A 138,550-nucleotide genomic window follows, 5' to 3' on the forward strand; every position below is an offset into this window, starting at 1 on the left:
GTAATGAGCCTGTGGTTCATTACAGAGTTCACTGGGTTACCCTTAAACTAAGACATACTTATTACTTGTGTCCTATTAAGTGAGTAGTGGGTACAAGAGCTTTAGACGGTTTGCTGGCTATTTGCCCCCCCCCTGCACATGGTGAAAGTAAGTAGCCTATAGCAAACACTTGATTAGCCCTCTTGCCTAACTGCAATGGTTTTTACACAATATAATAAACAGTCCCCTAAATATGTATAAATTACCAATAATGATAATACATCTGTTTTTATGATAACATCTTAGAATTAACTTAAAGTGGGATGTAGACAATGATTTTGTAAGACAGTCTGCAGTTGGTCTAATTGCTTGTTTTTTTGTTTTTTAATTATTTCACTTTTAGTTCTGGAATTTCTATGTCTAGGTTGCTATGGTGCCACTTACTGTAGCAACCAGGCAGTATAAATATATATATATATATATATATATATATATATATATATATATATATAAATAGGAGTGGGCCTCTAACGAAATATAAACCATAAAGATTACATATAACTATTTAAATGATACCTTACAGAGCATCCGTTTTGTGGTGACCAGGCTCAGTGGCCCCCAGGCTCAGTGGCCCCAACTATTAGATTTTAAGTTGCATTATAGCAAAAAGGCATAATTGGAGGGCATATAATATATCAAAAAAATAAAAACTTACTAAAAAATAGACAAGTCTGTAACATACTAGAAGTTAAAGTGAACTTCCCCTGGCATTAGTGTTCTCTGTACCACTCAGGTTTTGGCCACTGCAACCTTTAAAGTTTAGTATGCATACTCTGCTTGTTGAATCACTACTTTATAATACAATATTTAGTAGCAGAATAAATATGTGCAAATGTGCCCATCTCATATCCCTCCAAGGTCTCATTTGTGGACCCCACATTGGCAAGAAAACTGTGCTAAAACTATTCTCAGGTAGGTGAACATGAATATAACAAGTTAAAGAAATAGTCTGTGCTTATGAAGTAGACTTGATATGTACTGTAGGTGCACCACCCTGGACAAACAGCCGTAGGAGCAGATAAACCATGATTAAAAACGAAGGGTCTCCTTTTTGTACAATTTTTCAGTCAGTGCTTCATCTCATGGCAGGTATATAGAATGTGTTCACAGTACACTCCAATATAATTATCCAGTGCTCAGCTGTAACTAGGGTTGCCACATTTTCTGGAAAAAAATACTGGTCTTCCTATATTTTAATGGGTTTTCCCTATAAATAACATTGGCATCAAGCAACATTTTTACCGGCCAGGTGGCAACCCTAGCTGTATCCCAACTTAACAATTTTTTCAAGAAAAACAGTGGCTCTAAACAGATTTTCCTTAAGGGGTACAACCCAGTTGCTTTAATGTTTTTGCCAAATAATTGCATTTAGTGCCATTGTCTCTTCTAGCAACATTATTACAGGGGATCTGTTATCCAGAAACTCATTATCCAGAAAGTTCCAAATTATGGGAAGGCCATCTCCCACAGATTCCATTTTAATCAAATGATTAAAAAATGTTTAAAATGATTTCCTTATCTGAAATAATAAAACAGTACCTTGTACTTGATTCTAAGTAAGCTACATGAATCCATATTGGTTGCAAAACAATGCTTTTGGGTTGATTTAATGCTTAAATTATTTTTTAGCAGACTTAAGGTATGGAGATCCAAATTACGGAAAGACTCCTTATCTGGAAACCCCCAGGTCCTGAGCATTCTGGATAAAAGGTCCCATACTTGTACAGGGCTGTCAACTTTTACAATTAACCTGTTGTAGCACCTTTTTTCCAGCCCGTAAGTGCCGTGAGTGAATTCATACGCATGTGCACAACCTCACCTGAAGCCGCAGATTCCATACACATCACTCTGCTGTCTAAAATTGTGGCTAATCGTCAGAAATCTGGGGAATGCTTAAGAGTAATGGGAGACTAGGGGATGGAGCCCCAACATCAGAGGGGGTTGACAGGCTCTGCATGTAGTGGTGGGATCTGGGGAAATGTCTCTTTTGCCTTAAAACAACCCAGACTCTCTCCCTCTATCATGTGGACTGATTATGTATAGTTCTCTTAGCTTTCAAAGGAAACCAATTAAGCAACATATCTCATGGTAGTGTATTAGCAACCTCATAATGCAACTCTGTTTCCAAATTGTGATGTGATTTCACTTAATGGTCATGTCTTAGCATTTCTGTGTTAGAATGCACAATAATCAGTTATTCTAGTTAGAGTATTGGCTTTCTTTTTTTTTTCTCTTACTGTTACTGTCAGGGGATTGAGCAAAAAGAGATCAGCATGCCTCCAGTGAAATTGGACAGTTTGTGAATATGTATTTTTCACCTGGATTATGGCACGTGATGAGGACAGCACTGCTTGCTCTGTACCATGTGCCACTTTGGATATCCAGCACTAAGTACAGAGCATATCTAGACACAAGTGTTTTTTGCATGAGCACTATAGGGCACACTTTTGCACCCTGTAATGCTCTTGCACTTGAATCCATTTTTATAGTAAATGACTGCGACTGGACTGACAGTTTGTTACTTAATGAATGCATGTAAATGGTGGCCCAGTAGTTTGTACTGCTAACTTGCAGTACTGGGGTCCTGAGTTCACTACCCTGCAACAAGTTTGTGTGTCATCTCTGTGTCTTTGTTTTCTTCCCACAATCTAAGGACATACGGGCAGGTTAACTGATTTTTACCTGTGAATGTGATAGGGGCCTAAGCGTAAGGCCACACTGGGCGTTTCGGCCTGGTGACTAATCGCCTCGTCTTTGCGGCAACCAATCTCCCCAAACGCCTTCCCTCACTCTGCGCTGGCTAAAATGAAAAATCGCCAGCGCTAATCACACGCAGACGCGGCGATTAAATCTCCCCAAAACGCCCAGTGTGGCCTTACCCTTACACTGCAAGCTGCACTGGGATAGGAAACAATGAGCAACCTTTTTAAAGCATTGTGCAAATATGTCAGCACTATATAAACAAAGGGTAATAATCTGAAAATTAATATACACAGCCAATCAGAAAGTACTGCTGTTGCATTATGCTAATGTGATTAGTTCAGAGCAAATATGGTTTAGTGTGTTGGGTCCATCGTAAATGACAGTAGGGTCATCTCAGGCCAAGAACCAATTGCTAAGGTTTGGGGTCAGTATTAATGATTAAAGCAAATTCAAAGAATCTTAAAAGTAGATCAAAGTATATAACAAAAAAATACTATGTTTCCACCTGTAACTGTCATAGTGTGTACCTGATATAAAAATGTGCAGCAAGATTTACAGTTGCCATCTTGTGCCCCTTGTGTTCCTCTTCCTCAGAGCTTATCAGATGTTGTATCCTCTTCTGTCATGTCTCTGATACTGTGCTCAGTTGAAGCCAATCCAGACCTAGCTTTAAGTGGGCATGTTTCTGCATGCTATGTATCAGGGATCTGACAGAAGAGTTTCCGATGTTGTGCAAGATGGGCCTGCCAATTGTATTTTTGCACCGGGTACAAAGATAGGGACACCTTTGAAAGGTACATATAATATAGGAAGGGAACCAGGAGTGGGCTGATAGAGGGGGCATGGGTTGGTGTAAGAGTTCCATTCTCCTTTAAAGAAAGGAAATCATTCTGTTAAAGAAGTTATTTGGGGTTTATTAATGCAAACAGTTAAATAATCCATTATTAGCTATACTACAAATGATAATGGGGAAATGTTGCTACCAAAAAATTTGCTGTATTCTTTTGGAAAAGACTGGAGATTAGAAGAAGCATCACACAAGTTTATTTCCATACACAAAATAAAAATCTTGCTTCTAAAGCAACTGAATGTAAAAAGGTTTAGGGAGCAGAGTATCTAAATGTGGAAGTTTTTGTGAGGATGCTTTTGTTTATTACAATTTACAAACCTGATCCCATCTATACAATTGTATTTTTTTTATTTCATACTACTTGTGAATGAAGGAACAACATGATTTGAATCATTGTAAACACAAAACATGAAAGGTCTTATTCAATTACGACATCCTCACTTTATTGTTTTTATGGCACTTCATCTGTTGGCAACCAATTCAGCTGGAAACACAGAAACATACATTCCCAGAACTTGGAGGTATATCCATGCAGAATCTTAAAGGTTGTAATGCACCAGAGGCCTTTGTTTAGGTGCTAAACATCATGATGGAAATTGTCCATTGCAAATAACTCAAAAAGTTTTCATCAGGCAAACAAAGATCTGATTGGTTGCTGTTCAATGCCCAGGTCAGTTAACATGAGTTTGTCAAAGTGAACTACTAACTACCCCACACACACACAATCAGGATTATTCTGTAATCTATAAACCTGAGAATTGTAAGGGGCAGATGTAAGAAGGGTCGAATATCGAGGGTTAATTAACCCTCGATATTCGACCAGGAACTAAAATCGTTCGACTTCGAATATCGAAGTCGAACGATTTAGCGCAAATCCTGCGATCGAACGATCGAAGGATTATTCGTTCGATCGAACGGTTAAATCCTTCGAATCGAACGATTCGAAGGATTTTAATACAACGATCGAAGGAATATCCTTCGATCAAAAAATCACAGGCAAGCCTATGGGGACCTTCCCCATAGGCTAACATTGACTTCGGTAGCTTTTAGCTGCCGAAGTAGGGGGTCGAAGTTTTTCTTAAAGAGACAGTACTTCGACTATCGAATGGTCGAATAGTCGAACGATTTTTAGTTCGAATCGTTCGATTCGAAGTCGAAGTAGTAGTCGAAGGTCGAAGTAGCCCAAAAAACACTTCGAAATTCGAAGTTTTTTTAATTCGAATCCTTCACTCGAGCATTGTAAATCTGCCCCTTAATCTCTGGCCTAAAAGCATCTCAGCGCCTATAAAAATAATAATTGTGGGTAGGTTACTGAATTGTGTTTTCCATTCGGCAAGCTTTATTGTCTTTATTGAGATAAATGCTTTGGAGAACATGGAACAATAAAAACAACGAGGACATCTTGTTAAAAGGGTGCAGTGGAATACTTCCATACATGTATATACACTGAAAAATCACAAAATACAGTTTGTATTTGGAACACTTTATAAAACTCCATACTCACCTGGGACAAAAATGCAATGTTTTTTTAACCATTTCATACTATGCAGTTATGTGTTCTACTTCAGGTGATTTAAATGCTTTGTAGTCCAAAGACATGGCATTAAATCCCCCCAAAAAGCCTCCAATAGACTTCGTCTGGCAAACACTGGCACTTTCATATGCTTTTGGGCTATTTTAAAATGAAGTATCTAAAAGCACCCAATTTTGTGCCATTACTCTAAGATTGTTGTTCACTTTATCTCTAAACATTATAATAAATTAATAATCCTAACTTGTTAGCAGGGAATTCATCTTGCTTGTTGTAAATCCACACCCTGTCACTAAAGCTTTTAGTAACTTTTAATAGTATTAATAAAAAATATATCTAACTAACTAAGCCTTATAAATCAGGACTTATTGTGTTTGTTGCCTGAGACTTCTGACCATATTAAAGCATTAAATAAATTATCTGCCTTGTGTGCTTTATACTATATGCAACAGCACATTCACTACCTTCTCATCTCTATTCGACAACACCTTACTTTCCTACACCAGTTAAGGAATCCCAATACCTATTTTTAATCTTTCCATTCTGCAGCTTGGATGCTGATAATAATGACCTCTGTTACTGAGGAAACTCCTCTACAAGGACATGCATTTAATGTATAGTTGACTTGGTGAAGAGTTTTAGACTTTATACTAATGCAAGCAATTTTCAGTTTAGGATATAGAACAGTTTCTGTGGATTATCAGGCCTGCTGCAAAGTTTGGTCTTTTATTATGTTACCAAACTATAAATTTGAGCTACTAAAACCTCAGGTTAAACGTTAAACATGGGATCTTCATTTCTATTGTTAGTTCCAAAAATATATTTCTTGGTTGGTGATCCCTTGGTTGGTCCAGTACCATTGTGCAGAGATTACTTACATTTTACCACATGCACCAGAGCATCTTGTGAAAAAGAAATATGGTGTATAAAGGCAGTTGTTCCAGGCATAGCTTTCAGTTGATGGGGGGGTTATAATCATTAAATTATAATAGTTAAATAGTTCCCCCTGGGGGTCCCTATGATGTCAGGGACTTAACCTCCATGCAGTACAAGCTTGTTCCGAAAATCCTTGGTTATCTCATAATAGTGAGCGTATGCTACCTTGCATTGTCTCAGAAGTCTTAGCCAACATTAAAATGCATTTCATATAATCTACACTGCTGTCCATGTATTTGTATTACAGATTAGGCAAACAGATGAACTGCTTGAGGGTTGAGCTTGATTCTGTCATCCATCCTTGTGATATTTGTGAAAGGCCAAGGTTGAAGGGTACAAAACTCGGTAATTTTATTTTATGATAAGTAACTCCATTTATAAAAATTTTGCTTTTAGTATCCAAAATCAGTGATGTGTATAACTTTTGATCATGCAGAAGATCCTTATTATATATATATCTATAATATATATCTCACCAATGCCACATAAAATGTGATTTATGCAAAACACAAAGCGCACGTCATTCAGTTCTGGGGAAGGACTGTGGAATAGCATGCAGCGTGATGAAAATATCGCAACACTAGTATTAATAACCATCTTCATTATTCTGCCCTATGGGCACATACCTAATGCAATGCAATTTGGCAGGGAGCTAATTCAGCAGAAAAAAAATAGTTCTTATGTGTCTCATATGCTACAAACGATTTTCCAAAAAAAATCAATGTGTGATAAAATATTCTCATCATCTTTGATCTAGCCCTATATTCTCAGTAACTCAGTTCGACATGGTATTGTTAACATCCAATGTTTGTATGTGCCAGGTATTCTACTCAATCATGATAATTGATATTCTGCAGAATGAAATTAATTGAAGAGGACATTTCCCTAAATAAACATATGTTTAGTATATAATAGAGAACAGTAATCTGTTTTTCCTTTATATTTGTACTTTACCCCAGCCTAGCCCCTTTCTGCCTAGCTTTCAAAGCATCTATCTGGTTATTAGAGTTGCTGACCCACCCCAGATAGTGATTTGAGTAGGAGTAGGAAAGGGCTAAATAGAATGCTAAGTAAATTAAAACAAAAATCTCAGCATTTTTTTCCCAAAGATATAAACATATTATTATTACAGCCACGTACTGTAGGCATTATACACGCTTTGTGGTATCCCCTTTAAATCAGAAGTCAAGCACAAATGTTCTCACTAACACATGAATGCAAACATTCATGCACAAACTACAAACCAAACATATTAACATATGCATTTGCATAATGTACATGAAAACATCAGATTCATTCTATGAAAACCATCACAAAAGGATTTGATCCCACGTGGTTCAAATTCTTTAAGCAGCAAAACACAACAGCCATGCACACAGCAAATGAAACTTCTCCTTTACAAACTCTGGTTAAATATTATGGCAATATGTGAAATGGGCTCCACAGGAGGAAAATGCTTTGTATAAGGCAGGACAGTAGCTTCATGCACATTTAGGTGGCTGAGGAAAGAAGGATACCAGGACGATCACTGTGTATAAGAATACACATCTGTGTCTCTTCTAAATATTTAAAACCTCATTGAGAGCTAGAGGTTGAATGTTTCTGTGGTTCCCGTTGCACCTTAGGATGGAAGCAGCAGTACATCATTTACACTAATCCTTTATTTAGCCCCAAGAGTTTTTGTGTTTATTACAATACCAACCTGTGGCCAACGTCCGCACAAAATCCATGTCATATAAGCCCTTTTGTGTACATCCTCATTACAAAACCAAGCAATACAAAGTTTTGTTCATTTTAAATCACACTGATTCCTTTTTAATTACTTTAACTTTACTGACTAGCTCATCATAACTTGTCTTTAGCTGACCAATCAAGAGACGTCCCATTCCTGTATCTTTGTCTTCATTTGATAGTTGCATTTTCTTTTGTTCATTTTTTTTAAGGCAGCTTGAACATTATAGTCTTTATCTAAGAAGCATGTATCCTTTGTTAACTACACAATGAGCCTGTGCTCATTTTTTTTAAGCAAAACACAAATGAAATAAGCAAACTAATTTTCCATTAACTTTTCAGCCTAAATTCCTGGTTAGAACTTTACTGTACCTGGTCTCCAAACATTTGCTTGCATCCCTGTTTTGGCTGCACAGAACTTTGGCTTTGGAACCTGTAATGTTGAACTTGATGACCTTGGAGAAGTAACTGAACTAGTAGGGCTAAGTATACTATAACTCTGGTAGCTAGAAGGGATGAAATTCTTGTGAGTATCCTGTTCGGGAGATTGGTATTGAGTAGGCACTGGAGCCATTGATGGCATAGGTTGGCAGCTGAGATCTGTTCTCCATACTGGCTCTGCAAGAGTAGTTGCAGATCGAGGGGTTAGCACAGTCGGTGCCATACTGACTGATGACATCGGAACTGGAGTTGAGAAACGTTTTATCTCATGAGCCCTAGCAGTTTTCACAGGAACTTGTCTAGCAGGTGATGCCAATACATTTGATTTTTGTGTGTCTCTTCTTGTTGGAGTCTGGTTTGTGTTATTGGAAGAATCATCAAAAACAAACATCGCAGAATTTAGCTGATACGGCTGATGCCGCATAAAATCAATTGCCTGCATTCTGGGTTTACCCCCAGGAGCTTTCTTAACTTTGCTTTCAGCTTTGCTAGAGTTTGCTAGAGTTTTGGATGCTGCTAATGGATAAAATGGAGAGCAAAGGGGATTATAGGCAATAGGGGGTGGAGCACGAATATTTGATGAGTATTTCCAAGATGAAGGAAGAGAAGGGGTAGGAGAGGGTGTTCTTGGCCTAGAATTAGGCCTTGACCTGGATGTAGGAGTTGAGTCCACAACAAACTTGTCCATGCGGCTTTGGCGTCTAGCAAAGAGTTCTGCTCCTTTACCTCCTAGATGTGGAATATCTTGACCTCCGTTAAAAATTTCATCTACTGGTGTTATCAGTTGAGGTTTTGGAGCTACTGGAGGAGGGACCTTAAACTTGCGTGCTGAGGGCTGCATAAAATTACAGGCTTCAGCTCCTAGGCTAAGGAAATCTTCTTCAGGCCCAGACTCAAAACCTGCACCTGTTTGCTCTTGTTTTGGTTTTTCATCTATTTTTTGCACCAGAGACAAAAGTTCTGGGTTTGGTAAGCACTTCTTTTCTTCTACTTTAGCGAACATCTCTTTTTTTCCACCTCTCCTACGTGCTTCATTTAAGATACCAGTACGACCAACAGGAACAGAAATCCTCTGTTCTCTTGAATTCACAGAATCTAGTGACTGGTTTGCAGAGATGTCTGGGGTAAAATATGGAGGAGTATCCATTGGCCCAATGGATGGTGAACCTATTATATTTGAAGTAGTTGTTTTTGGTGGAGTCACTGGAGTATAATCGGTTAATTTGGTGACATTTGCATGTGTAACCAATGCTTGAGATCCTGATGGGCGTGAAGGGGTTGACAGATATATGGAAGCAGTGGTGGTCCTTGGTGTTGTTTGATTTGATAGATTTTCAGGAGCTCTTTCACATTGTACTTGAGTAGTTGTTGATGGCGCATCTGCCCTTTCAGGTGCTGGGATATAAAGGGATGCAACAGAGCAAACTGGAGCCTTTTCGGTAATAGAAGATGCTTCTGGGATGAATGATGGGATGAGTGATGGAGTTATGATATGAGATGATGGCGTTTCACAAGTTTTTTTTGGGGAACTAGGCTTGAATACAACTGATGATGCCACAAGTCGCGGACCACTTTGACCTGAAGTAAATGGCCGTGCTGATCTATTAAAGATTTCAGAAGCTGCTTGAACACCATCTACTTCAGTGGGTTGTGACTGAGGAGGGATTATTGCTATATAAGTGTTTGCTAGTTTGGGTATTTCAGAAACACCTATTTCTTGAGTTTTATTCACAATAGCTGAAGAGCTTACATTTCCATTTAACATCTTTTTCCGGATTGGAGCTACTGGAGTTATTTGACTCTCTTTCGGATGTTGTAAAGGAATGGAAATTTGAGAAGGAACCGTATCAACAGGGGATTGCTCTGATCGCTGTCTTTGAAGCTCAAATATCTCGGCTCCTTTCCCTGATGCCTCAGTTAATCCCTTGTCTACCTGCTGCTCATCCATTTTTGGCTTTTCAATATCTAAATATGTGCTATCCCAATCTGAGTGATTTGTTAGACTACGCGCATCCGAGAAACCTTCCTCATCAAATTCTGATTCACTTGTAGGAAAGACACCGTCTTCGTCCTCGTTGTAGTGATCTTCATCAACACTTCCGTAACTCACAAGGGTATATTTTTTTGCTCGCTGCCGTCTCTTCTTAAACATAAGCACACCCTTGGAGTGAGGATTTGGTGCATCTGTCAGCAAAGATGCAATGGTTCTGCACTTAGTTCTGGCATCTTTAACGTTCTTCTCCTGTACACTTTCACTTCGGTGCAGCTCTGAAAAACAAAAGCAACACAAAGTTACAACAATTTGCAACTTAACTCTATCCTTTGAAATTGTGTTGCATTATATTATGCAATTTCTGTCTAATAAGAAATGTGTACCTGTGATTTCACTTTTAGTGTGATGTGGAAACAACAGATATTGTGAGACTATAGGCTTTCTGTTCCTATTCTTTCAAACCCTTAATATAAAATGTTTTATTTTGGCTTTTATTGATTAGACAGTTAAGGTTATCCTCTGTTTGTTTATCAGCATTTCATTAAAACCACTACTTGGTTGCTTGGGTCAGACAACTGGCACTGTTTGGTTTCTATATAATTTTTTTAAAGCAATGTAAATATCTTATTATACTGTATTATGGACAAGCTACAAACAGACATATGAATGTCAGTTTATATCAGCCTGACAATGTTTTGTAGTAATATATTAGATTATAAAGGTGGTCCACTGGATGATCTTAAGGGTAAGGCCACACTGGGCGTTTTGGGGAGATTTGGTCGCATGGCGACTAATCGCCTCCTCTTTGCGCAGACTAATCTCCCCAAACGCCTTCCCTCGCTCTGCATCGGCTAAAATGAAAAAACGCAAGGAAAACTAATCGCCGTGTGTGATGAGCACCGGCGTTTTTTTTTTTTCATTTTAGCCGGCGCAGAGTGAGGGAAAGCGTTTGGGGAGATTGGTCGGCGCCAGGCGACCAAATCTCCCCAAAACGCCCAGTGTGGCCTTACAGTAAATGGTACACCCATCCTAACAAAGAGCTGTGTCCACTAAGATACTTATAAACCTTGGTGGTGTAAAGAAAGAAAATCTCGGCTGCCCATGAAGGCAGGGGCTGAAACTTTAACTGATCCACCCCCATGTCAGTGGCCTCTCCCCACCCAGAGAGTTATGCAAAAGAAGGGTTTCTGATCCTGAATAAAACACTACTAGTCCTATATAGAAAGTCATTGTAACTGATGCTGCATGTTATACTAAAACAAAGGAATAAAAAAAATCTAACAAAGAAAACACATAAGCAAAAGGAATAACAAATGACATCACACAAACATTTCCTTTTCATTCCATATAGATCCTCTTCAATAAATCTGTATTGGCATTTCAAGATTTAAACATCTAGACTGTTTGTCAACATCTAGAGCCAGGGATCCCCAACCTTTTGAATCTGTGAGCAATATTCAGAAGTAAAAGGAGTTGGTGAGCAACACTAGCATGAAAAATGTTCTTGGGGTGCCAAATAACTGCTGTGATTGGCCATTTGGTGGCCCCTATGTGGATTGTCAACCTACATTGAGGCTCTCTTTGACAGTACACCTGGTTTTTATACAACCAAAAATTGCCTCCAAGCCTGGAATTCAAAAATAAGCTCCTGCTTTGAGGCCACTGGGAGCAACATCCAAGGGGTTGAAGAGCAACATGTTGCTCACGAGCTACTGGTTGGGGATCACTGAGCTAGACTGTTTGTCAATGATAACGTAGACTCTTGCCAAGATCTTGCCATCAAAGGATAGATAATACTCTATTTGAGGAGCTTGTTTATGTTTATTTATTGTTCGTTAGGACAATGGAAGGGATAAGATGAAAGCAGCTAAACCAATTAAAATACATTTATGAAATTGGAAAATTCAAACTAAAATATCAATCAAAGCCTTACACCTAGTTTCTCACCATGCATTGTACTGCATTTGTTGAACTACCACAGTTCCATTCTTTTACAAACATCTATAATTGTACAGGACATACTCTTAGATATGTTTAGTACTCTGCTACCTTCCCTGCTTTGCAGCCTTTCTCCATTACTGAGATGCACTGACATGAAAGGTGTACCTAACTGTAAGAATCCTATAGACTAAACAATTTATGGGTGATCATTATCATCATTTTCTTTTTATCTTCATTCCTTATTTTAGCCTGTGGCTAGGGTGAACAACCATGTACAGAAGGTAGATATGTTGTGGAAAAAGTGGTGACACTGTATTTTACAGATCTAATTTTTTCAAAAATCGACCCCAGAATTAACCACTTTTCCATGCTCATTTACATCAAACCCTTACACAGCTTTGACCAAGTGTTTACATGGTGCATTATTATAAATACAGCCTTAAGTTTTCTCTAACTCCGTAGTGTGTCCTACCAACAATATTCATGCTAATTATGGATATAATGAAACCAGTTATAAATAGTTCCACAACTGTTATAGGCCTTTATGGGAAGTGTGTTACTATGCCCCATTGTTTATGTCTGTTAGTTTATATACCAAATACTGTACAGATTTTGATACAAATAATAATATGTAAGTGTTGATGTGTATTGTTTAAAACAAGTTCTGCAAAATTTTAAACAAAAAAAAATGGACAGGTATCCAGAATGCTCGGGACCTGTGGTCTCCGGATAAAGGATCTTTCCGTAAAGTCTACTAAAGAATCATTTAAATATTATTTAAACCCAATAGGATTGGTTGGCATTCATTATGGATTAATTGTATTTTAATTGTGATCAATTACAAGCTACTGTTTTATTTTTACAGAAAAAGTTAAGAAAAAAATGTGAATTATTTGAATAAAATGGAGTCTATGGGAGATGGCCTCTCTGTAATTCATAAATCATGTATACATATCAATATATAAAACAGGATTATACATATTGCCCCTTCTAGTTCTTTGTAAAGTCTACTAAGGAGATTAAAACAGCAATGCTTTATCTAAGAGAACACAAAAGAAACACTGGTAAATGAGACAAGAAGAAGTTAAGAAGAAGTAGAAAAAGAAGTTCATTACCTGCATAAAGAGTATCTGTGTTGTGATAGCAAGGGGTTGGCGAATCAGGCATGACACAGACACCATTAAAGTTACAATGTTCCATAAAGAGAGACTGAAAGGTAAATCCACTCCAAGCTGGAGCCAAACCAAAGTACAAAAAACACCCTTGGTCTCTGCTGCCCTTTCTACAAGTCTTTTTAAGTCTCTACTTTTGTCTCCTCTGGCATTGCTGCTAGGGGACAGTGGCTCTTGGAAGCCAATGAGATCATCTAGTCTATTTTTACTGGCCAGGGCTTATCACTAGACCATGCTATGGACATTGTCACCTGTCACTTAAGCTCTGTCCCCTTTGCTGGTAGTTGAGCTTAAGAAAAATATATTTTCCTCCAGCCACAAATTTTTTCCCAACCCTGTAATATGAGTGTGAAACAATGCTATTTATGCCAGCCTCATAATATGAAGTCACTGAACTTAAAATACCACTGTTATCCACAGAAGAAAACAAACTATACTGTTGAATTCCCATTCCTCAGTTAAACACCTATTTAAAAATGTTCGTTAAATGAATCACAAAACCAGTGGAATCTTAGAGTAAAGACTCCTTTCATAAACGTCTTGTCCCATTATACCTATATATATATTTTTTTTTCTATAGAATGTATTAATGAGAAGTAGTCATTGTTATTTCATTATCAAAATGTCTATACAGTATAACAAGTATAATAATAAGTTCGGAAGAAGTATCTCCCTAGTGGTACCGGTATAGGATAAGTTATCCAGAAACCCGTCACCCAGAAAGCTCTGAATAACGGGAATGCCATTTCCCATAGACTCCCATAGACTCCATTTTAATAAAATAATTACATTTTTTTTAAATTATTTTCTTTTTTTTCTGTAATAAAACAGTACATTGTAATTGATCCAAACTAAGATATAATTAAACTTTATTGGAGGCAAAACAATCCTATTGGGTTTAATAAATGTTTAAATGATTTTTAGTAGACTTAAGGTATGGAGATCCAAATTACAGAAATATCACTTATTCATAAAACCCTAGGTCCTGAGCATTCTGGATAACAGGTCCCATACCTGTACTGGTATATCAGAACACAATATTTTGTACCATAGAAACAACCATTTTTGTACATTACATTCAAGCCATACACAACCCAAATATGACCAAAAAAGCAGCACTGCTAGATTTGGGGATCTTGTATATACGATGAGGGTGCTTAATGCAGCTAAATGGGATTATCTAGAAGAAAAGTCAATATTTTTGAGTTCATATACTAACATAATTGCAGGTTTTTGTCAGTATCCTATAATCAATATATTCCTCCAATTGGACTAAACAAGTCAAAGCTATTTATGAAATAATTGCTATGGGTAACTGCCTCGGTACAAAAAGGGGTCAGTGCCTTAATATTGCATTATATTTACAAAGCTCATATAGATAAGTAAAATAAGTAAATATAGCCAAACTAGCAATGCTTCAGATCAGATTAATAACCAATAAACTCCTATTGCTTTCTTGCATCTAAAAGGTATCTTTTTTCTGACGAGGTCATTAATTACTTTTTTATCAACACAAAGTATATTTTAATTGATCTAGAACACTCCTCACTATGTGCCTAATATGTGCACTAACGGTATGCAAATAGTATATCAATTCACTATGCTTTCTAATAAAGTCTGGATAATAATGATTATGAAACTATTTTATCATTAGCATTTTGGCATGACCGCAGTTAGATGATCATATGAGTTTATCTCTACCCATAAACACTTTCAGATATATACTGCTATTGATACGATGGGTCAAAAATGTTGTTGACCAATTGAAGAAACTTGTGAATGACTGTAGCTTAGAGTAATATTCATATTCATTCGAGTAATATTTATGGAATGTGAAAGATCATCCTAGCTGTATGACTCCATACACACACACACACACACAAATATACTATATAAATATATATATATTTATATAAATATATATATATATATATAAATATACAGTATATATATATATATAAAAATATATATACCGTATATATATATATATATATATATATATATATCATAAATGTCTTCTTATTTATTAAAAGATGCACAAACAAATAAAAACATGGAATCCAAATAAGTATATGAAAATCTTGAAATCCTCACTGACACCAAATGTTTTGGCATTTACAATTGAAAAAATTTCACAAATTCTAAAAACTCAAAGTTAACTAAATATTTGAGAATTTGCTAAGGACAGACCTCAGCAGCTTTTAGAGAGAGTACTTTACATTAAGATTTTTTGTAAGGATGTTCACTAATCCACAATTTTAGGATTCTTCCGAAGTTTTGTGTTTTAAAACTATTATTCACATGCACGTTTTTTAACTCTAAAAAGTATGGATTATGAATCTTTCTAAATCAGCCCCTTAGTGTCTGCCAATGTTCTTTTGCAGCCCTATGGAAAACACTGACTGCAGTCTGAATCTAGATAACAATCGCACTGGAACTAATAGTCTATAAAACAATTTTTTATCCCAAATGCCATCTCAAGGAGCCATCTCCCACAAATAGCAAACCTTGTTCTCATTTATTAAGCTCTACATTTTGGAGAGATGTGTACACCTTCATGATTCGGCTACACAAATGTTTTTTTTTAATCATTAGTCATTGTTCTTTATACCAACATAAATACACTGCACGTTTGTAAATGAAGTGATTTGTCATGTACATTACCCTTCTTTAACAGAACTGGTTGTGGTACAAATTATAAGTGAAGCTTGAGAACTATTAAAAACAAATCTCCCACATTATAAAAATGCTAAGAGGTTATAACAATTACAGTAAGTACAGTAATGTTTGGCATAGTGAAGTGTAAGACACACAAGGTCACTTGTCCAACTTATGAAAATGTTCCTGATATGGAGAGGAAATGATGACCTTTGCAGCACTTGGCCATAACCTTTGTTACACATACCCTTCATACTGCTCTTAATATTCCATCCTGGAAAAACATAGATTAGTACAAGTGCTTAAATCCTGGAATGTGGCGTTTGTATTGTGCAGATACTACTTTATTCCTAGACTGCTCTACTTATGGATAATATTGAATAAGGTGGAAGCAAGAACAAGTTAGTACCTTCGAGTGCTAGAAGCCACAATCAAAGTGCAGTTATAATATATGTCATTGAAATAATGTAATATTTAATATAAATTGTACAAGTAAACCAAGAAAGTAAAAAAGGGAGAAAATAGAAACCATTAAAAAACACTAATTACCAAACCAGTACACTACCAGTGATTTCTATGATAACCTTTCCCTTTAAACATAAGATATATTAATAAAACCATACCTTAATAAATATGATTAATAAATATCTTAATTAACATGATGCAAGTAACCCAGGCAATCTGTTTTATAGGCTAAATGTAACGCTCCAGGTAAATACTGAAAAGGAAATGCTTATACTTACTTACCAAGAATTAAAATATTGAAATCCAGCAGGCTTGCCTTTCCTACAGCATAATAGTCATGGATCTTATGGCTGTACAGTGAGCTCTGATTTAAAGAAACTCTTCTGTGAATGGCATTTTGCAATGACTGTTGACCAGCTGTTGTTTGGCAATCCTCTGATTGTGTGAATGATATTTCCATAAGCAAATATTAAAGTAATAGTTGCCATTACATCATATCTAGTTATGTAGAAGTAGAGCTAATGATTTGGCACAAGCTGCATGGAGGGTAGGGCCCTCAGACAGTTTTAGGGGGATCAGACAATGACCCTTGCAGCTGCCAGTGTTGGAAATGTAGACCCAGAGAAATGCATTAAGGTGGGAGACAGAAAACATAAATCAGAGCTATGCAACCTGCACCGCTCCTGTTGTTCTAAATAAACTAAAACTCCATGCACCACCTGACATCCTAGACTCTGGATGGCATGCCGGGAATTACCCCTTATAACCTTGGCAAATGTCAGTATGCTTGTGTACCATCATAATATAGCATGAGGCAGAGCTTTATTGCTGACATTTACAGAGAGGGGTGCACAATTACTCCGCTCCAATATCATGCAATGTAGACTACTATAGTACAGTTACTGCAATATCACCGCAACTGTTGATATAAGTGCCAATAATTCTGTTTGTTCCTCTGTCCGTTGTCCACTCCAACAATTGTTTTACTGTATAATATTGGGAACCTTAGTGCAGATGCACAAATACCATTAATAAAGATATGTTATTCCAGACCTAGATATGCCTTACATCACTTGGGTTATGAGTTAGAATCTAACCTGGGTATCTGCAAAGAGTTTGTATAGTCTCCTTGTGTTTGTATGAGTTTTTAAAAAGGCACCCAGTTTCCTTCCACCTTCATGCTCCAGAAACATACAGGTGTGGTATTTGGCATGTAATGAATTTGCTCCTACTGCTTGTACTAATGTGATAGGGATTGTAAGTCAAGGAACAATAGATTTTATTGCTATGCCCACTGGAAATTTAAAAAAAAGCCAAGGAATACATAATTTTTTATATAAATAATTTGATCTCAGATTGTACTTAATGGTGTCTTCATCATACAGTATATGGTTACTTTTTGCATCACCAGGCCATAGTCACCTGCTTGGGGCAAAACTATTTAGCAAAATGGAATTGTCCAGATTTAAAGGACAAGGCAAGCCTTGGTTTGGCTATTTTCACAAGTGGTAGACATCCTTTTGCTGAAGTCTGTCGCCAGCTTAGTTGTTTGTTGCATTAGTGATTGCCTCTGCCCTGTTTCTTTCTCCTTCGCTATCCTTATTAAAGGAAAACTATACCCCCTGAACAATGTAGGTCTCTATAAAAATATATTCCATAAAACAGCTCAGTCTAAAACCTTGCTTCATGTAAATAAACCATTTTCATAAAAGACTTTTTTAGTAGTATGTGCCATTGGGTTATCCTAAATAGAAAATTGCCATTTTAGAAAATAAGAGCTGCCCTCTGGGATCGTAGGATTTGAGGATGCACACAAACAAACCATACATGTTAGGTCACATGAGCCAATTAAAAGACAGAGTTTAGTCTTTTGCTTCAACACTTCTTCCTGTTACAGTTAGAGTTGTAGTATTTCTGGTCAGGTGATCTCTGAGGCTGCACAGATAGAGTCACGAAATGGTGGTTCAAGAGATGTAAAAGGGTAATATTTACTTAAATATATATTTCAGTTTAGTAAGATTCTTTAATATGTCACTTAATATGATATAAACTAACTGTTGCTTAAATATTCATCTTGGGGGTAAAGTTTTCCTATTGCTATAGCAACCGGACACTGTATGCGATTTGAATTACTTTTGAAGGCGGCATTCAGGGGCTTGACGCGTACATTTGAAAGCTGAGTTCTGCGCATGTTCCAGATCTGCTGCTAGCGTTGTATGCACAGAATCGTGGTCTTGATACAGAGTGCTGCTTTATGGGTAATTGCACTTCAACTAGTCGGCTCTACTTTTGGAACCAAGCTTAGGCAACATGAAAACGGATGCAATCTTAGGTAATTCAGCAGTGCTGCATAATTTATTTTATTAAGGCTTTTCCTATGAGACAACATATTTGTTGGGCTTTCCTTGTCCTTTAATTAACTATCAAATCACACTTTAAAAAAAAAAAATTATACCTATTTTAAAACAGCTTTCCTGATGTCCAATAGATTTGCCTGCACCTGGACCTCTATCTTAATATGCTAGTCCTGTCAGCCCTCTGGCTGCAGAGTTTAGCACAGCAGCACACTTTCTTAAAACATTATTAGATTGGCTCCTTATTTCTTTTTTCAATGTAAATTTGAGGCATGAGGTGTAACTATAGGAGGATCAGACCATGTGGCTATGTGGGGGAACTTCTAAGGACAGGTGTGGGTCAAAGGTGACCTGCATTGGGCATATAGGGCCATGAAGCTATAAAGCTACCGTAATGAAGACTATTAATGAAGAAAATATGTTTTTTAAAGCTGTAGGTGTGTGGGGCTGGCCAGCAGAATGCCCCTTGCCTTGGGTGCCAAGGCTATCTAGCCTGCCTCTGTGTATAACTTGAAAGGTAAAAAAAGAACATTTATTGCACTGTAATACGAATTAACACAAAGAATTATATTTGCATTAAAATTGCTCTTTTAAGGTAATCCATTGGAACAGTGCCCTCAAAGTCCAAATGATTATGAAGATGGTAGAATATTGGGTTTACAGAACAATACCTTTTGAAGTAACCATTTTTCAATCACAGGAGTTGTTTTGTCAGTTATGCAAATGTGTTGCACGTGTCCTTTCTTTATTAGAACATACCCCATTTTCCTATAACCACACAATGAAATGGTACTTTTACTATATCTCACAGGCATTGGCATTCAGATCTAATTACAGGATTGCTTCACTTATGCTTGAAATATCAGATAGCTGAGAGCAGCTGAACATGCCTTTCTAAGTACTGATCTCATCCAACATACCTCAGTTACTTGCACAGCAGAAAATAGCTCACACACAAGTAGTGAGTAAAATGGAGAAAGGGTAAAAACCAAGTCAAAACCTAATGGCTGTATTTATAATAATGAGCTAATCACTAATGGATAATATTCAATGTCTGCAATAAATTTGTGGAACCAGCAATGCAACTTAATTTATCTGTTTCTTTTTAATATTATAAGCATTATGGGTAGATTGTATACATAGCTCCATTTATTGCTTTGGAAGTTTGGCTTTCTATTTCCATAGCGTTATGGCAGAATAGCATATTGTTTGCAATACCTTGAGAAACTATAAGGAACTCAGGAGTGTGGAAAATATTGCCTGTTATGAAGAATAAGGACAATTCACCAACTTACTGTTCTCTGCTAGTAAACAAGAATTTACCTATAGATTAACCCTCTCAAGGACTGTTGTGTGTCCCTCAAGCAGGCGATCTTGAATATAAACAGGCAGGCTATAATGAAAGAGTGTCACAGTCGGCACCCAACACCAGAACAAATGCCAAGCACCCTGGTCTCAGCTCGTGCTTCACCTGTAGTGTGACCGCCTTTAGCTTCGGGAGGAGCCCTCAGCTACTTGGATGCCACCAGGACTTAAACGAGAGGTGCAAGGCGAGCGGTTCTGGATAAGCAGAGGGGCACGACTGTTAGCAAAGTCTTTGGGCTGAAGGTCGTGGTACAAGGTGTTAGACGGGATCGTAGTCGGAACTGGCCTGGTCTGGGCAGGCAGCATTCAAAGCGTGGTCAGGCAGGCAAGGGTCAAAACCGGGAGATCAATCAGAGGGATACGGCAGAAGAGGTAGTCAAAATTCAGGCAATGGATTAGGATACAGAGGTCAGAATTGTCAGGAACAGGCAGGGGTCACAACAGGTAGTCAGAATCAAGTTCAGAATAGCAAACCGCTAAAGGCACCAGGAACGAACCTATAACGGGCAATGAAAACTAGTATGATGGCCCTTTAAATATTTGAATTTTCGCGTCGACGTCATTACATCAGCGCGCATGTGCAAACAAAGGCAGCAGAAGAGCGCCACGCGCGCTCCTAGAAGACCGGCGCTTAGGAAGGAAGAGGACACGGTGGGCATCCCCACCGAGGGGGTGGCAGGCGTCCCTGCCGTCCCCCCACTAGACCACCAGGGTGAGCTCTTACAAAGAGTCTGTGCTTTCTAGATTAGATGTGTGGTCCAAGTGTGCCCCCAATGGACCAACAGCCATGGGGAGTGAGTAACTTGTAATCACATAATGGAGTCACATGACATAGAAAGTAACTTTTGTTAAAATTGTACTTAATGGAAGAAGAGTAGCTACATAGCAATAAGTCCTCATTGGTGACCAGTTTTTCATCAAAATATGTGCTATGTATATACTCTTCTTCCAATAAGTACTTTTTTAGAGCATTTCACATTTGAGAAAAATGACTTAGTATTACAAAAGATATGGAAGAAATAGCATTTCTGATTTGATCATCTCAGGAATTTAAAGAGTGGGTTACAATTACCAACAGGATAGTTGGTGTACATTTGCCACAACTGTTGTAATCCTACACTACATAAATGTGTACAATAAAAAGCAGCTGACCATGGAAATAGGCTACACTATGACAAAATAAAATAATGGAACCTAGGAGAAGCCTAGCAGTAAGAATCAAGACAATTCTGTATGAATAACTTTCAATTTTTACATTTTATTCTTGTCTGAGGTGAAATTTTAACCCTAGTCAGGAGGCCACAAGCTTTTCTTACAAACGCCCTTCTATTCTATTATATTCCCCTTAGAAGAAGTCAGAATGCCTAGCAGCCTAGAGCATGGTGTGACATCATTCAGGGAATGGTCAGAAATATTGCAATGCAATTATATTTGTCCTAGCACCTTGCATATTAAAAGAAAACTATACCCCCAAACAATGTAGGCCTCTATAAAAAGATATTGCATAAAACAGCTCATATGTAAAACCCTGATTCATGTAAATAAACCATTTTCATAATAATATACTTTTCTAGTAGTATGTGCCATTGGGTAATCATAAATAGAAAATTGGCATTTTAAAAAATAAGGGCCGCCCCCTGGCATTGTATGATTCACTGTGCACACAAACATACCAACAAACCATACTTGAGCCAATTAACAGACAGAGTTCTGTCTTTTGCTTCAACACTTCTTCCTGTTACAGTTAGAGTTGTAGTATTTCTGGTCAGGTGATCTCTAAGGTAGCACAGAGACAAAACGATGGTTCAAGGCAAGAGATGTAAAAGGGCAATGTTTACCTTAATATATATTCCAGTTTGATAAGATTCTTTTAATATGCCACTTATTATGATATAAAGTATTAAGTATTCATTTTGGGGGTATAGTTTTCCTTTAACATATTTGCTATATGGCATATGTAGGAAAGACAAAACATCATGTGAAAATATGAGTAACAGACATTCTTGCTTTTTTTCCTAATCAACGTGGTGGGGCACACTTCACAAAGGTCCTTGTTGGCCCGAAACATGCAAAGACTTGTTAACAAGAAAAAACATTTGTGTTTCAGGTGTGATTATTGGGGATCTGGTGTAAATGCATCTGACTGGGCCGGCGGGACACCAGGAAAAAACCTGTTGGGCCCTCTGGCCCAGATCTGCCCCCCATGGCCACCTTAGATTGTGCTCCCCGACCTCCCCCTGCCTGATCGCAAAGAGCATAGAAAGGATATATAAGTTGGTTTAGAGGCCTGGGGGTGATGAGGCCCCCGATGCTGCAGCCTCAATCGGTCTGGAACCTGCCAGTATGACACTTGTTGAACTCTATGGGGGTTATGTAATAAAAGGTGCAAAGCTTTTGTAACGATTGCTTACCCTGGTGGTCTAGTGGCCGGCTGGGATGCCCATCAAAGTAAAATTTGTATGCACTCCCTGGCCTTTCTGTGATGCAATAATCTGGTGCTCAGTCCTCTAGGGAGACGGCACTCCCCTGGATCCACAGGAAACAAGCAATTGAGGAAACGGCACACAGAAATGAATGCAAAAGGGGAAAGACCCCTATGGATTTATTGTGTCAAACAGCACAACGTTTCGGGGACTGGCCCCTTCGTCAGGTGATGACGAAGGGGCCAGCCCCGAAACGTTGTGCTGTTTGACACAATAAATCCATAGGGGTCTTTCCCCTTTTGCATTCATTTCGGCTGGGATGCCCGCCATGGCACTGGTTGGGACGAGCTTCATCCTTTTCCTCTGGTGCCAGGTTTCTCTATGGCGCGTGCGGCACACACTTCCTGGTTTTACTTGCTGGTGTAATCTCGCCTTTGCGCAAAATTCAAAGGTATTTAAAGGGGCTTTGAATTAAAACTCACTGTCCGTTGTTAGGTCTAACTAGATTAGTTCCTAGGTGTTTATTCACAGTGAATCCCATTGTGTAAACTGGTTTTGACCCTTGCCTGCCTGCCTGACTATGCTGAACTCTCCAATCCTGATCCTTGCCTGTCTGACCTTGCTTGAACTCTGCCTGTACCGAACCGGCCAGTCTATGGCCAAGTTATTCCATTGTACCTTCCAAATTGAGTTACCTTCTGTCCTAAAATCCTTGGTAAACAATTGTGCCCCTTTGCCTGTCCAGAACTCTTGCTCCTCTCTTTTTGAGACCTGGCAGCATCGGAGTAACTGAGGGCTCCTCCCGAGGCCAAAGGCTGCTGCAGGTGGAGGCAGAGCCGTGACCAGGGAGCTTAGCACTGGATTTAGGTAGCCGATCATGACAGTTTGCTACAGGTCGACTTATTACATCCTACAATTTGAGAACCTGAATGCCAAGGAACCAACAGTTATGTACATACGTATGTTCAGCTTCAGTCCTCAAGGGGAACTTCCCTCCTATGGGTATGTGACATTATCTTTCAAATTGTTGCATTATATTAATAGGAACCACACTGAAAATAGCAATCATGCAACATCCCTTTTTGCACTTCCTGCTTTAGCTATTTGGTTTTAGGTTCAGCACATAGGAATGCGGTTGACTCTTTTAGACACAACAATTTGCTGGGTTATTTGTTTCCCTGACACCTATGCATCTCTATTTTTTCCCCTCATTAAAGTTACATTTGTAGAGAGGGACTCAAGACTGCAAAGCTCCCCCGCAAAACTTCCAAACCCCTGCTTCTAAGCCTCCCATTCTGTTCATGTGTTTTAGGCCTTTAATAATGTTTAAATAGAATGGAGTTTAATATGGGACATCAATAATCCCCTGTAAAAAAAACTGGCTCAATTACTACCTAATCCATGAAAATTCAAAGTTATAAAATGTCTTTTCATGCATGCAGTCATGCATACTTAGGTCATTTAGAATTCTTCTTTAGTACTTCAATACATAAGCCTGGTAGTATCAAACTGTTTGGCCATGAACTCCCAGATTTTGTCAGGCAGATTTTAGTCAGATATTGACCATCTGGGGATGTACAGCTGGTCAGGGTGGCTTTCAACATATTAGTCTGCGATCTTGTTGGGCAGATAGGTGAAAAGGAACCCCATTTCCAATATATGGGTTGGAAAGCAATAGGTCAGATGCTCAGACGCCATGGTGTATCAGATGTGCAGTGATCTCCAACCAGTGGCTTGTGAACAACATGTTGCTCACCAACCCCTTGGATGTTGCTCCCAGTGGCCTCAAAAGCAGGTGCCTATTTTTGAATTTCAGGCTTGGAGGCAACTTTTTGTTGCATAAAAAACAGGTTCTGCCAAACAGAGCCTCCTGTAGGCTGCCAGTCCACATAGGAGCTACCAAATAGCCAATCACAGCCCTTCTTTGTTTCTCCCGGAACTTTTTTCATGACTGTGTTGCTCCCCGACCCAAATGAATTTGGCTTATGGGTAAAAAAGGTTGGGAATCCCTGAGCTAGTGAATGGCTACCTTGATTCAGAAACTGTATTATAGTTTAGATAAGCTACTATTTGGTTATGAGGGCTGCCATTAAGGTTAATAGCAGATGTAAATCTTGCCTTACATTCTCAGTGTAAAGTTCATGTTCAATATTCAGTCAGGGAAAACCCCTGACATCATCTCATACTGACTTGAAAATACCAGAGGAAGTAGCATGGTACATTTCTCCTTGCCTGCACAAGGAACCATTTAAGGAACCATTCAGTGTGTGTGCCTGAACCTAGGCCAATGGAGTGGTCCTGGGTGCAGGCAAGGAAGAAGGCTGATGCCAGTGTAGGGGCTGATTCTCTGCCTGCTTTTTCCATAGGCTGGGGTCATACCATGTGGCATCAACCTTAAAACTCCTCCTCCCGTAGGCCCCCCTTCAGCTCTACTGCGCATGCGCCGAAAGTCACAACGTTTTCCGATTTCTTTTTTCGGCAATTTCATGACTTTCAGCGCATGAGCAGTAGATTCCAACTGACAAATGCTCCTATTGCGCATGCGCCGCCAAAGACCGGGAATCCAGGAAGAAGATGGCACAGGAGAAGATGGTGCCTGCAAACTCCACGGGAGAGGACCTGCGCCGAGGGGTAAGTAGCAACTTAGGGGCATTTGCCCAGGGGGGGCCTACGGGGGGAGGGGTTTTGCGCCAAAAGGGTTTCCTTCTCCTTTAACTGCTTTAACCTAATCAGATTGTGCCAATAGCATGAGCATCTGTTGTGCCACTGAATTTAAACTGGCCATACTCCAAAATATGCACAGATTTTGTGAGTTTGGGAAATGAGTCGATCTTTGCTCAATTTGGCCACTTATGTGCTGGGGCAAATGGGTTGCTAATGCAGTCCTCATCTGGCAGAGTTTTAAGGTTGATGCCACATGGTATGACCCCAGCATATGGAAAAAAACAGGCAGAGAATCAGCCCCTACACTGGCATCAGCCTTCTTTCTTGCCTGCACCCAGGACCACTCCATTGGCCTAGGTTCAGGCACACACTGTACTTTCGGTCCGGAATGCAAACTCTTGCATTTCGCAAACCAAAATCTACTGCACGTGCCTGCACCTGGGCCAATTAAATGGTTCCTTGTGCAGGGGTGTATTAATCAAAGAGTGAAGTTAGAGATAACCACAGTCCGCTAGTGTGAAATACCGCCTCTCTCCATTCATTTATATGGGATTTTTAAAGGTGTATTTATCAAAGGGTGAACTTTCACTTTCACCCATTGATAAATACTCTTATAAAAATTCCATAGAAATGAATGGAGAGTGGAGCAATTTCACTCAGACTGTGAAAATCTCTAACTTCACTAGCCCCAAGACTGCAATTTAGTTATACAGCCAAAGTATGTACCCTGCACCCCTGTTTCTAGTCCGAACACTGTATATAAGACACTAGGTCAGTATGAGTGCTTGGAGCCAAGGTATGTATATAGGGCCCTGACTGATGTAAAGTTCAATCTGGATTTTAGGAGGAAGATGGACGAGCGCTGCCATACTTTGCAGCTGTGAGGATTATTTTATTCTGCTTCTGCCTGTTTCTAAAATTCAATCTGGCCTACATATAAAAAAATAGAGGGACTGCAGACTCCACATCATGTTGCAGCCAATGTTGATACCTGTCTGTCAGAGCTGGTATGTAGGCACAGAATTTTCATTAGGAATCTCTGACTTGGACATCTTGGTTGCACCAAATAGATGTAAGAATGAGAACAGGTAAATGATGCAGTGAGGACCAATCAGCAATTGATCCTGATATCTAAAGCAGAGTTGAGAGTAAAACAAAACAGACAGAACTAATTGTGAGGGAATACTTACTTGCTTCTCTGGCTTTATCTGAGTAGGTAGTTGTCAAATCATCATCTACCGGATGGTCCACTGGTCCTATCATGGGAATGAGATGCCTTTCAGCTCGGATGCTTTTGGTAGCATGTGGGAGCAGCAGAGACTCATGGGATGGAGAAGTAATTCTAGGCAATTGTTCCACATCATCTGATGGCAAAAAGCCTTCCACATCTGAGAAAGGGGTTTCAGCCCGACTTCCCCCAGGCTGATATACAATTTCACGTTTGGCCACCCCTACATTGGGCTGTAAAGCACATTCGGCAACACCACCAGGTCCACTCTCATATCCACTCATCTCAGATAAAGACTGCTGCTCAGATTCTGTCTTGTTCCCTGGTGGGGATCTGGGACTCTTTTTCCGTGCCCTGCGGTGCTTTTCTGGAGCAGGAGGTTGCTGGCTGTGATGCTGTTGATTACTTGGTGGATGAGCTGGGGATGCTTGGATGTCTGCGTCACTATCAGTTTCCCCGTAGTATGCTTCACTGTCTGGAGGAGAAGTAATGCTCTCCAGGTGCAGCAATCTTGGCTGAGCAGTTGTTAGTAAAGTTGACTGGGTTGCTGCCCATGAAATGGAAGGGTCTGGACTTCTGATGCGGTTTGGGCTGCTTGGGGAAGGAAGGACTCTCTGGGTTCGTGGTGCAGTCTGTGCTCCGTCTGCTGCCCTGTGTGGGACCAAAAAAAAAACAGAGTCACGTTACATCCAGTCAGCTTTTAGAGAGGTGGGAAAAGGCACATAAGGGGCGACTGTAATGAAATGAGGGTGATGAGACAGTGCACACTTTATACTTGTCATAACGTTTGTTTCCCCAGGGAACTCTACCCTGTGCCAACAATGAGCTTTATTGTTTCTGGCTGAAATGTGGGGTTGAACGAGTCTCATAAGCCCTACAATGATCAGGGGAGTTTATTATGGCAAAAATAAAACTTAATATTTCAAATGTTTGTTAAATAGCACATTACGAAGGAAAAAAATATTATGGACCAGTATGTTATTGTGCTAAAGAAACAAATGAAGTATGAAAGCAAAAGGTGAATACAGTCATGGAAAAAAAAAGTTTTTGCTCAAAATGTTTATGCTGTTTGTATCCTGTATGCACTCTTTAATGGTTTGTAGAGTATCTTTTTGCAGTAATAACAGCTTTCAAGTCTTTTGGAGGGAAAAGACATGTCAACTAACCCAAAAGTTTTGGGTGTCACATACCATTCACTAGGTCACCAGCAGTAACAGCTCAGTCACCCTATGTCAGTAATCTGTACCCCAACCCGTTGCAAAGTAATCACACATCTGAACAGCTAGAAGCACAATCATGTGGGTTAGGATGGGCCTTGGCTCATGGTGGCATGTGATTGGGATAGACAGGGTGTGGTTGGGGATAAGACATGTTGTGTAGGGCAAACACATCCTGAACACTTCATATCTGGGTATTAACCAGCCCATCAATTCTTTATCATATAACAAGATGACTGTGGTGCTCACAGTATATCACTTCAGGTATATATTGTTTTTTGAGGTATAGACAATGTTTGTTTTTACTTTAATATACCGTATATACTCGAGTATAAGCCGAGTTACCTAATTTTACCTACGAAAACTGGGAAAACTTATTGACTCTAGTATAAGCCTAGACACAACTACAGCCCTGTCTCCCAGCAGCGCACATTCCGCCAAAGAGACCCCCCCAGCGATCAACCGGACTTCTTTGCAAAGTTGATGGTGACAGAGAATTGCCAAACGGATTACTGTGTGCATTGTCCCAATGTCCCACTACCATGTGCAGAGGGTGCTGTGTGATATTGCCATCACTGTTAATCTTTCATATAACCAACAGAGGGTGCTGTGTGATATTGCAGTCACTGTTATTCTTTCATATAACCAACAGATGGCGCCGTGTCATATTGCAGTCACTGTTAATCTTTCATATAACCAACAGAGGGCACTGTGTGATATTGCAGTCACTGTTATTCTTTCATATAACCAATAGAGGGTGCACTGTTATTCTTTCATATAACCAACAGAGGGTGCTGTGTGATATTGCAGTCACTGTTATTCTTTCATATAACCAACAGATGGCGCTGTGTGATATTGCAGTCACTGTTATTCTTTCATATAACCAACAGAGGGCGCACTGTTATTCTTTCATATAACCATCAGAGGGCATTGTGGGATATTGCAGTCTCTCCCCAAGTGAACTGTTGGTATAGGAATGATTAAAAGTGACTGCAATCTCAGCTACTGCCCGCTGACCCGAGTATAAGACGAGGTAGACTTTTTCAGCACATTTTGGATGCTGAAAAACTCGGCTTATGCTCGAGTATATACGGTATATTTATATTTGCTCTATTCATTATTATTAAATATTGCCATGACCTTTAACCAAAAAAAACTCTTATCTGACCACAAAACATTTTGCAACATTGCAACTGAGTTGCTCCAGTGGTTTCTGGCAAACTCTAGCTGTATTTTTTCAAAGTTATTCTTCAGTAAAAGCTTCTTGGTTCCACTGTCTCATACAGACCAGTGTAATTCAGAAAGCTCTTTACTACTTGATCTCTGCCTACACTGACATACGGCGGTAGCAGCATCAAGCAGTGAGGTGAACTTCATCAGCCGAAACTAGTGGAGATGCACTATTAATATGTCAGGCCAATATAGGGGCAACTTTAAGCTCCCAAATGACGCCAATGGCTTTGCCTAATTTTAAGTCATTATTTAATATTGTACTCCTGAACTTTTCCCTATGTGTTCCTGAATTTTTGTTGTCAGACTGTTTTCTGTCCTGTGAGCTGAACTCAGCCAGCCTTGCCTGTCTTTCCAGTCCACTTTACCCATGCCAGCCTTGCCTATCCTGCCAGTTACCAGTACCAAGCTTGCCTATCCTGTATGTACTCAATAATAGGGTTGTTCTGTCTGTCACTTAGTACATGCATCCCCCTATGTCTTTACTAATCCTGCCTTGATGACCAATAGCCCTGACACTTAAAGTGGACCTGTCACCCAGACATAAAAAGCTGGATAATAAAAGTCCTTTTCAAATTAAACATGAAATCCAAATTATTTTTTTTATTAAAGTGTTCATAGAAGTTATAAACTTGTTTAAAAAGCTCAGCTGTCAATCAAATATTGCCTGCCCTTCCTCTATGCCTTATTCATAGAGGCGGGGCAGATAATTACTTTCACTTTCCATTCAGCACTTCCTACACTGTCACTGCTCTCCACACATTCCCCCCGTTCTCTTCACCGTTTAATTGTGTAGCCAGGGCGTGGGGATTGACATCAGGTCCCCTATTCTGGTGCACAAACAAGATTCTGAGATGATGCAAGTCTTGCCTGAATAACAGTGTCCACAAAATGGCTCCTGCCTGCTTGCTATAATTATTAGTTCCCAGACTGATGGAAACGAGATTCAAATAATTCATACAGTGTAAGTAAAGTTCATTTTGCTTGAATAACATTATAAAATAGGATTTGGAATATTTTTTTTGGGTGACCCAAATACAGGAAAAACTGAAACAGAGCCTGTTTCAATACGCTAAAAAAAACTGAAGCTTGGATGAAAGTTCATCTGGCAGCAGGACAATGATACCAAATATAAAGCCATGTAGCAGTGGAGTGGCTCAAGAACAAAAAGGTAGATGTCTTGGGCCTGTCTGAGCCCTGATATGAGCAAATCTCTACTAAATTGTGTGCAAAGCCAGATCATAATTACACCTTATAACCTTAAAGGAGAATTCAACCCTAAAGTTAAAAAACCCCTACCCCCCTACTCTACATAGGCCTCCTCCCCACCCAGCCTAGCTGCTACCCCAGGCAAATGCCCCAAACTCTTTACTTACCCCTCCAAGCAGATTCTGTCTAGTGGAGTTCACGGCAGCCATCTACTCCTCTTGGGTAATCTTCGGAATGAGACCGGCACAGTGGCGCATGCACAGTTCGAGCAATTTTCTGTTTCACCGAAACTCACGAAGATTGCCGAAGTGCCAGTCTCATTCCGAAGATTACCGAAGCGACTGAAGATCGCGCCTGTGAACTCCACTAGGCAGAATATGCACGGAGGTAAAGTAAAGTCTTAGGGGCATTTGCCAGGGGTAGCAACTAGGCTGGGGGCAGTAGAGGGGTAGGGTTTTTTTAACTTTAGGGTTTAGTTCTACTTTAAAGCTGTCATTTCTGCAATAGGTGACTAAAAATATTAGACATTTTAGTGAGTTCTTCTTTTTTTCAAAATGAAAGAAAATGTAATTCTAAGCAACTTTCTTTTCTTTATTTTCTTTGCTTGCAATAAGATAATAAAGATAATATATGTTCACATTTCAGATTTATGCACAGTGTTGTATTATGTCATAGTATATTCCTATTTACTGTCAAGACATACAGTATATATTTCTTTTACTGAATACAAATCAATTGAAAATATATTTTACATACATGTCAACCTTTTTAAATAACCATAAAAAAAAAGCAGATAATACCGAGCAGGTAGCATTGTTCTTATCATCAAATGTTTTCTAGGCAGAGAAATGATGCTCGTCAGGTACCCTAGTTTATAGGGGGAGGTGAATTGAAGTTGGTATTTCAACCTAAATTTGGATTTCAACGCCAGGTTTGAACGTCAGGGGTCATCAACAGCGAACCTAAAGGAAGATCTAGTAATTGGTCTATGCTATCAGAGCCGTGTATTCTGGGGATTCACCAAATAGTAGCCAGTGGGACCATTTGCTAAGCAACTTTCTAATATATATTAAACATTTTTAATGGTTTTAAAGTTATTTGTAAATGTAATTGCAATTGACAGCAGTGACTGTCTACATACTGCACTGTTGGCTCTGACTTCTGAAACAATGCTGTAAACCGGCTAAGCTGGCTGGCAGAGACCTGACTATTGTTACTTTTGAGAGGCACTCAGAGAACAGAAAGGGATAAACAAACACTTTGACTACACTTGCATTACCGATAACTTTAGAACCATTAATAATTGTAATATTGAATGTATATTGGATAGTTGCTTAGATTTTAATTAAGCCATTTTGCAGACACATTTCAGTTTGATGCACTAATAAAATGAATCCCTTGGTGTCTTTTTAAATAAATACAATGCAGGTTTTTTGTTATAGATATATGCAATGAGATGCTCACAGTCTATGCAAACTGCTGATATTACTAATGAGACTTTGATAAAATCATAGTGGTACTCAGAAAAGAGTCAGGCAGACCCTCAAACAAGACCACTACCAGACTGTAAAGAAAATATATTACGTTTATTTAAAGTAGGGATGCACAGAATCCAGGATTCGGCCCAATCCTTTTGCCCGCTCGAACCGAATCCGAATCCTAATTTGCAAATGCAAATTAGGGGCGAGGAGGAAAATCACGTGCCTTTTTGTCATAAAACAAGGAAGTAAAAAAAAATTTCCCCTTCCCACCCCTAATTTGCATATGCAAATTCGGACTTGGTTCGGTATTCGGACAAATCTTTCGTGAAGGATTCGGAGGTTTGGCCGAATCCGAAATAGTGGATTCGGTACATCCCTAATTTAAAGACTACAGTAGGGCTAATTTATCAATACTGGGCAAACCTGTATCTGTACAGTAATACATAGTAACCAATGATGGATTACTTGTTTTCAGCCAGCTACAGGCAGCACAATGAAAGCAACATTGGTTTCCATGGGTTACTGATATACATGTATAAGCAAAAGGCTTCACTAATGGAGCAACTCACCAAATTACGTGTGTGGTCCAGGTCCTCCTGCCCCAGGCCCTCAGCCCAAGGGAGCGGATAGTAAACAAAGTTGGAGCAAGGCACTCAAGTAGGTCACACACAGATCAGACCAATAGGTAAATATAAGAAAAAACTTTTATTTAGATAAACATCTTATTTAGTCAAGCCTATGATTAAGTGTCCTATTGACACGAAACACGTTAGGCATGAGATGTTTATCTAGATAAGTTTTTCCGTTTTTTGGAGCCTTGCTCCAACTTTGTTTACTTTTCCATGGGTTACTTTCCAGTGTTTATAAATGAGCCCCCTTGTGTGTGGCCACTATAGCCTCCTTTCCTGTTTTGTCCTCATGCTTAGACAGGGACTCTGTGCGCCCATGACAGTACCCATGCCTGTGAGCACAAATGGGGTTATGTAATAAAAGGTACTAAGTTTGCCCAGCAGCAGTAACCCATATTAACCATCAGCAGGTAGCTGTCAGGGCCCGAAGGCTCCGATGTAGTGCGGACCAAGGAGGAGGCAAAAACACCAAGTTCGCGGTACAAAAGGATTTATCAAGAGGATGGTCGAAAACAGGCAAATGGTCAAATACAGGCGGCAAGGATCAGAGTCGTAAAACAGGCAAGAAGTCGGTACACAGATAATCAGAAAGCAGTAAATCACACCCAGGAACTATGCAAGATAGACCTATAATTGGGCAAGGAGGTAAAGGGCAGTCAGAAATAAATAGTCCAAAGTTGGCGCCAAAACTTGACGCAATGACGTCATGACGCTGACGCTGGCGTCCTCACGTTGGCGTCCTGACGCCGACGCACATTCTGACGCCGGCGTCCATTCCGTCGCCGGCGACCAATCCGGGAGCGACTCGTTTCTGACGCTGTCACATTGCGACCAGGAAGAACCGCATGGTGGAGCAGGAGGTCGCCATCTTGGACATCACGTGGGGTAAGTTCACCATCTTCCATTACAGTACCCCCCTCCTTAGGGGGGGCCTCAGGACCACCGAGGCTAGGGGAGGAAGGAAAGAGTCTGTGGAACTTACGAAACAGGACAGGTGCATGTACGTCGGAACTTCTCACCCAAGAACACTCCTCAGGACCGAACCCCTTCCACTCGATAAGATATTGAAGAATGCCCCGGGAAATACGAGAGTCCAGGATTCTTTTGACTTCAAATTCCATATGATCGTCAACCAAAACAGGAGCTGGGGAAGAAGAAGAACAAGACATGGCAGGTTTAAGCAGGGACACATGAAAAACATTGGGTATCCGCAGTTCAGGAGGGAGTTGAAGACGAACAGCCACAGGGTTGATGATTTCGATGATAGGGAAGGGACCGATGAATTTAGGACCAAGCTTGGGTGTAGGAATCTTGAGACGAATGTTGCGTGTGGAAAGAAAAACTTTATCACCAGGAATGTATGGAGGGGAAGAAATCCTTCTCTTGTCAGCAAACTTTTTCTGCACCAGGGAACTCTTCTCCTAGTTTGCCGCAGTAGCATGCCAAATAGCCAACATGTGAGCAGCTTGGTCATTGGCCGCAGGTACATTGGTAGGAAGAAGATCCTGAGAAAATGCCAAAGGATTGAGACCATAAACACAGAAGAAAGGAGAGTTCTGGGAAGAAGAATGCAGGGCGTTGTTGTGGGCAAATTCAGCCCAGGGAAGGAGATCCGACCAATCATCCTGGCACAAGGACACATGACAACGAAGAAACTGTTCCAAGGCCTGATTAACCCGTTCAGCGGCTCCATTCGACTGTGGGTGGTAGGCGGAAGAAAATTGAAGAGAAATGTTAAGGGCTTTGCAAAGAGACCTCCAAAACTTGGAAATAAACTGGGACCCCCGATCGGACACAATCTCGGTAGGAAAACCATGAAGACGGAATATATGTTTGATGAAAAGTCCAGAGAGTTCAGGAGCAGAAGGCAGTTTCCGGAGGGGCGTGAAGTGAGCCATTTTGCTGAATCTGTCGATCACCACCCAGATGACAGTGTGACCAGATGAAACAGGGAGATCGACAATGAAATCCATCGCCAAATGAGTCCAAGGTCGAGATGGAATGGGAAGAGGCAAGAGTAAACCCTTGGGAGGAGAATGTCCGGACTTGGAAACAGCACAGGTGGAACAGGACAAAACAAAGTCTTTGACATCTTTCCTTAGGGACGGCCACCAGAGCAAACGGGACAAGAGTTCAGTTGTCTTCTTAATCCCAGGATGGCCAGCCTGTTTGGAACTGTGAGCTTGGGATAAGATGTCAAGACGAAATTCCGGAGGGACAAAGGCAACACCAGGAGGGGTCTCTGCAGGAGCCGAAGACTGAGCAGAAAGTAACTGAGAGGCACAGGAGGGAAAAATGTCGGCGATAATCTTGGTAGAAGGTACAATGGGTACAGGATCTTCAGGACAGGAATCTTCAGGGGCAAAGCTTCTGGACAGAGCGTCAGCCTTCCTGTTTCTGGAGCCAGGACGAAAAGTGATAATAAAATTAAAACGGGAGAAGAAAAGTGCCCACCTGGCTTGCCGGGGATTGAGGGATTGAATAAACTCAAGGTTCTTGTGGTCGGTGAAGATAGTCACAGGAATAGAAGAACCCTCAAGCAAATGTCTCCATTCTTCCAAGGCCAACTTTACGGCAAGTAACTCCCGATTGCCTACATCGTAGTTCTGCTCAGGGGAAGAAAAATTTTTAGAGAAAAAAAGCACACGGGTGGAGTTTCCCGTCAGAGGAAGATCTTTGGGACAGAACAGCACCGGCACCCACATCGGAGGCATCGACTTCAATGAAGAAGGGTTGTAAGGGTTCAGGATGTCGAAGAATAGGAGCAGAAGAAAAGGCTTCCTTGAGGGTCTTGAAGGCTTCGAGAGCTAGAGGAGGCCAGAGTTGAGGTTTACTCCCTTTACGGATCAAGGCCAGAATTGGATGGATCTTGGAAGAGAAGTTTTTGATAAATTGTCTATAATAGTTGGCGAAGCCGATAAACCTCTGGACTGCCTTAACGCTCGTGGGAAGGGGCCAATCCAAAATTGCAGAAACTTTGGCGGGATCCATCTTAAAACCTTGAGGAGAAATGATGTAGCCAAGAAAAGGAATAGAAGAAACTTCGAAGGTGCATTTTTCCAGCTTGGCAAAGAGATTGTTTTTCCTCAATCTGGAAAGAACTTCACGTACTTGACAACGATGATCGAAAAGGTTTCTGGAAAAAATAAGAATGTCGTCTAAGTACACGACCACACACTGTCCCAGAAGATCACGGAAAATATCATTAACTAATTCTTGGAAGACCGCAGGAGCATTGCAAAGACCGAAGGGCATGACGAGATACTCGTAGTGGCCATCACGAGTATTAAAAGCGGTCTTCCATTCATCTCCCTCGCGAATCCGAATGAGATTGTAGGCCCCACGTAGATCCAACTTGGTAAAGAAACTAGCCCCCTTGAGCTGTTCAAAAAGTTCAGAGATGAGAGGAAGGGGATATCTGTTCTTTACGGTGATTTTATTTAACCCCCTGTAGTCAATGCAGGGCCGCAAACTTCCGTCTTTCTTTCAACAAAGAAGAATCCTGCTCCAGCAGGGGAGGTGGAAGGACGAATGAAACCTCTTTGCAGATTCTCCTGAATATAGGACTTCATAGCAGAAGTTTCGGAGGGAGAAAGTGGATAAGTGCGGCCTCGAGGAGGCATTGAGCCGGGTAAAAGTTCGATAGGACAATCATAGGGGCGATGAGGTGGGAGAGTCTCAGCGGACTTTTTATCAAAGACATCGGAAAAGGCTTGGTACACAGGAGGAAGAGAATAATTTGAAGACACAGAAGAAACTTTGATGACAGGGGCAGCAGGCAAACAGTTGTGTACACAAAATGGACTCCAACGGGATATTTGTGAGATGGACCAATCAATAACTGGATTATGAACACACAGCCAAGGCAATCCCAGGACCACAGGAGTTGAAGGGCAATCAATAAGAAGAAAAGACAGTCTCTCCAAATGCATAGTGCCCACCTTGAAGGAAAGTTCCTGAGTAGACTGCGAGATGATGGCAGAAGAAAGGGGACGATCATCAATCGCCAGGACACGAAGAGGGGTTGCCAAAGGTTGAAGCGGAATGACATGGTTGTCAGCAAAGGCACGATCCATGAAGTTGCCTGCAGCACCAGAATCAAGGAATGCCTGAGAAGAAATCTTCTTGGAGCCGAACTGGATTTGAACAGGGAGAAGAAAACGTTGAGCAGATGAATGGGGAGAAGAACAAATTCCACCCAGGTAAGTCTCCCCAAGCTTACCTAGGTTTTGGAGTTTCCCGGCTTCACTGGGCATTCTTGGGCGAAGTGAGCTTTTCCCCCACAGTAGAGGCATAACCCAGCAGCCCTTCTCCGTAGCTTCTCCTGTTCGGAAAGGCGTGCCCGACCGATCTGCATTGGTTCTTCAGATGGCAAAGAAGAAGTAGCAGGTGTCACAGGAGGAGGAGGAAGAAGATTAGAAGCCGGACTGGGGAGTAGGAGTCTTTGGAAGCGCGGAGCCAGGGTGGGTTGAAACCTGGAAAACTTCCTAGCACGATCCCTGTCAAGTTCGACTTGGAACTCCCTCTGTCGGGTGTCAACCTTTACAGCCAACGCAACAAGGTCCTCCCATCGAGGCGGAATCTCATGGGATACGAGATCGTTCTTGATGCGCATCGCCAGACCGTTGTAAAAGGCAGCATGGTATCCATCGTTATTCCACGAAGTTTCTGCCACGAGAGTTCGGAACTCAATGGCATATTCAGGAACTGAACGAGTCCCTTGCTGCAGCTGGAATAAACGGGCAGAGGCAGAAGTAGCCCGACCAGGAGCATCGAATACTGTGCGAAGGTCCCGGATGAAGGCCCTGGCATCATCGATTACCGGATCCTCCTTCTCCCAAAGAGGAGAAGCCCACTCCAGAGCTTTCCCTTGCAGGCGGGTGATAATATAGCCCACCTTTGCTCGCTCCGAGATGAACTGACCTGGAAGCAGGGTGAATTGGATTTCACACTGGTTGATGAAACCACGGCATGATTCCGGATCACCGCTGTAGAGAGGAGGTGCAGGGATGCGAGGCTCGGAAACCTGGAGCGGGGTTGCAGGAACTGGCATAGGAACTGGAGCCACAGGAGATAAGGCAGACAGCTTCTCCAAGATTGCTTCTAGTGCCTGGCCGAAGTGGGTTTGCTGGGCTTCATAGGAGTGCATGCGAGAAGCCAATCCACGAACGGCTCTGCCGACATCGGTTGGAACTTGAGGCTCCTCCGAGGGGTCCATGGCCCAATTATACTGTCAGGGCCCGAAGGCTCCGATGTAGTGCGGACCAAGGAGGAGGCAAAAACACCAAGTTCGCGGTACAAAAGGATTTATCAAGAGGATGGTCGAAAACAGGCAAATGGTCAAATACAGGCGGCAAGGATCAGAGTCGCAAAACAGGCAAGAAGTCGGTACACAGATAATCAGAAAGCAGTAAATCACACCCAGGAACTATGCAAGATAGACCTATAATTGGGCAAGGAGGTAAAGGGCAGTCAGGAATAAATAGTCCAAAGTTGGCGCCAAAACTTGACGCGATGACGTCATGACGCTGACGCCGGCGTCCTCACGTTGGCGTCCTGACGCCGACGCACATTCTGACGCCGGCGTCCATTCCGTCGCCGGCGACCAATCCGGGAGCGACTCGTTTCTGATGCCGTCACATTGCGACCAGGAAGAACCGCATGGTGGAGCAGGAGGTCGCCATCTTGGACATCACGTGGGGTAAGTTCACCATCTTCCATTACAGTAGCTTATACCAGTCACCTGTTTAAAATCAAACACCTTTTTGGTTGCTATGGGTTACTGCTCCTGGGCAAACTAAGTGCCTTTTATTACATATGGGGGGAAACCTAGTCCTATGGTAGGCACACTGAATGATTAAAATATAAATATTCAGCTTAGTTGTGAGTATTTTTCAGTACCATAGTTCCTCTGATTACCTTTGCTGAAAGGTGCAAGAAGGCAGTCCCCACAGATCTCCCTAGTTTTTCTCTTTGAACATTTATATTGATTTAAACCACTTACTGTACTAGTACTTACATCCCTGCCATTTAGATAACATCCAAAAACAGAAGAAGGAAAAGAAGCTCCAGCAGTGATTACTGTAGTAGTAGATTCTTCATGTTTCTTCGTAAAATTTGATTGCACGATGCATGATATGTTTTGGTTAGCTTTACCTGGGATAGGCGCTCCGTGCATTTTTCCAATCAATTGTAAGGCCAGGCATTGGTTGCAGTGGCTTGTCCAAAGTGAGACTTCAATTGACTTTTTATATAACCCAGATACTTGGACTCTACGGGATTTTGGATTTAAACAACAAATGGGCGGTTGCTTTGCTTTCCAATTTTTTTAAATAATGTTTTTCGTTATTTCTTTATTTCCTGTAAATTGGTGTTTATCATCGCTGCTCGAGCACTGTTTTTGTACCAATAAATGTCTTAATATTTTTATATAAGTTTCATACATTGTTTATATATGGGTTTACTTAAATAGACCTTTTTTATACCCTAGTGCCTTTCGAATATGTAAGGAGATGAATGGGTCAAAGTTCACATGAGCCTTAAATAGGTGCACTTGATAATGGTCGGTTATTCACTTGATAAAGGGTATTATACCCAAAACATACACAGAAGAAAGGTTTATTTGCAGTAATCACTGCTGGAGGTCCTTCTTCTATTTTTTGGATTCCACTAAGCAGTTGCAGCACAGAGCAATCCTTAAGGAATTGGACATAACTTTTTCTGAATTTTTCTCTTCCATAATGATTACATCCCTGCCAATTGGCTGCACACTTGTTTTACTGATCCCCAAACTATTCCCCACCAGACAGAGCTCTAAAATTGTATGAAATAGAGATGTGCACTAAAGTAAATGTTTAATACAGAGTTATAAGCAGTTGAATGGCACAGCAGTATAATAACTGACTGGCATATGCATTTAGCCATTAATTGTGTAGAACTCTTTCTATCCATCCCCTGCCACCCTGACTGGTGTATGAAAGGCATCTGTAACTCCTTAGTGGATCCTTGGACTGCCCATTCTAGTTTATGCAGTAGCTGAACCAGAGAATTAAAATGGACCCATGTTGGCCACTAATGATAGACCCCAGTGCTAGATTTCTTTTCAGAGATTATTATGACTACAGCAATAGCTACAAATAAATCTACAGATTAGCCTGACCTTTGTTAGCATTTCTTTCTGTCACTTTCCTTAACAGACTGTGCAACTGTGTCTGTTAAAAATAATTTTGACTTCATGAACGCATCCTTGCCATCTTCTTTCAGGGCTCAAAAGAACATTATGATATCGATATATGATTTCCCAAATATAAGAGTTTATCACCCCCTGCTGGCACAGTTGATTAACTACAAGCAGAATATATGAATTTTTTTCTATTGATGCGCAGTCATCTCCAATCTGTGCAACTCACCAAGACAAATGGCAATTTAGGAATATTCAAGCTACCCCCATGGAAACAAATGGTTTTCCCACTTTAATAAAATGTACAGGTGTCCCCCCCCAAGCTTTAGTATTAGAACATTTTGGCTGTAGCTACAAAAATAAGAGTGATTTAAAATAGGAGTAATTTGAAAAATGTACAACCCAGATAAGAGTCTCTTATGAATGTAGCGCAGATAAGTAGCATTTAAGAAGACACTCATATTCCACCCTTACATGGTGCCCTTCCATGGCAGGTGCATTTGACATACATAGATCGCTATGTCATAACCCTGCCTGCCACTGACATCATGGGCACATCTCCTGCCCCATCCCCTGATGTTACCAAGCCTGCCCCCTGCCTAGTCCGCTTCTCGGCAGAAGGTGGCAACCCTATCCATGATGACCAGCTGAAGCAGAAGATGTGAGGGAGAAGAGGAACTGTATGGCACTTACACCACTGGTATCTATGATTTTAAGTAAATATCGCTTGTCCTTATATACATGGCAAAATGAGTAAATAAGCCATATAGTCTTGAATGAAATGCAGGAAGTAGCTAAATCAGCTCAGTTTAAAGATAACTTGGATTTCAGGTAGGAAGGATGTCACCCAATCCATCATTTGTATGTATACCCATCCAGGGCCGCCATTAGAAATCATGGGGCCCCGTATAACATACTAGCGCCCAAGCCCCACCCCAGATCCCACCCACTCCATCCCGCCCAAAGACCACATAGACATCAGCGCTAAAAAAGTAACCACCCCATACACAAGTTATAAAAAGATATTGATGGTCAGGGCCCCCTTATAAGTTTAAAAAAAAAAACCAGTGCCAGGACAACCTTACAAGTTAAAAAAAAATTGGGGCCCCAAAATTTTTTTTTAAAAAAACATTGGTGCCAGGGCCCCCTTTATAAGTTAAAAAAAAATGGTGCCCCAAAAAATATTTTTTTTAAAAAACATTGGTGGCAGGGGATTAAAAAAAATAAATAAATACCACATTGGTGTTCAGTAGAATTGAACTTGTGGCTTCAGGACTTCAACTTCGCCTCCTTTTGTGACTTTGGGTCTTTTCGCAGCTTCAGGACTTCAATTTCAGCTGTTTTCGTGACTTCGGGTCTTTTCGCCGCTTTAGTATTTCATTTTAGTCTGTTTTCGTGACTTCGGGCCTTTCTCCGCTTCGGGACTTCGGCTGTTCTCTGCACTTCCGCATTCCTGTTTGGGATGGCCACACGGCTTTGGTGCTCTCAAGGGGGGCCCGGCTCTTTTCAAAACTGCAGCACTGCCGGGCCCTACTTCATGCCTGGGCCCGGGCCACTTGTCCCCCTGTCCCCCCCCCCACTGATGGCGGCCCTCTACTCTTCCTACATGAGAGGCTGAAGGTGATAATTCCCCCCACAAGACAAACTCCATGCAAGAAGTGACTGTACTGAAAGGACTAGTGTGGCTAAACTGTAAAGTGGCAAATGTTTCCTCCCACAGAACTGATTATAGAGATTTACACACTCTCTCACTGTCTGTTTGTTCTCCTATCCTTTACTTGATTCAGTCTCCCTTTCATCCAGCCAAAGATTCAATTTGTCCTTTTTATGATTAGTCATTTGTCTTTGTGGCCAATGTGCCTGCGTCTTCTGACTTTATTTTATACTAGCATTTTTTGTAAACACATTAAATGGTCAATGCTCAACATATATGTCCACATTTCCTCCAATAACCTGCCAATCAGGGGAAGGAGCAGATTAAGAATCACATAAAATACACAATATTGCATAAAACCATGACCTAAAATTTGTGTTGAAATCAGTGTGAACCAGAGGCTCAGATTCAGCACAAAATCTGTGTAATTTAATATGAAAACTTTGGTATCATTGCAATAACCGCACTATACAGTCATGACAAAAAGATTTGCAGGAGAATCCTAAATCCTGTTGTTAAATGAAAGTGCATAACATCAACTACATTACCACCCCCTTTCAGTATGCAGTTCAGGGCTTTTGAGGACAGTGAGATGAGTGTTTGTTTTCTTAAGAAGAAGGTGTTGAGGGGGGGGGGGTGCTGCATGGACTACTGTTATTGACCAGGAGAGATCCATTGCAATTTTGACTGTTTGTACAGGTATGTGACCTATTATCCAGAATGGACATGGGGTTTTCTGGATAACAGATATTTGTGTAACTAGGATCTTCATACCTTAAGGGGCACGATCGTTACTAAGGTTTTGGACAGAAGGCAGCAGTTAGGGAACAGGGAAAAGCGTAGTCAGGGAGGCCGTACAGGCAGAGTTCAAGCAGGGTCAGACAGACAGTGGTCGGTACAGGCAGTGTTCAAAGGATAGTTCAGAGTAGTCAGGCAAGCAAGGGTCAAAACGGGAATCAAACATGACGAGAATCACACCCAGGATACTAACAAGTTAGACCTAACAATGGGCAATGAGTTTAGGTGAAAAGACCCATTAAATATTAGAATTACCCGCAAACAATCGTGTCACACACGGCACGGAAAACCCAGATGTGTGTGCCGCGCGAGCCCTAGGAAACCGGCAGTTACATCGCAGAGGGATCCCCGCCGGCTCGCTAGTCCCCCAGAATGAGTTATTACATTTGGATTATTTTGATAAAATCCAGAGTCTATGGGCGATGGCCTTCCCAACGGGTTTCGGAATATTGGATCCAATACCTCACCGACTCATGTAATGAATACAAAGACTAAAACCTCTGAATGAAATTGGAAGAGAGAATATGAAACCCTGTAAATGAATACACTCACAACTGAGAATTTAGTTTTCCTTCAAAGAAAGATCTAGCATTTCCAACAGTCATATATAACCCAAGACAACAATATTTAATAATGTGCTTAAAGTTCTGAAAACTACACTGGATTTATAAATGTGCAGAAATCCGAGGAGACACTGTAATGATAATATCATTTAGAAGGTTGCCTTGTTCTACTCATATTTCTATGTTTGAGCTATGCCCTGAATGGGTATTGGATGCAAGTATGAGTTAAGAGCAACTATGGAGATCATGGAAGAATTGAGCTGCAAGCACATTACAGTGGGGATCATTTAATGCTGCATGAAAATTAATAGTTTGTTGCTGAGAGAGATGCTATTTCTCCTCAACAGGTGGAAGATAGTCCTTCGTGCTGAGATTAAGTATGAAGGGTGAGGGGAATGCTATTTTAAGAAACATAAGGCTGTTGACTTTGATGCTATTATAAACTATTATGTATTCTGCATGTTGGGTAAACAGCTGTATACTAGAGAAAAGGGTGACAAGAGGTTGTATTTCAGCCCTTCTCCGGTGTGAGGTTGTTCAGATTAATCCTCCAGGGTGATTACAAAGGGGATTGCTTACAGACTGGTGCAAGAACACAATCTGTGTATGTTCTAGAGGGGTTTGTCACTAGGATCCCCAAAAGCAAAATGCTGCTAAAGGATTGACACTGATCATTGCAAGAACCCCTCTCTCCATTCTGAAATCGGGAAAAAAACCTTGCTGAGTCAGTGCTGTACAATAGCAAAATCATACGTAATAATATATAGTAGGGTTTGGGCTCCTCTTGTGATAGGCTCAGCTAAAGAAACTGATAAGTGTACATATATGGGATCTGTAATCCGGAAACTTGTTATCCAGAAAGCTCCCATAAACTCCATTTTATCCAAATTATCCAAATCTTTAAAATGTATTTCCTTTTTCTCTGTAATGATAAAACAGTACAGGTATAGGATCCCTTATTCGGAAACCCGATATTCAGAAAGCTCCGAATTACGGAATGGCTGTTTCCCATAGACTCCATTTTATCCAAATAGTCCAAATTTTTACAAATTATTTCCCTTTTCTGTGTAATAATAAAACAGTAGCTTGTACTTGATCCCAACTAAGATACAGGTATGGGACCTGTTATCCAGAATGCTTGGGACCTGGGGTTTTCCAGATAATGGATCTTTCTGTAATTTGGGTCTTCATGCCTTAAGTCTGCTAGAAATTAATTTAAACATTAAATAAACCCAATTGGCTGGTTTTGCTTCCAATAAGGATTAATTATATCTTAGTTTGGATCAAGTACAAGCTACTGTTTTATTATTACAGTGAAAAAGGAAATCATTTTAAAAAATTTGTATTATTTGGATAAAATGGAGTCTATGGGAGACGTCCATTCCATAATTTGGAGCTTTCTGGATATCGGGTTTCCGGATAAGGGATCTTATACCTGTATAATGAATTCTCATTGGAAGCAAAACCAGCCTACTGGGTTTATTTAATGTTTAAATTAATTTCTAGTAGACTTAAGGCATGAAGAAACAAATTACGGAAAGATCCGTTATCCGGAAAACCCCAGGTCCCGAGCTTTCTGGATAACAGGTCCCATACCTGTACCTTGTACTTAATCCAAACTAAGATAAAATTAGTCCTTATTGTAAACGAAACCAGCCTACTGGGTTTGTTTAATCTTTACATGATTTTCTAGTAGACTTAGGGGGTTTGTAGCAGAAAATATTGAGATAAATTCGGACATTGATAAATAACCCCCTTAATGTATGAAGATCCAAATTACAGAAAGATAATTATCTGGACCCCCCAGGTCCTGAGCATTCTGGATAACAGGTCCCATACCTGTATAGACATGAGGCATGAGGCATGTGTCATTATTTCTTATACTGCTTATACTGCCATTTGCATTAAACAAGAAAGCTAGTAGTAAATTAATATAGCAGCAATCTGCCCATCTTGTTCACACAGTGTACTTTGGCTCATTTGCAAGAAATTGGCTCAGGTTGTATAAATGAAATGAATCATGAATCATTTGACTGAGCCAAAGATAATTGTTAGGCTATTGGGATATGTGTTGGTTAGTTAATTCTCACATTTACCAGTCTGACACATGATGTTTGTGAAGAATATGACTCACTCAATGAAATGCCCAGCCACTATGATGTCAGTTGCTGAAAGGTTTACTGATTCATTGGGTTATACAGTTAAGGGAACTGTTATCCAGAATGCTCGAGACCTGGGGTTTTCCTGATAACCGATCTTTCCATAATTTGGATCTTCATACCCCAAGTCTACTAGGAAATTATGTAAAACCAATAGGCTGGTTTTGCTTCCAATAATGATTAATTAAATCTTGGTTTGGATCAATTACAATGTACTATTTTATTATTACAGAGAAAAAGAAATAATCTTTAAAAATTTGGATTATTTTATTGTAATGGAGTCTATGGGAGACAGCCTTTCCGTCATTCTGGATAATGGGTTTCCGGATAATGGATCCCATACCTGTACCAGTGTTGTACCAGCCTCAGTGTAAGGCTGAGGCTGAACAATAATAAAATATGAATGATTTGATCATTCCCATGCTAATATTCTGTAAAGAAAGTCAAATATTCAGATGCATGAAGATTTCCATGCTAACTTAAGATATTCAGATATCAGAAAAGGGAGCTTTTTAGACCTTGTAAAGGAATTCTATTTGTTTACCAATATTGGAATATGGCCATTTGTGCAGAAACCCATCTGTTGAACTTTTGCAGCTAATCATGGGAAAAACTCACTATAGAATTAAAAAATCAAGAATGCTTTGTCTGATTGTTAAAACATTTTTTTTAACATTTTAGTTTTTATAATTTATTAAATTATAATAATATTTACTATTATGGTATGAGGAACAACTATTTAACCATTGGCAAAACTAATGATGGCCTGGCCCAGGTTCAGAATGTGCACCTGGACCCCCAGCAGGCCCCTTTCAACAGACACACACAATGGAGAAATCCCCTGTCGTCTGCGATTTGCTTTATTGTACAGCGTTACTTATGTCGTTGTGATTATTTCTGATCCCTGCACCCCCGTTAGTTATGCCGCTGTAAAAAACAAAGCATACAAATCTGTTGTGAATCTGACTTTCTTGTAATTACAATTTAATGGCACTTCAGTGTTTTGAATTAACGCAGGTCTACACAATGAAAAAAACGGCACCCAGCACTTTAGAATAATTAAGTAAATTTTTGCTATTTTAGATTTCTTATAAACCTATACAAAATCCTTAACCATCCTTTGTAATTATTAGGGAGAGCTTATCAATTAGCTATTATTAAAAAAAATCACATTGGCGCTGCCCTCAACACATCATCAAACACTGGATTGATTTAAATAAGCTCAAACCACTCCAAACAAGATTTATGGAAAAAATATAGGATAAAATGGAGTCTACGGGAGACGGTATTTCCATAATTTGGAGCTTTCAGGATAATGGGTTTCCGGATAACGGATCCTATTCCCTATATCCTTTACTTATGTTGTTGTGATTATTTCTACAAATGTTCTCTTTTTCTTTTTACCTCTCCCCTTTTCTTTCTTTACCAGCTCTCTTCCAATTCCTTGCCTCCCAATCCTGTTTTCCTTCAACTGTGCATGTGCAGGGGAATCAGTTTAACAAACATTGTAGTTGGAATCAAGCGATATCTCTTTCTACTCAACTTTTGCAGCCTCTATAAACATTATTTGCCTGGCCTGGAACATTCTACAGGGAATTATGATGTAGAAAGAGCCCTCTGCTGGTAGACTGAAATATTGCCTACCTCAGTTCTAGCCATTTCTATTACATTGTAGAGGTACTGAGGTTCGGAATGCACGGGACCCGGGTTTTCCGGATAATAGGTCTTTCCATAATTTGGATCTTCATACCTTAAGTTTGCTAAAAATCATATAAAGTATTGTTATAGTTATACAGGAGCAGTGACCAGCTCCATGTTGTAGCTCCCACCCTTCCCAGCTATAATCAGGTGATCCCACTGGTGTCTAATAAAAGGGCAGCCAAGTTTGGGAGTTTTACTTTGAAAGAAGCAAGTAAGTTGCAGGTAAAACGTAGTCCCTTTGTAAAATGTATAATGAAGCAATAGAATTCTTAAAGGGATACTGTCATGGGAAACCATGTTTTTTTCAAAACGCATCAGTTAATATAGCTACTCCAGCAGAATTCTGCACTGAAATCCATTTCTCAAAAGAGCAAACAGATTTTTTTATATTCAATTTTGAAATCTGACATGGGGCTAGACATTTTGTCAATTTCCCAGCTGTCCCTGGTCAGGTGACTTGTGCCTGCACTTTAGGAGAGAAATGCTTTCTGGCAGACTGCTGTTTTTCCTTCTCAATGTAACTGAATGTGTCTCAGTGGGACATGGATTTTACTATTGATTGTTGTTCTTAGATGTACCAGGCAGCTGTTATCTTGTGTTAGGGAGCTGTTATCTGGTTACCTTCCCATTGTTCTGTTGTTTGGCTGCTGGGGGGGAAAAGGGAGGGGGTGATGTCACTCCAGCTTGCAGTACAGCAGTAAAGAGTGATTGAAGTTTATCAGAGCACAAGTCACATGACTTGAGGCAGCTGGGAAATTGACAATATGTCTAGCCCCATGTCAGATTTCAAAATTGAATATAAAAAAATCTGTTTGCTCTTTTGAGAAATGGATTTCAGTGCAGAATTCTGCTGGAGCAGCACTATTAACTGATTCATTTTGAAAAAAATATTTTTTCCCATGACAGTATCCCTTTAATGAATCAGATAAAATTGAGCATAGGACTGGCCAGATATGGGATGACTTTGACGTAGTTGGCCAGCTTAAATATATTGCAATATATGGACAAACAATCCCTGTTTTGTTTAAAGGGTAAGGCATTTTTTAGTAGCTGTATACACAAAATGTCTCAATATCTTAAATATATTGTTACTGGGTTGAGTGCAGAGGACTCTTGTATTTGTCTCTGTATGAAGAACTGTTTTATTTTTACAGATAAAAAGGAAATAATTTATAAAATGTGAAATATTTGAATAAAATGGAGTCTTTCCATAATTGTGAGCTTTCTGGATAAACAGGTTTCTGGATAATAGATCCCATATCTGTATTATCCTTTAGTCTTATATCGGGTTGCCACCTTTCCATATGGCGGAGACCGGACAGGGGGGGTGGGACCGTGACATCAGAGGGCAGGGCTGTGAGGTAGAGGGGGTGGTTATGACATCATGGGGCAGGGCTATGACACGGTGATCAGCAATTGGCCGATCGACATGTCAATCATGGGAATCCTGCCCTGTTTACCTTATTTGGAAAAACTGGCAGGAAATTTTGACCGGGGCAGCCCTTCAAAATACCGAGCTGTCTGGGTCAAACTCGGACAGGTGGCAATCCTAGTTTTATAGTCACTTTCCCAGTGAGGCTTAGGGAGGTTCCTAACCCTATATCAGTCACACATAGGGTTGGTACCTTTTCTGAAAAAGATTACCGGCTGGTGGTGGGGGGGAATGGGCACAAAAGGGGCGGGCTGTGATGCAAAAGTGGGCAGAAACACGCACCATGTTGAAAACGGGGGCGAAGCAACATCATGCGATGTCCAGAAGACTGAAAAAAAAGGTAAGTTCTGAGCAAATTTTGGGGGGGTGGGCCAAGGGCTTTTTTCAGGGGTATTACAAATTACCTGCAACCAGCCTATTTATAATACCAGACCCGGCCGGCCTTGGCAGGTGTTTTACCGGCCAGGTGGCAACACTAGTCACACACAACAGGAAGTAACCAGTGTAGCCAGAGGAAGCCACGGGGGCACTAGGTTATAAACATCTGCAGAGCATCATGATACCTTGTTATTTGTTGAAGAGACAGAAGGTCAAGAGACTGTGGGAAGGAAAATTAGTAGCAGTAAAGAAATGCTGGGAGACTAGCTGGGTTACTAGCATCAAAATAATCAAATTATATAATATAAGTGTGAAATTAGAGTTCAATTTACAAAAACTCTGCCACTTTCTATTCATTTCTATGGGATATTTAGAAGCATATTTTTTTTTTACTTTCAAGCATTTATAAATATGCTTCTAAAATAGGAATGAATAAAAGTAAACATTTCACACTTTCATAAATCTGCCCCTATGATCAAAGACCCAGTACAGACAGAGTATCCCCAAAGCAAATGATCTTATACTCATTGGGGCTCATTTATTAACGCAGCGCAGCGCTAAAAAGAGCGCAGTGGCCAGACATTTGCCCAGCGCATGCGAGTATTTAATAATGTAGCGCACGATACCTTAACAGTGCGATTTGTGCGCTAATGTAGACACAAGACAGGTGCGACGTGTGAAACTGCGTATCAGCTGTCGCAGTGCTTATAATAAATTGTGCGCACTGGAAGATACCGCAAAGGTAAGGATTAGTTGTGCTCATGTATGAATGCGCTGCTTTAATTAGTTGCGTCACATATTGCGCATATTGCGTTCACTTAGACGCATCTGCATTTGTTTCTGTGCTAATATTTGTTTGGTTGCAAAGGTGTTTAGCCTACCTGATACCCTTAAAGGAACCTTGGTCAATATAAACATGTTGGGTGGAAGGCGTGGTTAATATGCACTTTACAAGGGTTGTTCATCTTGAATATACTAGCGCAGCTGGGCAGGAATGCGCATTTTGAAGAGCGTTACTATTACGCCACGAAGAGGCAGGCGTAAAAATTGTGGTGCTGTTGCCCGGGTGCAGTTTTGCACATATACAGACGCAAATCTGCGACGGCCGCAGTGCAAGCGCATTGTAGCCACGCCCACAGCCACGCCCCTAACAACCACGGCATCGTTTGCGACATAAATGCCCAATCTTTTGCGCAATGCGCATAAACAAAACCATCGCAAAAGCTCTGTGTTATGCGCAATATCACGCAAATATATTAGCGATCACGCTTGTGATGGCGCAGACAACCTTTTGCGTCCACTTATGCGCTGCGCTGCTTTAATAAATGAGCCCCATTGTCTCAGTGCTAAGACACAGTGGTTACATTTTTAAAAAAACGAAAACACAAACATCTGACTGACACACAAGTTGAGGTATGGGTAGGGAATAGGGTTGCCACATTTAAAAAAAAAAATTACCGGCCAGTGGTGGGGGCAGAAAATAAAGGGGCGGGACGTGACGTAAAAAGGGCGGAGCCGATGAGGGGTAGCGTCACAAAAGGGGCAGGGCCACCGCACAAAGCCAACAAAGTTTTCATCGGCGGGCAAGGGATTTTGTAAATGGTATTACAAATTACCAGCAGCTACATTTCCAGTAAATTTGTAATACTGTAATCCTGACCCTGGCAGGTGTTTTACCGGCTAGGCCGGTAAAATAACGGCCGGGGGGCAACCCTAGTAGGGAATAGGAGACGGGATTACTATGTGCATCCCCTTGCCCGCCACTCATGAATACAATGCTGTTGAACGCAGGCAGTGCTGTATTCATGGGGCTAGCCACAGGTGTCTCTGCTCCAAAATGGTGGATTGTGTCTATTTTTTGCACTTTGCTCCATTCCTTTCACATTGTTAACAATCCCTTATGTGTGTGATGTACTTTGGAGAGAGACTAATTAATATGAGTTGCATTTATGTGTTAGTGGGACAAGGTTATGTCTTCCAAAAAGGAATGTTTCATATCATGAATGGTACATACCTTCGGAGACGAATGTGAAGACTGGCACCTATTGAATCTATCATGAGCATGGCTTGAGCATGCGTTAACCCACTGCAGGCCTTCCCATTGATGGAGATCAGCTCATCGTATTCTCTTAGTCCTCCCCGACATGCCTTGCTGCGCTTCCGTACCTTTAAATGGAAAAGGAGTCCATTTTACCAAAACTCTTTAACTAATAAATAAATTAGGAAACAACCCATTTAGTCCAACATCTTAAGGGGGTAATATGATGAAAGATCTAAAGTCTGCCCATGTTGAGTAATACATCACAACCAATAAGATGTGTGTTGTCAAACAGCAGATTTGTAAGTGTTACCTTTTATGACATTACCCTCTGTTATTATATTTAGGATCATGTTTCTTAAAAGCAGGTGGAACAGTGGTTATAGCTGGTGTCCTTTCATTCCAACATTGGCAAACAGTTTTATGTTCCTATACATCTGTTGGTTTTATCCAGGTATTTTCCTCCCACCCTCCAAAAATATACAGTACGGTTAACTGGCTTCTTATCTAGTTGTCTGTAATTCTGTATGTGATCGGGGACCTTGGACTGCAAGCTCCACTGGGACAGTGAATTATATATAATCTTTGTAAAGCCCTGCAGCATATGTTAGGGCTATCTACATAAGAGATGTTAAAGAAAGCAGTTTACGCATCCTTTGCCTTTAATTTAAGATACACCCAAAGTCGGATTTACATAGGGATGCTGTCGTTTGTCGGCCTCGTCCCCTCCCTTTTAATGTATTCACTCAAATTTTCACCATCGGGACCAGAGCACCCAGGGGCGATCCTGGCCCCTCTGCCGCCCGAGGCAGCAGCAGTTGCTGCCGCCCCCTCCCCCGTGCGCTTACCTTTTTGCGCCTGGGCAGCAGAGAGGGCCAGTGCACTAGCGCAGAGAGCCTAACTGCGCTCTCTGCGCTAGAAGAGCCGAATTTCTGGTTTGCAAACTGGAAATTCCGCCCCTGGTACCTAGTGGGTCTCAAGTCGCCTCATTGGCGGAGCGCCCCTGAGAGCACCATCGTATCTCCTGCTCATCCCATTGTTTCTGAACCAATGTTGGTGTGGTTGAGCAGCCCCTAAAATGATGTGGCCTGGGCCTAGATAGCCTCGCCACAAATCCAAGTCTGGATACACCAGGCTATGGAGTGTTTGACATGTGCAACCATGGAGTTACATGGATTTGGAGATATCAATATGACCATACTACACCTACATATTCATTTGTACTACACAACACACAGCTAAATAATAATATAAATAATCCTATGAGTTTGCTACTTTAACCATCTCCATTTTTATGCAGATTTAACTGATGCTGGAGAGGCTTCTGCTTCTTAAGGCAGTGGTTTTGCCACCTGAGTATTTTCCTTAAAGTGGACCTGTCACCCAGACACAAAAATCTGTATAATAAAAGTCCTTTTCAAATTAAACTTGAAATCCAATTTCTATTTTTTATTAAAGCATTCATAGCTGTTGTAACCTTATTTAAAAATCTCAGCAGTCAATCAAATATTGTCTGCCCCTCCTCTATGCCTTAGGCATAGAGGCGGGGCAGGCAATTACTTTCACTTTCCATTCAGCACTTCCTAGATGTCACTGCTCTCCCCACATTCCCCCAGTTCTCTTAACCATTTAATTGTGTAGCCAGGGCATGGTAATGGACATCGGGTCCCCCATTCTGGTGCACAAACATGATTCTGAGATGATACAAGGCTTTCCTTAAAAAATGGCTGCTGCCTGCTTGTTATTATTTTGAATTCCCAGACTGAAGGAAACAAGATTCAAATAATTTATACAGTGTAATTTAAGTTCATTTTGCTTGACTAATGTGATAAAATAGGATTTTGAATAATTGTTTTGGGTGACGGGTCCCCTTTAATGGAATTGCAGCAGCAAAACTTCCAAAATGGATTCCTTTTGCCATTACCGACATTCATTGTGAGGTAGTGGGAGTCAGACAGCCTCTGGTTCCTTCTGTTCATCTATATGAGAAGTGATCTTGGGGCATGTAATATGAGTGATTAGTTTGCCATCAAGCCAGTAACTTCGTTATGTGGATTTTATCATTCTAGCACATGCATGCACCTGAGAACACAACATCATTATGTGAAAATCAGCATCCAACATGCAGCCTTTAATTTGTCCGGAACTGCTAATGTTTTTTACGCAGTTGGTTGTAATACATTCCTGGACCCCATCACTAAAGCGTAGAGATCAGGGCTCTGTGACACTGTGTGCCTATTTTAGGCCAGCGTGTGAAATTATCACTCCAAGGCTAAACTACTGATTGTGGTGCATTGGGAGAGGTCAAACAATACTGATAACAGCCAATTGTGGTGCCATATCAGTGTGTTATTTGCCAAGTGACATCAAACAATAAACAAATAAATATTATCTGAATATTTTTAATAGATTTTACAGTAATATATTGCAAGGTTGAAATGAATGCAACTACAACATGTTCAGATTGGTTCGATTCATTCCCATCTTATGTTCCATGCCAGTGTTTTAAGGTTAGTAGGCTTTCAGGGTATATCCTATTGAGTTGTTTGTGGATTAAATAGCCCAGACAACCAGCTCAATAATCTCTGTTCATTCGCATCCGTCAGCGATATCAGGTGGCTCTGTGGAAACTTTAATACAGAGGGAAATTAAGCATGAATGTCAGTCAAGTTCAAATTCTCTAAGCAGAGCTTGGAATTATAGTGGAAAATACATGGGCACAATTTCTGCTGATTGGTTGGAATGGATTACTGTGCCTGTTGTATAAATGTGCCCATTGTACTAAATAATGGCCTTTACACAAAAGTAAAGTACAGATATTATCTGACAACCTGTTATCCAGAAAGTCTTGAATTATGGGCCATCACCCAAATTTTTAAATATTCCCTTTTCTCTGTACAGGTATGAGATCAGTTATCCAAAAACCCATTATCCAGAAAGATCCAAAATACAGAAATGCCATCTCCTATAAACTCCATTATAATCAAATCATCCAAATTTTTAAAATGTATTTCCTTTTTCTCTGTAATAATAAAACAGTACGTTGTACTTGAACCAAACAAAGATATAATTAATTCTTATTGGAAGCAAAACCAGTTTATTGGGTTTATTTAATGTTTACATGATTTTCTAGCAGACTTAATGTATGAAGATCCAAATTATGGAAATAACCGTTATCCGGAATACCGCAGGTCCAAGCATTCTAGATAATAATTCCCATACCTGTATTAATAAAACAGTACCTTGTTCTTGATCCTAACTAAGATATAATGTAAGCTAGAAAACTCTATTTATTCTGTAGAATACTTTACCATGCCTGAGTAAACAGCTCTAGAATCTCTCGCCGTTTGTTTAGGATAGCAACTGCCATATTAGCTTGGTGTGACATCAGTTCCTGCCTGAGTCTCTCCCTGCTCGCTCATAGTTCTGGGCTCAGAGTACTACAGGGAGGGAAAGAGGAGCAAACTGAGCATGCTCAAGCCTGTGCCCTGGAGGTTTAAGCTGATAGATGGAAGACTGATACAGAAGCCCATGTGTACACAATAGAAGGAAAGAAATGTGATGTTTCTATTGACAGAGGACTCAGAGCAGCATTACTTTGAGGGTTTACTTGTGTATTTATATAGACCTTTCTGATAATGCTTACTTCATTTTAGCCTTTCCTTCCCCTTTAATGTATGAAGATCAGTATATCAATATTACAGAAATGTCTCTTATCAGGAAAACCCTGTGCTGTAATTTATTCAGAAAACCAGGTCCAGAAATCAAACTAAATACTTGTGCTTCTTTGAAGAAGTACTTCTTTGTTGCTGTCCTGACCTGTCCAAATGTCCTACTTCAGAGTCGCAAATATAAGTGCTGAATTGCAAAAAACTCAGTTGCCAATATCAACCAATCAGTTATTCAAAGACCTGACTGGTTGCTATTGGGAACTGTGATGTTTAGTACTTATGTTCTTAAATCAGCCTTTCAGTGTTTGTTTCAGAGCAGTCTGCCCATAACCTTTAGCAAATAGATGCAGATTTTTAAAAGAAACCTATCTATGCATATGTTACAGCTGCCTTATCAAAACTGTATGTCAAAACATTGTGATGAAAACTCACCAAATATGAAGTGTGGTCCAGGTGCACCAGCCCCAGACCCTAAGCAAAGGGCAGTGACGTAACTAGAGGGGGGCAGGCCCTGGCGCGGGACGCGCTGCCGGGTCCCCGCCCCCCTCCGTACACCCAGAACCGCCCGGGAATCGTGGCGCGTGAGCTGCCGGGGGGGCCCTGAGGGGGTGTGGGCCCTGGCCCAATCGCACCCCCTGCTCTCCCGGTAGTTACGCCACTGGCAAAGGAAGAAAAAATCCATATAGGAACCAGAATTGTTGTTCCTTAAGTGGCTATCCCATTTTTTGTATCTTTACATTTGCCTTATCTGTTCTAAGAAAAGGAGAATAGCACTGTGGGGTTGGTTGGGACCATCTCTCACCACTTGATCAACTGTACATGTTCCTCCTTGGAGTTTACTTGGAAGAGAAAATTAAGCAGGGCAAGATGGCATCCACCGAAACCAGGTTGCCCATTTTCTGAATGGGTAAGGCAGTATTAGGTGGGGACAGAGGTACAGTTTAGGAGGGGGGAAGAGACGTCTCCAGGTATGAATCTATATAAATGCATATGTTCTTTTTTAAAACATAACTTTTCTTCACACTAAATGGCAGCACAAAATAAAGTCTCAAAAATGCCTGGAGTGAAACATTATCACCCTAGTCACATGGGGTTAGTTGATGTCTTGAGGGCTGTCAACTTTTCTGGAAAAAAATCCAACCTTCCTTTGTTTTCAGCTTTCTTACTTATTAATATTATCTGCATAAAGCATTATTTTTTCTGGCAAATCTGTAAAACTGGCAGCAAGATAGCAACCCTATACTCAGCAGAATTTAAAAGCAAACTTCTTAATCAGTGGTGGAGCTACCGGGGTTACGATTGCACCTGGGCATCCAAATCCGGGGCAATGATTAAGTCTTGAACGGGGGACATGGGGTTCAGCTGCACATCCTGCACCCAGTCCTGCCAGCTATAGTTACACTATTATTAATGGTTGCAATGGGTTAGTGCCCCATGGCAAACTTTGTCCCTTTTATTACATATGGGGAATAATATCTAGAATTTTACTGCACACAAAGCACAAACTTAACGTGCCAAACCTAATTTGGAAACCTGCCGTTGCTTTCTTGAATTTATTTTTGGTGCTTTGAAACAAAGGAATTTTATTCCATATATCCTTTCATCTTTGTGGTTTCCTTATATATCAGAGCCCTTTTTTTAGAGTCATACAGCTCCCAGGAGCAGTGACTTCATATGCAAGGGCATAGATGATGCGTCTGCTGTTTTATAGAACCCTGTTGTAAATAGCTATGTATAGAACTCTTCTCATTGTGGGCCTATTGCAGAGCCCAAAAATAATATGCAGCAGGTTGTCCAGCTGTCTCCCCATTCCTGAAAAGAGTTTTTAGAAGGTTTCTGGAGATAAGGCTCTATTTCAAAGCATGCTCCCATTTTGGGAGAACGATTTTTTTGGCTACTTCGACCATCGAATTGGCTACTTCGACCACGACTTCAATTCGAACTAAAAATCGTTTGACTATTCGACCATTCGATAGTCGAAGTACTGTCTCTTTAAGAAAAACTTTGTCCACCTATTTCGCCACCTAAAACCTACCGAGCACCAATGTTAGCCTATGGGGAAGGCCCCCATAGGCTTTCCTAGCTTTTTTTGATCGAAGGAAAATCGTTCGATCGATGGATTAAAATCCTTCGAATCGTTCGGTTCGCATGATTTAATAGTTCGATCTAATGATTTTTCCTACGATCGAACGAAGGAAATGCAGTAAATCCTTCGACTTCGATATTCGAAGTCGAAGGATTTTACTTCGACGGTCGAATATCAAGGGTTAATTAACCTTCGATATTCGACCAATAGTAAATGGGGTAGAATGCTTGGGACCTGGGGTTTTTCTGGATAACAAATCTTTCTGTCATTTGGATCCTCATACCTTAAATAAACCCAATAGGCTGGTTATACGTCCAATAAGGATTAATTCTATCTTAGATGGGATCAAGTACAAGGTACTGTTTTATTATTACAGAGAAAACGGAAATAATTTTAAAACATTTGCATCATTTGGATAAAATAGAGATTTTGGGAGATGGCCTAATTTGGAGCTTTCTGAATAGCAGGTTTCCACACAACACCTGTACAATTATCGGTTTCTTTAGCTGAACCTTTCACAAGAGGAACACTGGCTCAAGGAGGTTTGTGATGGTACTTTACATAAATGTACTAAATTAACACCAAAAATTTTACTTTTTGCACACAGTCTCTCAAATTTGACACAACATATGTGCAGCCAGCAGAATATCAGCATTCATGTCCAAGAAATGTAAAGCACCTGCTAACACAAATGGTCTCCTTGTGATTAGGGATGTAGCGAACGTCGGAAAAAAAGTTCGCGAACATATTCGCGAACTTGCGCAAAAACGCGAGCGGTTCGCGAACGGTTCGCGAACCCCATAGACTTCAATGGGAAGGCGAACTTTAACATCTAGAAAAGACATTTCTGGCCAGAAAAATGATTTTAAAGTTGTTTAAAGGGTGCAACGACCTGGACAGTGGCATGCCAGAGGGGGATCAAGGGCAAAAATGTATCTGAAAAATCTGCCTGTGTGTGCTTGGAAGAGATAGTGTAGGGGGAGAGCTGTTAGTGATTTCAGGGACAGATGATAGTAAGTTTGCTGGCTAGTAATCTGCTTGATACTGCTCTGTATTGGAGGGACAGAAGTCTGCAGGGATTTGAGGGACATTTTAGCTTAGGTAGCTTTGCTGGCTAGTAATCTACTGTTCTCTTTAAACAACTGCCATACGTTGACCTTGTAGGCATTGTTTGCCCAGTTTTTTTGGACGCAGCCACTGAAGCACAGTTGCCATAAAAAATATGCCATATAAATGCTGAAAATAGTCATTTTTCGCCATACGTTGACCTTGTAGACATTGTTTGCCCAGTTTTTTTGGTTGCAGCCACTGAAGCACAGTTGCCAGAAAAAATATGCCATATAAATGCTGAAAATAGTCATTTTTCGCCATACGTTGACCTTGTAGACATTGTTTGCCCAGTTTTTTGGTTGCAGCCACTGAAGCACAGTTGCCAGAAAAAATATGCCATATAAATGCTGAAAATAGTCATTTTTTGCCATATACGTTGAGTCAACGTATGGCAAAAAATTACTATTTTCAGCATTTATATGGCATATTTTTTCTGGCCACTGTGCTTCAGTGGCTGCGGCCAAAAAAACTGGGCAAACAATGCCTACAAGGTCAACGTATACACTACTACAGCGGTGGATACGGATTACGTAAAATATATGAATGCTGCTTGAAAAAAAGTAACTCAAGTGGTTTTTCTAGAGACGATAATATTATCAATATTTAGACAAAATGTGAACAAGCTCACACAGCTAGATGGCGGGTTGAAGAAAACACTGTGCAAATAATGCCTACAAGGTCAACGTATACACTACTACAGCGGTGGATACGGATTACGTAAAATATATTATGGCTGCTTGAAAAAAGTCACTCCGGTGTTTTTTCTGGAGACGGTAATATTATGGATATTTAGACAGAATGTGAACAAGGTCACACAGCTAGATGGCGGGTTGAAGAAAACAGTGTGCAAATAATGCCTACAGGGCAAATAATGCCTAAAAGGTCAACTTATACACTACTACAGCGGTAGTAAAATAAAAAAAAGTAAAATAAAAAAAATGAATATTAAAAAAAAAAAATTAAAGTTGGTGCTGCTGAACTACTAGGAGCAGCAGATTAGCACACCAGTCCCACTCCCCAACACTGCTAGACTAATAGCACTGGGCTCTTATAGTAGTAGTAGTAGTAGTAGTAAAACAACAAAAAAATAAATAAAAGCAGTCCTTACAAGGACTACTGTTATTGCAGCAGTCAGCAGATGAGATCAGAAGCAGGACAGCTGCCCACTGCAGCTACATACAGAGCACTGCAGTAGAAGGTAGATTACTAGCCAGCAAAGCTACCTAAGCTTAAATGTCCCTCAAACCCCTGCAGACTTCTGTCCCTCCAATAACAGAGCAGTATCAAAACGATTACTAGCCAGCAAACTGTCCCTGAAATCACTAACAGGCAGCAGCTCTCTCCCTACACTATCTCTTCAGCACACACAGGCAGAGTGAAAAAACGCTGCAGGGCTTCGGTTTTTATAGGGAAGGGGAGTGGTCCAGGGGAGAGCTTCCTGATTGGCTGCCATGTACCTGCTGGTCTGGGGTGAGAGGGCAAAAAAAAGCGCCAACAATGGCGAACCCAAAATGGCGAACGTCGCGCGACGTTCGCGAACTTCCGGCGAGCGCGAACACCCGATGTTCGCGCGAACAAGTTCGCCGGCGAACAGTTCGCGACATCTCTACTTGTGATGTTTATGCAAAGAAGTTTGTACTTATACTGGTAGCACAAGTACCCTACAGCACTGCATACACTGGTGGTCTGAGCAATGTGCCATTTTGCTTTAAGCAAATATTTTTTTAATGCACTTTTCCTGCTTGATCAAATGAACCTTGTGTGCGAGTGTAGGGTTCACTCCACTGACGTCTCGTAGAGCTATGGCGTATGCTTGCCCTCTTGTGGAAAGCAAAGCTTCAAGTCTCCCAAGTATGGGACAGCCTGCTGACATCCACAGGTCAGTTCTTAGAAGTATCCCAGGGCCTGGGAGATCCTCCAAGAACAGCTTGTTTTCTTTATGTCGAGAAGTGCTGGAAATGTTTAATTTTAGATCATTCAGAAGAAATCAGACAATTACCCCCTTGTGTTCCTGAGGGGAACTAGGAGGCAGTTAGAAGAGCATAAACCCCCGCAGGTTCTATACACTATGCACTTTTCTCATGTTATGAACAGTGCACTCGTTTTATAACATATATGGTTTTGGTGCAATGTAATAAAAAGTGCAAAATGTGCAACTGGTTTTGTAACATATAGCAACAGTCAGTATGGAGCATTTACAGGTAACCTACTACAGGTTGTACATTATCTGTTTTAAAGCAAATATCTGATTGGTCGCAAATGGTGCACCTTTATTGTATTATCCTATTTATCTCTTTTTATTGTGAGTTTTATTTATAAGTGATTCAGTAACATATCTTGCCATCTTTTTTTTTTTTATAATTATGATGGGCACCCATTTTTATTTTTTTAATAACTATGCTCATTTCATTTATTCATTTTATGCTCCATTTATGCTTGTCTATGCTTCTGGCGCAGAGCTCATCTGCTTTTAGTAATTGCGATGTTCTAACAGCCATCAAACAAAACAAAACAAAACCATATGAAAGCATGTGACCGTAAGCTTTAAAGTGGACCTGTCACCAAGACATAAAAAGCTGTAAAATAAAAGTCCTTATCAAATTAAACATGAAATCCAAATTCTTTTTTTTAATTAAAGTATTCATAGCTGTTGTAAATGCATTTAAAAATCTCAGCTGTCAATCAAATATTGCTTGCCCCTCCTCTATGCCTTAGGCATAGGGGAGGCACAGGAAATTACTTTCACTTTCCATTCAGCACTTCCTAGATGTCACTGCATTTCCCACATTCCCCCGTTCTCTTCACCATTTAATTGTGTAGCCAGGACATGGGGATGGACATCAGGTCCCTTATTCTGGTGCACAAACAAGATTCTGAGATGATACAAGTCTTGTCTTAATAACAGTGTCCACAAAATGGCTCCTGCCTGCTTGCTATAATTATGAATTCTCAGCCGGAATTCTCAGACTAACATGATAAAATAGGATTTGGAAGTTCTGTGCAATTTTGCAGCAATTTTTTTTATTGCATTATAGGGATAGATGTAATTATTATTATTATTATTACTGCAAGCAGGGTCGGACTGGGGGGCTTGGGGCCCACCGGGGCTACTGCCCCAGGGCCCCCCTCCGGCCCTTGCTGCCGATCCAGCGCACCGCATCGTGGTAGTGCGGGAAAAAACCCAGTGGGTCGCGGCACAATAAAAAATCTGTGCACGCGCGCCACTCACATGTGCAGATTTTTTTATTCTACCGCGACCCCCGACACAGTGGGGTCGCACCGCACCACTAAGAATCGGATCTGGGCGGGCGGGGCCCACTGGGTTTTTTCCCGGTCTCCCGCCGGCCCAGTCCAACACTGACTGCAAGACTTGTGACTTGACAAATGTGCACAAGAGCATTCTGTAGCTGATACAAACCATATACAAAAGGTGTAGTTTATTAAAAGTAGACACAACTCCAAGAGCAATAATGGCCAAAAAAATTAAATAATAAAAGTACACTGTTGATATGGCACTTTGCACAAATTTAATATATACCTCCTCTAATATGAGCTCTTGTTTCCAAATGGCTTTACAGATAATCCTTCTAACAAAGTAAATTACTAATTGCAACAAACCACAATAATTATGGCTGTAGAACACTGCACATCCATTAAGTTAAGTTACTCTGCCATTCAATTCCTATTTCGTTTTTTTCACACTCACTTTGCTACCCATAATCCACCGGCAAATCAGATGAGGGGGTCATGGGAAATGTTTCAGTAACACTTTCTCCTCTATCACAAGCACCTGCTAGCTGGACAGAAGTGGCTGCTGATATTGCTCGGACAAATATAGCACAGGAACCTCAGGGGGATTCTGGTATACCATAAAAGGTGTATATTGCAGATAGGTATGTGGTTTGCACGACTATAGGAAGAGATGTCAACCTACTGTAAATTCTTACTGTAGGACTTCAGACAATATCTTAGTAGCCTATTATAATTAGAGCTATCGTTAATTGGAAGAAGGCAGAAGTGAATGATGGAGGGCTATACCAATATCAGTCAGGCACTGCAGTTTGTATTTTCCATTAGTTTCCTGATATAAAGTGTATGATATTAATCGATTATTGCACTAGTGCACTAAATTGTGAGATTCTATTAGTGATATAAAAACTTCAAATCATTCTGTATGAAATGTAAATAACATTATTATATCAGAGTAAATTTACGACTGGAAAGTCTTGCAGTATAGGGTACAAGATATTTTCCACTGAGCATATGGCTGCTTTCAGCCAATTTCATTTCAAGTCAGTGGAAGGTGCACAAAGCTTGTGTGTCATCTTTACACTAATGTCACACTCAGTGTTTTCTCTATTGGCAGGGACATGCTTAATGCCCCCCTACCACGCTGTGTATTGCATCTCTCACAGGTAATAGAATCTATCTGCCTGTCATTGCTCACACAAAGTGGATTTCAGCCAGAAAATGCCCATGCATCCAGTCAATGACTGAGTGGACACTTGGGCAATCGGAGGCTGAATTTATTCATTTATTTCCATCTCCAGAGTGGAGAAAATGTCCCACATGACATTTGCTTTAGGATACCTTTAGTATAGTAAAATTACTTCCCTATAGGTTACTGAAAGAACAAAATGACTTGCACTCCGGACTTACAAATCGAAGCAAGGCAGGAGCATTTATTGCCTATGACTACTACAAAACTGTGCACAAAATGCATCCGGTGCATGTTTTGTTATGTTTTGAAATTAAAAGATTATTTCGATTTTTTCCAAATCCTAATGCTCCTGCATTGCTTCTGTGTAATCCTGAAGTCCAAAGTGGCTGAAGACTTTTTCCCAAGATACAAGTCTGGGGCATCCATACCCACACCACCCTGCCTTATTGGCAAGAGGACGGCTTTCTCTTGTGCATTTGGTATTAGATGTTGCTACTTTTGCGATTAACTAGAGTGTGAGAGATGTGTTAAATGGGTTATTCACCTTGAGTTGACTTTTAAAATGATGTAATGAGTGATATTCTGAGACAATTTGCAACTGTCTTTTTTTAATTATTTGTGGTTTTTGAGTTATTTAGCTTTTTATTCAGCAGCTCTCAAAGTTGCAATTTCAACAGCAACCATTCACTGATTTGAATAGGATAATATAATTTGAATAGGAAAGGGCATGAATTGAAAAATGAATAATAAAAAGTAGCATTTGTAAAGATGTAGTCTTACAGAGCATTTGTTTTTGGATGGGGTCAGCGAGCCCCGTTTCAAAGATGGAAAGAGCCAGAAGAAATAATTAAAAAGCTAAAAAAAAAATAAAAATAAATGAATACCAAATTAAAAGTTTCTTAGAATTGGCCATTCTATAACATACTAAAAGTTAACTTAAGGGTGAACTGCTCCTTTAACATGTAACACATGGAGTTGATGCACCAGATCTCCACGGTCATGGAGTTCTAAGATAGACATTTGCTTGGTATTACTCAAACGTTTTTCCTGAGCTGAGCCGTACATTTTTGGAGTTATACTGGAAGAACAACAAATGGTTAAAGGATCAGACTTGGCCTGCTCCCTGCACTAATCTTGCTGCCTCAACCTCCCTTCTTCAGGCCGGTTGCTGCAAAAACACAGTGCGCTTACATGCGTGCATGCAAGCACGTGCGGCGCTGCACAGCGGGAGGGGGGACTTTGTATATGGAGGAACTAGAGTTGTAGCAGGAGGCCCGGAGACAGTAGCCCTCAGTCCGACCCTGAATGGTTAAACTTTCTGAACCCTTACGAGAATTTGTGAACTGCTACATCTATAAATACCTATGAAAAAATTTTATTTTTACTGTAACACAGCAGGCGTGCAAGCAACAGCTGGTGCCTGTAACTTTTGTTCTAGTGCATGCAATCTATTCCACTGACCCCTACTTACCACTTTTTTCAGTTTCTATATGTAAGGGTTGTATATGCGCTCATATTATTGCACTTGAAGATAATTCAAATGTTTTGTATTACAGTACCAGTATGTTTTGAAAAGGAAATTCTGGAAGATTTTTTTTTTTAATTAAGCTGGCTCTAATAATTTTTGAGGGCTATGGGTAACAGATGATTTGGCTGTCACTGTCCTCTCAGGGACAACTTTGGCAATGAGAATACCATTTTCTCCAATGTGTTTTTTCCCACAAAACATTTTCCCAAACATTCAAACATAATTACACTTACATAGTTACATAGTTAACTTGGGTTGAAAAAAGACAAAGTCCATCAAGTTCAACCCCTCCAAATGAAAACCCAGCATCCATACATACACCCCTCCCTACTTTTAATTAAATTCTATATATCCATACCTATACTAACTATAGAGCTTAGTATCACAATAGCCTTTGATATTAGGTCTGTCCAAAAAATCATCCAAGCCATTCTTAAAGGCATTAACTGAATCAGCCACAACCTCACTGTCCTGACTGTGAAGAACCCCCTACGTTGCTTCAAATGAAAGTTCTTCTCTTCTAGTCTAAAGGGGTGGCCTCTGGTACGGTGATCCACTTTATGGGTAAAAAGGTCCCCAGCCATTTGTCTATAATGTCCTCTAATGTACTTGTAAAGTGTAATCATGTCCCCTCGCAAGCGCCTTTTTTCCAGAGAAAAACCCCAACCTTGACAGTCTACCCTCATAATTTAAGTCTTCCATCCCTCTAACCAGTTTAGTTGCACATCTCTGCATTCTCTCCAGCTCATTTATATCCCTCTTAAGGACTGGAGTCCAAAACTGAACTGCATACTCCAGATGAGGCCTTACCAGGGACCTATAAAGAGGCATAATTATGTTTTCATTACTTGAGTTAATGCCCTTTTTTATGCAAGACAGAACTTTATTTGCTTTAGTAGCCACAGAATGACACTGCCCAGAATTAGACAACATGTTATCTACAAAGACCCCTAGATCCTTCTCATTTAAGGAAACTCCCAACACACTGCCATTTAATGTATAACTTGCATTTATATTATTTTTGCCAAAGTGCATAACCTTGCATTTATCAACATTGAACCTCATTTTCCAGTTTGCTGCCCAGTTTTCCAGTTTAGACAAATCACTCTGCAAAGTGGCAGCATCCTGCATGGAACCTATAGTTCTGCACAATTTAGTATCATCTGCAAAAATAGAAACAGTACTTTCAATGCCCACCTCCAGGTCATTAATAAACAAGTTGAAAAGCAAGGGACCTAGTACAGAGCCCTGCGGTATTCCACTAACAACACTGGTCCAATTAGAAAATGTTCCATTTACCACCACTCTTTGTAGTCTATCTTTTAGCCAGTTCTCTATCCAGGTACAAATACTATGTTCCAGGCCAACATTCCTTAATTTAACCAGTAACCTTTTGTGTGGCACTGTATCAAATGCTTTAGCAAAGTCTAAGTAAATCACATCCACTGCCATCCCAGAATCAAGGTCTCTACTTACATTCTCATAAAAAGAAATTAAGTTAGTCTGGCAAGATCTATTACGCATAAAACCATGCTGGCACAAACTCATAGTATTATGATTTGCTATGAAGTCCAGTATCTTATCCTTTATTAACCCGTCGAAAAGCTTTCCTACCACTGACGTCAGACTAACTGGCCTATAGTTTTGAGGCTGAGAACGGGATCCTTTTTTGAATAGAGGCACCACATTAGCAATTCACCAGTCTCTTGGCACTATGCCAGATCTCAATGAATCCTGAAAAATTAAGTAAAGAGGTTTGGCAATCACAGATCTAAGCTCGCTAATTACCCTGGGATGAATACCATCTGGCCCCGGACCTTTGTTAATCTTAACATGTTCTAGTCTCTTTTGAATTTCTTCATGTGTGAACCATGCATCATTAGTTATATTACTAGAATTGGGACTGTTAAGAAGGAAACCTTCACTTACTGGTTCCTCATATGTGTAGACAGATGAAAAATATGAGTTCAGAATCTGCGCTTTTATTTTGTTTTCATCAACCAGCTGACCCCCCTCTGATAGTAAGGGTCCCACCCCTTCATGCTTCATTTTTTTACTATTAACATATTTTAAAAATAATTTTGGATTTTTTTTACTGCTTGCTGCAATATCCTTTTCTATAGCAATTTTAGCTTGCCTTATAGCTTCTTTGCCTGATTTATTGGCCTCCTTGTACCTTATAAATGATTCGGCTGTACCAGCTAACTTGAAAGCCTTAAAAGCACGTTTTTTCTTACCCACCTCAACACCAACGCTTCTATTGAACCAAAAAGGTTTTGCTTTGCAACGACGTTCCTTGCATACAAGTGGAATATACTGACAAGTATATTTATTAAGCAGCATTTTAAAGACTTCCCATTTTTGTTCTGTGTTTAACCCTGTGAAAAGCATTTCCCACTTAATATGTTGCAGAGATGCCCTTATACTGTCAAAGTTTGCATGTCTGAAATTTAGTGTTTTAGTTACTCCCTTATAGAATTGCTTCTGCAACAGAATCTCAAAGGAGACCATGTTATGATCACTATTCCCTAAATGCTCATCCACACAAATGTTAGAGATGAGTTCAGTATTGTTAGTTATTACAAGGTCCAAAAGAGAGTTATTCCTAGTAGGTTCTTGAACGAGCTGGAATAAAAAGTTGTCATTCAGCATATTTACAAACCTACTAGCTTTTTCTGTCTTAGCAACCACATTACCCCAGTCAATGTCTGGATAATTGAAGTCACCCATAGCAACAACTTGACCCAGCTGTGAAGCCGCTTGTATCTGCAAGAGTAGCTGGGCTTCATACTCGACACTTATACGAGGTGGTTTATAGCATACACCATTGATAATTCTTTTTGTTACCTTTTGCCCAGTCAAAATCTCTACCCAGAGTGATTCTACACCCTCACCAGTGCCAGCTATTGTTATTTCTTTAGCGCATGGCTTTAATTCAGGCTTTACATACAAACCCACTCCTCCACCCTTTTTAATCCCTCTGTCCCTCCTAAAAAGGGTGTAACCATTTAAATTCACAATCCAGTCACATGTTTCATCCCACCAGGTCTCAGTGATACCAATTATATCATAATTTTTAGAGCATGCAATTAATTCTAGGTATCCCATTTTACCTGACAAACTCCGTGCATTTGCCAGCATACAGCGGAGGTTACTACTTTTACTTTTGAAATTTGCATTACTTAGTGAAGAATTATACGTTAAGTTAGTATTATTCTGTTTTCCTTGTAACAGAGGGACCTCCTTAGCTGGTAAACTGTATGCCCCCCTCACTCCTCCCCCATGACCCCTTACTAACCCCACTGCCCCGTCTACCCTAGCTTCCCTATAATTCTTTATCTCACCCCCCCTTGCCTAGTTTAATCACTCCTCCAACCTCTTAGCCATTCTTTCCCCTAGCACCGCGGACCCCCTTCCATTGAGGTGCAAACCATCACGACTGTATAGGTTGTACCCCAACGAAAAATCAGCCCAGTGCTCTAGGAACCCAAACCCTTCCTTCCTGCACCAAGACTTGAGCCACGCATTTAGCTCCCTAATCTCCCGCTGTTTTCCTAAACTTGCACGTGGCACAGGCAAAATTTCAGAAAAGATGACATTGGAAGACCTTTCCTTGATCTTAGAGCCTAGATCCCTGAAATCATTCTTTAAGGTCTTCCATCCACCATTTATCTTGTCATTAGTACCGATATGCACAGCTGGGTCATGCCCAGCCCCACCCAATAATTTGTCTATCCGATCAACCACATGCCGAACCCTGGCACCAGGTAGACAGCAAACTATTTGGTTACCCTATCCACTTTCCTAATAATTGAGTCCCCTACAACCACAATCTGGTTAGGTCTGACTCTACTCTCCTCCCCACCACTACTAGAGAAACTGGCCTCCCGGCTGTTAGAGAGATCAGCCCCATCTAGAATTGCCAATACAGAGTTCATACTCCCATCATCTTCACACAATCTGGCAAATTTGTTGCGATGTATAATCTCCGGATCAGCCTCCATTTTCCTTTTGCCCACCTTAGATTTTCTAACTGTCACCCAGCTAGCTGCCTCAATATCCTGCTGCTGTTCTTTTCCCCCCAAACTATCTGACCCTGCTAGGTCCTGCTCAGTGAGCAAAAGACTCCTTTCAAGATTGTCAATCGACCGCAGTGTTGCAATTTGTTGCTCTAGTGCTCTAACTTGAGCCTCCAAAGTGGCAATTTGCTCACAACCACCACAGAGGTAAGCATTTGCTGCACCCGGGGACAGGGTTAGAACACACCTGAGACTGTTCACAGCACTATTATGTTGAGAGTGTAAGTCAACTGAGCCTGTGTGAAAAACATAAGACTTGACATTCGTTGTGATTAAGAGGCTGTCATGTATCCAAAATGCTGAATTAAAGAAAAATACAACCCCAATTTATTTTCCATTAAAGTGTAAGTAGCTTTCCATTACATGTCAATTCAGTGCTTTCAGTAGTTCATTTCTGTACGGCTGGTTCTACCACTTAAAGCAGCAGCCCTCCAGCCAAGACTCCAGTTATCACATTGCCTTGCATCATTTTTGTCTGTTAATCAGCTGGTTTCTGCTACATTGCTTCAAAAGTGCAAAACAGCAGTGAAGAGAACAAGTCACTTTTAACCTCCAAGAAACTGCTGAGTTGAAACTTGCAAATCGCTTTTAATGTGTGCTTTGCTTATGTCCATATTAGATTACTGTCCAGTCGTCAAGGGGCCCAGAAGCTTTAGAGGTTTTTGAGTGTGCGATTTTGGCCAATACTGTGTTTTTAGATTAGACTGAGGAAAAAAGAGGGATCTTGACCATACACTTGCACTGGCACTCTCCTTTGTCTTGTCCTGCCCAAGCCGGATCCCTCTCCCCATCATCTTCCTCTCTTCACTGTTCTGCCTGAGGTGTTAGGGAAAGCCCATTGACGTACACTATATTGGAATGCATGGCCAAGCTCCTCAAGCTTCTTTTACTGGCAGAATGTTTCAGATGACAGTCAACCATCAGAGAGAGGACTTAGCCTTGCATAAATAGACATAATATCACATCCCAGGGACTTCTTTATCCTCTATATTCCCACCAAGAATGTTACCCAGTATGATATTAGCCCACGAACAGGTTTTCATGTCACATGCTGTTGTCAAGCTTCCTAGAACTGTCATTTAATAGTGCTGTTCATGCTGAACTGCTTAGGGATTGGTATAAAGAATAGATCACCATATTGGCAACATGCAAAGATGTTTTCTTCCCAGGTGAAACAAATGTTCTTTCTTATTGAATAAAATGTTCAATGAAAGGAGGCTGAATAAGTGTCTGTATGCAGAAGCAACCAGTGACATGTCTGGCAAAGCACCACCCAATTAGCATAACTGAAATGGAGCAAAACATGAATGTAAGAAAACAGATATCAATGGTCAATCCAAAACCTTTAACAATAAATCATATTGACAGTTGAGTGTAAGCAAACCCTAGTGATTACCAGTGCTTATCAAATTTTTGTAAAATGTAACAGGTTTTGATAAACACATGATTTCATGCGACACAATGGCGCAGTGGGAAAATACAGTTCTATGGGTGCTTAGCTTACCTTATTTTACAGCTAGGGGCAATTTGCATAGTTCCTCCATATGAGGTGGCCCATGGTGCCCTACTCTTAATCTCTTGAATGCATTTGTATCAAAGTGGGGGGGGGCAGAGAATCCACACAAGTTAATTAAAATGGTCTGTGTTCAAGGCCAGATTTCATACTTTAAGGCTCCAGCAGCTTCAGCGTCTGCAATCTCTAAATGCTTGTTCCCTCTGTTATGCAAAAATCTATGTAAAGTATCTCTTAATATCTGAACCTGGGTCCAGAGGCAGGCTAGTAATTCTATTGTAATGAAGCAGAAAATTTGAAGATGCATTTGACCATTAAATCCCTAAAGCCAAATCCCAGCAAAGTGATCACTAGGGATGCTATAAACATAGAAACCCAAAATGGTAGGCCTTAACTAAGGCCTTAATTAAGGAATTATAAGTGAAGATATGGAGCCAACTACGGATCCAGAAGCACTGGTTTAATAACACAGATACAGCCTTATAATTCAATGCCATAAATTTGAACTAGCCGACAGACAGTTTTGCTCTTTTTAGGTCTCATTGGTGCAAGGTATTGGAACATGGTCTCTGAAGTGTAGGGTTTGGAGAGCAACTAAAGAAGAAAGACATCAAAGCTGAGATGTGAAAGGCCAAAAGAAGAAGCAGAAAAGCTTTTCCTACCACTGCAGCTTCTCTTCACTTCCTTATCTAACGATGTACCAAAACATTTTCCAATCTGCCCAATCACTGAACTGACCAATATCCACAAGACATGGACATCGATTGGGATTGGCCAGCCCCTATACACAAGACTGATTGCTAACAAACTCTGTGAAATTGAGATGAAGATTTGCAGACATTGCAAATATCATACACAAAGCACGTGCACCTCTTTGCTTCCCTTTTTTAGACTTCACTGGGCTCACATGACAGAAACTGGGAATGATGGAATTATGAGAGCTACAACATGAAGCCATGTATAAATTTAAAAAATGACTTATGTACGTAAAGGGCACCTAACGGTGAAATTATGTTTCCACTACCAGATGTGCGGGCTGATAGAGCCTGCACTTCAGTTGGGCAAAGCAAAATAGTTTTTCAAAACGTACCCCCCACAAGTGTTATGCCACACATATAAGGAGGTGCTGGAGGCCATGTTTTTTCACGTACGTGTGCATTATGTGCATGTGTGTGATGTATGAATGAATTACTAAGCGTAATTTACATTCCACCATCACCTCAAGGCCTAGGGGGGGGGCAATCCTGCCATCCTGGTAGTTAATTCTGTGATGTCCAACCTGTGCACTGCTCTATACAAAGAGGGCAAAGTTGTGCACAAATGTGCAATTTATTGAAATCCCCCCTGTTTGCACTAGTTTTCACTATGTAGAATTTCTATGGATCTCTGGGAAACCTGCACTTTAATAATGACCCCTTATATAAAGTGCTCACCCCTCTGCCCCTGTATGTGTTGCTTGTGTTTTATATACTAAAGAAGGGTAGATGAGGAGCTTATTATTCTAGAAAGAAAAATATAGAAGGTGGGGTAAGAATAAAAAGAATAAACAGAAAAAATGTGAATTTGGTCATTTAAATGTACCAAACTGAGTACAAATTCGTAGTACAAACCCTATGATGTTTTAGATTATATACGTATGTTACAAGGTCGTTTGTGCTTGCACAGTCATTATTTTTCCTATGGAGGACCAGGCTTTTTTATTCCTTTGATTGTAATGGAATATTTAAAACAGGTTGCACTGAAACAATTGATTTCAGTGCATTTTGGTTAAACTGTTAAAATAACCTTTGGTCTCCTAAGGCAATTGTAAAAATGAACAAATCTGGTGAATCCAAAAAAACCTTTAACACAATGGTATAATAAATCTATATCTGAGGTGCAACACATGGAATTGCCTTTCAGTGTATGGCAATGTCAAAATAATAGCCATCATCAATCCCCTTGGCAGAGTACCCAGGAAAATGCTAAATGCACAAAAACTACAAAAACTATCAGTTTTTTGCTTTCAGCATGAACTTGCATCCATTGAGCGCACAGTCATAAGGATCAATGATCCCTAATTCTCTTCTGCTGCCATTCATTAGATTCAGTTCAATGTACTGCAAGTCAGATACAGCCAAGAACACTCGGGAAAAGCTGTTGTGCAGACCCTCTTACTGTTATCTACTGTATGTATATATATATATTTTTTTTACATTTATTTATTTTTAACAATGTCTGTTCTCCCTGCTGCACTTAGTAGGAACTCTGCTCCCACTGACTATCTTAGCATAAATACTGTTGGTTCCCTGGAGCATGTACTGATACTTTCTTTAAAGAAACTCTGTTTTAAGTTTTATGTCTCCAACATCTAGCAACAAATTGTACAGCGTCCATACCTTGCTGGTATGCTATGCTATGGCCCCCAGCCATAGATGTATAAATATTAGACCTTCCAAGCACTTACATCCAGAAACTGGAGAAAATAATGGCCCATTCCATAAAGACTTGCAATTGATTTTTACATTTGTACCCACCATCCAATGGAGTAAAGCACCTTTTTAAAACCTGTAACCTAATCAGATGTTTGTATGCACCAACGCATGGCCTCCTGCTGTAAGGTTGCCTTACCTTTGACACTAGAAGAGGTAAGTTCTTCTCTGATCCCCCTTGAAGCCTGAAACCCCAGGGACCCTCTCCAGACAAGGTGATGAGGATTTGGTCATCGGTACCCATTGTTGTATCTTCAGTTCTCCAGGGCCAACTATTTGATCTCCATCTCTACAGCTTTCCCCTGCCCCTAGTGTACACAAGCAGCCAGCAGGACAGCAGACCCACACTACTCTAAACTCTTCTCTTAGCTTCTCCACGATGAGTCAGTTAATTCTGGTTTTGGAAAAGAGCCAGTGGTGTTCCTTTGCACATGGCATGTCAATCAAGCTTTCTCTGCTTTTCATCCTCCCTCCCTCTTTTAGCCCCTCAGAGGAAACAGATCCCTCCAGCCACTCTAAGGAGCATATGTGCATAAACCCAACTCTTTAATATGTTCTATAAATAGCTAGCTTTATGTGTTGCCTTTCAAGCCGTAAAGGCTCAATTCTTTCTTTACCCACCTGTTCAAATGGTTTAAATACCACTGTCTGCAAAAAAGTAACATGCGTGTAAAAACTCTGACATCGATTAAAATTAAGTTGCATTTACTAAACCTATGACACATATGGTATGAAAAAGCCAATTCCAATTACATTTTAGTTATTTTTTATTGGATACACTCTTTTATTTATATTATTTAACTGACAAAAAAGAATTTAAGATTCAAGGGGTTATTTCTCAAAAGTCATAAGTAGTTTTAGGGGCCCATTAATTAAACCTCAAATTTATCTGGTTCTTAAAGGGGAAAACTTGAACTTTTTCAAGGAAAAAAAAACCCTTACATTTTTAGAGATTTATTATACCCCAAAGCTCCTAAAAACTTGAATTCGAAAATACTCCATCTCAAAACGGTAGAGGTTATGTAAAAGTCAATGGCAGATGTCTCTGAAGTTGTTTCTTGACATCGTGATCTGCGCTGGATAATCCAACAGGGTTTTCGTCCGATAATCCAATACAGTCGAGTTTTACGTAGTGTCAATTCGATTAAGCTGAGTTTTCGGAGCGCCAATTGTATGGTTCAAATTGAGAAGAATTATTGATAAATGAGTTAAAATCATGGATGGGAGTTTGGTCAACTTTGTTTTTATTAAAAACTGAGATAAACTTGAGTTTTTGTAAATAACCCCCTTAGAGTTTTCAAAAAAAAACAAAACAATCCTAACATAAAAAAACAATTGAAAACATTTGTGGAAAAAATACCTAGAAATCATAGTTTACCCTGTTTTTTTTTTGTCAATTTACAAGCAACAAAAGAATACAATGAATTCTAAAACCTTGAATTAAATAAAAAATGTACAGTTTGCTAAGGATAGATCCTGCTGACTTCCGATAAAAACCACTGACTCATTCTGGAGAGGCCCACAGACCAGCCTGCTAGACTGATATCTGACCGAGGTTGAGGATTGCATTAGCATGTTGATGTGGTCCTCATCTTACAGGTCTCCAAAAGCTCTGTTGTATAGGTGGCCATACCTGGACGAATTTAAGCTGCTGATTTGGTCTCTTCAGACCAATTTAGCAGCTTATATGTCTGGGGTAGTGATATGCGGGTTGATCCGAAACCCACGGTGAACCCATGGTGCTCGCAATGAGCAAATTAAAAATTAACGATTTTCCATCAATTTGGATTCAGATGGAGAAATCTTCTAGAAGCACTGACAAGCCTGACCATTCTGCAAAGGTTTAAAAACACATGGCAGTTGCAGACGCATGAACTAGATTAAGCTGCAAAGAGATCTGTGTTTGGTGTACTCCCTGCCCATAGCAACAAGGCAACTTTAGGCCATGGCACATTCCATTGCAAAGCCTGGAATACAACAAATGTGCAACAATAGCTACAGAGAAATTGGTAACTGGAAACGTCACAAATGCCACAAATGCTGAGGACATCACAGAACTGCTGAAATACCTTAAACCAAATATAAAAGTGAATATTGTGCATGAGAGACTGGGAATAAAAGGCCCAACTCCAGGTGTTAATACTGTCTATAAGGGGAAGTGTACAATTGCAAAAGTATTAACATCAAAATAGTCATCATCATCATGTGTTTATATATAATCAACTTCAGAATAACATGGTACCTTACTGTCAGTTGTTGACTCGGTGCAACCTGTCCATAAGGTTTAATTACCCTAGCAACCAGGCAGTGGTTTGAATAAAACGAATATGAACAGGAAAGGACTAAATAGAAAGACAAGTAATAAAATGTATAAATGACAATAAAACTGTAGCCTCACAGAGCAGTAGAATAAATAAAAAAAAGACCAATCGACAAGTTGTCAAGAATCAGTCATTCTATAATGTACTTACTGAACCACCACTTCAAGCAGTATTGGATCCCAAAAAATTGTAATCTCAGTTGTGCTCATGGACCCTATGAGCAAAGCATTATATTATATATATTATTTTTATTATTAACGCACTGTCTTTGCCGTGGCCGGTCAGTCGGCAGGAAGAAGAGAATGGTGCAGATCTGGGCCGGTGTCTCGCCGGCCCAGTCCGACCCTGCATGTGCTTACTGCTGTGTGGATACATTTCACAGCCCTGGACATCCCATATAATAGTCCACATGGGCACTCCATTAGCTACACGTGTATAAGCAATTTCAGATTGATTTTATGGCCTTTGCTAGGATGGCAAAACATATCAGTCCAATGTCAGTCCTGGCAGCTATTACAGGTGAAGTGCCAGACTAGCTTGAAAAAGTATTTCCTTCCTTTTGCTTATGCCAGAATTCATCAGTCACCCATCAGTTTCTTTTTACAGGTATGGGACCTGTTATCCAGAATGCTTGGTATCTGAAGTTTATATTTCTGTTATTTGGAACACTTGACTGTACATCTGCTAAAAATTATTAAAAGATTAATTAAACCCAATAGGATTGTTTTGCCTTCAATAAGGAGTAATTATATCTTATTTGGGATAAAGAAAAAGGTACTGGTTAATCGATACAGGTAAAAAGGAAATAATGTAAATTATTTGATTAAACTGGAGTCTATGGGAGATGACTTTCCCGCTTTCTGGATAACAGGCTTCTGAATAATAGATCCCATACCTGTAGTTACTTATATATTAATATTTATTAATAGAAAAATTGTTTTGGTAAAATCTCAGCATTCTGATCGCCCCATTATATTTTTCCCATAAAAAGTATTTACCCCTTGGAAGATTTCTTGTCACAAAACATTAAATCAGTTGATTTAATTTTATTTTTTTTACACTGCCATGTTTATGTCAAAGAAAAAAATAGATCAATGCAAAATAATTTACATTGAATACAATCAAAAAAGTACGAGTATACACCCCTTTAATATGACTCTCCTTAATCCTCACTGGTGCAGCAAATGATGTCATATAAGTCGTTAAATGGAGATCACGTGTGTAGGCAAGGGGTTTCATGTGATTGTAGTAAAACGTGTATCTGGAAGGTGCAACTTCTAGTGAGTCAGTTTTGTGGCATAACCTGCACCATGAAGACAAAAAACACTCCAAGCAACTTTGTGAAAGGTGATGACCGCAAAGGGTAACTAATAGAAGGAAATTTTTGAGTATCCCTTTGGGGTTCAGTTTAGTTAATTTAGAAATGGAAAGAGTATCTCGCATCTGAAAATCTGCCAAGAATCTGCCGAGAACATAACCTTGATGGTCATGGATGATGCCTACATGACGAGGAGTGGCCATTCATGGATGGTCAGCTTTAGTCAGGGTTGGACTTGTTCACCAGAATACTGGGAAAAAAACAAGTGGGCCCCGGTCCTGGTGGGCCTGCCATCTGAAACTGTTCATCTCCTTTGAAAGGAAAGTTAAAAAAAAAAGTAAATATTTAAATATGTATTTAATTAAGCAGGGGGGAGACAGAGACAGTGCTAGACCAACAGCATGAGACACAGTGAGAAAAAATTGTGGGATTCTAGATCGTCTACAGTTGTCTTACATTACTGGCATGTCTGGGGTTAATATGATAATTATCCATTGTCTGCAGGGGGCTTATTGGCATGTCTGGGGTCAGTGGAGTGTTCATAGTCCATTTCTGTAATGATTTTACTGGCACGTTGAGAGGTGGTCCCAACTGAAGGCAATGGTAACCAGCAGCTGCAGTCAGTGTCGGACTGGGGCAGTAGGACACTGGGAAAAACGCAGAGGGACTCGGCCTTCATGGACCCCACCGACCCAGCCCTGCTCCCCTGCCAGGAGCCAATAACAGTGCTAAATTAAGGAGTAGGGAAGCATGCGCTATTAGGTGCACACAGGGGTGCAGTGTGAGGTTTGGCCCTGGGAGTAGCGACCTTCAGTTCACTAGGAGGGCACTTAAAGGAGAAGGAAACAAAAAAAATATAACCTACTCCATTTTGTGCGTCATCAGGCCCCCTCCTGAAACGCCGCGTTGAAAACTGTCATTTTATAATAGTTTTGGGCACCAGTGTCTTGAAGTTTTGCCGTGGTGTAAAGTTTGGCGCCGCCATTTTCAAAATGGTGCACCACTTACGCCTGCGCATGCACCCAGAGCTTTACAGTTAACAATAAAAGTTTGCGTCTTTTCATTTTTTTATAATTAATCACTGCAGACCTCAGTCAGACATACCCGTTCGCTGGATTACTTTTTATCTTTGAATTACAGCTTAGCTCCTGAGCTCCTGCACTCGCTCGCTGACAAGATGTAAATTTAAACCAGAGCGAGCGCAGGAGCTTCAAAGGTTCACTGAGTGTCCTAGCAAGCAGGATCCCGATTGGAGGTAGAACGAATGAGGCGGGGGCAGAGAGGTCAGTGATGACGTACGGCTCCATCACATGACCGCAACGTCATCTCTACCAGGGAACACATTAGATTCCAATGCGCATGCGCAGGGCACTGCTGCTAACTATTGCGCATGCGTGTGCCCTATTCAGAGTGATTTTCGGACTGCAAACTGGGTATGATTTTACATACATGTTTAAACTTTTTTTTAAATCGATTGCAGCCCTTATATTGGGGAAGAAACTAATGAGGGAATGTTTGCTGTTAAATATATGTTCTGTTCATTGGCAACACTTAGAGCTGAAGTTTATTTTTGCCTTTCCTTCTCCTTTAAGTCATACTCCTGGTGGGCTCCAGATGCCACAGTCCAACCCTGGTAACATTGGACAAGGGAGTCAGGGTCCACCGGGGCTCCCAAATCAGCCCCCCAGGCTCTGGCGCCCAACCCCCGCCACCTCCACAGCCCGGCCACAAACCACCTCTGCTCCCCTCAATTCCCCCTTGCCAGCGCAGACCTACTTTTCTCTGGGGCTTTATCATTCAGTTCCCTTAATCACCCAGTTTAGGCTGCAAGCCAGATCCACCCTTCCCAGCAGCCTCCATCCCCTTATGACCGAAGTATTCTGGAAAGTTTTGCCCCATCCTGTACAAGACTTTACCATTACCGTTTCTGGAACTGTAGGCCCCTGAACCGCAAAACACCTTGACCAGTGTGCACCATATGTCCTGTAAATATATATACAGTAAAGTGTAAAAAACAGGTATGTACATTACCTCAATTAGAACTTGGTTCTGTGACATCACAGATGACAGTATTTCTGCCACTAAACTTTTATAATAAATTCAACCTATATATTAAACATATACTGTATCCATAATAGTCAAAATAAATATACGGTACTTGTTCGTTGCACCCACACAAGTAAATCCAACAAACTTGCACCTCCTTTATGTTACCATATAGTTTTATTTAACATTGTGCTATTGATTCAGAAACAGTTGACAGAGTCATTTAACCCAATAAAGGCCACTGCTTGGGCTGGAAAACAAAGGCTTTGCGTTAAAGTAAATTACAGCAATAAGCAAGTCTCTCTGCAACTTGTGCCATACATCTCTGATTTCAGACATAGGAAAGAGGAAATGGAATTATTTACTGACCTGATTACGGTCTATTATAGCTTATAGATATGTCCTTTGGACAAACTTCCAATCCAGCTCTTGTGAGAACATCCACATGAAATCTGAGCTTACTCTGTGTTTACAACTGTAAAGAATGTCTCTCCCTTGTCTTACATTGTATTTGCAACTGTGGAATGTGTCCAACCATTGATTTACGCAGCCCACACTGGGCATCAGTGCCGAATTTCAGCATTCCATTCATTTGCAGCTACCCTTTAAAATGATATAGTAGTCATTTATGCTGGAATTTTAATTGGTCACATTTTAACAGGTATTCCTTATCCGGAAACCCGTTATCCAGAAATATTATGGAAAGGCCATCTCCCATAGACCCGACTTTAAGTAAACAATTGTTTTTAACAATGATTTCCTTTTCCACTGTAATAATAAAACCGTACCTTGTACATGATGGTAACTACTGCATCCTGAGCTAATCCATATTGTTGACAAAACATTCCTTAATGGTTCGGCGATTCTTTTTTAACAGACTTGTATGGTGATCCAAATTACAGAAAGATCAGGAAATCCTCAGCTCCAGGGTTGAACTGGGGGGCCCTGGGCCCAACACGGCTGATGTCTCAGGGCCCCTGTGCATGTACACGTTGTCTTTGCAGTGACAGAACGGTTGGCAGGAAGAAGATAATGGTGCGGATCTGGGCCGGTGGGGCCCACCGGGTTTTTTCCCGGTGTCCCGCCGGCCCAGTTCGACCCTGCTCAGGTCCTAAGCATTCCGGATAATAGATCCCATACCTGTACATGTCTTGTACATTAATGATCCTCAATCACACACTAATGCATGCATGATGTTAGTTGGGAAGATAAATGGGAGGTCTCGAAGGATAACTATACTCATGTCTCTTTGCTGCATGTGTTCCAGTCAACTTTTGTTGATAATAAATATAAACATACAAAATTTCTAGCCATTTTTATGCATTTAGTCTTCAGCTGTTTGTGTTATATTTCATGTTGCCTTCATCATCTTCTCAGCAAGTTATCTTTCACTATAAATGGACTATATAAATTAGGATCATAATGCTTACGCAACTTTCATGATTGTTATTAAATTATTACTTAATGGTTGCATTTCTAGAGGATATCAGAAGAAATGATGCTCGACATAGCCAGGTTGGACTGGGCTGGCGGGACACTGGGAAAAAATCCAGTAAACCCCGGGCCAGTTCCAGCTCGCCATGGCACAGTGGATGCTCCCCCACCGCTCCCTCCTGACACAAGTTGAGTTAAAACTTAAAAGCATCAAGGTAGAGGGGGAGATGGACCTCGGGACAGGGGGCTTTGTGGTTGCAGACCCGGTGGGCCCTGGACACCCAATCTGATGCTGTATATATATATATATATATATATATATATATATATATATATATATATATATATATATATATATATATTTCGACGGTGGAGAAAGTCACAAACTGATCCTGACTTTATCCACTTCAAATTCATGCTCTCCTGCTATAACCGAGCTCTATCATTAGCCAAAGAACAATACTTCTCTTATCCAATATCTACTATGTCCTCCAAACCACAGCAGCTGTTTGCCACATTTAACTCACTCCTTTGCCCCCTCCACCAATTAATGTTAACGCCCAAGACCTTGCTCATTTCTTTAATGAAAAAAATCGATCTCATTAGGCTGAGCATACCGTCCGACAACAATCTCAGACCAACGTGCAGTCCACTCACATCTACTTTGCACTCCTTCACCCCTGCAACTCTAGATGAAGTTAGCAAACTTCTAGCCTGCTCAAACCCCACCACCTGCTCCCTTGACCCCATACCCTCTCGCCTCCACCCAATCTCTGATATACTCTCTCCTGCACTTACCCACCTATTTAATCTTTCACTCTCTACTGGTACCTTTCCATCAATATACAAACAAGCACTAATCACTCCTATCCTCAAAAAACCTTCCCTTGATCCCAGCTCTCCCACTAACTATCGACCGGTCTCCCTTCTTCCATTCGCAACCAAATTACTAGAAAGTCTTGTTTACAAACGCCTGATCCAGCATCTCACGCACAACTCCCTCCTCGACCCCCTGCAATCTGGCTTCCGCCCATCACACTCGACTGAAAATGCACTCACCAAAGTAACCAATGATCTTCTATTGGCAAAGTCTAAAGGTCATTATTCCATTCTAATCCTTCTAGATCTCTCTGCAGCCTTTGACACAGTTGACCACACACTCCTCCTTGACATTCTACACTCAGCTGGCATTCGGGACACTGCTCTTTCATGGTTTACATCCTATCTGTCTGACCGTTCCTTTAAAGTTTCCTTCTCGAACTCTTCTTCTACTACTTTCCCACTCTCTGTTGGAGTTCCTCAAGGCTCTGTTCTTGGCCCCCTGCTGTTCTCGCTCTATACAACTTCACTAGGAAAACTTATTCAGTCATTTGGACTTCAGTATCACCTTTATGCTGATGATACCCAACTCTACTTGTCTACTCCTGATCTTTCTGTCCTTTCCCAAGTCACAGACTGTCTCTCTGCTGTCTCCTCCTGGATGTCACAGCGCCACCTGAAACTGAACCTTTCTAAAACAGAACTCATTATATTTCCTCCAAGATCTTCCCCTGTCCCTCAGATATCACTCACCGTAAACAACACCACCTTTCATTCCACCACACAGGCACGCTACCTAGGAGTTATCTTAGACTCTCATCTGTCTTTTTCACCACACATTCAAACACTTGCAAAATCTTGCCGTATTCAACTGCGCAACATTGCTCGAATACGACCCTATCTCAGTTCAGAATCAACTAAAACACTGATTCAGTCTCTCATCATCTCCCACCTTGATTACTGCAACTTACGCCTCACAGGTATTCCAACAAGTCACCTTTCGCAACTCCAATCTGTTCTAAACGCGGCTGCTAGACTCATTCATCTAGCTCGCCGCTCAACATCAGCTGCTCCCATATGTATGTCCCTTCACTGGCTCCCAATCTCTTCTCGAATCAAATTCAAATTACTTACACTCACATTCAAGGCCCTTAATAATGAAACCCCTCCCTATATTTCATCTCTAATCTCCAAATACACTCCTTCACGAAATCTACGCTCTGCTTCTGATCTTCGCCTCACTTCTCCTCTGGTCACTTCTGCCCATTCTCGTCTACAAGACTTCTCTCGGGCTTCTGCTTTTCTCTGGAACTCTCTGCCACAAGCTGTCAGACTTTCTCCTTCTTTCCAAACTTTCAAGCGCTCCTTAAAGACCCATCTGTTTAAAGAGGATTATTCGATGTACCTTAATTAATCATTGTTGTATCAAAAATGACAAAGTGTTTATATAATCCTAATGTCTCAATTGTACCCTAACCTTTTAGTTTGTAAACTCTAATCTCTAGGTCTTTATAACCCTATTGTACTCTGTAATCCTTGTTTGTTATCCACCATTTATTCCCTGTTTGCTATAACTGCAGTAAAGCACTGCGTATCTTGACAGCGCTATATAAATAAATGATGATGATGATATATCAGATATGATCTTGAAAAGAAGCTCTTGAACTTGCTTCATTAAATGCAACCACTCTTCTTCTACTAAAAGATGAAATAAACAAAAGCACAAATGAGACATCCTTACGAATAATGTTTGCAACAGCCACTGACAAACTAATCAGAACTGTAACCCGATAAAGAGAGCAAGCGTCCATCACTTATAGGCCTATTTTAAGGTGCATATCTTATGTGATAATGGCTGGCAACAGTCTGAACACCATGGAGAGAGTGATAAGACTCTAAGAACAAGGAACAACAACACAGTAGAAGGAATACACAGATACAATGAACCAACACATAGTGATAAGTGGGAAACTTTCTGCTGTAATGTAATTGCTAGGTGTTTTAAAGGAGATAATTTGTATATTACTCATCTTCTAGTATAATATTTCTTTAATAGTATTTAATGGTGCAAAAAAATGTAAAAGCATTTTACCTCCTAAATATATTATCTCAAAGCTACAGAGAGATCTTCTCCCATCAGTGTCTAGGTTGAAATGAGGAGTGGACAGGGCCGGAACTAGGGGTAGGCAGAGTAGGCACGTGCCTAGGGCGCAAAGGTGGAGGGGCGCCAGGCACGTACTTACTCCTACCCCTAGTCCGGTCCCTTCTCTGCCGACCGCCCATCTGTGCGCATGCGCGAACGCATGCGTCATTTCGCGCAACTAGCCGGCGCAGCAGCCGGGCAGGCTGCCTAGGGCGCCTGCCCGGCTTGGCCCGGCTCTGGGAGTGGACATGTCTCTTCATTCTCCCACAAGATGTGGTCACAATACTGACAGTCAGATCCTCCCTGTGTCTCACTGCTCCCAACCTGCCTTTTGTTTCTGCCAGAACTTGAACTAGTGCAGTCTTAAAGAGATCCTGTCACGCAAAAACTTTTTTTTTATTTTTTAAATGCATTAGTTAATAGCACTCCTCCAGCAGAATCATTCATTGAAATACATTTTTCAAAAGAGCAAACAGGGTTTTTTAAATTTAATTTTGAGATCTAACATGGGGCTAGACATTGTCAGTTTCCCAGGTGCCCCCAGTCATGTGCTCTATTAAATTTCAGTCTCACATTACTGCTGCACTTTGAGTTATTTCACCCCCTCCCAGCCACCTATCAGCAGAACAATGTGAAGGTAACTGCCTAAATTGCTAAGAATGCGCCCATTCCCCACCTAGTTGTAGATATGAGAACAGCACTCAATAGTAAAAATACAAGTCCGGCTAACCCAAGTAACGACTCCTTCAGTTAACTGGAGTAGGAGAAACAATGGCCTGTCTGAAAGTAGTTCTATTGTGAAGTGCTGGCTCTTTCTGAAAGAGCAGGATCAGGTACAATTACCAGAGATAGCTGCCTAAACATCATATCAGAATCCCTTTAAATGTTTCATTTCATGCATTCCTTTTGCAGTGGCATACCCAAGCTGCCTACGTATATATTGTATAAAAATGCCTCATATAGCAGCTAGAAAAATAGCGTATCCAATATCCACTTACATTCCTGCTCAGCCGCGCTTGTATATACATGACATTAACCCCTTATCTGAAATCCTGAGATATAAAGCATATTCCCGTTATCCAGCTGCACTGGGTTTGAGTTTGCAGTGGGAATGGTGGCAGCTCTAGTTTGCCCTGAACACCCTAGTCCGACACTGTCCAGAACCACTGATACAGACTAAAACTTCAAATCCATATATCCAAACTTGCAGGCAGCCTGTTTTGACCTAATTTGGTGTCATCTGGGCAAGATATTGGTACGTGGATTCTGAGGGGGTACGACTTGGAGATCAGCTGCTTAAGGCTCAGTCAGTCTGTCAGCTAAGTGCATTCATGTAATTATATATAAGCGCAGCTGCACAGGAATGCAACGTAATTGGATATACTATTCTCTGGCTGTAAGGAGTATCTGCTATGAGGCAACTAAGGAGTATCTATACAAATTATATGTAGTCACGTAGTGCTGTGGACAGCCTGGATTTTTATTAATACGGGTGGGGGGGCTAAAGACCTAGAGCAGAGGGGGGCCCCAAAGTCTTGGTCAATGGGTCTACTGGGGCCTTAATTAAACCACTGTCTTCTTTTTATCATATCAGCTTAAAGGGATACTGTTTTTTCAAAACACATCAGTTAATAGTGCTACTCCAGCAGACTTCTGCACTGAAATCCATTTCTCAAAAGAGCAAACAGATTTTTTTATATTCAATTTTGAAATCTGACATGGGGCTAGACATATTGTCAGTTTCCCAGCTGCCCCAGTCATGTGACTTGTGCCTGCACTTTAGGATGGAACTACTTTTCTGCCAGGCTGTTATTTCTCCTACTTAATGTAACTAAATCAGTCTCAGTGGGACTTGGCTTTTACTATTGAGTGTTGTTTGTAGATCTACAAGGGAGCTGTTATCTTGTGTTAGGGAACTGCTATCTGGTTACCTTCCCATTGTTCTTTTGTTTGGCTGCTGGGGGGGGAGGGGGTGATATCACTCCAACTTGCAGTCACATGACGGGGGACAGCTGGGAAACTGACAATATGTCTAGTCCCATGTCAGATTTCAAAATTGAATATAAAAAAAATCTGTTCTATTGATTTCCTTCTCATATTAGATCCTCACATTGATGCAACAAACAGTAGCCTCAGATTGAGTTTATTTATATTTTACAAACAGCAGAGGGCACACACACAAAAATAAAAAAAAAACAGTTGGCTGGTTTAGCCTCCAATAAGTATTACTTAGTTGGGATGAAGTACATGGTACTGTTATATTAGTACAAAGAAAAAGGAAATCATTTTTAAAAATCTGAATTTTTTGATTAAAATGGAGTCCAAGAGATGGTCTTTCCCTAATTCAGAGCATTTTAGGATAACAGGTTTCCAGATAACGGATCCCATACCTGTATATAGTTTATCAGATATCTATCCCTGGCTTTGATATTGATGTTTTAGGTTTGTCCATGTGAATATGTGGAAGAGAACAGTTGGCAAAATGCAAGTTTTGAGGCAATTTTAAGAAAAGTCTACTAATTTTAACAAAGCTTTCCAGTTTGGTGTAAAAAGACAAGTTTCCACATCTTGGAATCTGCAGAATTTCCAATAATGTATGTCTTTAAGATGTCTGCATATTCTTGGTGCATTTAGGACTATAAAATGCACCCTGGGTGCTTATTTTGGGGCACCTATATGTCATGTACTTAGGCAATACTATGCATGTTTGGCGTTAAAGGAGAACTAAACCCTAAAAATTAATATGGTTTAAATTGCCATATTTTATATACTGAACTTATTGCACCAGCCTATTTTCAGCATTTCAATAGCAGCAATGATCCAGGACTTGTCACAGGAGGTCACCATCTTGGAAAGTGTCTGTCACATGATCGTAGTTCACAGGAGCCATCTTCTTCTGTTCGGAAATCTTCAGAATGAGACCAGTGTGGCGCCACATGCATAGTTGGAGCAATTTTCTGTTTTGCAACAAATGCGCGCGAAACTCACGAAAATTGCAGAAGCAACAGTCTCATTCCGAAGATTACTAAAGCAGTTGAAGATGGCGCCTGTGAACTACGATGCCTGAATCTGCACCAAGGGGTAGGAGGGAGGGGGGTCTATGTAGGGGTAGGGGTTTTTTAACTTTAGGGTTTAGTTCTCCCTTGAAGGAACAGTAACACCAAAAAATGAAAGTGTTTTAACATGATGAAAATATCATGTAGTGTTGCCCTGCACTGGTAAAACTGATCTGTTTGCTTCAGAAACACTGCTATAGTTCATATAAACAAGCTGCTGAGTAGCAATGGCGGAAATTGAAAAAAGGCTATATGGCACAGGATAAATAATGGATAACCGATAACACCATTATGTTCTACAGAGCTTATTTGCTTTGTAACCTGAGCCTTTTCTCCTTTGAATGGCTGCCTCCATGGCTACATAGCAGATTATTTATATAAACTAAAGTAGTGTTTCTGAAGCAAACACAGCAGAATAGTGCAGGGCAATGCAGCATTATATTCGTATTGCTTTAAAAAATGTTTTTGATGTTACTGGTCCTTTAAGCAGCTGTTGAGAAGCTAAGCTTAGGAGGAAAATGAGGTTGGCCTGTAATATAAGCTGATGCTACAGGGCTGATTATTAAATTCTGATGCTAATTGCACTGGTTTCAGTGCTGCCATGTAGTAATTATCTGTATTAAGTTTTAATCAGCCTTATATTGTGACATTTATATTCTATGTGTACTGTATATTGTGAGTGGGTCCCTAAGCTCAGTAAGTGACAGCAGCACAGAGCATGTGCAGTGAATCAGCAGAAAAGAAGATGGGGAGCTACTGGGGCAGCTTTGGAGACACAGATCTTTACTGTTAAAGGGCTGTGGTTGCCTTGGGCTGGTACAGAAGCCCAAAACATATTGTACAACATTTCTAGCCTACTTCTTTAGTTAAGCTTTAGTTCTTATTTAAGATGTTCAGAAGACTCTTGGCATTACAGGAGATCGTGTTGCTTTTCCTCATGATCCGTTAAAGGCAGAGCTGATGATCTCACCCATGGCAGGTAAAACTAAAAAAAGCTAAACAAAATCAAATACAATACAAATAAAAGGAACAAACAAGGGAGTACAACAGTCAAACGCAAAAAACAACATTAAATAAGGTGAACACACAGGGGAAACAAACAGGGTTAATAGACTCAAAACATAGTGCAGCATTTATAGACCATGCATGAAAGCCAGGATGTAAGACATGCAAAAACTGTAGATTATAATGCATAATGTACCCCCTACCTAAATTTATAAAGATATCAGAAGTCACCTAGGAGTTATGTGAGCTGTATAAAAGCACTCGGCCTGCAACCTTTTATATGGTCACATAACTCCTCAGTGACTTATAATATCTTCATAAACTACAGTAGGGGGTACATTATCCACTATATAAACTATAAAATGGAAGCTTTGAAGCAATTTTAGTAAATTTCGTATGCACAATATAATGGTCTAGTGATGATCACTTCTGCCATGCAGCTTCAATTCCAGTTTGTATGTTCTCCCTGTGGGTCTCCCTCACATGAAGGCAGATAAACTGGCCCTAGAGTAGTGATCCCCAACCAGTAGCTCATGAGCAACATGTTGCTCTCCAACCCCTTGGATGTTGCTCCTAGTAGACTCAAAGCAGGAGCTAATTTTTGAATTCAAGGCTTGGAGGCAAGTTTTGGCTGCATAAAAACCAGGCTTACTGCCAAATAGAGCCTCATGTAGTCTGCCAGTCCACATAGGGGCCATCAAATAGCCAATCGCAGCCCTTATTTGGCAACCCCAGTAACTTTTTGCATGCCTGTGTTGCTCCCCAACTATTTTTATTTTCGAATGTGGCTCATGGGTAAAAAATTTTGGGGACCCCTGCCCTAGAGTCCATGAGTGTGTGAAAGTGATAAGGATCTTTGACTGTAAGCTCCACTGGGGCTAGTGCTGCATAAATGTGTTGGCTTTATGCAAATATCACAAATGATTAATATAAACCTCCAGTTTATCAAAGCTCTGCAGTGTGGATCAGACAGACATATTTAGCAATTTTGGGGGGGGTTTTCCCACAAATAATATCCAGATAATATGTTGACTGTAAACGAAATGCCAATTTGTATGCATTGTTTTCATTTGGGGGCCCATACATGGCACATATTTTGGTATCCCTATGCATCTTGGACAACAAACTTTTCAAAAGATGTTTGATCTTTGAACCTAGAAGTACTAAGGTCCTACACAATTATGCATAGCATACCCAATTGGACAGTCATGCAAGCTCATTTTTGTAGAATGACAAAGTGGATGCTTGAATAGTCGTACAATTAGGTTAATTTTACTGCTTCATTACAGACTAGTGTGTTCCAGTATGTGATTGACATGGTGAGAGATTCACGTCATGGAAAGAATGGAGAACAATTAAACCCCAAGCACCAGGAGACAAATTGTGAGAGGTATATGGTTCCTGTAGACATCCTAGAAAGTCCTAGGGAGTAGAAGGGAGAGCTGATAAAAGTATTAGAAGGGGAGAGAATAAAGTAAAACATTAAGAACAGGGAGAACAGAAATTTGGTGCATTTTTTTAGTTGCATTTATAAAAGCACAACATACTGAATGTGCATGTGTTTGGTGCTTTTAAAATATATTCAAGAAGAGAAATGCACAAATCTTTATGCAAACGCCTGTGTCCCATGAGCATAGCAAGGAGTAGGTCTGGGCTTGCAGTAACTATGAGGCTAAGCTTCTATAAGGCTCTGGAGGCCACATGACAGTCTTGTTTCCTTGGTGTGATTTCACTTCAAACAGTCCCATTTTAAAGAAGCAGGTAATTAATAAAGAACCATTATTTTACCATAACATTCTCATGGAAAGGTCAACTAATCACTTCCCAGCAATCTGTCTCTGTACATTCAGTTTTGCATTGGAGCCAGTTATTTTGAAGGCTAGCTCAGTTTGCTTTAGGCGCTGATCCAATATTTTTTATGTGACTTTTTCATGTAGCTCTACATTATTCAGGCTAAGTGAGCACAGGCTTGGAGCTCAGGCTTACATGCAGAAATACAGATTGCTGGTGGGGGGGGAGACTACTGAAGAGGAACTTAAACACGAGAAATGGTAAAGAATTAAAATGATTATATTTAAATGATGTCATTAATCTTATCTGCGTGCGTCTGGGATAAAAAAAAATAGTAGCACCTAGAGAAAAAAAAACTGTGAATGTAGAAAAAAAATATAAGCTCCAAGCAGGCAGTGCCCTGGTCAGAACTAAACCACAGCATTGGCCCAGCAGTGCTAACCACTGGGGCACTGAATACAGATTGGGAAATACTGAATACAGTCTATAGGATAAACACAAGCTGAAACATTTATAGCCTGTTTTCTCATGTCTTCTTTTAAAAAAGGTATACTTGACATTTACTCTGAGCTTGTTCACAAACATTTAACTTATTTAGCAGTGGTTATCCACTGTTAATGGGTTAAAATCAAAAGTAATAGAACACACACAAATGTTATTTGTGTCATCTGTTACTCAGTCGCATAGTAGAACAGTTGAAGAATGAACAGATGAATATTGGATGTTGTCTTAGGCTCCCACACCTGCCCAAATGGTGCAAGTGCAGTAGTTATAGAGAATATGATATAGATCTAGGGCCACTCTTGACACACATCTCAGGTGCCTATGTTTCCTTTCAGAATTATTATTATCAGGAAGCACATACTGTGCATATTCCCATAGGTGGACAGGTAACTGAGCAATCTACCCATGTTGCTTTATATGAATGTACACAAAACAGCCACTATTTATTAGCACCGTGTATCTGACTGTGAGGAAGCTGGGCTATAGTCCCAACCAAAAGCATTGGTCATAGATGTAATTGTAGCCTGCACGCCAACCCGAATATCCAGTTGTTGAATTGCAACTCATTTGCACTGAGTACGGGCCATACTTTCAGTGCACCGGGTAGAACATCACTGGTGATTTCCAGGAGTGTTTGATGAGCATTTTACTCCATGATTGATTTGAAAGTGCATTTTTATATTTATGTGAAATTGTAAATATAAACGTTGAATGATACACACTATGGGCTTGTGCCCCGTTTTACTTATATTTCTAGAGATGTTTGGCAATTGATCCCCTTCTCAAGGAGGCTGCATCCAAGTGTGAGCATGGGAGACACAACTTTTATTTGGACTGTCTTAAAGGGCACCTATCACAGCCAAAATCAAACACATATTAACAATCTGACCAGTACAACCTAAACACGTTTTATCAAACTACATATATTGTTTTTTTTTTGTTTTTAAAAATTGCAGGTTTTAAAAAAAAAAAAAAAAAAAAAAAAATTCCTTACTTTGTCAAATGGGTTCTTTCACTGAGGGAGTCCGTACTGAGACTATAACAGAGACTATAATATGCAAATTTCAGGAGCATGCTCAGATTGTTGCACTTGCTTGAGTATTCTACCCAGAATGCCTTGTTTTAGTAAACTCCTCCACTAGAAGTATCAGGAAATTTCCCTATCTTGTCCCCTGCTGGTGATGTTATTATGCAAAAGAAAGGCAGAAGGGAGGTGTGGCTGATTTGAAAATAGCTTAGAAGGATTTGATAAGCAACCAAGGAATTTCAACTGAGCATGTGCGAGATTTCAGAGCTACAGTTGGCTGGTTAGATATAGGTAGGAGGAGCCAGTGAAATTCAAGATGTCTGCTTCAGCTAGAACTGCAGTGGAGATAGGGGAGATTTTGCAGAAGGAATAGTGAGCTGACGATTTACATTATACAAACAATTCTAATGTTTTTTAAAATCTGATTTCTTCAACTTTCACATAGTGTATTTACTTAAATGATTTTAGTTATGATTGTTGCCCATTAAGATCTGGACTTAATTCTTTGGTTCATGGACTTTTAGTGGAATTGCCTGGTTTTCATTTCATATATATGTATGTATTTTTTTTTTTTTTATCCCAATGATATATTTGTCTGTTTATTGACCAGGTGACTGGTTCCATCTGCGGGCCCTAATGTTTGTCTTATTAGGCACTGTATGTAGGCCTCAAGAACAGGGCGGCCCCTTTCCTAAAAGTCCGCAACTACACCGTTGCAACAGTACAAACGGGATAAAATAAATAAATAAAATGATAAGGTTTTTTGACACAACTCATTTAGAGGCATTTTGTCTTGGTAAAACAATAAAACAGCCTAAAGTTTTACTCTCTACACGCAAACTCTCTAAAATACATATGCATTTATTTCATTTATTTCTTTACAAATTAAAATATGACTTGGAAAACAAACACAATGAAGAAAAGAATATGTATATAATTTATAATCAGTTCCCTGTTTGGATCAAAGCAGTTAATACGAAGCATTAGTGTATAAGGCTGCTAAGGCCTCCGTTTTGTGAAGTTTTCTTTGCTTGAGAGAAAATACTGAAAATTGTTAGGAAATCTGCATTGGGGCTGAATGAGCAAAAAAAATATAAACAGAAAACCACATCACACTGAAGGTTCTCAATCTGAGGTTGAACAAACTGTCTCAGAAATCATTGTCCTTCCCTTTCTGCAATGTGACACACAGGAGAGGGAGGGGCCATTGAATATAAACTAGGAGGATGTAATGCTACAAAGTGAGTTTACTAGACAGCCACATTATCTAAAAGTGCCACATATGCTTCCGAGGTGAAGGAAATTCTGTTGTGATCCAATGAGCTATGCAAGGCGAGCATATAAATATTATACCACCCCTCCACAATGTAAATGAGGTCTCCTATAAAATGATTTCTACGCGCATTACAAAGTCAAGTGCATATAAGTCAAACTTTTGTTCATAAATCTTCATTTTTACCAGTCTCAAAAGGAAAGAAAAAAAACACACACACAAATATAGAAATAAAAGAAAAAGTCTTAAGTCTTGAGTGCAGGTCCAAAATATCTTCAGAGCTTGTAATCTTTGCCATGTAAAAATTGCAGAGGCGCGTTATCCTGAAGGTCAATAGGTTACAAAGCTTATGTATAATAAATACAGAAGAATAGCGGAAATAAAATGACGTTTTGCAGGGACACGTGGTACATAGGGACAGCACACACCTTTTCACTTCAACTGATTCTTCACAACATATAATGACTGTGTTTGGGCTTGATGTCTTTCGGCTTGGCTATGTCTTACTTACCACTATAACAAAACTAAACTATTTCCAACATAAAGAACACAGAACGCTACATAAACTCCCTTATTTGGTGTTTTCACTATCTGCACAAAAGAAAAACTGATTAGTTGGACTTTTTAAGAGTGTTAAATGCTTTAACAGCAGATGAGTGTGTAGGCCGGTATGAACACAGGCTTTAGTAGCTTCATTGAGTTATAAATAATAGTAGAGATTTTGCCAGAAAATTCAGAATTTCTTGTTGAAAGCAGATATTTGCCTCATGAACCCAGACAAAAACTAGTTGGATAAGCCACAGTAAAAGCTATTCAGCTTAAAAAATACAAAACAAACTAGCCCTCCCAGTACATTGCATATCAGACTTTGCTTATAAGACAGAGGATCCTCTGCCTGTACCACAAGAGGACCGCTAATAGGCAACAATATTAAAAGAAGCACAGAACCAGTTTTCAACAAGAACAAATGTTCAAAATACAGAAGAAAATTTAAGGTGGATGATTTAATTCTTTATAGAAAAATAAAGTGTTGCTAGGTGCCATCTTTAAAAGGGGTATATCATTTTGTATAGGAACAATCATTTTAAGCTTGGTTACACCTTCAGCGCCCAGGATGTTGCTTTCTTTGCGCAGCTTTAACAGTATGGCAATTTTCTATAACAGTAGAGTACTTCATTAGCTGTTCTCATACTGTGACAGGCAGATTAAAAAACAAAAACATGGGTGTAAGGGTGGGGGTTACAGTTTATATTGCCAGGCACAACTTCAAAATGATGTACTGTCGATATCTTTATACATTTAGCCATCTAGTTCACTTGTGCCGTCACGAGCATAGCTATCATTTGGGAAAGGCAGACAAAGCTATTTAGCAATTACCAGTGTATTTTAACAATTATTTCTTCCAAGTCGAGACACTACATTCACTGTGAATTTTGGTGTTTGGACTCCTTCCTAGGTGTTTTCACCATCTCCTTAAATACTCCCTCTGGCCTTTTGTGACTTTGTTTTTAACTTCCCACTTCTTTCTAAAAGTGGCCTTTTACAGAAGGGTTTATTGATTTTGATAGTAAAGTGGAAGAGGGAAAAAATAAACTGCCGCTGTCCTGGTTGTAGGAGCAAAGTTAACAGACCAAGGTGGTTAGTGAAATATCACATGTCTAAGAGCACACAGCTGGTTCTTTTTGTTTTTAACTTAGAAGTTGTCGGATTTCCTTGTGCATGTGGCATAGGAAATCTACATATGAAGCACCTCCATTCATGGTCTTGTCTTCTACCAACAAGTTTTTGAAGAGCAACTCAATCTTGTCATCCTGTTTCACAATAATCAGCTGTGAAAAAAAGCAGAATGTATAAATATAGAGGAAACAAGGCAGTAAGGTGTTCATGGTAACGTTTTCGGAATAAATATTTACTTCCTTTTGTGTTTATTTAAAATAAGCTGTCTATACATAGGATAACACTAGTTACTAACTTAACAATTTATTGGCCCTTGTATCAAAAATGATGGCCTGTCTCACAGATATCAGAGATTGACTAAATCCCTATATGACAGGTTAAAGGGATTCTGTCATGATTTTTATAGTGTCGTTTTTATTCCTAAATTGCACTGTATACACTGCAAATAATTCACTCTACCATATAACGTTTATATAAGTATATTTTTTTTTTAGTTGTACTATTGGTGTTTAGGCAGCCATCTCAGGTTAATTTGCCTGGTCATGTGCTTTCAGAAAAAGCCAGTGCTGAACTATGGAACTGCTTTCCGACAGGCTATTGTTTCTCCTACTCAATGTAACTGAATGGTGTCGCAGTGGGACATGGCTTTTTACTCTTGAGTGCTTTTCTTATATACCTTCCTATTGTTCTGCTGATGAGGTGCTGGGGGGTGTTATCACTCCAACTTGCAGTGCAGCAGTAAAAAGTCAGAGCACAAGTCACATGACTGGGAGCACCTGGGAAACTGACAATATGTCTAGCCCCATGTCAGATTTCAAAATTAAATATAAAAAAATCAGTTTGCTCTTTTGAAAAATGGATTGCAGCACTATTAACTGATGCATTTCGAAACAACATGTTTTCCCATGACGGTATCCTTTTAAAAACTCCTTTCAGATCTGGACAGCATAAAGTGATGCGGTCCTCTCCATAGGCCTACAGACCAATGATTGGATCAGTTATATTTGGCCTGCCCCAAGTGGCTGTCACTCAGGCAACGACCTGCTTGTTTTTGTGGATCATTTATGCAAAAGAATTAATTTGTAGTGTTTTGATGGCCTGGTAGGTGTATAAACCCGTTCATAATTCAACCACACCCCCAAATTAAAAGTGAATATTAATTTCCACATCCAAAACTTCAAAATGCACAGCAAACTGCACTTTTGAGCAATAAACGCCTGTTACTAGTCCAACTGTAAGAGATGCCAAAGTGGGGTATTTCATCCCTTTAATCATCTATTCCTGAATGCATGTCAGTTGACAAGTATAAAGGTGTGCTATACTGTACTAGCAATAATTCAAACTGTCCTAAGTGGAAAACTGATTCACAGATTTTAAAGCATTTAAAGTAGCTTTTCAGAGAACGGTCACAAAGAGAATATGGACTTGCAAGGAACTCAAGTAATTTCTTACCTTCATATAACGAGGCCTCTGTGCTCTGAACATTGTTATAATACCCCGTATTTTATTTGAAATTGGATTATCTAGAACTGGCAGTGCACTCTGGAAAGGTAAAATGGAAAGCCTTATCAGACGATATACTACTGTATGTCTAATCAATATAACTAAATAGGGTTAAACCATGGATCACTTTATATAAATCAAAGAACTGGCACATTTTATTATACTTACTTTAATAATTATGTTATATTTTGGTGGTCTAGAAAACCAAACCCCTAAAGCATATACCTTCTCTATAAAACAATATCTATATTTGCAAGAAATGCATTTAGTCATTGCATTACAATGTCTTTAGTATTATTATTAACAACAGCATGTCCATGCTGCAGTTTATATAATAAGATTTAGAAAACATACGTTTTATTATTCTACTACCTTGTAAACTTACCATGCTACAGTCTATCTGACTGAAGGAAGATACATCAAACAGGTTCTGGATCAACGACTGTTGTATATTTGCCCCAACCCATATGAACAAATTCAGACCATTCTCTAGGAGATACACTTCACCCTTAGAAAGACGCTCCTCTGATGAACGGATGGATACAGGTAAGCAATCATTGGAAGGGTCCATTTTTGACTAATAAAAAAAGATAAGAAAACAGTGAGTGAATACATTATATTATGCAAGACATATTAGGAAGTCAATAACAAAAAATATCCATTGTACAAGTTCTAAAGCAATATTTGCTTTCTATAGACAATATAACTTTTCTTTATATAGTTTCATCCCCTGTTGCGAAGACTGAAGAGGAATGCATATTCAGCCCTATAAGCATGGGCAATCCAATATCTTTACTCCCAGTTCCCAACAGAAAGCAAAAGTGATGCCACACCACCAAGCATTGCAATCAAAGACTTTCTTTGTAGAATACCCTTTATGACTTTTTTGTGGTCAAAACATAGCTTATTGGGAATCAACTTTTTAAACAGCTTTTTAGCAGGGAAGATTTGTGCTTCCAAAGATGTCCCCAATGACTCCCCATTGTTTTTTCAAAGCACATGCTCTGGGTTCTGCACTGCTGTCATTTGCCTTGACTTAGGGACGGACTGAAAATATACAGTATATTTACAAAATAATCACAATACAAAGATAATGAATTGAGATTCACATAAAAGAAGCCAGTTCATTCTGCATTCTATATATTATTATTTTTTTTAACCATTGACAAAAGTCAATAACATTACATAAAAACTTACTAAGGGCAGCAGCCGAGGATAAAAAAACACATTTGAATCTGCAACATCCATGGAAGAAACAAGCTGGCGGATATAAGCCCGGTCGTCTGTGGTCACCTCAGCTCCTGGTTGCAGCACATCACTTTTAAGAACGCAGTTTAGGTAAACAGGAAGTAGTTTCATGCATTCTGGGAGTATAAGCTATAGAATAACAAAAAACAACACATGTACTGAAAAACACATTTATTCATACCCACTTTTATATTCTAAGAATTAGAGAAAAAAAAAAAAAAAAATTATATATATATATATATATATATATATATATATATATATATATATTTTTTTTTTTTTTACAAGAATGTCAATTAAATAAAATGAATAATGCTGAAGCGACTACTTTTGTAGATTATATCCTTGGGGGACAGAGACCAGGCCCTTCTCAGAAGAGAGGCTAGATGGATACACAGACTGGATACAGTTACCCCTCGTGGACTCAACGAGACACTACCCTTGAGCTGCTTTCTCTGAGCATCCCATATAATGTGTTCCCTTAACATTGCATTTGCACCCTATGTGTTGTATGATTTGCCTTAGTGTCATATACCATTTTCTCATATATATAGCCTATATATATTTTTGGGATTAATATGTTGCTCTTTTCTGCTCTTGTAACTCAATAACCTTAAAGCCTAACCTCCTCTTCTTGATATAATGACTTTAGTTACGTATATATATATTGTTCTTTGTATACCTGATCTACCATCTATTCATCTGACCCCTTACTGCTTCTGATATTCTTTGCTTTTAATCTTTATCTTTTTCTCCTTTTTCTCTTTGCTCTCTATATCCCGTACATGTCAGATGCTATTTGATCCTTGCCTTAGTGGCTTCGCATTACAGGGATATGTGGGTAGGAGCAGAAGTACCCGACGTATGGAGAGACCGCGCATTGGACTTATGTCCGCTTACTTTCACTAAATGGAAATCGGAGTGGAATGCTGCTCCTGGATTTTGGCAGCCTCACAAATCTTTACCCGTAATATCTGATTACACGGACAAGATGAGAACCCGAGGTGTGCCGCCGCACGTACGTGTGTATTGGATATGTATCCCCTGACAGCGTTGCTCGGTTGCCCCGACAACCGCTTATCGCTAATAGACGGATGGCTGGAGACAACAGCATGGACACACCTACAGCCTCACTGTCCGCCGATTGGACAATCCTGGCACTACAATGCCCGCCTCGCTAACCTCCCTCTACTAACGGATGGGCGTACACATGCTCTGTGACGCTAAGGCGCACACCCACCTCTATACTGTTGTTCGATTGGACTGCGGCCATACCGCAGCGATTTTGATTGGACCACGGCCGGGATCTAGGATAATAGCTTTATTCTGACACGGGGCTATTCTCTGTTTTCTTTCTATACAGATCTGTGTTTAACGATTCTGTTTCACTCTCTTTATACTGCTCTGCTACACTAAATTGCACTCCTGATGCCCCACACTTCCCCTTCTTAACCTCACGCTTTAATTTTAACCCCTAACACGATCACTTTGTTTTGGTGGTTGCTTAGCAACGGATTTGGGCGCCAAAAAACAGCCAGTGGGTTTAAATTCTGGGATGGTGAAGGGATTCTGGTTGTTTGTAATCTCCTGACGAAGATCCCTGTGAGGGATCGAAACGTTGAGTGGAATAAACTTATATTTTCAACTTTAAAGAAAATCCTGTGAGTGTCGCTGTTTTTGCGAATATCCTATTTTGTTGGCTGGCACCCAGGCTGTCACGAAGTCAACGGTGTGCACCTTTGGACGTGGTATATATATATATATATATATTTTTTTTTTTTTACAAGAATGTCAATTAAATAAAATGAATAATGCTGAAGCGACTACTTTTGTAGATTATATCCTTAAAGAAAAACTACATATGTGATTAGTTACCTGCCCAGCAGAAGATGGACTTGCACAATTTTTGCGATAGCAGGCTAAGATCTGAGCACATTGATTGATCAGGGTGTCTCTTACAGCCTTTATTGGGTTGCTCAGGACTCCCCGAAAAGCTGCCAAGTAATGAAGAAAGCTTTATATTGCAAGTGAAAATACAATCGTTATACATAGAGCTACTAAATCTTATTTTCAATTTTACATTTCTATAATTTAAATTAGTCATTTTTCTGTTGCATGTTTTTTCATAGCTTTAATCAAAGTTTTACAGACTATGCTTGCAGATTGTACTCTGTGAATATCTACTCATCTGACTTCCTGTTCAGTGATAATCCTCTTCAAAGGAAGCCAAGTAAAGGCATGGGAGCAAGGAAAACAAAATGTGGACTACTTTCATAAAGGCTCTCACCAGCAATTGTAACATAAAAAGACCAGGGAAAGCACACCATTCTTCTACGTAACATATAGGTAAAAACATCTCTAAAACTGCTGATCTAAGCATCTGTACGTGTATGTTTAGGGGCAGGGAGGAAATGTTGTTGAGTACTTACCCAGCTTTGCAAAGTAGTTGATAAGACTGTCAGTTTCGCAATTACGGTAAAGATCAGCTAATTGGGTACAACAATTTAGAGCCATGTTGTGAACACGAAGTCTACGCTGCCCCCCACAGCTTGTGTAAAGTACAGCACACTGTAGGACAAAACAGAAATTCTCTTTTATTAAAGATTTTAATAGGTTCTTACTTTCATAAAAACATTATTTAAAGTACTGGCCTTGTTTCCTTTGCATTAGCAACAGATATCTCCAACTCTGATGCCACATAGTTTGGTATCCTATAAGTATGTGATATCAGTTAACTCAGACGGTCTTCAATATTACAGGCATGGGACTGGTTATCCAGAATGCACAGGACTATTATCAAAGGTCGAGTTTGTGATGTTTTTTTTAACCTCACAACACAAATATTTGCTTATTTATGAAAAACCGCAAATACTCAAATTGATTGAGTTATTGACAAAAAAAAACTTGAATAACTCGAATTGATCAAGTTTTTGAGTGCAAACCACTGAACCCCCCAACAAAAAGGCTAAAATCATCTTGAAATGGTTCATAGTATATACGTCTGCCATTGATTTTTACATGACCTTGACAGGTTTTAGCTGGAGTATTTTCAGATTCTGGCTTTTTGGAGCTTAGGGGCATAATAAATTCTAGTTTTTTTTAACCTTAAAAATGACTACCCTCAAAACTCGAATTTTGAGCTACCCTCAAAAACTTTTTTGGGAAAACACAACTCGACCGTTGATAAATCACCGCCTAAGTCTAATAAAAAATAATTTAAACATTAAATGAACCCAATAGTAATTGTTTTGCTTCCAATAAGGATTCATTATACCTTAGTTACAATCAAATACAAGGTGCTCTTTTATAATCACAGAGAAAAAGAAAATATTTTTTAAAATTTTGAATTATTTGATTAAGATGGGAATCAATGGGAGATGGACTTCCTGTAATTCGGAGCTTTCTGGATAAGGAGTTTGCAGATAATTGCTCCCATACGTATACTTTGTCTTTGTACCTAAAAGTACGTGGAAGGTTTAGGACTGCAATATACAAGTATGTATTTTGCAGTTCATTGAATTGAGGAAGGGAAGCGACTGATGCAGTTACCAATGCTTTACCATACCGAGTAAAAAGCTCTAAAAAGTCTCTGTTTAGAATAGCAGCTGCCATATTAGCTTGGTGTGACATCAAATTCTCCCTACTCACTCATAGCTCTGGGCTCAGATTACAGCAGGGAAGGGAGGAGGGAGGGGGAAAGGGGAGCAAACTGAGCATGCTCAAGCCCTAGCCCTGGAGGTTTATGCTGAAAACAGGAAGTCTGATACAGAAGCCCATGTGTACACAATAGAAGGAAAGAAATGTGATGTTTCTTTTGACAGAGGACTCAGAGCAGCATTACATTGAGGGTTCACTGGTGTATTCATATAGACCTTTCTGATAAAGCTGACTTATTTTTAACTTTTCCTTCTCCTTTAAAGGAAAACTATACCCCCAAAATGAATACTTAAGCAACAGATAGTTTATATCAAATTGAAGGACATATTAAAGAATCTTGCCAAACTGGAATATATATTTATATAAATATTGCCCTTTTACATCTCTTGCCTTGAACCACCATTTCGTGACTCTCTCTGTGCTGCCTCAGAGATCACCTGACCAGAAATACTTCAACTCTAACTGTAACAGGAAGAAGTGAGGAAGCAAAAGGCAGAACTCTGTCTGTTAATTGGCTCATGTGACCTTACATGTGGTTTGTATGTGTACACAGTGAATCTTACGATCTCAGGGGGCGGCCCTTATTTTTTAAAATGGCAATTTTCTATTTATGATTACCCAATGGCACATACTACTAAAAAAGTATATTATTATGATAATGGTTCATTTACATGAAGCAGGGTTTTACATATGAGCTGTTTTATGCAGTATCTTTTAATAGAGACCTACATTGTTTGGGGGGTATAGTTTTCCTTTAAGAGCAAAATGACAATAGTACACCTCTCCATACTTGAGCATATTGTTTGTTTGTACTATTAATACTTTCAATCAGACATTTTATAAAATGTTATTTATTTTGGCTTTGAGAGTCAGACGGATGTAAAAGAGACAGTTCCATACTGCAGTTAAGACCAGTGGTACTTAATAGATCATGCATCGGTGTAGTACCTGAATAAGGGCGCCAGTTTCTTCATTCAATTTATCATCATGTTTGAATTCCACTGTTATTGTTTTATCACAATCCAGTCCAGCCAATTCCACATCAGTCGTGTTGCTCATATAAAAAGCACCAAAGAAGTCTGTGGCCCGGATGCCTGAAACATTGGATGGTATTTTTTACTAGATTTCAGAACTGAAAAGAAATCCTGAATGATCATAAATTGATTAACTATAAAGTCTTATTGTGTACCGATGTAAGAAGGGAACATAAAATCTGATATTTTAATACTGGGAAAAAATCTAAACCATCTATGATTTAACACTTCAATCAATCCCTATCAGTTGGGTTCCAAAATGTTGCATACTGTTAAAACTAAAACGGATGCAATTAGAAAGTGCATTGCCATGAATCAAATTTTGTATTCATCAAAACAAAAAGTTTAGGCTCTAAGCTACATTACCATTGTTTCTGATAAAAACAGAAGCAGTTTTGCTCAGTTTAAAGTTCTTTCTAAGAATGCATAAATGAAATATATATATTTTTTTTAAATTTCAATACTTACCAGTACTAGTTCTCACTCTCATCACTGCATCAAATCCAACTTCTTTCTGTACATCCCTTCGCAGGTCATTTAAAAATCGTTCTTGATCAGTTTCCGGCTTCAGAAAGAAATAATATATTTAAAGGTTAGATATCCGTTTTTCTTTATGGAAGTAGTATATATTCTATAATACAGCTTAAAGAGAGACTAACACCAGAAAATATCCTTTTTTTTATATCTATCATAATATTGTCTTTGCATACTATTTATAATTTTGCCATAAAAGTAGATCCTTTTAGATTACCTGTCTTACCCCCATTTTCCTCTATGAGGGGGCTGCCATAATTGTGCAGCAGGAGTCTGTTGGCATAAGGAACTCTGACTGACAGGTTGAGAAGGACCAGTCAGGTTAAAGAACTTCAAGTAACAATTACTTACAAAAACGAACAACATGACCTATAGGTAACTTTTAATGTAGATTGATATTTTGAAAAATGTTAGTGTCAGTATCACTTTAAGTATAGAATAAGGATCTTTAACAACCATATATTTCTTGCAATGCAGTTGCATGATTAAATCATGAAGTTATATTTTTTAATAACTGAATACTTTGTCATGCAAAGATTAAATCTTATGTTGTCTATAAATACATTCAAGATTTACAGCAAGAAATATACATTTGCAAAAGATGATTAAACTCGTTACCTCAAACTCAGAGAAGGAATCTGGTGATTAAAGCTGTTCTGTTATGTTATACATATTTTAATGGCTTGGTATAAAATGTGCATTGCAATAACATATGACTTTACTAATACTGCAAAAAATCCTGGACGGACTAGAATTCATGAAGAAAAAACAACTAACCTGGAAGTAAGTGTATTTGTAAACAGAACCACCTGTTTGGAATGGGACTACACCAAGGGTGGCTACATCCAGAAACTGATTAGGAAACAGAAATAAGTCTACACAACAGCCCTGGGCAACACAATCCTTGGATAAGTTGTTGTAGAAATTTGTTTGAGGTTGGAACAATATCTGCAAGGAGAGAGAAACCACCATTAATTTTACACCATACTACTACAATGTACATAAAAATTCAATTACACACTCAAATGACAGCTACTTAAGCAGCAATTGAGGGTCGCAGGATTATGTATATAATCTAAAAACAAATAAAAACAATATATTCAAAGAAAAAATAAAACCAGCAAGTACCCAGTTTAAAGGGCACCTATCACAGCCAAAATCAAACACATATTAACAATCTGACCAGTACAGGCTAAACACGTTTAATCAAACTACATATTTAGTTTTTTGAAAAAAACTGCAGGTTTTAAAAAAATCCCTTACTTTGTCTAATGGGTTCTTTCACTGAGGGAGGCCATACTGTGACTATAAAAGAGACTCTAATATGCAAATTTCAGGAGCATGCTCATATTGTAACACTGCTTTGAGTATTCTACCCAGAATGCCTTGTTTAAGTAAACTCCTCCACTAGAAGTATCAGGAGATTTCCCTATCTTGTCCCCTGCTGGTAAAGTCATTATGCAAATAAAGGGCACACACTAACTTCCAGCAGGTGGCAGCACTACTGAACAGCAGCTAACACAGAGGTTTGGCTGATTTGAAAATAGCTTAGAAGGGTCGATAAGCAAACAAGGAATTTCAACTGAGCATGTGCGAGATTTCAGAGCTACAGTTTGCTGGGAAGATATAGGTAGGAGGAGCCAGTGAAATCCAAGATGCTTGTCTCAGCTAGAACTGCAGTGGAGATAGGGGAGATCTTGCAGAAGGTATAGTGAACTGATCATTTACATTATACAAACAATTCTGTTTTAAAAATCTTACTTTCACATAGTGTATTTACTTAGTAAATGATTTTGGTCATGATTGGTGCCCTTTAAGGGAGCTAGCACACGGGCAGATTTAGTCTTCTGCAGGGCGACAATCTCCTCGAACTGCCTTCCGACTGCTATAATGGGAAAACGGCAGCACCAATGCACTCGTGGCGCTTCGATTTCCGAAGTTGTCTCACGGCTTCGGAAATCAAAGCGTCGTGAGTGCACTGGCGTTTCTCATTATAGCCGGGGGAAGGCAGTTCAGGGAGATTGTCGCCCCGCAGAGGAGGCGATTAGTCACCAGGCGACTAAATCTCACCAAATTTGCTCCCTAATAGTTTAACCAGCTGATATAACTTAACTGCTGGCATTTATAGGTTAGGGAACTTAACATACATACTGTCACTTCTGGTCCCAGATTTGCTTCATAGGCAAAGAATCTGGACTCATCTGCACCCACAACTAGCGCTCCAAATACACAATCTCTACTGGTGCTTGTCTGAGCACCAGCAGTAGCTGCTAGGCAATCCTCAGTGCTTTACACTTTATCTATATGGATGTGATCTGAGGTGAGTTAATTAAATGGATAAAAGTGTACTTGTCAACATAGTTCAAGAAAGCACAATAGTTGACATCCCACTGTTCAATAACTAAAACCCCTTAAAGCAGTCATGATAAAAAAATTTTTTCCCAAAATGCATCAGTTAATAGCGCTGCTCCAGCATTTTGCAAGCAGCCTAACAACAATGGGATGGTAACCAAGATAACAGCTGCCTGCTAGATTTAAGAACAGCGCTGAATAGTAAAATCCAGGTCCCACTGTGACGCATTCAGTTACATTGAGTAGGAGAAAAAACATACTGCCAGACAGCAGTTCCATCCTAGCTCTTTCTGAAAGCACACGACCAGGCAAAATGACCTGAGATGGCTGCCTACACATCAATATTGGAAATTAAAAAAAATACACTTATTGGTTCAGGAATATATGCAAACAGTGTAGTTTACAAATAAAAACAACATCATAAAAATCATGATAGAATCCCATTAACTTTCTACTGCTACTAAAAAACTGTGCTTTGTACAGTATTGTGAAGCTGCTAAGTAATTTTGTCTTTTTGTTAAATATTACCTTTTCTTTGTCTGTGTTGATCAGCTTTTTATCATCTCTGTTCTTAAGTTTTCCAGGGGCTTCCGCAATAGGTAGCGTTGTATGAAAAATGAACAGTTTTCCAGCACAATCTGCTGCCTAATATAAAACATATAAAATGATTTTAAAGTATTCCTTTAATAATTGTTCTGTCTCCAGGTAGTGAAAGCTATACCCCTAGGGTTTGTCTCTCCAAAGCTACATTAAAGAGAAAATACAATTGCACTGCTGGTTAATGATTCCCAACCAGTGGTTTGCAAGCAAAATGTTTCTCACCAACCCCTTTGCTGTTGTTCCCAGTGGTCTCAAAGCAGGTATTACTTGAATTCCTGGCTAAGAGATAAGCTTTCGGCAAACAAAGGAGAGTTGGGAGCACTCACCGGCCCACGATGTATTTCAGCTGTGCTGCACGTGGAAGTACGCCCCCGAAGCGTTGTCTCAAACAGCAAATTATATCATAGTCACGGAGCATCAAGCAGGTTAAAACATCCGTTTATTGAAAAATGATTAAAAATGTGACAAGGAAGGAAGTGGTTTGTCCACGAAACGCGTCAAAGCCATAGAGCCGATGGGCTCTCTATGCTCTATTGTCACATTTTTAATCATTTTTCAATAAACGGATGTTTTAACCTGCTTGATGCTCCGTGACTATGATATAATTTGCTGTAAGAGATAAGCTTTGGTTGTATAAAAGCAGATGAACTGGCAAACAGAGCCTCATTTAAACTGCCAGTCCACATAGGGCTACTAAAAAGACAACCACAGTCCTTATTCGGGACCCCAGGGGGCTTGTGTTGCCCCCCAACTATTTTTACAATTGAATGTGGCTCACGGTTCATTGTACAACACAATTGCAAGAATCACTGCAGTGCCAAAATGCTTCTGTCAGTACAAATAGATTAGAACAGTGGCTCTTACCTTCAGTGCTTCTAAACCAGCTTGAATAACAGGGGCAAACACAGTCTCTGTTTCTCTTGTGTCAGCAAATAATTCAGGAATCTGATCTAACAAGCTTTGGAAATCAAGAGTATTCATGTTAATATAACACAATACAGCAATATATCTAGAAAAAAAATGATGCGCAAAATAATATTGCATATATACAAGTTTGGCAATATATGGGTTGATGAAGTTGTATGTATATATATATATATATATATATATATATATATATATATATATATATATATATATATATATATATATATATATATATATATATTTATTTTTTCTTGACAGCAATATTCTAGCTTTCTATAAGAGGTTTTATTTAATAGAATTGTAGAGAGCCATGAATGACTTCTGCTCTCTTTATTCCCACAAGTGATACAAATTGTATATTCTTGCAACCGTGTTTTATTATAAAGAGTTTATCGGTTATGCAAACTGGTGCTTTATAGCCTACAAGACTTTTCCGAACAGCCCTGAACACTGCTAAAAATTAACTTCTAAACCATTTATAAGTACAGTGTAAAAGAACTATACATTTAAATGTAGATTGTGCTTAATGTTCTAGCATATATTCAGTTACACTAGCCTCTCTTTAGTTGCAACTGGTTTAGTTAATTACCTGGTGATAACTGGTCTAGATTCATTCACGTTCACAAGAAAACCATCCAGCAGCGGAACAAACATATCGGACACATCTGACACCACCATCATTTGTGGCTGAGCCAGAGTGCTTTTCACATTATAAAAGTGGAGGACTTTGTTGTAGGTCACAAAACCCACCCGGATTATGGATTCTTCCATGTTGCCTTCCCTACAAAGGAAACAAACATTTCTAGTTTAAAAAAACCCTGAGTGGTCAAGAACAATTATAAAAATGTTATATTGTGCTTGAGATCAGTTTCGACTTCATCATGAAACAATATGAAAATAATGGATCTTTTATTATAAGATTTAACACGTAAGGCGTTAGAGTACCCTTAGTGCAAAGTCTTTCCTTTACAATTTTGCTGCTATTTACAGGGACACTGACAAATAAAACGAAAAGACATTCAGGTTAACTTTTTCTCACCGTGGTAAATAATCCACAAGTTGCTTTAGTTCTTCACAAACTAATGCCACTAAGCCACTCTTTACAGCATTGTATGATACATCAATCATAAAGATGAACGCAGGAGGATTGGGTATCTTGTTATTCTAGAAAAAATATACGATCTTTAGTAACAAGGTCAGTATTTTAGCTGCAATGCATCACCACATTGGAATAGAAAAAAAATCAGAAAAAAAACATAAGAATAGAGTTTTTTGTTGGTAGACCCAGTGGCATAATTATACAGGCCTGCAATATAAAGCATAAAAATGGGGCCTGAGGGGGATGCTGGGCCCCATAAACCACCCTACCGGGTGGACCCTTCTTTGTACCTTTTATGTTAAGAGTGTATGTTGTTTACAGAAGTGAAAATAGAAACTAAAATGAATCATGAGATGGTGTATCCATAGCTAAACATCTGTCATACTTTACCTTACAGTAGTCAACAGTTGCTGTAAACTCGTAAGAACCCATAGATAGTTCTGGCCTCTCATAACAGTCTACCCTTCTGCCTGTGTGATCCAAGTGCTGGAAGTAATGAGCTGGCACTGAAAAAAAATGACACAAAAGGTTTTGGGTACTGGTCAGTAAGCAAATTTTAAAACCAACTACAGCACAAATTACAAGGTGTGTGCAAACAAACAGTCATTATTAATTAGTCATCTGCAATAAGAGTTGCTATGGATTCCAAATGCAAAAATAAATTATAATATATGCAACAAATTTACATATATCCCCATATTTAGACCTGTAGTAAACGTTGCACTTCATTACTTTTCCTAAATAGTGTCTTATGTACTCACCTTCAGTAACACAACTGCAAAAGCAGCACTGAAATCTCCTCCCACCTTCGATGAACTGCATAAAGGGGCACATGTAGGCCTTGCATCTATTACAACGAATGGGACCAGTCTCTCCATGATCAATTAAGCAAGCAGGCACCTTTACCAAAACAAATGAAAAATAAAAATTGCTGTTTGAATTACTAAAGTAATACAACACAAAAAGACATGGGGTAGTGCCAATAAAAACAGGCAAATTAATAACTGCTTTACTTTACAGGACTAGATCATAGAGGCCTGCATTGATACACCATTATATAGACCAGTGCTGCCCAAGTGGCGGCCTGTGGGCCAAATGTGTGGCCCCCCACATGAAAGTCTGCCTGCTGTGTCTGCATATCATGTATAAAATTTAAAAGGTATCAATACTGAGATTAACCAGCCCCTGCACTGTTTACACCTCAAATTCAGACTATAAAATCCTGCACTGTTCACACATGTAACACCTCTATTGTTCACATCCTAAAGCTCTGTACTGTTCACACTTCAGATCCATACTGAACCTTCCCACATAGTTCAACTGTTCATACCACATACAAAATGCTGAGGGGCCGCCAGAATTGTGTCACTGTATGTAGTACATTTTAGAGTGATCACAATAGGTTTCCCTGTCTACTGCTCTGTTCTGTCTGCCCTATGCTCCCTGTGTGTGCCATACTCTGGCTGACCTATGCTCCCTGTGTGTGCCATACTCTGCCTGCCCTATGCTCCCTGTGTGCCATACTCTACCTGCCCTATGCTTCATGTGTGTGTCATACTCTACCTGCTCTATGCTCCCTGTGTGGGCCATACTCTGCCTGCCCTATGCTCCCTGTGTGGGCCGTACTCTGCCTGCCCTATACTCCCTGTGTGTGCTGTACTCTGCCTGCCCTATGCTTTATGTGTGTGTCATACTCTACCTGCTTTATGCTCCCTGTGTGGGCCATACTCTACCTGCTCTATGCTCCCTGTGTGGGCCATACTCTGCCTGCCCTATGCTCCCTGTGTGGCCATACTCTGCCTGCCCTATGCTCCCTGTGTGTGCTACACTCTGTCTGCCCTAATCTGCCTGTATGTGCCATACTCTGCCCGCCCCATGCTACCTGTTTGCCATACTATGCCTACCTTATGCTCACTGTGAAAATTGTTGTTAGGGGGCTACGGTGTTTAATCATGTGCTGGGGGGCTGTGTTATCCACATGGGAGGATGAGGCATAGGGATTTAAGGGTATATCCTAATATTCCAACCTTTTTCACATGAGTGATAAGTGATATCACTGCAGTGAGCACCAACCATGAGAGAGTTTTGCAGAAACAGCAGAGTCCTACCTTTGATCATTCCATTAAGGATGTGCTTCAAAAAACAAACCTCTGACACCCTGGAACAAGCATGCTCTGTTTCAGGCTAATAGATCATGGGACTACGGATTACAATGTGAACCAACAAGCACGGATTCCTACTACTACAACAATGTAATTTTAAACTATGTCATTAAACATTAGCTTAAAGCATAACTTTCTAGCAGGAATGCCTCATGACATTCATCTGTCCTGTGTGTTTTCAGACAATAATGTGGTGTAGGGGTGGTATCGGAAATTTGCCTGGTGGACAAAACGCCATGTCTCACGTAAGCCTTAGGCACAGTGTTCTAGATATAGACATGCCAAATATTACAGGACAGTTTAACCCTTTTAATGCCACAATTCCTTAATATTGAGTGTTGCAGTCATGCATCGCCGCACAGAAAGAGCGAACTGGGAACACAAAATCTAAAGAACTGGTGAATATATGAACTATGTATCTAGGGCTAGAAGCTACAGTCAGAGAGGATGCCTAGAGAAAGGGACAGTTGTGAGGGTGTCCGACGACTGAGCATAGTCTCATTATCTGAGCTGCCTACTGATGGAGTATGCCTTCGCTACTGTAACAAAGGTATCCTTTTATTTTGTTTGGCTAAAAATAACAGTTACCAGAAGGAACAGTTGTCCTGGTTTCGCTCTGCAGGGACCTGACTCCCAAGAACATCTGGTGACACAACATTAACAAGAAGCAATTCTAGTCAACAAACCAGGCACAGACAACTTTCAGCAAGTCCATCCATTGGTAGAACTTACAGTACTCAAGCTGTACATTGCCAGTTCAAAAATTCAGGTGGTGCTGGTATCTGAAGTCTGATAACAAAAGGCACAACATAATTTGCCAATTTAATATAGTATTGCAAGAACTGCAAATACCATAAACAAAAAGATTGTATTTTGGAATAATGAATGCTGTGCGTTAAATTGAAAAATAGTGTTATTAGGGAGATTAAAATTGCATAATAGCAATACAGTGCAATATTTTGAAACCACTGCTCCAGAAAACAGCATTGCAAAACAAAATTCTAATTCTAAACACCTTTCTTATTATTTCTTCAGATATGCAGGTTTAGTAATTGCTAGAATTTCAACCTTCTCTTTACATATTTTCCTCTGACTTTCTTTCAATCTATTAAACTTTACACGCCAATATTTTTATTGTTCAGAATACCCATGACATTCTTTCGTTTCCAATTTTCACGATGACCCTTTTCTATAAATGTTCGGCAAAGGTTAATAACACAAGCAATATAAATGGTCTATATGTCTTTCTTCACAGATGGTGAAAAAGGATTTCCTGATGTCTTAGAGGAGAACACGGCTGTTTTGCGACACGGTAGACAAAACCCCAACACTTTGGTGCCAATATCTATCCTTCTAATGTTCCAGTGTCATGTGCAACTGCAAAATGCCATATGAACAGAGCAAAGTGAACAAAAATCTCAAATGAGCATGCCGTTTGATAGAGAATAATACATCTAGGGCAGCAATCAGTAACTTTTTACATGTAGTGGAATGATTTTTTTTTTCTTATACCATATGTCTGGAGGCCAGTTCATATTAAAATGGTGTCATTGAAAGTCTATTCGACAACCAGGCAGACTTAGGGCTATAGAAATCCATTAATTGGCCACATTTGGGCCGCAGGCCTCCAGCTGGACAGCCCAGACTGTAAGGTTTCCCATTTTTACAAAACAAAATTTAAGCTACATTCACCAATTTACAAGTTAAAACTACACACCATGACTCAAAAAATAAAGAAAACGTCTGGTAAAAGGTTCTATACTTACCTCATCTGGTGGAAGAGTTGCCAAAGGTTTAATAATGGCAGCCAGAGGTACCTGGGACTGTTTTGCCATGTCCGAACTAACAGGAAAGTTGTAGGAAGTACATCTGATATAGCGGGGGCTTGCATTCCCTTAAATGAAAACACAAGATGTATTTTAGCCCATGTAAAAAAAAACACCCATACTCGGTTTTTCTGTTATAAAGCTCATGCTGACAAGCTTCTAGGGCCACTTCTTCGCTGAATTACTAGGGATACTGTTTGATTGGTCTGCTGCCTGGTTCTCTGTATATTGCAAACTGGAAAAGTTTCTATGCTCTATGCTTAAAGGAACAGTTCAGTGTAAAAAACAGTAATTAGATGTGCAAGTTTCTAATATAGTTTATTAGTCAAAATTTAATGTATAAAGGCTGGATGTCTAACAGAATTTCCTGTTTTTCCACTCTCTAACTCTAAAAATGCTATTTACCCAGTTTTTATTTTTATACAGAACAATTCCTTTAGAGTAAGGGCACACTGGCAGATTCGGGTCGCCCCAGCGACATATCTTCTTCAGGCGACAATCTTCCCGAACTGCCTTCCCCTACCTTCCTGCCGACTATAATGAAATGAAAATGCTCTAAAATAAAAAAAAAACACATCCTCCATCTATAGGTCAAGTTTTTACTACTATTCTTTACTGATGCAGTACAAATATATCTGCTGCATTTTACACAGAAGTCAATCATTCACATCAATTCCATTCATTGTGGATCTTACAATCTCAACAGGAGTAAGTTAACACAAATGTTTAAGAAACGGCACACATTTAATATAAAAATTTAAAAAGAATTTATTTATTTTTTAAATCACTTGGGCAGGGACAAACAATGGTACAAAGAAGAAAGCCAAGTAAAATAAGCAGAAGATGTGCGACAATAGCCTACATAAAAATACAGGGAGTGATAGCACTAATAATAGAGCAGCAGAAGCTAAGAAGATACTGAAATTAAACAAATTAAATTAATTAATTTAAACCAAAGTGTGACATTTAATCAATATTTGTATAACTGTAATCTGCAAAGTTTGCATAGACTCACTACAGTAATCCTACAAGGCAAGTACTAAAGTTTCATCATTACCCACATTACTGTACCTTGATCTTTGACCAAGACATTTGTAGTTACAAGTGGTGGAACTTGACCTCTTTGCCCAGTAATAAAAGGCTCAGAGCCTCTGTTGTTTTTGTCATCTTCAATGACCTGGATCTGGAAGATGAAATTGCATAACAATGGTAAAAATTCGTGGTATAGATCAATAGAGTGAAAAAACAATGTTTTTGCAATTAACCAGTAATGAGTGAAACTCTGAATTATGTTTGTTTTTCAGTAATGTTTGCAGACAATCATGGATACCCAATATACTTTCCTATATAGTACTGGCAGGTTTGTTTTAAAGGGACAGTATACGCCTTATTCAACACGAGTTCAACGAATACAGTTTGTGCTGAATATACTTTTTGTCTATTGTTTTAAACCGTAAAAATGTTATGGTTTTGGTTGTTTCTTGCGCTAAACAGGGACATTGAAACTACTCCAGGTTTAGTCCATTGCAGATAACAAGATTACCAGTGCACAGATAATCCTGCTGCATAATGGGGAAGCAGAATAGGGGAGGGGAACCATAAGAAGGAAGGGGAAGCAGAAAAGGGGAGGGCAGACCAGCAGAAGGGAGAGAGGTACCTGCACAGTGCCCCCCTATTGTTGCGCCGAGGCAGGTGCCTCTTCTGCCTCCCCCTAGCTCCGGCCCTGAATATACTGTGCCTAATGTCCTCTCCAGTGTGAATGATTATGACAATGCTTAAGAAGAGGGACTATAAACATCATAGAAAGGAACATAAAAATTGAATCTAATCAATTCATCAACCATGCAGTACAGTCTGTTAGGGTGGATAAGGAACATGCTTCAGTGCTGACCACTAAGATGGTAGTTGTATTGGTCTCTTGAAAAACACACATATCTGTAATAACCATCCTTTTTATACGTTCTTACTGTTGCAAAAATACCTGCATTTGGTTTACAGAATTGTATATTTAAGCTCACCAACCACATGTTGGTAAATTTGGTTGGCGGGTCTTACCAACGTATGACATGACATAAGAAGCTATGTAATGGTTTCCCTTGGTAAATGAGGCTACTTGGCCTGCTTAAAAGTAACGTAAATACCATGACTCATTTACCAAAGATGGTTTAGTTCTACAAGCCACAAAAAGATGTGGGAAAACTACAAAATTTAAACCAATCAGCAGTCAGCACCCAAGTTTGCTTTCGTGAAAATATAAAACTAATGGAAAAAAAAAACAAAAAAAACCAGCAGCTGAATAAATTTACATCAATTAATTTTTTAGGTTTTACATTCCTCTTAATAATGGGTCAATAGTTATGAAATTTCATTTTAAAAAGTATACTTCTGGTGAACAATTTGAAAATGACCTTACTGGAAAAAAAAAAAAAAAAGTTTTGGAAGATGAAAAACCCCTAAATTGTTAACATTTGCCGGAAGCCAGAACAGAGCTCTGGTGTTTTTCTACATGTATTAGGGGAATCAAGCCACCATTCCCCAGTATCCCCATTGAGTACCACAATACCACCCCATAATTTCCCAGGAAACCCCTTTACAAATTTGCAGCTCCCTCCTGTGCTGTTAGTTACAAGGAGCGGAATCATTTGGAGATTCATTTGTAGACGTGGATGGTGCGTTGCAAGGATTTTTAACGTTACTGTTTTTTTTCCTCATTTCATGCATTCAAGATAATTTTGTAGTTTTTTTCCCTATTTCCTCTATAGCATTTTCATAACAGACACCACCACCTAAACGCACATTTTAGGCACCATGAAACAACATCACTAACTCACAGAAAGTGAGCCTACGCCACTTTGTACTTAGGGTCTACAGCCTACTCAGTGCTGTTAAACAATCCATTTACCTAGAAAATATAATTTTTCTATTTTCTTTTTGGACTTGATATTAGTTTAAAACAGATTTAATAAATAATTACATGATTCAAATAAAGAAAAACTATGTCAAAGACTTCAACAAACACACAAAATCATAAGATGTGCTCTCTATCACACAAATGTAAGCTTTGCCTAGTTGTTAATGTTTATTACTGCTAATCTAATCTAAGTGTGACCCTTGTACTACTGCTGTTCTCATTAAAAAGTGGTGTAAATGAAAGTATTCCAGGGAGAGAATGCAGGGCTGCATGCACAAAGTGAGTGAACGGTGTTAGCTAGCATGCATAAGACAGTGTGAATGAATATTACAACCACGCACATGACGAGGGAAAAACACAGACAGTTCACTTACTGGACTAGGAATTGCATCTGGGTCTATTCTGTGCCTTGTTTTCTGCTGGCTTGGCAGTTCATTAGCTTGCTTTATTGTTTAAAAGACAAAAACAAAAAAGATGCCGAACAAAAAGTTAACCCGACACATCTGAACTTTTTGCGCCTTCATAAAGCTCTTTGCAAGTTGTCTATATGATTCACTGTTGGTGCTTTTCTGACAATACTTTTTAAAGCCTAATATTTGTCAGCTTGGTGGTGAAGAGGATAGCATTGTTGCCTTGCAGTGCTAGAGTTCTTTGTTTTATTTCAGCCAGCGCACTATATGCAAATAGTTTGTATCTTAGTCCCTTCTTGTATTTCTTTAGGGCACTCGGGTTATCTCGCATATTCCAAATACAGACAGGAAGGTTAAGGGTAAGGCCCACACTGCTATTTCGGGAGATTCGTCGGCCAGCGACAACGGGAGTAGCCCGAAGAAGAAGCGTTTTGTCACTGGGTGACTAACCTCCCAAAATAGCAGCGTGTGCCCTGGCCCTTATTGGCACCAAATAAAATTGACCATTATGTTTAAATGTTATAGGGACCTTATAATGCAAGGGCCACTGGTGAACCGACTGATGTGAATGATGCAGAATATGTTGGCACTATATAGATAATTGTTCAATGCATGTTAGGACTTTGGTTAAGCAGACTGGGGGCTAAGACCAGTCTTATAGAATGCACTGTTATTATTTAAGGGGGAACAATTATTTTAAGCAGTGGTTCAAAAATTTGTATAGACAAGCACAGGAGGGTTACCATAAAATGGGATTAACATGTTATTTACAGTGTTTTATACACTGTGCACTTTTCTGGTCAAAGTCTGCCTCTTCACAGCTAACTACTGATAGTTGCTATGGGTTACTGCCCAAGTGCAAATTTGCCCAGTGTTTATAAATGAGCCCAATGGAGTGGTTGCAGGCCATGTCAGCATGTATCATTATGCTTAAGGTTCCTAGTAGGGATGCACAAATCCAGGATTCTGCCTTTTTCAGCAGGATTCGGATTCGGCCGAATAGAATTTGCATATGCAAATTACGGTCTGGGAGGGAAACCCAACAATAAGCCTTCCAAATTGTGGCTATAGGGATCAGTAAAATAGAATTTCATGCAAAATGTTAATTGCCAAGCTACACTTACAACGCACCATACACTGTACAGTACATTGAGTGTCTTAGAATGCAAAGTATAAAGAAAATTACAAAGGAAAATAAGAACACATAAGCAGGACAACATTAAACAAAGATATTTTATACTTTTGAAATTATTGTAAATAAAGTTAAAAACCTTTGATGAGATGTTGGAATATAAATATCTGAAGCTTTAGTACTTTTACTATTAACACTTTACCCTGCAGTCGGGTGGTCAAGACAGGGACGTAATGTGTTGATGTCGTTTTATGGTACTTCTCTGTAATTTAATAAACTTAAGGGTTTATTGTTATTACCACAGGTATGGGATCAATTGCTTGGGACCTGGAGTTTTATGTATTAGGGCACTTTCCAGAAGATGGATCTCCATAATTTAAGTCTGCTGAAAACCACTTACTTAATATCACTAAAGCCAATTGCAACCAGCCACACAAAATATGAAAAATTAGTGGTACAGTTATGAGATCAGTTATTCAGAAGCCTGTTATCCAGAAAGCTCCAAACGGTTTACGGTTTACATGATTTTTCTAGTGGGAACATGAGCATAAAATGAAATAGTGGTCCGGAAAGAACACAGATTCAGTTAATGTGAATACAACATCCCATGTACACAGCACTACTACAAAAACAGTAGTACTCCAACGTAAAGGGAAACTATTTCAATATATAAGTATGGTTTACAATCCCATTTATTTATTTTCTATATTTGTACAAAATGTTCGGTTAGTCTATGGACTAAAAGGGTTACTTTATCTTTATTACTTCAAAATTGCACACAATGAGAATCTGCCTGAATCCCCCAAGGCATGCGAGGAAAGTCTATTAAATTAGATTAAATAATACATAGAACATCATCTTTTTTTATATGAAATAATGTAAAATGGATATATAGGAAATCATATTTTTTATGAGCGGTATGTATCAGTAGGATTCATAAAAGAAAATAAAAAATAAAATAGGCACATTGTATTTGTCTAAAGGGACTATTAGGGTGGTGGCAAACGTGGTTACTGGGGGATATTAGTCACCCAGCGACAAATCGCCTCGTCTTTGGGCGACTAATCTCCCCTAAATGCCTCCCCCCCGGCTAGAATATAAATTGCTGTCTGGATGGTACTTAGATATCTTAGATTTTCCAAAGTTGCCTCACAAACTTCGGGAGACTTTAAAAACCCAAATCGATCAGAGTGCCATCCTGCCATTGATTTAAATTCGATCCGGTGGGATGGCATTTAGGGGAGATTAGTCGCCCAAAGACGAGGCGATTTGTCGCTGGGCGACCAATATCCCCCAGTAGCCACGTGTGCCACCACCCTTAAGAGATGGGCTCTCTTATGTGCAATCCCGATATCAAAAAGCACCGAATTACGTGAAGGCCACCTCCTACAGACGCCAGTTTAAAAAAAAAAAAAAATTAAAAAAAATTACTTTTCAAGTAGTATATGTCATTGGATAATTCTAATAAAAAAAAATGTCATTTTAAAGGGGTGGTTTACCTTTAAAATTAATGTTAATATGTTATAGAAGGCTAATTTTAGGCATTTTTTTTTCCAAGTGGTCTTAATGTTTTCTTTTTATAGTTTTATATTTATAGTTTTATAGTTTTTATTCTGACTCTTTACAGCATTCAAATGGGGGTCACTGACCCCATATAAAAACAAATGCACTGTATTGTAATTGCAACTTTTTATTACTTGTCTTTCTATTCAGGCCCTCTCAGCTTGATATTCCAGTCTTAATCAAATCAATGCATGGTTGCTAGGGCATTTTGGACCGTAGCAACCAGATTGCAAACTGGAGCTGCTGAATAAGCTAAATAACAAAAACCAAACCTAATAAAAAACAATTGCAAATTGTATCAGACTATCAAATTAAAAGATAAATTAAAGGTGAACAACCCCTTTAAGTACATATGAATCACAATGTTCACACACAAACCAAAGACACGCATATATGCTAGTTTACATCAGTAAATAAATGGACAGAACTTTGTCTTTTACTCCCAAACTTCTGCTACAGTTAGAACCTGCAGTAATCTCTATGGGACTACACAGACCTTTACAGAAAAGGAAAAAAGGCAACATTTACTGATACACATGTATAGCTTCAGCTAAAAAAAAACCTAAAGTTGCTCATAGCTAGAAAAGATAAAATACCATAAAACTGTAAGCAAGTGTTTCCCTGTGCTTAGTTCAATACAGCAGAAAATTTAATTATAGTGGGCCTTTAATCTCATGCTCCCCTTTTAAGATAAACAACTACAGAGAGAGTAGAGGAAATCATTACTGTAGTTTAGTTACCTTGGCCACTAGATCCCATGTGCTTTGTGTCAGGGTAGCACAAAACAGAAACATAAGCCGTACGCCTTTATAGCGGTTCTGTGATTTAACTAGGTACTAGGAACTGCAAACAGGGGCGATCCTGGCCCCTCCCCCAGAAATTTGCTCTTAAACTACCAGGAGCTGCATTTTTGCTGCCCCTGGTACCTAGTGGGGCGCTGCCGCCTGAGGCGACAGCCTCAACTCGCCTCATTGGCAAAGCACCCCTGACTGCAAAGGATTTGATCTGTCATATAGTGCTTGATGTAAAAAGAATGAAACAGACCATATACATGTGCTTGTTGAAAAACAAAATAGTTTTTCAATCATTCTATGAGTATTAACCATTTGTTACTCATCTCAGAAAAGTGAATTGGATTTAGGACACTTGTAACAGAAGTATTGCACAGTTGTAGAATGGGCCATTTTTTTCAGCTGTCACTTCAAGTGCCACAAAATCATAGTTTCTGTCTGCTTAGCAGCTGTTGTCATGGCCTGACTGTCAACATTGTTTTTTTTTTTTTTAAGCTTCAGGAGAGAGAGAGAGTGGGATTTATATCTGCAGTTTGTGTCAGTAATCACAGCAATATGATTTGTTATTAGTATTAGGTAGTTTAGACCAGTCTAATGATTGTTGCATTGTGTTTTCGGACATTAATGTTGCACTAGATACTTGATGAGTGGACAAAAATTCCAGGACACACCTAAGAGTTACACATCCCTGGTGGAAACCATCACACATTTGAATGAATTATACATGTGGTAAAATTTCTAGTAGTGTTGTATGCAACATACATATGGCCAAGATACACCTGTAAAAATGACTGTAAAAAACAAATAATGAATAAGGTTCAATATATTAACGGGCCTTAAAAATGCTACCTTCACAAGCATATTAGAATTAAATTAACCACTTTTTCTATACATGACTGTTTTGTTAAAATGTGCACAGATTATGGCAATACTTACAGGACTGGGAATGGAATCCGGGTCCAGTTTTTTTTGTGCAGCGGGTGGAGGTGCAGGGGGTCCTTGAGGTCCTGGTTGGGTGCCATAGTTTGGAGCACGTGGGTAAGTCATAGGATATCCTGGCTGAGGACCCCTGACCTGCCCAAATGAACCTGAAAGGAGGAAAAGATGCCAATGAATTATATTGAAAATTGTGATATAAGTGTTTTAAATATCAGCCATTCCATTAACCATAAAAACTACCCAATCACGCGGACGCCACTTTAGAACATTCACTGTGGTCATGTACTAAATTGAATGCTCTATGGAGTACAGTTCTATCACATATCGCAAGTTGGTGCGAAATCACAATAACTCGGACAAATCCACAAATACTATTGGGATTATATCCCTCACCCACTGACAACACCATCAAAGGTAACATCAGACTCGCAGATATAATGGTACTAACCACAGTTAAGACCATCTTGGAATATTGGACTAACGCGCAACCACCTCCAAAACAACTATGGGAACGCAAATTACTGTACACGATGCAACTCCAATGGGTCTTGGCGTTACAAGACAAGGAACTCAAAGGCTCACTTTTCTTTGATATTTGGAGCAAATACCTAGACACATTGGAAGGAAGAAAGCAACAAAAATTACTAGCCCCCTTCAGATGTACTAAATGGTGGGCAGAAAACTCTCTTAGAGTAGAACTTAGCTAGCACCTCAAGAGCAAGAAGGCAAAAAAGAGACTCGCCCCCTCCTCCTTCTCTCTCCCCAACACATATATCTGCGTCAATGGAAGCTACCTCCTAACTGTCACAAATGACATGATAAAGAAGCTCTCTCTCCCCCCTCCTTTCCCCTTCTCCAATGTTTCTTACTCTTTCCCCTTCCCATGCTTCTTTCTATTCTGTCTCCTACCCCAACTGTCTATTTTCAAATTTTATTGTGTTATGCAGATATAAAGAAACCTTGTTAAAAGTGATTGATGTTGATTAACAAACTCATGGAATAATGATATTTGTATACCCATTTTGTCATAACGAGCATGCAATACAATGTACGGTTTCTCTACTTTGAATTATGCTATTTACCTTTGAAAATACAATAAAAAGTTTAAACAAAAAAAAAAAACATAAAAACTACCATATTTATATATTCGCTCGGTTCAATTTACTATTACCGTATATACTCGAGTATAAGCCGAGGTACCTAATTTTACCTCCAAAAACTGGGAAAGCTTATTGACTCGAGTATAAGCCTAGGGTGAGAAATGCAGCAGCTTCTGGTAAGTTTCAATCAAAAAATTGAGGGTTTCTGCTCCCATTGGAGGTGCTGGCATCTCGTTTTTGGATGCCGGCGACCATTCTTGGACGCCGGTGACCGTTTTTGCGATTGACCCGAGTATTAGCCGAGGTAGAGTTTTTCAGCATATTTTGGGGGCTGAAAAACTCGGCTTATACTCGAGTATATACAGTAGGTGTGAGCAAAGAGTATATTTTTAAAGATCTCAACAGAACAGTATTCTATGCAGAACTCATAGGAATGCAGACATCTAGATATATATGGAGACTGTCTGACAAGGTAAACAATTACTGTTAAATATGATTCATATAACAGGGATACAAATACAGACAAAAGTTATTTTCTATGCACAGAATAAGGTGTTACATTATACCTGTCTTCCTATTAGGATAATTAACGTTTGAATTGAATATTATTCTAGAACAACATTACAGAACATACTTTGTTGAAAGGGGTTGTTTAACTTTGAGTAAACTTTTAGTATGATGTAGAGAGTGATACAGTGTTCTGAGAATATTTCTACGTGGTCTTATTTTTTTACCGCTGTATTTATTTATTTATTTCACTTTTGTTCAGCAGCTCTCCAGTTTGCAATTTCAATGTCTATCTGGTTTGTATCTGGCTGAAAAGAGTCACAAGAAAAAGACAAAAAAATGAAGACCGATTCAAAAGTTGCTTAGAATTGGCCATTCTATAAAATAATAGAAGTTAACTTAAAGGTGAACCACCCATTTAATGTACTTTCAGATGCCTGAATAAACTTGTTTTGAACTAAGTTCTGAGGACAAATAAAATATTGAAAACTGCAACCAATTTGAACTTGCTATACAGTACATTTTATAGTATAGAACATGCCGGAGGTGCATGAAAATTTAAAAGAATAGGAACAGAGCCTATCATTCACTCATTTAAAGGAGAAGGAAAGGTAATTATTAATATCTATCTGTAACTGTTGCTCGGACGCACCCCTCCTGAACCGCTATACTTGTGCTGCCCAATTCGGTCTCCTGCACTGACGCCAAGCCATTGAAGTTTTAGCCCTCTACCGACTTTGCGGCCGCCATGTTGGCAGTGTGCGCGTCACGTCCTGTGTCTCCCTCTGTGAAGTGCGCAACTATGACGTTGCCTTGTACCACCTGACCTGATCACCGCTCGCATGGGGGAATCTGGTATGTATGCGCAGGGCTTGCAAAATTTCTACTGCGCATGTGCGAGCCCTATTAGAGCCAATTTGGATAGCAAGAGGGATGGCTTTTTTATTATATGCACCTTGCAAAAATTTGCAATATGATCTTGGGTTACAGCAACAGGGAAAAACATATAGAGGAACGATTCCTGTAAGTATCTCTCCACTTTGTGGCCAATGTATACAACTTTACTTGTAATTTACCTTTCCTTCTCCTTTAAGTAGTAGAACAGTGATTTTCAGTAGGGATGCACCAAATTCAGGATTTGGTTCGTGATTTGGAAAATGTTTTCGCCTTCCCACCCCTAATTTGCATATGCAAACTAGGATTCGGATTAGTATTCCGCCGAATCTTCCGCGAAGGATTCGGGGGTTTGGCCGAATCCAAAATTTTCAGCCCTTTTTTTTCTCAGCTTGTCAAGTAGTCTAAGTTATAAAGCAGACACCAGAGGGACTGCAGTTTGGACCACCAGTAAAAGTCCCCTTTAGATATAAATAAATATATGCGGAGCATAACCTTTTAGATAACGGCAACTTTTATTTTATACTTTAACTAGCAAGTTGATCTACATTACCCAAAAAAGTCTTTGCCAGTAATATGATCATAACATTGTAAGTAGCAGTACATTGCCATTACCAATACTCTTAATAGACAGATAGATCAATGAATCAAAAGTGACCCCATTTCCAATGACTTACCGTTCTGCTGAGGAGGAAACCCATCCTGACTGGATGGCATATGAGGAGGTGGCCCCTGAGGACCACTCATTGTTGGCATTAGTGGAACTCCAGGCATTGGTGGTTGAGCTTGTGTAGGGGGAGCATGGTTTGGATGAGATAACGGGGGTGCGGGTACAATCTGCCCCTGCAAAGGACCCCCTGAAGAGGAGACATAACTTGGTACTTGAGCAGCCGAAGGAGGGGGAAAAGCTGGAGCTTGTGAAGAAGGAAGGTTCTGTGGAGGTGGCCCACTGGCAAAACGCTGATGTGGAGGCTGACTTTGAGGCAGACTAGTAGGAGGCATTCCTTGTGTCAAATTTATTGGAGGATGACCTTGGCTATTGGAATATGAAGGTTGAAAGCCAGATCCAGCAGTAGGAAAGTTTCCTGAACTGGGCTGAAGAGGATTCTGACCACCTGTGGGGGTTACAAAATATTATTACACAACCATTTACAATAACATAAATGGTAAATCACTACCCCATCTGAAAATATTAGTAATATTCTAAATGGCAGAAACAATTTCTATCTGCCCCTTATAATAGAAGTTGCTGTAATTGCATTTCATTTTAATTCACTCAATATGCAAATCAGTGCAACCCAGCAACTTTTCAATGAATCAGCAGCATGATTCTAAAACTTATACAAGACATATTAAGAATTACCATAAATTGTTGTTGATGACGTTTGTGCTGATGCTGCCGGGTTGCCAATGTGCATTCCCATCATTTGATTGGTCAGTTGCTGTTGCTGTGTACCAGTGGAGGATGGAGTATATGGCTGAAAACTAGCTGCTTGTGGTCCTGTACCTGGTTGCATATATCGCATTGTCATTGGAGGTCTATGGAAATAAGGATGCATTGATAAAAATGCATAATAAAGAAACAACATTTTGGAAGAAAATTAAACCTATTTGTATTAATATTGCATAGGAAGCTGCCATCCAATACAACAAACAGGTTTTATTTGTACGGAGGTCTTGAAAACATTGTTTTTTCTAATTACTTCATTATAATTCAGATTACAATGTTTTTTTTCCACTAAATTAAAATGGTCTGAAAGGCCAAAAATTATATATATATATATATATATATATAATATTCTATTTTTGGCTAATGGTGTGTGCTCTGCCTGCATGATATGTATATTAATATTTTGGTTCATACCTTTGCATCTGATTGGCTCCCGACGTTGGCCCATTTTGTATGTCTCCCTGGCCATAATGAGTGTACTGCTGCTGTTCAGCTGGAAGAGACTGCCCTGCTATTGTAGGTGCAGCAGATACTGGCGGCACTCCAACGTGACCTAACGCACATTATAAAAAAATATATATTATAAGAAATAAAACCACCGATGACAGATGAAAATGTGAGGGTAAAAAGAAAAGGGTGTTTATTCGAACCATTGCCACTCAACTGATCTCCTCTGGAATATTGTTGTAGCCTAGAGAACCTTACATCACCCCCCATGGCCTTTATTCAGAGCAACATGGCTCATAACAAGGTTATACATATGGAATAAAAACTTGTTCCCACAAAATCTCAACCTAATTAAGCTTTACAACTGGGCTTCCAGAAAAGCAAATGGGTGCTCACGCCCTAAATATGATCCAAACTGTTCTTCAGGCTGGCCCACCAGTCGCTACCCTGTGGGTGAGCAGCTCCAGAGTCTGGAACCACTGAGCGAGAGAAAATTTTATAAAGTAACACTGAGTGGCAGATTTATCAAAATGTATAATTAGAGCACGCACAGTAAAATTAATCCACGCTCTAGTTATTGTTATGGGATTTTTAGCAAATGGTGAACTCTAACTTTCACCCATTGATTAATATGCTTCTAAAAATCCCATAGGAATAAATAGAATATTGGGTGATTTTTTCTGTGGCAAGCTTAAATCCAGCATTTTGATAAATCTGCCCCTAAAACTCAATGTTTAACTAAAAATCAGAACAGATCAAGTTTTATTGGTTTTCAATTTCTGTATGTAACTGAATGAAAGCGCCCATGCAAAAGAGTTTAACATACCCAATCAACTAATCAATGATAGAGGCCAAATTATCAGACTATTCGGCAACATATAGGCTCCTCTCTCAGAGACTGGGGAGAAGCATACAACTTCTCTACCTCTGGTAGCTACAAGGCCAATTACCAATGAAAGTTTTGGTTCTTATTATCTGTTACAATTGAGTTGCATAAAAATTATAATAAATGGTACTGGTGACAACTGCTACATATAAAATGATGAACAATTTTACAACAGAAAATGTGATGCAACAATTTTGTTACTGTGAATAAGCCCTTTGAACAATGGTATATACAACCAAATGAGTCCAAGAAACTACAATAAGAAAGTGACCTGATATACCTTTCCTTTTGATGTGCATTGCTAGCAGTGATGCTGCCTTATCACAATCCTAAATGTAGTAGTACACGATTGATCACAATAATTAAGAGAATACATTTACCTAGATAGTCAGAAGTAACAGGGGAAGAAGTGCCAGAGGTAAAAGAATCAGGGGACCCTTTTATTGGGAACCCTGAGCTAGAAAGAAAACCTGTAATACAGAAAACAGTGAAAGAGTTTAAAAGAACAGAGATGGACAAGGAAAGAGAATTTAGAAAGAGGTGAAATAAAATAAAACAATTCCATGTCAAGAACCAGTTCTACAATAGGGCTTATTTTAAATTACCACCACAGGTCCAGTTGCACAATATATTGGTTACCATCACCAGAGGAAAATACCTCAATGACTGAAACAGGAATATTATTTGATGCAGCAACTATTCACCACAAAATGGTGAATAGCTGTTTGGCTACACACAGCTTTGATTAGCCAAACAGGGGTTAGCCCAGTAATTTAGGAACACCTGAATTATGGGGATCTAAAAGACTATGTAGCATTGCAGATGTCCGTTTTTTTTCAATCTAGAAAACCTGTACAACTTGTAATATTAATTATTTTGCGCAGTTGCAGAAAACAGGATCATTTCAGCCCTTGTGCCAAAAGAAAAAATAGTTAGATTTACCTTTTGCCTTTTTTTTTTTGCATAGATCTTATTTTCAATTAGATAACTCAGGCTAATTTGGACAAATGCAACCTACAGTAGCTGAGAATGCATTTTCTGGATACATATGGTCTGTGGACAGGAAAATAAGTGAAAGCTAATATCCTATAAAAATGCTAGAATATGAAACAAAAATAGCCAACCTAAAATAGTTTAGGTAAAAACAATTGTCGTTGCTGTAATTCACCGTTCCTGGTCCGTTTCAAAAATCCCAACGCTGTACAGGACTGAGATCAATTTCTTTTTACAAACAAATGAAAGTAGTGATCTTACCTTGTGAAGTAGGAGCATGTTGTGAATACCCCTGCAAGGATCCATTGTAGCCAGGATACTGAGGGCCTCCAGGCATTTGCTGACCTGCATAATTAGGCTGTTGGTAACCTCCTGGCTGGGGCTGCATGTAAGAAGTGGGAAGATGTGACTGCTGGTTTACGTTCATCTTGTGTACATCCCCACTCTGGTATTACCTTTGAGGAAATGTAGAGAATAGACATTAGTATCAACTGCACAGGGTATGTACAGTATAATGTGATCCAATCCAATTGTTACAGTCTACAGTGCTGGGAGGAACACAACCACGAGACAGGTATACTCAAACAAGAAAAAGAAGTAAAATCCCAATGGATGATCAGAATGCCAATGTAGCTCTTAATGATAATGTTACTTTGCTTTTACTGGTGTTCACAAAGATGGAGAATTTAGAATCCCATATGATTTCTCGTGATATCCCAGGTAGTTAGATTTTTTTTAAAGGGCAACTTTCACCCCAAAATGTTTTCCCCCAACAGAGGTGCTGGCTAATAGAGCCCACACTCTGGTTAGGGGAAACTACATATTGCTTTTTCTTTTACTACGACCCCTGAGCACTAGGCCACTCATGCTGGGAGAAAGCCCCAGGTGCAGGAGGCCATATCGTGGTGCTGAGAATAGTGCAAGAGCTTTTGAGTGTTGTGTTTTTGAGTGTAAGCCCAAGTGAGCCAGGAGTAGTGCTCATTATGTGTATGTGTGCCACTAAATGTGTCTGCCCACCCTGGGGAGCTGCTTTCCAGTGTGGCTGGCCAAGTACTCAGGAGCCATTTTAAAATAAAATATTGTTTTCCTCCTCCATCAACAATTTTGGGAAAACAGGTGTCCTTTAATCTATATTCATAAATGCCAATTTTATTACAGGGGAGCTAAACTCAAAAAATAAAATTAATGTAAGCTTTCTCAGTGTGCTTTTTGAGCAGTGGCCAGCTCAAAGTTGTAGCTCCCCCCTCTTGTATTTGTCTATGTTAATTTTGTGGTCATAACCACATAGCACCACTGCTTAATGTTTTTAAAAATTAGTGGTGAGCACAACTTTCCTTTGTTTGTTATAATTTATACATGTTGTATATGTTGTAGCTCCCACCCTTTCCAGCTAAAGTCAGGTGATCCCACTGGGGGCCAATAAAAGGGCAGCCAAGTTTGGGAGTTTTACTTTGAAAGCAGCAAGTAAGTTGCAGGTAAAACTTAGTCCCTTTATAAAATGTATAATGAAGCAATAGAATTTTAAATGAATCAGATGCAAGTTGAGTGTAGGACTGGCCAGATATGGGATGACAGTTGGCCAGCTTAAATATATTGCAATATATGTACAAACAATTCCTGTTTTGTTTAAAGGGTAAGGCATTTTTAGTAGCTGTATGCACAAAATGTTTCAATGTCCTTAATATATTGATAATGGGTTGAGTGCAAAGGATCTCTTGTATTTGTCTATCTGAGCACTTATGCAATTTACAGTTTTAAACTGCTAGGCAGGCTCCATAACTCTCTTTGAAGGCAAAGACTTTCAGAGACCCTGTCTATGCATTTTCTAAGCACTTCATGGATTCAGTAAACCCTACGGTTGTGGATTCTCATTTCTCAGAGTCAAAAGCCTGGTATTAGAAGACTTAAATACAAATATGTCAAAATAAATTAAACTGCAAACTATCTGAGAAGCACTTTGGGCACGTTTAAATAAATTTTTTTTTTTTTTTACTTTGGTTTGGATCCCTTTTAATCAAACTGGCATTCAAAGTGAGTGGCACAATCAACAACTCAAAATGATCTCTATTATAGAAAGAAAAGATCTTGGCTTTGACTGAAGGTTGTTTGTTATAGCACAGCAGCAGAGGCTTTGGTAAGAATAAACTACTTCTGCTTGGCTCATGTTTCAGGAAAACAGAGGATAAAACAATGAAAAACTAAGAAAAAGATGCCACAAACTTGGAGCTACTTCATACAAAAATAAATACACTTGGACTATAACGTCAATAGCACAAGGCAAAACAGAAGCAATGGAATAAGCTAATCAAATTTAAAATCTCATACATGTCAGCTTTTTTAAGGGATGAATATGCAATCTAACTGAGTCAGTTTACAGCTTCTAAAAGATTGACAAAATGGGCGAGTTACAACACATTATTTCCTTAATCTTGGAAGTTACTTGTATGTATAATGGCAAATATGCAGGAACATAAATGCTGAGTGTACAAACTATCATCTCTTGCTTTAAGGTCCCCATAGACGCAAAGATTTCTCTTGCCGAACGACCGATTTTAGGGAAGCCCGACCAATCCTTCAAAATTATCGTGCGGTTAGCGGGATTCGAACGATCGTACATCTTATGATTTTTCGGCCGACATCGGTCAGGAAATTGATCGGCCAGGTCAAAAAAACCTTTGTCGGTCCCAGTGCAATCTATCTATGTTTGCAGGGCCAAGCAGGCAGCTCCCCTTTGTTTTCCTGGCAAATTGGTCTTTTTAGTTGATGGTAAATTCGTACGATCGTTCTGAGAAGATCGTGGTCTCACGATCAGGATCTGATCTTTTAAAAATCTCAACATCTATGGCCAGCTTTACATTCAAAGGGAAAATAAGCTTTTGAGATGGTTCACTACAAGAAGTGGTAGTTGCATGAAATTTCTTTGACAATATATGTCATGTCCAAGGCTTACTGAAAGTCATTGTTGGTGTCCACTAAGTGAAAATAGATACAGTGAGAATTAAAGTAATTTGCTCTGGCAGAATGGGCATAGCATCCAGTACAGGGTGTACTTTTTTGTTACCAAACATCACAATGTTGATAGTTCGGCAGAGTATGATCTGACATTAGGTATTAACAAAGTGGGGTTTGGAGGATGCAGGCTAAGGACAGTTGATACAAAGTAAAAGTAGTCAGCCAGCTCAGCATGAGAGCAGGGGACTAGGCAGGTCAGCCATCAGGGGGGAGGGTTGTAGGGGGAGCCCGGCCACGCCTCACTTACTTGATTAGCCTGGCCCCCCCCCATCTTTCTGAAAGCTGCTGACTTTGGGAAGGCATGGACGTTTAAGGGGCCCTGGCCACCAATTTAGGCCACCAATTTTTTTTTCTCATGTGGGGTCCTAGCCACCAATATTTTTTAATGGGGGGGGCCTGGCCACAAATGTTTTTTTTTTTTATGGGTGGCCCTGACCACCAATATCTTTTTATTTTTTATTAACATGTGGGAACCCTAGCCACCAATATTTTTTGTTTTTTTACTGTGTGGTGGGGGAGGACCTATGGGGTGGGGGGGCGGACCTGTAGGTGGGGCTTGCGGTGTGCGCAGCCCAGGAAATTTTGTCGTATGGGGCCCTGAGATTTCTGATGGCGGTCCTGGGGCTAGGCTTGGGGAGATGTCAAATCATTAAAAATCATAAAAAGTCTGCATATTTTTTAATTGATGTATATTGAAAAGTTGCTTAAAATTATGTTTACTTTTCAAAAAGCTTAAGTTCTGTTTTTTGGAGTTCCCCTTTAAGGCTAAAAAAAAAGTAGCCATAGCAATAAATGTGTAGCCTTACAGAGCATTTGTTTTTAGATGAGGTCAGTGACCACCCACTTAAAAGCTGGAAAGAGTCAGAATGGGAAGGCAAATAATTAAAAACTATAAAAAATACATAATGACCAACTGAAAAGATGCTTATAATTGGCCATTTTATAACATACTAAAAAAGTTAACTTATAGGAATTCTGTCATGACTTTTATGATATCCAATATACTGTAAGTAATTCTAGTTTTTTGTAGTTTTTATTTCTAAATTACTGTTTACACTGCAAATAATTCACTCTACAATATAAAATTTCATTCCTGAACCAGCAAGTGAATTTTTTTTAGTGTAATATTGGTGTGTAGGCATCCATCTCAGGTCATTTTGCCTGGTCATGTGCTTTCAGAAAGATCCAGCACTTTAGGATGGAACAGCTTTCTGGCAGGCTGTTGTTTCTCCTACTCAATGTAACTGAATATGTCGTAGTGGGACCTGGATTTTACTATTGAGTGCTGTTCTTAGATCTACCAGTTAGCTGTTATCTTGTGTTAGGGAGCTGTTATCTGTTGTTAGGCTGCTGTGAGGGTTAAGTGAGGGGGTGATATCACTCCAACTTGCATAACAGCAGTAAGGGCACATGCTAAGATTCGGGGATATTTAGACACCCGGTGACAAATATCCTCTTCTTCGGGCAACTTATCTCCCCGAAAAGCAATCTTAGCGTGTGCCCTTACCCTAACGAGTGACTGAAGTTTATCAGAGCACAAGTCACATGACTGGGGGCAGCTGGGAAACTGACATGTCTAGCCCCATGTCAGATTTCAAAATTAAATATAAAAAAAAATAAATCAGTTTGCTCTTTTCAGTGCAGAATTCTACGGGAGCTGCACTATTAACTGATTTTTCCCATGATAGTATGCCTTTAAAGGTGAACCACCCCTTTAAAACAGTGTTGGCAAAAGGACAGGCAATGCTGATTTTTTTTTATGAAAATGACAATACACAAATGTTGAGTTTTAGATAGGATTATTACCTTATCCTCTTCACAAAGGCCCCATTCAGACTCCTCCTTACTACTGGTTCATTTTAAATCATATCTTATTCTGCTAGTTACATGAGAATTTGAAGGAGTCAAACTGAACTTATCAGACCAAGGGTACAGGTGGAGTGACATTAGGACCTAACTGCAATCAGACATAAAAATAGTGGAAATCAAATAATACACAATCTTACTGGAGAAACCTCATACCACTAGTATTTATGCTACCTAGCTAGTTTGTATACTAGCAACGTGATGCTTAAAGGACACCTGTTGTCAAAAAATATTATCCCCGACCTAAGGTGCAGGCTAATAGAGTCCACACTCCAGTTGGGGAGAACAGCTTTTTTTTTTTTTTTTTTTTTTTTTTTTTTTAATAAAACAAAATGCCCCCCACCAGTGTTAGGACACTCACACCGGGAGGGAGCTCCCTGTACGAGTGGCCATGTTGGTCAGAGTGCATGCACATAATAAGCAAGTTGCAGCACCCACACTGGGAGCTCCTTCGCAGTGTGGGTGGCAAATAAAAAAAAAACTACTGTTGTTACCCCCAACCAGAGTGCGTTCTCTATTAGCTTGAACTAGCAACTAACTTTTTTAGTTAAGCATTTATTTGAACTTGCCAATGTTCTGAATTGTCAGGAAAATTGTTACTCTTAATTGTACAGCATATATAATGTATTATTATGCAGACAATATAGTGGGTAAAACACCCCCCATACCCCAGTCACTCCTTTAACGGTTATTCTAGTGAATGAAAAGCGTGCAACTTGGAGAACAAGAAACAGTGACAGGCAGAACTTGGTGCCAAAAGGCTCAGATCCTTCACTGTTTATCACATAAAGGCAGTGGCAAACTAAATGCCAAGGACTACAATCACATGTAATTTATCTCCCATAGATTCTGTTTTAATAAAATAATCCAACTTTTTAAAAATGATTTCCTTTTTGTCTGTAATAAAACAGTAAATTGTACCTGATCCCAACTATGATATCATAAATCTTTACTAGAGGCAAAACAGCCCTATTGGGTTTAGTTAAAGAGATACTGACAGCAGAAATGTAACTCTTTTTTACATCTATCACCGAATAGATTCGCGATTCGGCCTTCTTCAGAAGGATTCAGATTTGGGTGAATCCAAGTGCCCGGCCGAACCAAAAAAATCCTGTGACTTTTGATCACACAAACAAGGGTTTTAAAACATGCTGTGCGCGCGGTTGGCTTCCCTCTAATTTACATATGCAATTCAGGGTTTGGATTCAGTTCAGAATCCTAAAATAGAGGATTTGTTGCATCCCTATTAGTTTTTTTTAAAAGCATGAAAAAGTGGTAAAATGCTACCTAAAGGGGTGGTTTACCTTTAAGTTAACTTTTATTATGTTATAGCATGGTCAATTCTAAGCAACTTTTCAATTAGTCTTCATTTATTTTTTATATCTTTTTTTTTTTTAGTTATTTGCCTTCCTCTCTCTTTCCAGTTTTCACTTATTGTTATTGCTACTTTTTATTACTCATCTTTCTAGTCAGGGCTCTCCTATTCATATTCCAGTCTCTTACTGAAATCAATGCATGGCTGCTAGGGTTATTCATCCACAGCAACCAGATTGCTCAAATTGCAAACTGGAGAGCTGCTGAATAAAAAGCTAAATAACCCAGAAACAACAAATAATAAAACAGGAGAACCAACTGCAAATTGTCTCAGAATATCACTCTCTACATCATAGCAAAAGTTAACTCAAAGGTTAACAACCCCCTTTAAAACATCAATACAGATTTAGAACTTGTTAGATATATAGTGAATAAAGTACCCCCTATTGTAAAATATATAGTGAATAAAGTACCCCCTCTTGTAAAATATAAGGATATTATAAGTTACCAAGGAGTTTCTGAACCATATAAAAACACGAGGCCGAGTGTTTTTATACAGGTCATGGAACTCTGAGGTAACTTCTAATATCCTCATATTTTGCAACAGGGGGTACTATATTTATTATAATACACAAGTTTCAGTGAGTCATGTGACAGAAATGACATCAGAACTCACCGTTTATAACTGATGACATCAGAACTTACCGTTTATAAGGATATAATTAACAGGATATTCATGGCTTTTGTGTATTAAAAGGATATTATAAGTTACCGAGTAGTTTCATGACCATATAAAAACACAAGGCCTAAGGCCGGAGACCACTCAGAGGTAACGTCTAATATCCTCATATTTTGCAACTGGGTGTACTTTATTTATTATAAAACACAAATTTCAGTGAGTCATGTGACAGAAATGACATCAGAACTCACCATTTATAACTGATGACATCAGAACTCACCATTTATAAGGCTATAATTTACAAGATATTCATAGCTTTTGTGTATTATCTATCTATATATATCTATAACTATATCTATAACTATATCTATATATATATATATATATATATACATACATATATACATACATACATACATACATCCAACACAGAGCCGGCACTCTCAAATAAAGTTTTAAATTGCCTGGGTGCACGATCAGTAAATTATCATTCTGGATTTCTGGATGGATGTAGATATGTAGATATATATATATACACACACACACACACACACACACTAGTAACCAAAAACAGTGTACGAAAATGAACACAGACATGGGCAGAACATACATTTGAGTTCTTGCTGGAACTGAAGCAAGATACCAGGGATACCCACTATGCCATCATGCTGCAAACTACTTATGTAAGTCCAATTTATTTCACTTTTTTAATATTTGCTTTTTTTTCTATTCTGGAGCGAATGTAGCCCAGAGTGCACATGAGGATATTTAGAAGTCCTATGATCAAGTGTAAACATTCTTAGCTCAGTTAGTACAAGTTTTCCCTCAATATTGCATTGGGAAATAAAACAAAACATGTGAGAATCAGCCAGGCCCAGTAAATAGAGATACACTACAATAAAGGAAGCAGAGGCTGAACATGCTAGTTGTGGAATGTTGTTTTCAATAGGACAGGATTGTAGGAAACAAGGTGCCTGGCTGATCACCTAGAATTGGGGAATAAGGAGAGCATATATGTAATGTTCTGTTTTGGCTGTTACTCTTCACCTTGCACAGCCCAGCCAGGCACCTGTTCACATATGAATGACAGTGACAGTCCATCAAGCTATTGTACCTGCGGGCCGGATACGCCTACTGCAACGACACCCAGTTACTTATCAGCGCTACTAAAATCACGAGACAACACGAAATGGAGGTTAGAATAAAGGGGGATTATTTTACGTCGCAGAGAATTGCAGTTCAAAGCCCCCTTGGCCTACTATGGCCTCCTCACTCCAGCTGAGAATTGACAGGGGCAGCATGTAAGCACAGGCATTCAACGGGCACCTTGGGTATACAAGCAACGCATTGCCTCCGTACCGTGTCTCTACCTTTGACTAAGCTTAAGGGATATCTCACTTTCATTACTCACCGCCTCAATCCCGGCTTCGTTTCAACTCACTTCCCTGTCCGCTCTCCGAAAGCTTCGGTCTGGTTCCGACGGGAAATGACGTACTTGTTCGCATAGGAGGAGGGCAGCGTCTCAAATTCTGCCACGTCCTCACTCCTCCCAGACAGGTAAGGCAGTCCTACGTTATGGACTGCGCAGATACAATATCCGGGATGGCTTCACAGAAGCACAAGCGGCCATGTTCTTTTTGGGCGACAAAGTGACAGTGAGCCACATACAGTCATTACAATTTGAAAGTATGCGTGCGTACAAATATAATGTGCTTGTCCCAACTCCAAGCCTTACATTAAGCTTGCTTCTGACTGAGAACTTTTAACTAGTATCTAGTACTGATGATGTGCCTTTGCAAACCTGCTGACACATTAAATTCAACTAGTCAGTTGAAAGAAAAATATATATATTGAGGCCATATTGCAAATCCAATGTACCTCCCTCTGATCTAATGTTAATATCACCAGTGTCGGACTGGGGCCCACCAGAGAACCTGATCTGAAGGGCCCCTCCATATACTCGCGAAAGCCCACAAGGGAAAAAAAAAAATGAATTGCATACCAAAGTGAACATTTTTATTTATATACTATTAAACAATATTAAGTTGCCATAAATATTAAATAACCTTATTTTGAAAAAGAACAAAGTTGTTTTAAAAGAAATATAATTAAAGCACTGCACATGCAGTATAAATGCGTATAAATCTTAGTCACCTTGAACACACAATCACACAGAACAGAGCAACCAATCTCAAATGAGTAATTTTTGCAAGAGGGAAGATGATTTTGCAAAGTTATCAATTATATCATCATAAATTAAATTATTTGCAATGTCCCGCTCAATGTTAAGCAGCAGAAATGATTCTAGCAATTCCTGTCCAATCATAGATCTTAAACGGGTTTTTACTATTTTCAGCTGAGAGAACACTCTTTCACATGACACTTGAGTGCAAGCCAAAGTTAGTAGTGTTTTATACACAGCAAAGAGGTTGGTGTATGCAGAAGAGTGGAAGTTATGGTCGTAGAGAAGCCTGTAGCAACAGATCAGACAGTTTTCACACACACTCTTTTTTAAGTCACTGGCTATTTCCTCCTCCTCCTCATCACTTTCCCCTATAGTGACAGTGGCTGTTTGAGGAAGGCTGGGTTTTTTTAGCAGTGGGTAGTTGTCTTTAAAGTTCAAAAGCTCAGATTTTAATTGAACAGTATCCACACCAGCCAAATCAGCAACTGTATGTAAGGATTCTCCTGGAATATCCTCTTCCCTGATGTTGCTAATCTGCCTAGGGTCTAGAAATGCAAGATCTTGTATGAGCTTTTCATTTTTAGAGAATTTTTGGTCAATGCTGTTTACAGCCTGATCTATAACTGCATAGTATGTCTGGACCTCAAATCCTTTCAGAGGATCCACAAGAGGCTCATCTGCAGCCAACTCCCCAGGCATCCTTTTTTTTTCCTTGCTATTCTTTTATGTGGGAGACTCTTCTCTAGCTCAGCACTGACAGACATCTACTCAAAGGGAATGGTCTATCTTTTCAATAAAAGCATTTGCCAGACTGACAAGCTTCGGAAATGATGGTCTCAGTTTCTGAAATTGGCTTTTAGCCATTTCAACCATTCTCCAAGCTTGCAGGATGTCCAGCCCACTAGTCTAAAGGTAATCTGATACAGGTGTGGCTATTTCAAAAATTTGCATGAAGAGAAAAGAAACAAGCAATGTTTCATATCTTGTCCAACCATGAATTAGATATTTTGCCTTACTGACCACTTTGCTGTCAAACTGGGTGGACAAAGAAATGTGCTCAAGACAGTAAATCAGTGTACTGTACAACTCTTTTGACTGATCAGTGCAGGACCCAAAAATAGTACTGAGTGCTCTCGGCTTACTCCGCTTACTTTTTAGTCTGGAAAGTTTTTCCTGCCCTTGACGCAGGGAAGAAACTTGTTCTGTCCACACAGACATCCTCTTATACAACTCAGAGAAAAAACAAGCAGTCTACTCTAAAAGGCCAAACAGTGATTTTACAGGGATTACACACTGGGTTATATCCAAAATTACCAGATTCAGTATATGAGCATAGCACCATGTATAAACAGAACTACAGCTCACATTTCTTATATGGGCTTGAACGCCATTGTAACACCCACTCGTGTTTGCAGCACCATCAAATGAACAACCAATGATGTTACTGACACTCAAAGATACCTTTTCCAGCTGATCTTTGAGAGATAAGTAAAGTGCTTCTCCTGTTGTGCTCTTAACATTTATGAGAGCAATAAGTCTTTCATGTACATCTCTCTCTCTCACATATCTCAGAATGATGCTGCATTGTTCCATCACACCAACATCCTGGGTGCTGTCCATTTCCACACTAAATTTCACTGCATCTTTAACTTCCTGGCTAATTATTTGCTTTACCATCATTCCCATTACAATTATCAAGCTATTTATTGTAGTTTTACTTGGGAAAGTAACTAGGCCTCCTCTCCCTTTGCTCTCAGGGTGGCGCTTTTTCCTTTCCTCGCTCATTGCCACTACCTCTTTGACATGATTTTGTAAAACACTGTCATATTTACTAAGAAGTAAAACCAACTCGAGGAAGTTACCATGGTTCAAGTCACTATTTAGTAAGGCATGTGCAGCTTCATCCTTTCCTCTGTAAGCCAGGCAATGTTTTGCAATATGCTGAATAATGTCAATCAACCTCATTATGACTAAACGATTGTGCCTTATTTTTTCCTTTTGTTTGTTAACTACATTTACATTGATTAGTGTTTCAATGTCACTTTTCCTTTCTGCTGTCAAATAAGATGTTACTGATGCCTGATGTAGGACAGATTCCTCATGTTCCTTGACTCTTTCAATGACTGCAGTCTATTAACAGGCCATCCACCAATAAATATACTTCTCCTGTTAGTACAGAAAGCCATGCAGGTTGAGCAGTAAAGTTTTTGGTCATCAACACAAAAAGAAAGCCATTTTCTCTGAATTGCCCTTCCACCAGGCACTGAACAGAAATATACTTTGTGTGCTTGGAAAGGAAGTGTGTGAGTAGCATCTGAAAGTGGCTGAACTGGGTGTGCTTCCATAAAATGTAATTTAACAGAAAGATTGCAGGTTTGGTCTGGTGCCTTAAATGGATTACACTGAGCATATGTGGAAGTAACAGGGGAGAGCACATTAGGCTCAGCCAAACTTTCTGAATCTGAGTCGTTATCAGATTCTACAGGGATGGCAGAGGAGTCTTTCTGTTCACCTTCCTGTTCTCTTATAAGCCAAGAGGGCCCTTCACATTCCTCCTCAAACCTAGATGATGATGATGCAGCCATTACTATTGGTAGAGGGGCATCTTCATGGGTTAAGGCCTGAAGCTCTGCAGAGCTCTGACATGGCTGGCCTTTTGGTTGCCATAGCTTTTGTTGCCCTGGTGCAGTCCCTGCATCCACTAGCCCTTTTCTGGAAGCCTGTAACCTTTTCTCTGAACCTGTTTTATATTTCTTTTTAGGGATGACTTCCTTGCTTTTATCTTTTGAATCAGTAGCTCTTTTAGAAGACATTGTAGATCTCCTATCAATAAAGAGTGCATTCTGTATTAGTATCCCTAACCCTAAATAAACCTAAACTTGTAAGTTTGTGCAACATGCCCACACTGAAAAACTGTGAAACAAGCAAGAGAACATTGAGCTTCAAATGGACACACCATGCACAAAAAACATGCCATCATGCTGCGGCATCATGCTTAAAAACATGCCAAAAAGAAGGAATCATAGCATGCATTTTTCTTCATAACAACAAATAACAAGCCATAACAGATATTGTCTTTCTTTCCCTGATTACTATGTCAAATTGAAATTTGGAAGGCGCACACCCATTAGCATGCTGAGGTGCTAATCCAAGGGGGGCTGCCCAATCATAGCCTCCTGAAAAATGTCATAGAAATAGATATATCTATGGATTGCACACTCTATGACTTATATAAAAGAATCAAAATTTATTATATCATATTATTAAAAACTTACAAACATCATAGAAAAACCAATGGGTTTTTCTATGATGTTTGTATGTTTTTAATAATATGATATAATAAATTTTGATTCTTTTATATAAGTCATAGAGTGTGCAATCCATAGATATATCTATTTATATGACATTTTTCAGGAGGCTATGATTGGGCAGCCCCCCTTGGATTAGCACCTCAGCATGCAATCCATAGATATATCTATTTCTTTCCCTGATAACGTCAGGGTACAATCTGCCTGCCTATCATCGAATAACTTTTTTCACACCAACCAGTCTTACTTACACCAAGCAACTCAATGATTTCAGAATTCTGAAACAAGAACATGTTATATTTAAAAACACAGAACTGTAGTTTCATCATCAAGCAAAATCGGTGGCAAGCATGCAATTGCCCAAATAAATGTATATTTAATATATACAAGTTTTGGCACAAACAGATAGCATAAATACATAAAAATACAACTAACTATAGATTACAGTAGCCTTGGATATTATTATTGTCCAAGAAACCATCCAAGCCCCTCTTAAAGGCATTAACACAATCAGCAGAAAATAACAACATCTTCCGACATTCCCCAACCTCACTGTCCTCACTGTGAAGAACCATATGCACTGCTGCAGGTTAAAATTCTGATGGTCAGTTTAGTATTTAGTAATGACTAACTTGCTTGACTGATGGGAATGTGATAGGGCCTTCTGATAGTAAGCTCCCCTGGGGCAGGGACTTGTGGGAATGTGATAGGGACCTTAGATTGTAAGCTCCAATGGGGCAGGGACTGGTAGGAATGTGATAGGGACCTTACACTGTAAGCTCACTGAGGCAGGAACTGATGTGAATAAGATAGGGACTTTAGATTGTAAGCTCAATGGGCAGGGACTGATCAAAATGTGATAATACCTGGTATTCAAAAACACAACTGAAGCTTGAAAGGCAGCCCATGTGCAAATAAAGTAGGAAAACTATATTATACACACATTTTATAAACACCAGTACTCCATCAGATTTATGAATTGCATTATATTTAATCAACTGGTAATTCATTAATTGATTAAAAATTCATGTTATACTGCATTAATCAAGTAAAAAAAAAATCATTGAGCATTTCATTTATTTTATCATTTTTATTTAATTTATTTTAGCATTTTTATTTCATTATTTTAGCATTTTTATTTTAACCATTCCCATCCCAGTCAAATAATTCATATCTCAGGTTCAACCAGAAATAGACAGATTAATCAACTACTGGCAAAGACTGGTGATGGTCAGATTAAAAAAAAAAAGTCAATATGGGTTGTGGGTTATGAGTTTAATTAAGGCCAACATAGTCCATAGTACATAGACCTCCCCCAACCAACCCCCCAGGGTGGTTAAGGGCAGGCCAACATAGTCCATGTCCCCCCAACACCCACCCACCCCCCCTTAAATCATTTGCTCACCAGCACTGGCACTGCCACTGTAAATTCTCCAAATAAAACTGGGCTGGCAGAGCAGAGGAGGCAGGGAGAAGAGGACTGCAATAGTAATCACCAGCCTGACACCAGCAGCAGCACAACTTGATGCAGCCAGGATCAACCAAAACGAGCATCAGCACAGCATCAGCACAGCATCAGCACAGCAGCAGCCAGCAGCAACAGCAGTACCGCTCGCTCCCTCTATGATGCTGGACAGACACGGTCGCGCCTCTCTTTTCTCCTCCATGCGAAGGACGTTCCGTGACGTCATCTTCAGGCACCGTCCGTCGCACAGCCACAGGCAGCACAGCAAATTCACTATTGATGCGCACACTCGCACCGGGCACGCCGCACAGCACAACAAGCGGGTTTGACAGTTTGGTAAAGGCCAGTAGGAGTAGCGGCAGCCTGCAGGGCCCATGATTGCCATAAAAAAATTTACAAAACCGGAGCGCTGCCAAAAAATATTTTAAAATATTAGAGAGTGGTCGTAGGGGCCCACAAGGACTGGGTCCCACCGGGATATTTCCCGGTATCCCGGTGGGCCAGTCCGACACTGAATATCACCACCTCTAGGCCCTATTAGTATACAGTATTTTCAATTCCCTGGAACTAAATGTATTCAAAGTTCCCGTAGGGTAGGACTACACGGACGTTTTCGGTGCAATCTGACACGCTGTGACAAAACGCATGCGACAAATCGCATGCAATGGAAATAAGGTAAGAGATCCGACGCTACACGACTGTCGGATGCAGACGCTACACGCTGCGTCTGCATCCGACAGTCGTGTCGCGTCGGATCAACGATGCGACTTCATCCGACATTTCTATCTCTTACCTTATTTCCGTTGCACGCGATTTGTCGCCTGCATTTTGTCGCAGTGCGTTGGATCGCACCGAAAACATCCGTGTAGTCTTACCCTAAATGCTCAAGCATCACATCTTTCACTAGGGCTGATACTTGTTTTTTTAATTCCTGTGTTTCTGTCCAACATTATGATCAACCATCTTTTTTACCGGCCAGGCCAGTTAAATACCGGCCAGGTGGCAACCCTAATTGATCCCCACATCTGCACATGCCAAGATACACATTTGGTGCCACAATTAGTATAATTCCATATGTCTTACACCCTGCCCATGCAGGTGCTAAAAAACTATTTTTACACATACATATTTACACACTTTTTATCTTGTTTTACCACATTTGTAAAAATCTTGCTGTCTCAACCAGTTATAACTACCTTTTTCTTTGTTAACTGGTGGATTTACCTTATGTAAACAGGTGCTCAATATTCAAAACTTCTCTGTTCCACTATTCAAAAAAATAAAGTATCTGATTTCCCAGTTTAGACTTGCTCAATGTGTTCATAGCAATAAACTTGCCTATGACCGTATGATGATCAGATGATCAATAAATCGGGAATAATGTTTGACACATTTTCTATGGGGATTCTTAAATCCATAGATGTGGGACTGCTTACATCAACCCATGAATAGGCTCACATTTTATGCCCATAGCAGTCCCATGTCTCTGGGGGAAGAACCACACACTGAAAATTAAAAAGCTGTGTGTCAATAAATATTCCACACATAGGGGGTTATTTACTAAGCTCCGAATACCTGAAATTCCCCGAAATCTGAAAAATTTGTGATTTTTTAATAAAATCAGACTTTTAAAAAAAAAAAAATCACAAATTTTTCAGAGTTTATTAAACCCCGAGGGCTAAAAAGCAAGAATTTAAAAACACGGCATCTCAAACTTGTCGAGGTTGCATAAAAGTCAATGGGAACAGTCCCATTGATTTCTTTGTTGTGTCGGGGGTTTCGGGCAATTTCACTATGTTTTCGGAGCTTTCGGGTGAAAAATTCGGAGACTTCAGGGAAAAATCATGAAAAAATCGTGAAAATCTAAGCTTTTCTCGCAAAGCAAAGCAAATTTTCGGGAAAATGTAACAATAAATAAGCGTTAAAAACCTGAGCGGGTTAGATCGGAGTTTGTAGCACCTGATACTGATATAAATTCAGACCTTGATAAATAACCCCCTACGTAACAGAAACCTCTGTACCAGATTTTCATATAGGCCTTTATATTGCAGTGACAATTTGTTTTTTGTAAAATGTGGTGTATGCTCCATAGTTATCTGATTTGATCTTACTCATTGTAGCAATCACATAAACCATTATGTTTAGCAGAGACTTCATCAGATGACAGGGGGGTTTGAAATAGATCAGTTTTCATCCTAATAGTCACAGATGATGGGTACTGATTCACTTCATGTATCAAAGAGTAATTTGTTGGTTCTTTATTGAGATAATAATCAAGAT

At 39.6% G+C, this 138,550-nt stretch overlaps 2 protein-coding genes across 6 annotated transcripts; both read right to left on the reverse strand.

Moving 5' to 3' along the window:
- Window positions 1–4,925: 4,925 nt before the first annotated feature.
- synpo2l.L (synaptopodin 2-like L homeolog) lies at window positions 4,926–71,428 on the reverse strand. Of its 2 annotated transcripts, XM_018225419.2 has the most exons (4): window positions 71,202–71,428; window positions 50,140–50,291; window positions 26,457–27,145; window positions 4,926–10,499 (listed from the first exon to the last, which is right to left on the reverse strand). In XM_018225419.2, exons 1-4 carry the CDS (start codon window positions 71,304–71,306, stop codon window positions 8,146–8,148), a joined length of 3,300 nt encoding a protein of 1,099 aa, XP_018080908.1. In that variant the 5' UTR covers window positions 71,307–71,428; the 3' UTR covers window positions 4,926–8,145. The 2 variants fall into 2 exon arrangements, with proteins under 2 accessions (XP_018080908.1, XP_041424781.1); XM_041568847.1 differs by lacking the exons at window positions 50,140–50,291; window positions 71,202–71,428 and adding an exon at window positions 40,676–40,693.
- Window positions 71,429–89,382: 17,954 nt separating this feature from the next.
- Window positions 89,383–130,881, reverse strand: sec24c.L (SEC24 homolog C, COPII coat complex component L homeolog). Of its 4 annotated transcripts, XM_018225421.2 has the most exons (25): window positions 130,724–130,881; window positions 122,703–122,896; window positions 121,829–121,918; window positions 120,530–120,668; window positions 120,029–120,204; window positions 119,343–119,780; window positions 116,162–116,313; window positions 111,704–111,772; window positions 109,490–109,601; window positions 108,359–108,486; window positions 105,192–105,330; window positions 104,821–104,936; window positions 104,371–104,495; window positions 103,921–104,112; window positions 103,269–103,362; window positions 102,333–102,449; window positions 100,230–100,400; window positions 99,387–99,483; window positions 98,833–98,978; window positions 96,657–96,795; window positions 96,103–96,221; window positions 94,177–94,356; window positions 93,365–93,556; window positions 92,929–93,018; window positions 89,383–91,628 (listed from the first exon to the last, which is right to left on the reverse strand). In XM_018225421.2, the coding sequence occupies exons 2-25, from the start codon at window positions 122,866–122,868 to the stop codon at window positions 91,488–91,490; spliced, it is 3,528 nt and encodes a 1,175-aa protein (XP_018080910.1). In that variant the 5' UTR covers window positions 122,869–122,896; window positions 130,724–130,881; the 3' UTR covers window positions 89,383–91,487. The 4 variants fall into 4 exon arrangements, with proteins under 4 accessions (XP_018080910.1, XP_018080912.1, XP_018080911.1 ...); XM_018225423.2 differs by lacking the exon at window positions 121,829–121,918; XM_018225422.2 differs by lacking the exon at window positions 111,704–111,772.
- Window positions 130,882–138,550: the final 7,669 nt, after the last annotated feature.

The sequence above is a fragment of the Xenopus laevis genome, chromosome 7L, assembly GCF_017654675.1.
Source record: "Xenopus laevis strain J_2021 chromosome 7L, Xenopus_laevis_v10.1, whole genome shotgun sequence".
Taxonomy (NCBI): Eukaryota; Metazoa; Chordata; class Amphibia; order Anura; family Pipidae; genus Xenopus; species Xenopus laevis.

Coding starts and splice junctions, on each gene's coding strand:
- synpo2l.L (XM_018225419.2), bottom strand. CDS start 71,306: ATGGGTACCGATGACCAAATCCTCATCACCTTGTCTGGAGAGGGTCCC. Junction 27,146..50,139: donor CTTCACATTCGTCTCCGAAG/GTATGTACCATT, acceptor GGTCCCACACAG/GGCAGCAGACGGAGCACAGA. Junction 10,500..26,456: donor AGATAAAGCCAGAGAAGCAA/GTAAGTATTCCC, acceptor TTTGTTTTTCAG/AGCTGCACCGAAGTGAAAGT.
- sec24c.L (XM_018225421.2), bottom strand. CDS start 122,868: ATGAACGTAAACCAGCAGTCACATCTTCCCACTTCTTACATGCAGCCC. Junction 104,496..104,820: donor CAACTGTTGACTACTGTAAG/GTAAAGTATGAC, acceptor TATTTTTTCTAG/AATAACAAGATACCCAATCC. Junction 102,450..103,268: donor CTGGTTTAGAAGCACTGAAG/GTAAGAGCCACT, acceptor GTTTTATATTAG/GCAGCAGATTGTGCTGGAAA.